This window comes from Chionomys nivalis, chromosome 16 (assembly GCF_950005125.1).
Source record: "Chionomys nivalis chromosome 16, mChiNiv1.1, whole genome shotgun sequence".
NCBI lineage: Eukaryota > Metazoa > Chordata > Mammalia > Rodentia > Cricetidae > Chionomys > Chionomys nivalis.
Window position 1 is genome coordinate 22,349,123 of NC_080101.1, and position 130,008 is coordinate 22,479,130.

The following is a 130,008-nucleotide window of genomic DNA, read 5'->3' on the forward strand; positions in this document are numbered from 1 at the left end:
TTCTCTTTATCTACCTTTTGCCTCAGGGCTCATTACCTTTCTTCTGTATATCTTACTTGTGCCCAGCTTTCCTCCTCCATGCTGGAGCTATGTCTAGCTTGAGCCTGTGCATGTTCTCACGGTCTCTTAGAGTCCATACCGCCCCAGTATTTCCCACCTCAACACTCCCACCATGTTTTGCGTCATCATTCTGCCCCTTTAAGGCCTCTTTCTCTCAACCTCATGGGCCCTTTCTAGTTTCCTGACCTCAACAATCACTACCAATTAAACATATGAATATAAAAATGTGAAACTAGGATCCAGTTATGAATGCAGTCACTAAACGCAAGATTACATGGCTATTAAATCCAAATATCAACATGTTAATCCGATTCCTGACCCCATATGTTCACCCTACTCTGTGTCTTGACACAGCTACCCTGGACTGATCTAAATTGGGACACTTAGATGTCTTATGGTTATCCTGGGACTCTTACTACCAACACTTGGGTCTCTGCATAAGTTCTCAGTCTGAGGACTTGTTTGATTATATCCTGGGGTGGTGTGAATATCAAATGTCCTCCCCAGACACAGCTGGTCCACAGCTGCTGGCGGTTATGGAAGTGCGGCCTTGTTGGAGGAAGTGACTCACTTTGGGTATCCTCTGAGGCTGTCTATAGACTGGTCCCTCTCCCTCTTTACTCTCCACTTCCTGACTGAGGAGCCAATGTGACCACTCACTTCACCCTCCTGTCGCCATGGCTTACCTTACTGTGGTGGGCTGTGTACCTCTTAAACCACAAGTTAAAATCAGATTTTCCTCCCTTACGTTCCTTCTTACTAGGCATTTGGTCAAATGAGTTAAATAACTAATAAATATCCTAGGTCCTTGGGCATCCGAGTTTGCCCCCCCACAGAGGTTCTATGTAAACCTGGAAATAGATACTAAAGTCTAGAGCTCCCTGTCCTTCTGAGGTGGGTGGGCTATAGTTGTGCTACCCAGTATGGGCTCTCTGCTGTGTCCCCGTCTCTGTAACTGAGCTCTGGCAGCAAGATTAGAAAATTTCAAAGTTCCTCTGATAGGAAGAGCATATAGCAGCTGGGGTATTTTAAAATGATTCCCTCCGCGGACAGAAACAAGAAAAGAATAGCATTCTCTTTGAGACACCACTCACCAGCCCCCACATAAAGTGTTTAATTACACCACAGCCAATCTTTTATATGTTACTCTAGAATACTGTATTGAGAACGTATTTCTTAATCATATCTTGTAGATTCTAAGTTGAAAACACTAATAGGCAAAATCAAGCATTTCTTAATCATTTCCATCTGCAGCTCAGAGAAAGAGCTTCGCTGTGCCTTTTCCCTTGGACAATACTTCCCTGGACCAGACAGCATTGCATCTGTACTGCTTTGTCATTTATCCACTACAACCACAGAGGCAAGGGGTACAATAATAAGAGGCTGAAACATAAACTTGTGCTAACTTTTCTCTACCAAAAGAAGAAATGCCTGGGTATGGCACATGCCTGTAAACTCAGCACTAGGGGTGGAATAAAAGCAGAAAAATCATGAATCCAAGACCAGTCTGACCTACATATTAAAACTCTGTCTCAGCCAAGTGCTGGTGGTGCACACCTTTAATCCCAGAACTCGGGAGGCAGAGGCAGGTGGATCTCTGTGAATTCGAAGCCAGCCTAGTCTACAAAAACTAGTTCCAAAACAGGCACCAAAACTACATAGAGAATCCCTGTCTAAAGAAAAAGATTCTGTCTCAAAACAAAATAATAAAGGGCTGCGGATGTGCTCAATATTAGAGAGTTTGCCCAGAAAGTGCAAAGCCCTGGGTTTGGTCTCCAATACTGCACATCTTACATGTATAAGCACACATGTGTATACAGTGTCATATGTATTTACTTTTGGTCTGTGTTACTGAAGTATTTAAAGGAACCTGGGGAAAATCTAACGGAACTGGACATGGAAAGTCACCAACATTGAGTCATAACCACTGATTATGTTTCCAAGCAGATACCAGTATATATTTCTACTATCAAAGAAATGGCTTGTGAATAAGACACATACTGAAAAGCTAGGAAGGATGCACCTGATATCCAAGCCACTGAAATCCCCTTCTGTTTAAGTGAAAGTTCATTTTAGCTTATTTCTTGTACCTTGTAGCATGCTACACATTCAGTGCTTAAGGGGACTGTGCACCTGTAAAGGTTATTGGCAATAAGAGAAAATTGAGCAAGTTTATACCATAATTTTGTAGAAAAAGATTCTGCTCAATTCCTTATTTCATCTGTGAAAAATCTGCAATATGGGCAGTTTCTAGGAATAAATAAAAAGGGAATATAAAAAAAGAAAGAAAGGAATGAAGAAAGGGAAAAAGGAAGAGAAGAAGGAAGAAAGGAAACTCTCTTCTTCACTAACCGCAGTAGCAAACTTCTAAATGAAGACTCTATGGCTTTCAGAAAACAAAGACCCTGACATCCTAGAAACACAGCTAATCACAACTGTCCAAATAACTCATGTCTCGTTTACTTAGTGAACAGTGTTTATGTGCAAAAAGGAATATCAGGGTTTTGTGGCCGGCAGCCCCTCACAACTGTCAGAGGCCAGTTTCCTCATCAGTCCAGCAGGAATGTGTAATTAAAGACAATAGCCTGAGCAGCTGTATTGGCAAAACACCTCATTGGTCTCCAGTTTCCCCCATGCCTTCTGCTCAGAGAGCATCAGCTCCATCAAAAGGCAGAGCAATAGAAAACACAGGTCCTTTCCCACTGTGCACTGCAAAGGTCAAAGAAACAAGGCACCTGAGTTAGGGCTTGAAATTCAAATGTTCCTGAGATAGGGAAGTTTTGGAGAACAATAATTATCCTGAGATAGGGATGGCCTAAAGTATGTAACAGTAGGCTCTACAAAAGAGCAAAGGCCAGTTTGGAATGTTTTCCAACGTGGGTATCCTCCCACAGAGCTGATTTCAAGCTATGAACACATCACTGCCCACAGAATCTGGAGAGAGCAGGGAAGCGGCACAGCAGGGTTGTATGACGTAGGATCTCTGCTACACACACTCACACAACAGACATGAATAATCTCATGAGCACAGGTCATAGCAAAGAATAGAAATCTAGAACGCCGTGGTTGTGAATATTTATTGCCTTTATAATACAATGTAATTTATTAAAACTGTATATAATTTAATTTTCAGTAATCGCTGGGTTTAATTACCACTTTTTAGAATTCCTGAAAGCAGCCATCTCGCACACTGGCTCCCGGCCACCACCGTCTGTCTGTGCACCGGCTGCCACGTCACTGCAAGTAACAAATGGCATTCCGGTTGGTAACAATGAAAGAGAATGTGTAACAACATCCATCATTAACAGCGGAATTTGTGCAGTTCTTTAGTAACTCCCCTGAGAACCACCTTTCCACAATGATCTCCCTCAAGCCAGCAAAAGACTCATTTAGGAAATGCTCATGTGTTGCTACCCAAACAATGAAAACCCAAATTCTTTTCGTAACAAGAAATGTCAAGAATGTACTTGCAACCCTTTCTCCACATATGTCCAGCCAGATGCTGATAAGGAATTTGGTCCAAAACATTGAGACAATAAATTCAGAGTGAGGTAAAGGGGATCCTGCGAACTTAGAAAAGATGGGATCGAAACACAAACAACCAGGCATGTACATGCTTAAAACAACCATTATCCAGGCCCCAGTTTCTGGAGGGACGGAGATGGTGACATTTTTATCCCTGGCATCCTGAAAACAACTGAGAACTCTAGCAAATCTCTTGGGAGAAGCTAAACTGAAAAGTAGAGAGACACAGAGAAGCCAACGGGTGCAAGCTGGTTGGCTGCGTTTGCACCTCACATATCTTAGACCGAAAGGTGAAGAATGCAGAGAAGACCTTGCTCCAGCCGGCCCTGTCTCAATGGAAGACCCGGAAATGATAACACCGCCCGGCATCTCATCTACATGGATGTCAACATGCTAGCCATGCTCTGCTTCCATAGTCTGCTGCTTGTCTGTTCAGATTAGGTTTTGTTTTCTTTCATAGCAGAGGTGTGTGTGTGTGTGTGTGCGTGTGTGTGTGCATGCGTGCGTGTGTGATGAGCATGGGTGCACATGTGTCTGAAAATACATGGAGGTCAGAGACTGATGTTGGAATAACTTCCTTCACAGCCTCTCCATCTTATCATTTATGACAGGGTCTCTCACCGAACCTCCATGCCCCAGATAGACTGGCCAGTGAGACCTTAGGACCCACCTGTCTCTCCCAGTCTCCTAGCACTTGGGTGACAGGTGCACGCAATCATGTCCAGATTTTACATGAGTCCTGAGGATCCAAACTCAAGAACCTCATGCGTATAAAGCAAGCAGTTCCCCCACTGAGCTCTGTAGTAGAAACTCATCTTAACCTTTTAAAAAGTAAATTAATTTTAACTGGCATTTAGAAACACAAAAATTGTAGCTAGGTGGTGGGGGCGCATACCTTTAATCCCAGAACTCAGAGGCAGAGGCAAGCGGATCTCTGTGAGTTTGAGGCCAGCCTGGTCTACAGAGCAAGTTCCTACACAGAGAAACCCTGTCTTGAAAAACCAAAAGAAAAAAATAAAAGCAAGGCACATGTCAATGGAGTAGTAATGTTTTGAAATCTGTGCAAAGGACAGACATGAACATGGAAGCTTCTCTCCAGCATCACGAGAACATGCAGCCTGCCAGGCAGTGCATGCTTTTTATTACAGCGGAGACTTCAGGGTCTAACAGCACTCTGAGGTATTAGGAAATGGCACCACATCAGTCTGGAGAACAGCTCCATAAAAATGTGTATTTCCTGGATTCTAAGCAAAAGCTCAGAGACTCTGTCATGTGGAATGTCTGAGAAGTCAGGCTTGGGGTACCTATGGTGTTGAGTGGCCTCAGAACAGCAAAGATGTGTGCACCCACTCGCTAGCAGGTCACCTTCTTCCAAATAAAACATAAAACCCATCACAAAATGCAGACGATGCGGAATTTTATAAGATGTCACACATGAGCAGAGAGTGTGTGCATCTGTGCAGCCTTGAACCCTCTAAATATTCTACCTAGAACAATTAAGAGAAAATGGATGCATTCTTTAATAATAACTTATGCTTTGGGGCATTGTACAATTAGGTGAAATGTAAGTCACCTATCCCATGATTTCCTGAGACTGATCCATCTCAGGAGAACACCAGACAAGGAATCAGTGAGGCCATGGCCAAGAGTTGACTGGTGTGAAGGCTGTTTAGAGTCACTGTGCCTCGGGACTTCTACCTGGTGCCTCAGTGCAGTAAGGCAAGAAGACAAAAGGAGAGGAGGTAGCCCTCAAAAAGAAGCAGCACCTCCTTCCTATGCAAAGGAAACCATTCTTAGGTCAAGGCTGACATTTAATAAGTTCTTCAGCGACTAGCACACTGAAGAAATGGACATTTCCTGTCTGCTTTCACGATTCTCCTGCAGGATGAGGCACAAGAAGGTGGGTGCACCCTTGCCGGCCCATCCTCGGTCTGCTGACACCCGCTTTCTCTGCCTCTGGGAGCCCCTGTTGCCCCAGGACAGAAGGATCCTGCTTCTTGCCTGTCTCAGAGAGATGCTGTCTGGACCATTTCCTCCGGGAGCTGCTGGGACTGCACTTTCGGACTCTGCCTCCCTGGCCTTCACCCTTCCCTGCTGTGCCACCTCCTTGGAGGCACAAGGTTTTCTTAGAAGCTTTGCTGACGTCGCTTGCAAAAGTGAACAGGGAGGAATCAGGCAGCACACGGATCTGTGACAGAGCCGCTGTGACTCTTTTGCGTTCTCCCGCAGGCGTCCTCCAGGTGGGGACAGATGTGGAAATGGAGAGTGGAACCCACGGATTTCCAGGAGGAAGACACACACTACCCATTAGCCGATGACGCTGCAACTCCACAATCTCCACTCCTTTACAGAGGAGATGGAGGTGTGTGGAGGGACTCTGTATAGGCACAGGGGTCCAGCGAGAGCAGAGTGACGGCATGACAAAAAGGTCTATGTGATTTTCCCAGCTGCTTGTTCCTCATCCCACTGAAGAATGATCTTGATGGGAGGAAAGCTTGCTGGTCTCACATGCAAACATCTCTTTAGTGTGCTGTTAAAAAGAGAACCACACCAAATTGCTAAGTGAGCTCTGCGAAATATATATTAGGTGAGAACTAAGCAGAGGAGAAATATGTCTTGTGAATACAAGGGTATACTTAAATACTACTTGAAAATGATTAAAAGACTCAGAACAAGCTATCAACAGAAAGCACAGGAACACCTCCCCAGACTCACTAGAACCGTTTCCAGAGCTGACCGCCTCCCAGCTCTCCAGTGACTGCAACTTGTTTTAGACAATTGAACTTATTTTTATTTCCTATTTCCATCTACTTAACATTACCTAGATATCAAGAACCTTGGAATTTTTACAGACGATCTTGGATTAAAATGTGATTTCCTTATATACGATCGTGAATTTGATTAAGATGCCTGTGTGTTTGGCGATATTAATATGAATCTGATCATTTGTCTTTTCCCAAGAACTTATCAATGTGAGGAGCTATTATCAAAGGACTTCAAGCCTCAGAACCTAGCATTATTAAAAATCAATACTGTCACCACTAACGACACACGCGTGTTCTGAGAAGGAAACCACATCTGTCGTTTCTTAAGAGGATTTCAAATAAAGAGGAAACTTTTTTGGTCAGTGTGAAAGGAAGCATTTAAAGGCAGGAAAGTCTAATGCAATCATCTGAGCCAACCCCCGACCCTTTACGCCTCCTCTCATCTAAAAGGAAAACCCTGGTAAACGATGTCTCTCACCCTTCTAATGATGTCAATGATTTTAACTATCTTAGATGACATTCTGCCTGCATAGTTTTTGTAAAGTAGAGGAAATCCATGAGCTTGCAAGTCATTTAAATTGTGTAGGAAGCAGGACCAGTATTAACAAATGTGGTATTAGGATAAATGAATGCAGGTTACAGTTTTGTAAAACACATCAAGATTCAATGCTATGAACACTCACTGAACATGTTCACCATTCCATCGGTATATGAAGCAGAGAAACGGACTGGAAAATTTCCCAAGATGGGTCACGGACAACATAGAATTATCATCATCATCACCATTATCATCATTATTTCTAAGCAATGACCAATAAATGTTGATATGGGTGTCCTCGTTTGTAAGTTAACTAAATTTTGATGACTTAGCTATATTTTTGACTTCAAAGAACTATGAAATTAGTGAGGAGTGGTGAAACCAAGTCTAGGCAGGAACATGACAGACGTAACCCATAATTTGCCATCCTGAAGGCAACTTGCTGAAGCTGGAAATGAAGAGGACAAGGGAGAGGCTAGGAAAGTGAGCACTGTCCTCTCCGGGGGTTAAAGGGATAAATACGTGAGCCCAGGACGGCCCCAGGCTCCATGGTAAATACTCAGTATTGTCAGTGAAATTCCAAACAGAGAATATGGATAAGCTCAAAGCAGACTGGCTTTCTCCAGGGCTAAAGCCCAAACCTGAACCATCTCAATGCCTGAGAGGATTAAGGTGAACTGTCCAAGTGAGCTGTCGAGAGAAACGTAAGGGAATCTCGCCCAGAAAAGGAAAACAACGCAAAAGCCTAAGATTGTCTTTAAAACTCCTCATGAACAGGGCTGGAGAGATGGCTCAGAGGTTAAGAGCACTGACTGCTCTTCCAGAGGTCCTGAGTTCAATTCCCAGCAACCACATGGTGGCTCACAACCATTTACATTGGGATCTGATGACCTCTTCTGGCGTGTGGGCATACATGCAGACAGAACACTCATGTCTAAAATAAAAAATAAATTATTAAAAAAAAAAAACTCCTCATGAACAATACCAAGTGCTCTGTGAAGAAGAAAGAAGAGAAGGAGGGAGAGGAGGAGGAAAGGCAGATAACTATTGCCTTTCAGTCAACTAAATAGAAGGCAGAGAATTGGTTTGGAAATCAGGAAATAAGTTCAACAGAAAGTCGGGGTCTCAAAGACTACAGCTGGAGAGACGGCTCAGTGGTCAAGAGCAGTGACGGCTCTTCCCATAGGACCTGGGGTTCAATTTCCACATGGCAGCTTACAACTGTTATAACTTCAATTCCAGGGGACCCGACACCATTGGCAAAGCACCAATGCACATAAAATAAAAATAAGATTTTAAAAAAAAGAGGACAGATGGTGAGGTGAAAATATGAAAGATGAGTTAAGCAAAAGATTCGATGAGATACAACTTAGTAGATAATTCCTGGAGCAACAGAAAGCATGTGTGCTGAAGAAAACAGACTCGGAATAATGAAAAGACCCAGGACAGTTAAAGCAGCTCAAAGGAAAAAAAAAGAGGAGAGGATAAAGCAGAAACAATATCTGAAAAAATAATTCCACAAGTTTTTCCAGAAACACCAAAAAGTACAGCAAACTCTAAAAAGAACAAAGAGAATGGGATCAATACTTAAGCATGTCATAGTCAAGCTGCTGAGTAACACTGACAAAGAGGAAATCATAAAAGCAGGCAGAAGATATAGTCAGCCCTCCCTAGAGAAAGATTTCGCAGGCCCAGGTTTGACTAATCTGTTGGAACTACACACAAGATACATTATAACAACACGCTATATGGCGCTGGCATTGTATTCGGCAGTGTGAGGAGCTTAGACTTGATTAAAGCGTACAGAGGATCTGTGGAGGTTATATACAATTACTACAGAGATAAAATATATGAGACTTGAACAACCACAGGTCTTGGGATCTGTGGGGATCCTGGAACCAATCTCTCCACACATTATAAGCGATGGTTATATTAGCTTTGGAAGAATGGCAATAAAACCACCAGCTGATTTCTCAACAGGAGCAAAGGGCAGTAAATCAAAGAAACATCTTCAAAGGGCTGAAAGCAAGTAGCTCCCAACCAAGAATTCTGTGTTCACCAAAAATGTCCTTCAAATTTTAAGGGAAAATACTTTTCTATTTTATTTTATTTCATTGAGCTATACATTTTTCTCTGTTCCCCTCCCTGAAGGCAAAATACTTTTAATACCAAAATAATGAGAGCATTTCTGATCAGCAGAGATAACACTAATGTAAATACAGCTATAAAAGACAGACAGGAGGAAAACAGTCTCAGAAACACTGAGATACAGCACAGCGTGAATACAGAACACAGAACAATGGGAAGGATGCTCGCTGCATCCACTGAGCCTGGTGACCCAGGTCTGTGGTCCTAGCCCTGTAGTGGAGTCTAAATTCAAGGTCAACTTGAAGAACCTAGTAAGATCTTGTCTCAAAATAAAGATGGCCGAGGACTTAGTTAGCATTTGGCACAATGCTTGCCTAGCATGCAAAAAGCCCTGGGTTCAGTCCCGGCACTACATAGACTGGGCATGGTGGTGTCTGCCTATAATTCAGCACTTAGAGGTGGTTTGGCAGGAAGATTGGCAATATAATGAGTTTGAGTTTGAGGCCAGACTGGTCATGGGATCCCATCTCAAAATGAGGGAGTGTATCAAAACATAAATATGTCAATTCCATAGGAGATGTGTCTTAAACAAATGAGGCTGAGAGTAAATAGATGGGAAAATTCATATTTACAATGTCAGCACTAGCCAAGGGAAGCTGATGAAGCTTGACTATAAGACAAAGCAAGCTTTAAGTACAGAAGTATTGCTAGAAACAAAGATGGAAATTTTATCTAATAGAAAAGGAAATATTTGAAGGGAAAATAAGATGTTGAGTTTGTATCATTCTAAGGACGCTATCTCAAAATATGTGAAGAACAAAAATGCTGAAAATAAAAGGAGAAATAAAGAAACCCACATCGTGGCTGAAATTGCTGACATATTCTTCTGAGTAACATAAGATGCAAAGAAAGTATCTGTAAGGATTTAAATGGGCTTGATCAAACTACTCAATGGGCAAGCAAAGAACCAAACACCCAGCTAATGTCAAACATCCTCCCTTCCCCACCTTCTTCTCTGCTCTTTCTTCCCTCTGCCCCCTTTCTCTCTGTGTCTTTCTCTCTTTCTCTTTGTGTGTGTGTATAAGTGCACATGTGCACGCACACATGTACATGTGACAGTCAGAGGACAATCTCAGATGTCATCAACTTTTTTTTAAATATTTATTTATTTATTATGTATACAATATTCGGTCTGTGTTTATGCCTGCAGGCCAGAAGAGGACACCAGACCCCATTACAGATGGTTGTGAGCCACCATGTGGTTGCTGGGAATTGAACTCAGGACCTTTGGAAGAGCAGGCAATGCTCTTAACCTCTGAGCCATCTCTCCAGCCCTGTCATCCACTTTTTTAAGACAGTCTCTTGCTGGCCTGGGAACTCTGAGTCAGCTGACCCTACCTTCCAAGTGCTGGAGTTACAAGCATCTGATTCCACATTCAGTTTCCCTTTTGATGTGGGTTCTGACTAAACTATTTCTCCAGCACCAAATATGCATTATTTTAAAATAACACCCAGCATCTAACAAATTCTCCAACATCTGAGCTGCAAGTTTTGACAAATCTCAGAGGTTTGTATGTTGACTAAACCCAATTAATTCAATTAAGGTCATAATTAATACCACGAAAAGACAATCAAAGAATCCTCACATTTGAAAGTTAACAATCCCCTTCTGAGCATCCCAGGCAGCCAGGCACAATGACTGACACCTGTGATCCCAGCACTCAAGAGGACTGTTGTGACCTCAAGGCCAGTGTGGCCTGCAAAGTAACTTCCAGACCAGACCAAGCTGTGGGTGAGACTCAGCTTTAAAAGATAAAAATAAATAACAAAGATCTAGAGATGACAGTGGTTAAGGCATTGGGCCAGGTTCAGTTCCCAGCTCCTCCTTGACAGCTCACAACTGCCTGAAACTCCAATTCCAGGGGACCCAACACCCTCTTCTGGCCTCAGGGGACCCCAGGCATACATGTGGTTTACATGCATACAATCAGACAAAACACTCATACACATAAAATAAAAACAAAACATTTTAAATAATAAATAAATAAATAAAATAGATAAATGCTCTGAATCAAAAAAAGATCATGGAAGTGAGAACTACCTGGAAAAACAGTATATTTTCAATTACATGTCCATTTTTAGAGATGGAAACTATTATCACATCAAGAGGGCATTCATGGTTGTAACTGCACATACTAGAAAAATGAGTGGTAACTTCTTAAGTAGCTAGAATGAGAAAATAGTGTCAGTTAAAACCACAGAAAGAGAGAAAACCATAAAGATGCTATCAGATATTTAACAAATAAAAACTAACCACGTGAGATGACAAAGACAGTTCTCTGAAAGCCCATTCATGCCCAGAGAAAAATTAAAACTAATTAAAAAAAAGTTAATGATCTCACAATCGCTGTGATTACATGCACAGATCAAGTTAATCAGTAATCCATCATCATGAGTGGGGAAGGATTCACAATGCCCCCACCCCACCAGAGGAGACACGGGAAGTTGTTAGCTGCTAGGGGAAGGCGGCCATTTTTCTTTGTGGCCACTGATAGGTTGCCGGTGCTCCTCTGGATGACCCCACATTGACTCTTATATGGGCAGCACTGAGTTAAATGCTGGGGCAGAGAAGAGAACACAGGACATGAAGCTGGAAGGGGGACTCTTGCTGGGGGAACCCAGAGAGAGTTGGAAGGGGAAGTGGGGAATGGGTATGATCATTGTATATATTTATAAAGTTCTCAGTGGATAAAATTCTAAAACATAAAGCAATAAACTAAAGTTAAAAGGCAAAGTCTGGGCATAAAAACAAAGAACAGTTTCTAGAAGTACCCAGATCTAATGGGGTATTAACAACTTCGGTCAAAGAATTTGAAAGTGATGAAGGAAACAGACTCATTCTAGGAAATGATGGCTTATTTTTTTTAATCTAAATAGTCCTTTGTCTATTAAAAAACAAACTGTAGCCATTTTTAATGTGGCAGCTTGTCACAAACATCTTCTGTCATTGCCTATGCGTTTTTTCAGTGGGTAGCTCATCTGTAACAGTAACAAGAAGAAGACTTGCATGTTAACTGTCTGACCTTTAACAAGTTACATATCCCATCCTCCCTACCCAGTTTTTGATACTTATTTTTTTATATATATTTTTGAAACAGGTTCTTGCTGTGTTGCCTTGGCTAGCCATATGTAGACCAGGCTAGTTTCAAACTCAGAGATCTACCCCTGCCTCTGCTGGGATTAAAGGTGTGTACTGTCAAACCCAGCTTCAATTGTTGACCTTACAGCTACTGCCTCTGCCTAGGACAGTGCCTGGACTAAGCGAATGCTCAGACAGAATAACAATGAGTATGCTGTGACTGCAGGGCAGCCTGCTTCCCAGCTTAAAACAGCCACGAACAAATCCTTATCCGCCTTTGCACACTTTCATAATTTCTTTTTGATAAAAATCCTGCAAGATGGGATAAAAATCCTTGATAGACAGGAGGGGTCTGTGACCTATTGAACCAAAGTTTCCTTCAGAATAAGGGAATCCACTTAGGCTTCCACACGCAACATGAAATTGTACATTTTCCTGCACCCTTCTCCACATAGATACTCTTCTTCACTATTTCATGCCGATGGACTAGGAGAAGGTTGCAGATCAGTAGATCTGTCCCTGAGTTTGCTGACGCAGCACCAGCTCTTGCTGGCATCTGCACTTGTCCTTTCAAAGTGCTTTTTCATATATTTGGCCAAGCAGAAGACAGGAAGGAAAAGACCTGTGGTCAAGAAGCCCCAGGGCAGGCGTGTGTGTGTGTGTGTGTGTGTATGTGAGAGAGAGAGAGAGAGAGAGAGAGAGAGAGAGAGAGAGAGAGAGAATTCAGAAGTTAAAGAAAAAACATGAGAGCAAGGAGAATATTAGTCTCAAAAATGTATATGAAAAATCACTTTCTTTGGAGATCTTTTACATGTTAAAATTATATTTCATCAATTATCAGTTTTATCAAATAGTGTTTTGACATACTAATGCAATTTGTGATGTTTAGAGATGACATCAGAAAATGAGACAAATTCAATGCCAGGCAGGGTTCTGGCACCTGCCGTTGTTGTGTCTTTGGTGAGCTCAACTGAAAAACGAACCCACTCCCTAAGGTCTGGTTTCCTGGGACTAGAAATTACTCCCATGCTTTACGTGCAAGCAGCATTATTTGTGCTGTGGCATTGACAGTACAGATACTGTAGATGCTTCCAAAAGAGCAGCTCATGGAAATAATGTAAACCGAGGACAACTGTAGCTTTTGTCATGAAAAGCTCTTGTTAAAGGCCCAAAGGAGGATGTGATGAAGGCAGAATTCCTCCTGCAAAAACAGACTGGGAGGCTTGAATGAAACAGGGGTTTCCACAAGAATCATCTCCAAAGCTGGGCATGTTGGTGTACACTTTAATCCCAGCACTCAGAGTAATCCCAGAACTGGGAGACAGAGGCAGGCCATGTCTATGAGTTTGAGGCCAGTTCTACATAGTGAGTCCCAGGCCAACTAGTGCTATATAGTGAGATCCTATATTGAAGGAGAAGGAAAAAGGAAGAAGGAAGAAGGAGGAGGAGGAGGAGAAAAAGGAGGCAGGAGAAGCTTCAAAGATGGAAACTATTTTTCCAATCTTCTGGGACAACCCTAATTTTGCTTCTAAAATTTGGTTTATAAAATCAATAATTAATCCTCTCTTGTGAATAGGTCTACAAACATGTCAAAAGATAAAACTGTACCCAATTCAAGGAGGCACAATAAAATAGAACATGAAAGCTTGGAAAAGCAGGATAACAAAAGATAGGCAAATTATTCAGCTAGCAATAGAGGAGCGGGTGCCTGAACTGGCTTTCCCCTATAATCAAATTAGTGACTACCCTAATTGTCATGCATGGAAGCAGATGCAGAGGTCCACAGCCAAGCACTGGGCTGAGCTCCTGGAGCTTAGTTGAAGAGAAGGAGGAGGAAACATACGAACAAGGGGAGGGGATTAATATCCTGATTAGGTAAACCACAGACAGCTGACCAGAGCTAGTGGGAGCTCACAGACTCTGGACTGACAGCTAGGGAACCTGCATGGGACTAAACTAAGCCTCTCAATGTGGGTGACATTACTTGATGTGGATGAATGTTTTGCCTACAGGTATGCATATGTGCCATGTGATTTCCTGGTGCCCATAGAGGCCAAAAGAAAGCATCAAACTTCCTGGAACTGGAGTTATAGGCAATTATAATCTGCCATTTAATATTGATTAAATATTTTTAAAAATACATTTTGAGGCTGGAGATGAAGCTCAGAGGTAGTGTATTTGCCTAGCATGAGTAAAGTTGGGTTTAATTGGTGGCGCCACACATAATAATATCTATATTGAGTTCTTACTGTGTGCTGGGTATAAGGCAGTGTTAGTCGGAAAATAATCCCATACATGACACTTTACAAGTCAAGTGCTTTGAGCTGCAGCATATCAGAGTCCTCAGAGGCACAGTGTCGCTCTCACCTTCTCCTGCCCTCCAGTCTCCTCTCCTTCAGAGACCACCACCCCACAGTGCTGAAGAGAAGAGGAAGGAAGGAAATTTCTGTGTAATCTGTGTGGATCCTGATGTGACCACCAACTCTAAACAGACACTTTTAAATTTTTTAAGAAGATTTTTTATTATATATATATATGTGTGTGTATATATATATATATATATATATATGAGTGCTCTATCTGCATACATGCCTGCATGGTAGAGGAGGGCATCAGATCCCACTATAAATGGTTGTGAGACACCATGTGGTTTGGGGAACTACACTCAAGACCTCTGGAAGATAGCCAGTTCTCTTAACCACTGAGTCATCCCTCCAGCTCCTCGACATTTTTTTAAACAAATGATGTTATTAGGCCTGAGATGTTCATGATAGATATACATATGTTTATAAACAGCATTAGAAATGTATATTCAATTTACCATAAACTGATGTAATGTATGTAATTTGATTGATAATGGTTAATAATTGTTGAAGCTGGGTGATGGAGCACAGATTCATTTGGTTTCCTCTTGGTTTGATGTGTATTTGGAAATGGAGGAAACAAGCAGCCACATTACAGTAAGCAGAGGAAAGACAGAATGTTCTGTGATTCTGCTCTCTTGATGTCCACTGTACATTTTATGGACTATATTAGCCTGGAGCCCTGCAACCCTGGAGATACAGACAAGGCTGATGGGAAACAATTAAGGCTCACTGGTCAACTTGCAAAAATTTCTCTGAAGTCCCAAACATGGCACAGGAACATTCAGGCAAATACGAGTGTTCAGCAGCTGCAAAATAATATTTTCATAACACATTTAACTATAGTAGTCTGAAGGGAAATCTAAGAAGATCTGACCATGGTCATGTCTTGCTACTGTCCCATGCCCACTTCCCTCCTAGGTAAACAGAGATGTGTTATTCTAAATTACTTTGAAATAAAAGGAGCCTGCAGTCTGCATGTCTGAAAAGTCAGTACGTGTGTGTGTGTATGCATACACTCAATATGTCCAATAAAAGAGAATATTTCACATAATAAAAAACTGTCCCACAAAAAATTACTATGAATAGGAAAAGAGACAGTATAACAGGTTATTTTGGTGGTGGTGGTGGTAGGTGGTGGTGTGTGTGTGTGTGTTCGTTCATTCGTTGTAAGCCAATACTCTGAGATCTGAGAATTCTCCCCCACCCCCGCACAGACCTCCCCACAACAGTACACCCTTCATTTACCTAAATAAGGGACATCTAACAGGATCTGGCTACACCCTGTCTGTGTGTGCTCTAAAATAATTAACTTGTTTCTCGCTTCCCTGATTTTGTACGTGTTAGAAAACTATAAGAAATAGCCACTCTCTTTGCTCAGAAAGTTTGGCAGAAAGATGATCTGTGTGGACTATATTTAATCATGTAAACCTTACAAAACGAGTTAACACAGTTCTGGCTGAGCCAAGTCTGAGCGCTTACATGCCCATGATTAGACCGTGCCAACTGTGTCAAGAATATTCTTGAATGAAAGGTAAATAGCTACTGGGCCTTTGATTTCCATCTTGATAAATGAAGTAATTAGTCAAACAGACCCTCTCTGAGAATACATGCTGAGACACTACAAGGAGTTCACATTGTATCTTCTCTGTTCTTCCTTAAAAACTGAGAGGAAGTCAGCCACCCAAATGGCTCACTCTTTTAATCCCAGCAGACTCAAAAGGAGGCAGATCTCTGAGTTCAAGGCCAGCCTGGTCTTTACCACAGTTCCAGGACAGCCAGGGTTACACAGGAAAACCCTGGGGAGGGGTGGGGAGAGAGAGGGAGAATACAGCACACCAAGCAAGTACACAATTCTTGAAAATAATTCTCATTTCTAGCTCTCAGCCCCCTCGGAAACCCACACATCCTACCCAGGCATGTACACTTCTCAGAAGGAATTCAACCAAATCAGCTAAACACTAATCAGATATTAAGGCTTTTAGACAATCTCCGTGCTTCTAGACCAGACAGTCACCAATTTTGTCACAGTTAGTAGCTTTGGCTTTAAATATGTTCACTGTCATGGCTGGTCACCATAGCAGCAGCTGTTCTAATTAAAATTTATCTACAAAGACAGGCAGAGGCCAGATTTGGGCCTGGGCCCCTGCAGAACTTACTTCCTCAGAACGAAGCCTAATGAGTGCCCATGATACAGCCAAGCATTCTGGTTCCCTGCACACCAGTGCCCAGAGTTCTCATGCCCTGAAAGCTCATCTCTAAACAATGCAATAGCCACAATCAGGTTCCCCAGAGAGTCTCCCTTTGTCTTGCTTGTTAGTATTCCTAAGCGCTTTGCAAGCAGGGAAAAAAGTGGAGGATGAAGACGCCATTTTCAGAAAAAAAAATTGTAACACTGGATTCACTGACTTCAAAGAGATGCTCCTCTGGCTCAAGGCATAAAAAACCCCAAATTTTTTCTCTCGGAGACCAAGCACCAGTGTGTCTCAGCCTGCCATCTTGTGGCAAATCGGAGCATGGACGGGGGAATCACAAGGGGACCAGGACAGGAGGAACAAATGCAGGCTTTGTAACAGGTGGTAGACCCTGCACCCCACCCAGCCAAGTTTATAGGCCATAAAGGCGGGGCAAATACCAATCCAATAGATGGCTGGAAGACATATAAAATTTCAGCAATGGAAAACAGTCTGAAGGAGCCGTACAGTGCTCTGGAAGTGAGTGAAAGAGGAGGTCCAACAGTCGGAAGGCAGAAATGCTTCTCTGGGGGGGAAAGATGCTTAAAATGGGGCCTGAGCAAGGACTTCGGGTGAAAAGGAGAGGAAAGACGCCGGTGTGGTGGCTCATGTTGGTGATCTTGGAAATCTGTGGCAGCAGGAAAGCCATGAATTTGAAGGAAATCTGGGCTATACTGTGAAATGCAAGGGAGACTGACTACAGAGATACCATCTTAAAAAAAAAAAAAAAAGCGAGGAAGGAAACTCCAGAGAGAATGGTGTCTAAAACTCCCATGGGGGCAAGGGCGGGATGGTGAGAGGGACTATGGTGTGACTAGGGGGACCTGGAGATAAAGAGGGACAGATGTCAAAGGGCTCCACAAGCAAACGTGGGGGCTTTCCTTTGCACTGTTTTAGAGTAAAACAGTGAGAAGGAGGAAAGACAGAGTCACCGTCTCCTTCCAAAATGGGTCAAGCTGTACATCAGTCAGGATCGAATCAGGAGTCAGAAACTTTGCAAGGAGCTGAACTGGGAAGTCTGGGGTCTAATAATTCACAAGAAGTAAGGAAGCCGGGCGGTGGTGGCGCACGCCTTTAATCCCAGCACTCGGGAGGCAGAGGCAGGCGGATCTCTGTGAGTTCGAGGCCAGCCTGGTCTACAAAGGGAGTTCCAGGACAGGCTCCAAAGCTACAGAGAAACCCTGCCTCGAAAAAAAAAAAAAAAAAAAGAAGTAAAGAAAACTGAAACAAAGAAAAAGAAAGACATAGCAGAGACAAGAGGCATCCATTCGAGGAGCCTCCTGCTTCCAGGACCAAATCCTGAGCAGTTGGAGAAATCCTGGCCTGGCCAGGGTTCACTGGATGGCAGAGAAGCCTCGGTAATAAAACATTTAGGGCACCAAGGAAAGCCACTTAAGCGAGGTAACTCTCTGGAACACTCTGCTATAGAACTGCCTATACTGGCTGCCGCAGGGTGCTCTTGGCCGCAGTACACAGCAGGGGGACTTAGAAACCCAGTGCCCAAGAATCTACCCCAAGAACAAGGGCACTGGGAAAATCTCCCACATTGCAGGGCCTGGCATGGAGCCCTGCACCACAAATAGAAAACAAGTCCTTTGTAGTTGCCGTCTCTCTAGTGCCCTCTACTGACAAAATTTAGCATAGTGCCAACTGGCCAAAATATTTGGAGGACCCAGGCAAGGAGGCAATAACAGAGTAGATTTGAAGGTGAAAGACTATAAACGTATTTTAAAATACCAAATAAAAACTTTCTCCATTACAAACTAGGGACAGATAAAATTTGTAACTTTAAAATTTAGTTCTGAATTTGTGTGTGTGTGTGTGTGTGTATGTGTACATGTTGGTATTACTAGCATTAACAACCATGCCAAGCTTTTCACCTGGATGCTGAGGATCAAACACAGGCTTTATGCTTGTACAGCAAGCATTTTGTCAACTGAGCTATCTCCAAGCCCCTTGATGAACTTCTAAGGCATCTACTAATGTTAAAAATTAATAGTTGACAGGGGCATTTTCATACATGTATATAATGTGACCTTGGTTCTATTACACTTCCATTATGCTTCTTGTCTGACTGATTCTCCCAAGTCATCCTCGCCCTAGAACCACATGGATTAATGCTATTTTTAATTCTATTCTCTGCATGAAGGGTTGATCTTTGTCTTTCTTGTTTTGCTCAGCATGTTGACCTTCAGTTCCATCCTTTTTCCTGAATCAACATGATTTTGTTTTCCTTTACACCTGCACAACGTTCCATTGTTATACTGCATTTCCCTCATCTAGGCATCTGTTGGTGGACAGTTCGGTTTTTGTGACTAGTGTCAACAAGTACATACTCAGTAACCTTGATTATATGCTGATTTGGATTCCTATGGTGGCTTGGATAAGAAAAGCCTTCATAGGCTGATATATCTGGATGCTTAGTCACCAAGGAGTGGCACTATTTGAAAGATTAGAAGGATTAGGAGGTGTGGCCTTTTTGGAGGAAGTGTGTCTCTGGGGTGGGCCAAGTCCAGAATTTCTCTGTTTGCAGTTCAGGGTGCCGGTCTCAGCTACTTCACCAGCACCATGCCTGCCTGCCACCTCGCTCCGGGTCATGACGATAATGGACTAAGCCTCTGAAACTGTAAGCAAGCTTTCTTTTATAATAATAACTTTGGTAATGGTGTCTTTTCACAGCATAGTAACAGTGACTAAGACAATTCCTTTAGTCACGTTCCCAGAAGTGACATATCTGGATCATATGAGAGCTCTATTTTTAACTCTCAGAAACCCCCACACTGACTTCAATACTGGCCTAATTTACATGAATTACCATTGACAGTGTGTGGTGATGGTCTCCTGTCCCCACCTTCCACATCCTCACTGGCATCGTCATCATCTGTTTTGTGATGATGGTCACTCCCAGTGTGGGGGAGATAGAGTGGCAATGTAGTCTGGATTTGTATTTCCCGGATGGTAAGATGTCAAAAACTTTCTATTGTGAGACCACACATTTTTGACCAGGGGAGCAGCTTGACCTGTGTGTGGAGAGCTTTCCAGAGGAGGAGCAGGAGTTGCTAAAATAGAAACAGACCAGGAGGGAACAGAGGAAGTGGTAACAATGCACACATACAAAAGAAGATAAAACAGTAAACAAAAATACCCAAAATACCATCCAAGTCTCCCTCAGATTGAAGGAAGAACACCAAATAGCAAGGCTCATATACTAATGTCCCTGGGTTCACCCGACTTACAAAGGAGAGCTTCCTTGGAAGGCCTGGGTAAAAAGCATGCTGGGTCAGTTGTCACAACTCAAGACAAGCGATTGACAGCGACAGCTGTACAGAGTTGACTCCTGGTTTAGGAAGTGCCCAGAACAGAACTGCTCTGAGCGCTTAGCCAGCTTATCAAGGACGTCAGGTGCAAGAAAGCTGCATTCAGTCCACACAAACACCGCCACAGCCAGTTTGGGCGGGGCAGGGCAGGGGTGGGGGAGACGACTTGTGCCTCAAAGCTCACTAAAGCAAAGAAAGCTTGTGACAATTTAATGTGCCTTTAAGTTTCTGACATTCTGAAAAGCCAGCCTGGCCTTCTGAAGCTTCCTGCCAGCCTTAATTCCGCAGCTGTTTCTGGATCATTTGGGAGCCGGGTCCAGGTGAAGAGGAAAGGGACACAGTACACCCCCCACAAAAGGACCCATCCCCACTTTCAAAACGGTGGCCTCACCAGTGGTAGAACTCGGTCACCTCTGAGTTGAAGTCACTGTCAGCAGCTACAACTCATCATGTAAACACAAAGTAGCCATTAAAACGCTCCCTCGTGGCACGGAACTGCAGGCGGGGAGCAGAACTGCCGCTCCTGCAGTGTGTCTGCGCGCGCATGCGTGCATGCGCACATGTGCGCACACTGGATATGCACGGGCTGTACATAAGTAGAGAGCCCAAAGAAAGACATCGAGTGTCCTGTTCTCTAGCGCTTTTTTCTTTCCTTGAGACAAGGGTCCCTCACTGAACCGAATCAGCAAGCCCCAAGCAATCCTATCTGAACCCTTCCTAGTGCTGGGATTACAAACGTGTGTGATCATGCACAGCTTTTCACATGGGTGCTGGAGATTCGAACTTGGGTCCTTGTGCTTGTGCAGCAAGTATTCTTGCTGTGAGCCATCCCCTCATCCTGAATTCAAGGCCAGCATGGTCTACAGAGTGAGTTCCAGGACAGCCAAGGCTACACAGAGAAAAAAACAAACAAAATGAGAGAGAGAGAGAGAGAGAGAGAGAGAGAGAGAGAGAGAGAGAGAGAGAGAGAGAGAAACACTTTCAGTGGGCTTATGGGCTATCATAGTAGGAACATGGAAGACAATGGTGCTGAGCATGATTTGAATGGTGGGGTCTGGTGCAGGAAGTATCAGAGGAGAAGAATATTAGGATGTGGCCTGGAGACTGCTTCTGTGATATTTTGGTAAAGAATGTGGCTGCTTTCTCCCCTTGTCCAAAAAAAACTGTCTGAGGTTAAATTAAAGAGTTTTGTATTAAATGCATCGACAGAGGAAATTTCAAAACAGCCTAGTATTAACTCTGTGGTGATATTTTTCTGTAATCTAACAAATAAAGCTTGCCTGAAGATCAGAGTGCAGAGCTAAGCCACTAGTTAGCCCTAGAGCCCAGGCAGTGGTGGCGCACACCTTTAATCCTAGCACTCGGGAGACAGAGGCAGACGGATCTTTGTGAGTTCAAGTCCACCCTGGGCTACATAAGAGTGAATCTGTCTAACAGTGAAACAGAGTTCACACAAAGGTGATCCCAGCACTTGGAATCACACACCATTAATCCTAGCACTAGGGAGGTGGAGACAGGAGCGCTATGGCGGGGCAGAGAGAGGAATATAAGGCAGGAGGAGACAGGAGCTCAGTGTAGTCTGAGGATTCAGTCTGAGCATGCGGTATGGGGTTTGTTGGAGACAGATGCAGTCTGAGGTTTTGTAGAGACAGGATTGCCCCTTCGGTCTGAGCATTGATAGAGATAAGAACTCTCTGGTGGCTGACTGTTCTGCTTCTCTGATCCTTCAACTTTCATCCCTAACATCTGATTCTGAGTTTTTATTATTAAAAACAATTAGAATTCATGCTACAGACTCTGTCATATGGTTACTAGCGTTCACTCTTATGAAGATTTATAATGAAAAGGGGCAACCTAAGAAAGGAAAAATGCAAAAGGTACAATTCAAGGATGAAAAGGCCACCAAGAAATTGAGCTAAATTCCGTGTTCAAGGAGGTAAAGAGATCAAAGAAAAGCCTGATGTTGAATGGAAGAAGCGGAGTAGTGATCTCAGGAAAGATCAGACCAAGCTAAATTTCCAACTTGTAAGAAAGAATTAGAGAAAAGCTTAGAGCCAGGTGTGGTGGCACACACCTTTAAGCCCAGCACACCAGAGGCAGAGGCAGGCTGATCTCTGAGTTTCTGGGCCAGCCTGGTCTACAGATCCAGTTTCAGGACTCTGAAGCTTAGGCAGCGAAGGAAACCATTGAAAACAGAAAGCTGCTGAAGATGTAATCAAACAAGGAAGGCGTGTTCCAGTCCCAGCAAGCAGCAGAACTTGGCAGCTTTGGCCACACGGTTCTGACTTTAGAGACAAAGAGAGAAGAAAGGGGTTGTGAATTTCTCTCTGAGACTAAGGAAAGCTGCTAAGGCCAGGCATGTGTCAGGGGTGTCCCTGGATGGAGGCCTAGAGAGGCCATGTGAAGCTGTGAGGAGAAGCCTGGTTGCCTTGGAGACCCCAAAACATTGAAGATGCCAGAGCTGTGGGAGACCTTCCGAGGAAAGCCACTAACAGGGAGTGGGACCAGCCCAAGACAGAGGTATAGTGCCATTGACAAAGCTAAAAGGATTTGGAGATCTTTGACATCACACATGAAGGTGTGGAGTTTGGAGTTTGCCCATCTGGTTTCTGGTCTTGCTTTGGTCCAGTATTTCCTCACTATGCTCCGTTTGGGAATGGTAATGTGTATCCTGTGCCATGGTATGTTGGAATTATGTGGTCTGCTTTTTTATTTTGATCTTAAAGGGGATTACAGTTAAGAGATTGCATGAGTCTCAGAAGAGACTTTGAACTTTTTGAAACATTGTTGATACTGTTAGAGACGATGAGAATCTCTGAAGTTGGACTGAATGCAGTTTTGCTACCACATACCAGAGAGTGGAATATGGTGATCTGAATGAAAATGGCCTCTTAGGCCCATACAGAGCGGCACTTTTAGAAGATGTGGTCTTGGAGTAGGTGTGCTGTTATTGGAAGAAGCATAGTTCACAGTCTCTTTTGCTGCCTGTGAATCAAGATGAGGAATTCTCAGTTCCTTCTCCAGCACCATGTCTGCCCCCATACTACCATTCATCCTGCCATTATGATAATGGACCAAACCTCTGAACTGTAAGCCAGGCCCAAACAAATGTTCTCCTTCATGCGTTGCCATGATCATGGGGTCTCTTCATAGCAACAGAAACTCTACGACAGCATGCTAAGAGGCACCACAAGCAGTCATTTGACCCTTCTGCCAGGGATAAGGAAAATGGCTCCTTTTAGTAGATGTGAACAGGCTGGCTTCTCAAGTTCCTGAGGAATGCTGGCTTTTGTCTAACTGCCAGAATTTGGGGAACTGAAATGAACTATTTTTAAATCTCCAACCCCATGAACCCGAAGTTCATTCACCTGGTCTCTAGAGTTGATGTCATCAATATTCTTTCCTAGAGCTGCTATGTATGAAGAGTGATCAACAGGTTAAGTCAATCCTGTGGTTTCTTTCCCATCATGTTAAGTTTAGGCACAAGCACTAGTTAGAAGAGTGGTGGTGAATGAGAATGTTCTGGGTCAAGTGGGCCAGTGATAGCATGCTGGAGTGATGGCCATTTGGAAAAAAAAAAAAAAAAAAAAAAAAAAAAACTTGCTTTAGATGGCTCTCTTCCTGGAGGTGAGGAGACCCCGCAGAGGCACTGTGACAGGAACAGAGTGATGGGCCAAGCACAGCCCAGTTCTCAAGGTGCTTCTAATACTCTAGTGGGAATCATACACATAATCATTATATATATCATTTAATATATATATTAAAATGATGAGTGTTCCCAAATCATGTAACAGGAGACTTTCCTGGTCAAAGGGTTGGGAAGGAGGCCAGGAAAATGTCCCTGAGTAAATATTGTTTGAACGGAAATCTGAAAGGGAAACAGGAATTGAGAAGTGTGTGTCTGTGTGCTTGGTGGGGTGCGGCAGTCCCGAGGGGTGAAGTCCCGAGGGGTGAAGCCATGGGTGTGTAAGGACAGCATGCCTGAAATGCAGAGACAGCAAATACTGAGAGACCAAGGTAGAGATGCAAGCAGAGGCTAGATCACGTGACACTAAAGTCACCAAATGGTTATCATACCTACGGACCGTAACAATATATCTTATCTAAGTAGACTTTACAATTACACTCCACCTAAACAGAACAATATATTAATAGATATACAAAATGCTTTAAATTCTACTAATGACAGGCTAAAGACAAAAACATAACTTTAACACAGATATTACAATAGGCCACTATTAAACCTTAAAATTGTGAGGAGAAAAACCAAATCCATAAAGCAAACTTTATTTAATACTGGCTATGTCCATACCCTGGGTTCCCAGAGAATGGCACTAATTTAGGTTAGTTAAACGCTTCTAAAGGCAGAACCGACAGGGACGGGGCAATGTACCTCCCATCTTTGTCCAGCTGAGAGCAAGCGTACATCTTGATGTACTTCCAGTCTACGTATCTCCCACCTATGTGTGATCAGCTACATCCTGTGCCGTTGGGGCAACCAACCTTGTTTGCAGAAGTGAAAACAGGCGGCTGGTGGTTTGTTAACGTTTAAGAACAACAGCCCCCAGTATTCCAGGAAGTTATCTGTCCTCAGGCACACGGGCTTACAGGTTAAGTTTACACCATACACCATCTGGGTCTCCTCTAAATACTAACGTCCAGTCCTTCCTGCTGCTTAAGTACTAGTATGTCGAGCAATTCGCATAAATTGCCTGACTTAATAAAATACTCTTACAAAATGGATTTTAGAAACTAAATACAGAGAATGTATCTTGGAGTTAGTAAATGGCTCAGACTTGAAACTGAGCATCCAACTGCAAAGTAGAAACCGGAAAAAGAAATGCAAACACCTGAATGGTCAAATACATTGTAATCTCCTGAGATGCCACAGACCTGCAAACTATCACAATGTCCACTAGGTGTCAGACTTGAGTTGCAATGGCATTTCCTGGGACGCAGGGGAAGCCCAAGCTCTGTAACTGGAAACATTTGAAGTCTGGGTTGTTTCCTCAAAACTAAAAAAAACTAAGTAAGGCCGATCCGTTCTGTATAAAGCAGAGTGATTTGTTTTCTCAACAGTAAAAAGGCAATAAACTAACAAGAGGTAGTCCCTGCTCTGCTCAACGTGCTCCAACCTATCCCCTCATTCAGGAAGAAAACCCAAGTCCCTGAGAAACCCTAGAACCCCCAGCTCCCTGGCACCTCAATCTTCACCCGCTCCAGCCACCTGTCTTTGAGATGCCTGAAACTTTTCACAGATCCTTGCACGGTTGACACAGACCTAAGACATTGTAGCCACAGTGTCAATAAAAACCCTCCAGACACCAGAAAGCAGCTGTAGCCGGTCCTTTCTGCCCTAACACTACTCCCTTACCCTGACCTGAGTTTTCTCGGTAACACTTGGAAATTCAGACACCCTTAGGTTACATTCGATTTCTGTTACCCTCTGGAATTGTTATCTGGAAAGTACTGTGTTGAGCCTCGAACAGTGCCGGGGTTACGGGTGTTTGTCCTGGTTTTCTTTCTGTTGCCAAGACAGCAACTCTCACCAAGAGACTGTGGAGTGGGAGCAGTCAGTGCTGGTGTCCCCTTTCACTTCCAGGTCACAGTCCCTCAACGATAAAGTCCAGACAGAACTGCGGTAGGAACCTGAAGGCTACAGCATGCAGTATTTCCAGGCTGATCCAGGCAACCCCTGGGCTGAAACTATTTTCAGGTTGAACCCAATAGATAAATAAATAAATACTAACTTTAACTCAAGATACTTATATAAGAAACTAGAATTCAGAGGCATTTCTATTCAGAATATTTATCCAAATAATATAAAGACATTGAATGCTGGGAAGTAGGGGACATTATCTGTGATAGACAATGCCCGGTTGCACTTAACCCCAGCTATGTGAACACGGGAGACACCGCAGCCCTCTGAGAAACACTGAACAGAAAGCCTGGGATGCTTTCATTCACCTGAGCCCTTCACTCACTTCCCTGACTCCAAACCCAGAACGCACCCCGCCCCAGAAGAGCCCTTAAGCTGCAGTGTCAGAGGGAGCCTTGGCTTCCCCCTCCCTCCTCCTGAACCGGAGACCCATTTAATCTTTTGTCCTCAGTGATAGTTGAGCACCGCTCAGCCTTCTCCGCAGAGAAGTGCTCCCGGCTCTGGCTCCCTGATCCACAGCTGAGCTATGGTTTTGCTGTATGTAAACTCAGCCATATGACGATGATTCATGATTTCCTTTTCCATTCTCCCCATGTCTGCACCCCATAGGAGTCATTACTTTCTTATGTAATAATTACCATCCCTTTTTAAACAAAATTTTGGCAAGTCGGAGAAAATAATCAACTATGGTTTCCGTCAATTGACAGAAGTGCGTGGCAGGCTCCGTGGACCTGAGTCATTTTCCTGTCCCTCCATCCTCCCTGCCTGGAGAGCAAAGCGAAGCCTAAGCCGAGTCGCACTGAAAATTATTTTTTAAGATTGTGATATAAAGACATCGTTTTCCCCTTCCCTTTTCTCCCTCGAGACCTTCCCAGGTCCCCCTCCTTGCTCCTTCGTGGTTTCTTTTTTCATCAGTTATTGCCGCAGGCACATAATGAGGTAAGGTCTTCTAATGCACATTAGGAGTACAATGTGGGTTTGGGTTTTGACTTTTGACTTTTTATTTTTTTAATATTTATTTATTTATTTATGTATACAATATTCTGTCTGTGTATATGTCTGCAGGCCAGAAGAGGGCGCCAGACCTCATTACAGATGGTTATGAGCCACCATGTGGTTGCCGGGAATTGAACTCAGGACGTTTGGAAGAGCAGGCAATGCTCTTAACCGCTGAGCCATTTCTCCAGCCCCCGACTTTTGACTTTTTAAATAATATTTTTGCCTGCCTGTATGTGTGTGCATAGCTGCTTTCCTGATGCCGAAGAATTCAATACGAGGGTGTCGGGTTCCCTGGAGCTGAATTTACAGGTGGCTGTGAGCCACTACAGCGGGTGCTAGAAACTGAACTCAGGCTCCCTGTAGGAGCAGCAAGCTGAGCCATCTCTCCACCCCGTGGTTTCATGTCTGTGTCTGAGTGAGTGGAGATGCGTGTGTGCCATGCGTGTGCCGTGGCATCCACGTGGCAGTCAGGGGCACCAGGAGAGTTCTCGCCTTCCACCTTGTTGAGGCGGGTCTCTGGCTTGCTGCTGTTGCTGCTGCTGCTGCTGCTGCTGCTGCTGCTGCTGCTGCTGCTGCTGCTGCATTGCACACTTCAGGCTACGGGGCCATGCTCCTGCCTCTGTCTCCCAGCTTCCCACAGGAGTGCTGTTGTTCCAAAGGCACACCACCACACCTGCCTTTGTGTGTAGGTCATAGAGGTCAAAATCAGGCCACCAGGCTGGTGCAGCAAGTGTTTTTACCCAGCAATAGCTCCTGGCCCCAGCTGATGGTTCTTTGTTTTGTTTTTAAATATGGGAAAGTAACCTTGGGTAATTTACCCTTAGAAACCAATTTTCCTGACCTACTGCTGGTTTGTGTAAAAAAGATGAATTTCAAGTAGAGAATATTCTGATGCATTTCTCTCATGAATTTACAATCTGCGGTTTTATTTGGGTATTTCCTATTTAAGAAGATTTAGTCCTATACTTTGACCATTGACAGGAGCATCAGTGTTCCCTTAAAACCCTTCCCTTTCACTTTGAACTAGAACCAAGAATACGCCAAGCCAATTCCATTAATTTATTTCTTCTCCTTATGGAAATGTTTCAGATAAATGTAGCTACTTCAAAAGGCGTTAACACAGAAGCGCCACTCATTTCAACGGATTTGATTTTACCCTGAAACAATGTATCTGTGCCACCAAGACTTGACAGCTGAAGGCTTGCTCCGATGAAAGGTCTGGTGGGGGCCCTAGCAAAAGGTGGAAGGGCCCACAATATTATTAGGAACCTGGCTGTTTTACAATAGAACATAGTGGGCAAACCAGCCAGGAGTAATACCTTCATGAACTCAGCAAACCCTACCCACTGTGACACTGTCGTATGCCAGGTTCCTGTTGGAGTGAGTTGAGTTTGGAAGGGGGAGCTGAGGAACCCATGTCTGAGACACCTTGCCTTTCCTATTAAGGATGCTGAAGAAGAACCTGAGGATTTCCCTGAAAGAAGAACTCAGGTCGGGATTTTGTCAGCTATTAAAACACTTTCCAAACCGTCAGAATCTTCCTATGAAAACACACCGCTTCACCCATGTATAGAAGTACATCGGGCTGGGTTTTGAGCTTAATTGGTATAGTGCTTGCCTAGCAGGTATGAGGCCCTGGATGGAAACAGGAAGATCAGAGACTCAAGGTCATCCTTGGCTACATACATAACAAGTTTGAGGCCAGTTTGGGATACAAAAAAAAAAAAAGAAGAAAAATGCACATCTTGGATCTCAGGCCTCTAAGCTATGGTCTATAATGTCCAATTTGCCAGCCCCCCTCCATTGGTTCTCACTTAAGATCAGCACTTCAGTTCAGTGCTTCCAAAGCAGGCCTCATTCATTGGGTTACGTTAAGAATGTTTATGTGTGTGTATGCATGTGATACCTGTGTGTATGTTTGTACACACACACACTTGGTGCCTACAGAGTTCAGAAGATGGTCCTGGATCTGGAGTTTGGGTTGGCTCTGGGCCACCTTGCAGGCACTGGGAGCCAAACGCTGCAAGAGCAACAAAAGCTCTTGCTCACCGAGTCATCTACCCAGCCCCATGAGTTACACTTTTAGCTCTGCATATTAGGATCTGAAAACAACTCAGGCTGCACCTTCAAGCTGAACCCTACTTTCATACATAGTGGATTCTGTGCCCTAGTTCCAGCCTCCCCACCTCACTGTAGGACTGAGGAAAGCGTCAGAGAGGACTTTTCCCTTCCAGCTACTCTCAACAGCTGTAGGTCTCACTGCCAGCTGATGACATGTGACTTTCTGCTCCAAATCTTGTTTTTTTTCCTCTTTCTTTCTTCCTTTCTTTCTTCTTTTCTTTGTTGATTTTTTGAGACAGGGTTTCTCTGTAGCTTTGGAGCCTGTCCTGGAACTAGCTTTTACACACCAGGCTGGTCTCGAACTCACAGAGACCCACCTGCCTCTGCCTCCCAAGTGCTGGGATTAAAGGCGTAGGCCATCACTGCCCGTCCAAATCTTTTCTTGCCACTGCCGCACTAAAATGTGCAGTTTCCCACTGAGACACAAAGGCCTATCTCCTGTCATGGCTGCTTGCTACCTTTGCCAACAGAATTCGTCAGTTGTCGTCCCTCCACTTGGGAGGTTTCCTGCGCACATAAAAAGCCTGTAGTAAAGATCCCACTTTGGTCTCCATTGTGCTGCGAAACCTTGTATGGCATTCCCATCAGCTAGAACTCAAAGGGGATAGAATATGTTGTACAAATGCATCATAAATCCCTACTACATTCTGCTGTATTATGCTGTGATTCAGATCCAAGGTGACAAGCACCAAAGGACCATGATCAGACGAGGTTCTCATGCAACCAAGGCTGAACAGCCTCGCACCTGAGCAACCGGCCTTGGCCTGTGTAGCAGGTTACAGCTGATTTTATTGCAGTCTCAATTAAACAAAGCCCTGCTTTAGCTGGAATTTTCAGGTGTCAAACAATACACAAGAAAGGCCTCCATGGTAAGAATCAGGAGTTGCTTTTCTTTGGAACACACAAGAAGCAAGCAGGACTCTGGCCTTGAACAAAGAATAGAATCGAGAGGCCCAGTGGATGTAACCCCACCAGGCAGTTCTGCTTCTCAAGGGCGTGGGTCTATTGAAGGGAGGGCAGCACAGCGAGGGAGGGAGCCGGTAGTCCTAAGAGACTGAGACCCGGGCAGCAGCGGTTCTAGATCTCCCAGCACTGCCGATGCTGATCTGGGGTGGGGGGAGCAGCTGCGGTGCTGGGAGGGGCAGCTGCGGTGCTGGGAGGGGCAGCTGTGGTGCTGGGAGGGGCAGCTGTGGTGCTGGGGCATCACCTACACAAAGGAATCACAAGAGTGACCCAAACTTGAGCAGGAACCTCCTTCACTACGGACCTGGCAGTGGCACACCAAAGTGAAAGAATTGAGGATAAAAACATGAGGATCCTTCCCCCTATTTGGATACCAAGGACTAAATTTTCTTACTAGAGTTCAAAACCAGAAGCTACAGAAAACCTATGCCAGAATAAAAATAAAATGGATCCGTGATTTCATTCCAACCCAACGCACACTCAACACGGCTCGAGGAGTATTTGGCAGAACACGACCCATACCCTTTAGCAGGTAGGAATCACAGTGAGGGGTTAGAGAGATGGCTCAGCAGTTACTTGTTCTGCGACTGTGAGGGCCAGAGTTCGAATCCCAGCACTCACAAAAGCAGTTCACCTGTAAAAGGCGAGCAGAGATAGGAAGATTGCTGGAACCTGCTAGTTTCTGGCCTGGATGAGAGAGTGGGAACACTACCTTCAGGGAGAGACCCTGCCTCCAAAGAGTAGGTGACTGAAGGACAAATCAGGTGCCAGAGGACACCTGATGGCCTCTACTGGACGACACACATGTAAGTGTACCTTCACACACACAGACATGAATAAGTAAATCTTTAATTAAAAAAAGTCACCATGACCACCAGACCTATTCCAAAGCAACCCCTTTAATGTGTATGAAAGGCAAAGAATGAAGTCAAAATGGTCGCATTTTTATTTTGGCTTCTACTTTTCATTCATGAAAACTTGCTTTTGAAGAACGCGTCCACTCTCGGCAAGCTGAACGCCCTTGCACGCTAATGTTCTGCATTAGCACTTTCTCTAACCTGTAAGCAGGAGCCAAACCACTGCTCACTGGGGACACTCGGGTCACCACATGCAGGAGACAGGCTTGCACTTCCCCCGTCACCCCTAAAAGAGTTTCCACACCAGCTCCCCAACCCTAGCATCTGAGGCTGCTCTTCTCTGTTGCATTAGGAGACGCATGGTAAGTCCTGCTAAGGGTTTGACTTGAGTAAATTATTTAAAGCCTGCAATGTGTGACTCAGCATCACAGAGGAGTGAATAACCCGGTATTTGCGGAAACACTGAAAATAACAAACGTTGGCTAGAAAACTTACATTAAATGAATACATGGATTTTGCAGCCCGTTATCTCCGCACCAATAAAACAGAGTGAAGGTACAGTAAGTTATGAATGTGGATTTTAGGAATTTCCTAGGCATGGAAAGACGTTGACACATACTTATGGCATGAAGGAACGGTCCTGGTAACGATCTGAAGCAGACGGTATGATGAGCCTCCAGCAACATGAAGCACTCAGTGTCTGGTGTCACACAAACCCTGTCTGTAACTTCTCCACACTCCTTCTACTCTCTGTTTACTTCCTCATCCTTCATTTGCATATTGCTGTTTCCATTCATCATTGGTTAAAAGATTTAGAACCACAACACTGGCCTCACACTTTGTAATCACAATCATTTGATGTTCAAATATATTGTTGGGCACCCAACCTCCTTCTAAGCTATTATTTTAAAAAAAATGTTTTTGGGGGAATTATTCTTTCAAAGTTTTATTCCATGCTGCCCATGCTTTAGTTTGCAATATAAAAAGATACCAAGATTCCTGGTAGTGGTGGCACGCGTATTCAGGAGGCAGAGGCAGGCGGATCTCTGCGTTTAAGGCCAGCCTGGTCTACAGAGTGAGTTCCAGGACAGCCAGGGCTACACAGAGAAACATGTCTCAAAACAAAACAAAACAAAAAAGTAAGGTGAAAATTCAGGCCGAGTGAAAAGAAAATTATGCTGAACCATATTTATGTATATATAAAATCCAGGCTCACTCAACTTCACTTGTGATCGTCCTGTCTCAGCCTCGTCAGTGCTGGGCAGCAGACATATGCTCTCACGCCTGCATATTTCTAACTACTACACAATTATTCAAACTTAAACTGGATGTCAATAAAAAGTTTATCAAAAATCCTACCATCTCTTCCATATCAAAAAACAATCCAAAGCATTCAGTGTGCCGGAAGTGTGGATCTGGTGTGATTTTCTCTCGGCGCTAGGATGTACTTCCTAACTGCACAGATCTAGAGCTAAGTGGAACCCGATGTCCTCCAAAATGGCTGCAAGGAACACTCAGGGGCACTGTTTGGGACATGCTAGCCCTAAAGGGTTTACTCTGGAAAACAGGAAGTATTAAAGGTCATGTCTATGCCCACATCAGGGCGGACCTTATAAAAGCCACAACCGAGCCCCAGATTTCCACCCCATGCTGTGCACACCGAACTTGCACTAGTCCACCCCACATCCAAATCCAAAGGCAGTTAGACACGGATTTCTGAGGAATATGTTAGGACCCCACTAAAAGTCCAAGGTTGGTTTCAGTCTTTAACAAAAAAGTGCCCATCCAAACATTTATTTTTCACTCTCCAAGCTATGAAAAGACTTGCAAAGTACAACATCAGTTTCTGCTCAGCTTGGGCCTCAGTGCCTGGTACCGAGGGCTTCTTCACAGATGTACCTGTTAAGTCCTGTTAGAAGCAGTGGTGTGGTTCATGCTTCTCCACTGAATGTGTGTCTTGCTCTCACACACTCTGGGACAGCCCCTCAGATCTCAAGTCCTCCGAGAAGCGCGGGGCCAGCAAACCCTCCCCATTTCCATCCTGAAACTAATGGCAACTGGCTGAGCGGCTCACCGGCAAGAAAGTTACGATGCCACAGCTAAATGCTCACACCCAAAACAATTATTTTTATTCCTTCACTGAAGAGCTTCATAAGGCGTATGGCTACTAATCTACTAATGGATCTCCAGATGTGAACATCTGGATAACACAATATGCTCATCAGCTATTCCCCTTTGAGATTGGGCTTGTTAATCCTGATCCAAAGCTACAGTTTGCTTGTGAACGATGAGCAGATTCGCCCCTCCTGTGTTATGGATAACCAAGCATCTAAATGACCTGAGCCATGTAACTAGGTTCAAATTGGCCAAGAACTGCCACAAAAAGGTGTGACACTAGGGGGGAAAAAGCTATCAGAGTCATATATATTATCAGGGAAAATAGAATTATAAGTTCCCGAGGAACTTATGAGAAAGCTGTGTATACAATGTTTTTATAATCTTTAGAACTTTCAAGGTAAGAAGTGAAGTTTTTGTACCATTTGCCTTTCTACTGTGTGTGACTAAAAAAATGACTACTCTATTCACACCATGACCACGTGACTTGAGAAGGATGTTCACACTTAATTCCTCTCTACGAGGACTGCTTTAAATCCAACAGGAGCGATTCGTCATCTTCTACTCTCACCTGAGGTTTAAAAGTCACCTTCAAAGGCTCAGGAGGTGGGGGATCCCCTCCTTCTTGGGGAATGTACCCTACTTTGGCCACCTCCTTTTCTGTCTCACTGAACTCCTCAGGGTGGAACTCGTGGATGGGCCCCAGCGCCAGACTACCTGCGAGGATGTCCACACCCATCCCTCTGTCTCCTTCTTGGCTCTCCGCCTTGGGATCCTTTGGTTTCCTAAGGCTGCGTATCTTGAAAGCCTCCTTTGAGGGGGCAGCATTTGAAATTGATTTCTTAAATCTTTCTCCTGACTGTCTGAGCCTCTCCCCTGACTGTCTGAGCCGCTCCCCTGACGACTGTCTGAGCCGCTCCCCTGACTGCCTGAGCCGCTCCCCTGACTGCCGCAGCCTCTCTCTCCTCTCGGGTGTGACGATTCTAGTTCTAATTCCACTCACTTTCTTGTCAAAATTCTGCCGCGTCTTCTGCATGCTCTCTTTGGAAAATGCCCTCTTGATATGATCAATGTGCTCCTTGCCTGACTTCCTAAACTTGGCGGATCTGCTTTCTTCAACGTAATATTCTTCATCCGAGGAGAGCTCTATCGGGGGATCAAAGACTTCCTCGGCCTCCTCCTGGTTCTCAGGCAGGCTTCTGTCTTTAACAACAGACAGGGATGAGGGGCACCGAATGTTCTCCTGAAAGGCAGAAGAAGAAGGCATGTGAGTGATTCCTGCATGACAGGCATCAGCTGTCACCTCTGGCCGCACCTTACGACCCTCCTCCATCTGTTTGTCCCAGGCTGCATTTCTCAGGGTCTGTCTCTGTTGGCTTTTGTCTCACAGATACTATTCCTTCGCTTCCCCACTCCTGAGATGACAAGCTTCTCCATCAGCACAAGCATCTTTCGGTGAGAGGTGCCAACCTCAAGGCCCACCCATCACGCTCTCCACTTAAACTTCCTTCCCTTTCTCTCCCAGCACCAGTGACCACTTGGGTGTCACACAAGGCAGGGGCCTCAGAAACATCACCCCCAAATACTCCTCGCCCTCTTGTCCCACGATCAACTTGTCATCAAGTCCCACCAATAACACTGCAAAATAATGTCTGCTTCTCGCCCCTCCACCCATGTCTTAATTCTGCTCCTCGGGACCTCAAGTCTCAGCTTGGGCCATCAATCCCCTCCAGTCCCTCTCCTTGCAGACCATTATCTGAGAATTTCCCCGAGAACTGTTCTTACAGCACAGTCTGGTTATAACCCACTGAAGACTTCTAAGAGCCCGTCGTCGGTGCTCAAGGAGAGAACCTGAACCTGTGCAGGATGCTTAGAAAGTTCTGACCTGATCCTACTTTCTCTCTTCTCCAGCCCAGACACATGCTCCATTCTTGAGGGTCTCAAACAGAGAAGGTTTTGAACCCTCTGCACAAGAGGAGTGCACCTTATGGCAGGGTAAGTATGGATGTTGCCCAAATACATTTGCAGAGAGCAATGCCGTATCTCAGTGTCAAATAGACACGCACGCCCTCCACCTTCGTATGTGTGGCTTCTGTCTCCAATACCCCTTTACCTTTTTTAGCTTTACAAATGACAGCTTTCCTCAAGAATCAATTCAAATGTCCCAACTCCCCCAAGTACAGAGTTAAGAAGGCCAGGTCAAGAGAGGCCCTGTTGGCCAATAATGAGGACAGCAGTTACTACTCCGACAGGAAGACTTCTCAAGGTTTTGAGGACAGCAAAGACATGATTTGACCCGTGCTGTATGCTGTACAAGGGTCACCCTGCTGAAAGCAAGCCACGGGATAAGACAAGCAAGAACAATGACTGGACAGTATTGAGCTTAAGCAAAGAAGAGGTAGATCAGGGAGGGTGTGTGGGGGCAGAGAAAGGGGCCAGACGTCTTCTGACTGCAGAGGTGCTCTGAAGGTCAAACACACAAGACCTGTTGCTAGATCAACAGAGAGAGGACTCCACCATTAACTCCTCGGAGAAAAAAGGGTTTCTCAAAACTCAGAATTAAATTGACTTTGGGAAACTACAATAGATAATATACTATTCCCAGAATGACTTCAGGACAAGACAAGTCTCCTGACAAATGAGTCATTTTAAAAGTTTTATTTTGCTGCCATGGTGGTCCATAACTATACCCCCAGTTCTCAGGAGGCTGAAGCAGGAGGATCACAAGTTCAATACCTGGACTATACAGTAAAATCCTGTTACAAGAAAGAACTGAAGAAGGAAGGAAGGAAGGAAGGAAGGAAGGAAGGAAGGAAGGAAGGAAGGAAGGAAGGAAGGAAGGAAGGAAATGTTCAGGTTTTGATTTTAGAATGTTGGGGGATTTTGAACCTATACATGAGTAAGGAACAAAAAAGGGAACTACCAGCCAGTGAAGAAGACAGGATACTAGGAGAGCAGGACCTCTGAGGCTGAGGACAAACTGGTTTAGGAGAAAAACAAACTCTGCCAAGTGAGGAGAAGCCAGCACAGGGTATGGGTAAAAGTAACCTGGTGTGCTATTTAGAGATTATTTCTAAAATATAACAGGCAACTTTGGGAATTGTGAGATTTTTAAAAGCTGGACCATGAGTTATAATTTCAAAAAAAAAAGAAAGAAAGAGAAAACAAAACAAAAAAACCCAACCAGCATTGATACTTGAGATCCACGTTGATTCCATTCAACAAACAGATTCAGTAAATACACAAGGAGGATGTTTGCACACACCCTAAAATATAACCAGCCTGATAGTCAGGAAGGCATCCTTAGAATCTTTTTCCTTAATTTAAATTACATTTTTGGCTACAAGATTCAAGTGCCCATGAGCCTCCGTCTCCCCAATGAGAGAGGCAGAAGTGGGCGTCTCATAACTCCCTGATGAATCAGTTAGAGGCGGTGAAGTTATTCCTCTCCTTCCTGCACCTGCTGTGGGGAGCAGCCCCAGCAACTGTGTGGGTTGGACGAGCCTGAGAAGGTTAATTAGACAAGGAACGAGCCAAAGGGTATCGCTTGGTAGGTAGAAATCCTCACAATCCTGCAGGGAAGGCACCAGACACAGGGAAACGGGAATCACTCGCCCTTTTCTTCAGACGCACCACAGACGGTACAAAATCAGGCTTTAAAACAAAGGTGAACACAGAGAGGCAAGGCTAGAAAAAGACCTTGCCTGGAAATCTCTCCCAGTCCCTATGAATCCTTGCCACTGTGCACTAAGGGTAAACACTCTACTGATAATGGAAGGTCATAGGGGTGAATTATAGTTGGCATATGAATACAGCCACATTTGGATATGAAAATCCAAGTAACTTTTTGTTGTTTTTGAGACAGGATCTCACATAGCTCAAGCATGCCTCAAACTCACTGTGTATTTGAATTCCTAGTCCCCCTGCCTCCTCCTCATGAGTGCAAGGGCTGAGGGTGTGCACCAGCACACCTGATCTAAAGAATTGTTTTTGCAACAGAACAAAAACTGTGGGTCAGAGTAAAGTGAGATTGCATTAATAGGAAAGTAACACAGATAGGGGCATTTTAGATGCAGAGAACTCTGGGACTTAGCATTTGAGGATGTTCCAAAACTTACTAGGTAACCACAGACTTATGCTTTAAAAAGTTACTGGAACTATGAGAAGATACACTGTGGCTCATGCCATGCATGAGAGAGATCACCAGGGTGAACGAGTGTTCAAAGAGAAACGACCTGGGTAAGAATGTCACACCACACCATTTTTAATTGCCAACATCCAGAATTTGGCAAAAGCTTAGCCATATACAACTGCAAAAGGTAGGAGACCAATATTTTGTTTATCTGATATTGTTTTTATTATTATCCCTTGTTACCAAGTTTATCCTTGTCACCAATTGTTTATCAACAAGGAAAATCTCAAATGAAAATGAAGATATACTTTAGCTGACCAGCTTGGTTTTGAAATAATTTTAGAAGGGAAAATCTTCAAATAACTGTGAGAATTGATTAAAGCTAATTTTAACAGCTAAAAATAACCATGTAAATATCATACATACCTACATATATTCTAACAGCTAACAAGTTTATGAATCTGAGTCCTATGCCCATAATATGAGACTTCATATTTTCCCTGTACACGTATAAAAGATAGCAACTGTTTTTTTCTGACAAATTCTTGTGTAATTTAAACAACTAAATTTCACAGGTTCTTCAAGATATTCTATCTTAAAAGAAGAGGTTTGTCACTAACTGGTGCCGCTCAGTTCCTTCACAGAACTATAGGATCCAAAGACAGAGAAAATAGCAGTAAATTACAGAGAAATGGGAGTCAGTGAATGGGACCAGCTGGAATTTTTGTTTCCTTGCTGGGGCTTCTGTCAATCCTGTGGGAAACCTGGTCCCCAGACCCAGGGACTCCAAGTGTACTTTCTGACATAACATATGCCAATGAAGGGTAAGAACCCAGGCAGGGGCTAACACCCCTGTAAGGTGAGTAGATTTATTCCGCAGTCCCATTCCCAGTTCACCACTGTCTGCTCTGACACTGGAATTGACACCTGAAGCAGGTGACATTTTTAAGTCCAGAGAAAGGCCTCTAGAGGCCTGGAAGGGTAATAGAAAAGGACACTGGCCCACTCTTCTATCTTTGAAATAAGCGCCCCCTCTCTCTCTTCCCTATCATCCTCAATAACCTCTGAACTCTCCAAAACAAGTCCCAAATACCACTCTCCCTTTCCAGTGAAACTCGACCACTCAACAGCACGCTCTGGAGCCCTAAGACACAGAGAAGAGGAAGGTTATGGGCCCTGATGTTCCCACCAACTGTGTCTGCACTTCATTTTGTGTTTTATTCTTCTAGGGGTCTATGCCACGGACTTCCCCTTTTAAAAGCATATCACTGTGCACATGTACTGATGGACATTCCCATTACTTTAATTAATGACTTAATGATTTTATGCTTAGAACAAACTCCCCGGCATGAAATTTGGGGGCCCGAAGACTTGGGAATTTTTAAAGTTCATAATATACACTATCAAGAATGCCTTCTAGAATGTGGTGCCGGATACTTCTCCCAGTAGCGGGACAGGGAAAGCTGCCCATTCTAACGTTCACACTCTGGATTTACGGTTCCGTGATGGCCACTGTTTAGACGGCTGAGAAAGGAGCCCTGCTCTCTTCTACTCTGTAGTCTAGAAACTCTTCTCTCTTCATTATTCTTTCCTAATAAGGGGGAAAGAGTTTAACGCATCCCTTTTCATTTACAAGAGCTCAAAAAAGTATGCAGACATAGCATGCTGCCACAGGTATGCTCCAATATTTTAAAGTATTGAGCAGTGATAGAAACTTAGCAAAAAAAAAAAAAAAAAAAAACAAAAACAATTTGACTGACACTGACCTACATCCTCTGCCCGTCCCAGTTTGTTCTTTTAGATAACAAGGATGGTTTTTTAACTTGAGATTTCTTAGGACCCTTTTGGCTCCAGCATTCTGAAGTCTACTGGGTCACTAAGCTTAATAGGACTCAAATGCTGAAAAAAAAAACCAAAAAACAAAAACTAACTGAATTAAGTTTCAAAGGGAAGAAATAGCTTGAGCCGCAAGCCACAGTTCACATTACATGACCAGTAAGAAGCTCAGGCCACGGATGGCAGAGTGTCGGTTAGCAAGAATGGCTCTACTCTGAGGAAGCTACTCAGCGAGCTCCACGACATACCACAGACGGTGGCTGAGACGTGACACCAGAAACCTCTGTGACTGAGACTACAGTCATCAAACTGAACACAAGCGCAAGCTTACCTGGAATATTACCACACGGAATTTGTTTTTCTTCATTATTTCTTCTTGCTTGGTTTCAACTTTGGTTACATGAACCTGCTGCTTCTCCACCCTAGCCTTCACGTCTCTGATGTGAGCGCTGACTTTTCGGGTCTTCTCAAACAGCTTGTTGACGATGTAGCCCGTGTTGCTGTGGGACTGCGAGAGCTTCAGCAGGTCAATCTGGACAGACTTTATAGCGTTCTCCATCGCCCGGTGCCTCTCTTCTATTCTCTTCTGGCTGGCCTGCACACTGTCCACGACAGTGGCCACCCTGTCCAGCACAGTCACGATCGTAAGAGCAGCGTCTTGGTCTTCGTCTTCAGTCACACTTGACAATCGATTCTGGTGGATTTTACCAGCACTGGAAGCAGACCCGTTGTGCTCCATTTTACTTCTTCCTCAGCAGAAGATGTCCTATAGCAATCAATTCCTAGACTCGAAGCCAAAAGTCGGCTCGGTAGCAGGCTACACGAAGCCGCTTTGAGGGCTGAAAACTGCACCCTGGAGAGTGGTCAAGTATTTATAACTACAAATGCCCATCTGTGACCGTCCTGCAACACGAGACCCTGCAAAGCACCGGGCCCAGTTCCAAACATGCTTGCCGACTGACTAAGGGCCTCAAATAAGACCGTGTGGGTGGGAAGGGACTGGAGTCACTGTGTTACTCATAAGAAGCCTGCAAGCCAAGCAGCTTGGAACACTGAGCAAAGTTTTTCTCTTTGGATCATTTCAAGCAATAGTTGGTACAAGCGGAGATAAATTTTGGACTGCAATCTTCCTTTCCTGTTAATTTCACCTATTACAAGTACTAATAGACCAGTACCAAAGAATAAAAGAAATAAACACACAAAACAGACCATGTAGTGAAAACATTATATTATAACATGCTTTTCCAAATCAAATTATTAAAATTATTATTTAAGTTTGAACATAGTCTTTAAATCCTACATGCATAATTTTGACTAGCCAGGCTACACATTAGACACCTCGACACATTTTACTCACATTTCAGACCCTTGAACACCAACAATCTATTAATAGAGCTACTACAGGACAAATTTGAATCTTGGGTCATTCTGAAGCTCACTTTCAGAGCACCAATTATTAACAATTATTTCTGCATTGTATTCACAAACACTGATACAATTTGTGTATTTCTATTAAAACAAATGCCATGTTTAAAAGTGAATGTGGATTAAAGTAGTTTAACTGATAAGTAGGTTTTATTCCAATCTGCTCGTTAAACAGCCTATCTTGACAATATCTAAATCTATTTTCAATGAGCTGCTCCGTCATTAATTCCCAGGTATCTTTTCAAATTATCAGAACTATATCTTCAAAGAGAGAAATCGTCGATTCCAGTTCGTACAGCTTATAAATATGTTACATCTAACACACACAGCTTTGCAGCTCATGCAATAGGGGCAGTGTCTAAAAAAAAGCAGGTACTAAATCTCAAAAACATTTAGATATCTATTTAAACACAGTGTCTTCTAGATTTTTTTTTTTCTGTAAGAAAAGGGATCTGTAAACATCTTTACTTTCAGTTCATGCTTTGCCTTTTGCTGTGGTCCTTGGAGAAGTCTGACGTTACAGCCACTGTGAAGCGGGTTCATCCGTCTTTGCAAAAATATTACATTCCACGGGGAAAGCACAATTCTTAGTATTACCATGTGGTACAAATTCGTGAAACCGATTTCTGTATTTAAAAACATAAAACGGAGACTACTAAACAGTCCAAAACTGCTGTAGCTAAATACTCTAAATACGAGCCAACGGTACTACACTAAAAATGTCCAAAAATAAGGCCTCTGAAATAAATATTTCCATTCTTTAAAAAAAGACGTAATAAATGTACATCACATGGTCAGTGTGCATATAAAAGTCAGTTCACACCATCCGGGATGAAGTGTCTGAAGGAAAATGGCCTAGGTTTTGCTTCTGCCGACGGCCTCTATTGTTCTTGGGACATTTTCTGTTGCACAAAAACACAGAAAGAAAAAAAATTATTTAGCTAAGAATGTTTAAACCATGTCAAAGTAATACCCAGTTCACACACTGCACCGAGTTAGGAAACGAAACAAGACACTGTTTATTTCAAGGCAAGATGAGGACAGACATAACGGCTGTTTGTTCTTTGCTAAATGGCTGGGCGTTGGGAGGGATCACACTCGTGAATTAGGAACGGTGCCCATGCTGCTGATAGACATTTCTGAGAAGGACGCCTGCCTCTCTGGCCTGGCAGCTGCTCGGTTCCGGAGATGAATCACTGTGACGGTAGGAAAGATGCTGACCTGGCCATTTCCCCTGAGCGTTATCACGGCACCAAAATGACATGAAATGTTGCGCTGGAGACCGAGTAGCACTGCGCTGATAATCTCAGACGGTGTGCACTCAAGTCCTCTAACGCAAGAAAATAGGAGGAGCTGGTGTACAGCAGCTGCAGCAGGCCACAGAACCGCACTGGAAACGGGGACCCTCAGGTGAGAGATCCCAGGACAGCTCCTCTGTCTCAGTAAATGTAACCCTAATGTAGAACAAATCTCAGGACAAAAGAATGTGTTAATGCAGAGCAAAGACGCTGAAGGGAACGCTGTCGTTTTGCCTTTGGATCCTACCGCCTACTACTATCCTAGCCACCTGTGCAAAGTCAATACCCCTTGGTGGAAACAGTGCCTGGGAATAAGTTTGTTTCATGCTTTTATTCAATTTCAAAGAGGACTGACTGCTTTGCTTTAACTTAAAAGCCTTAATGACAACATTTATGATGGTTTCAAAGGATTTTCTCTCACTAATCCTTATAAAAATAGTCTGATGGAGACAAGGCTGGGATCGCATCCATTTCATAATGAAGGAGCTGAATGACAGGCCAAGCAACCGGCTCTAACTGCCACTAAACCACCATGAACAGGAGGAGCTCCAAGTTCCTGGGACCAAGGTTTTTCCTTCTATACAGTAAAGAGTTTGGCTGAGACGCGTTCAAAGTCCCTGCCAATCTGTCATTCTAGGAGTCTGAAAGCATACAAGGAGATTCCAACCACGACTCACAGATAAGTGGGCCGGTAGGAACATCCATTTAAAGGAAGATTCCTCATAAGCAACAGCCATTGTGGATGAACAGCTGTCTCCTAATGGTCTACATGGGAGAGGCGTGCCTTAAAAATTCAGTGGTGTGGTCCAAGAACGTCATCACAATATTCCACACAAGACAGCAAGCCATTCGGGAGCAGAGTGGGGAAAGCCTGTGTTCCGTATGTTACAGTAAAGGTGGCCTTAATAGGGAATAAACGTCAGGACAGTGTTACTCCTCTCCCAACCACGCTGTGCATTCCTCTACTGATGCCCTAAATGCTCTCCCCTTATCACCCATCTTCCCCAGTTCAATCAGTCCTGCATATGGTCTTTAATATGGTTCAAACACACTAAACCTCAACCACAGCAAGTTTGGTTCCTGCCCCCATGCAGCAGTCATATCTGGCTGACCTATTCCCAGCAGGACTCACCAGGGTCCTGCCTCCTAGACGGCTTCTGCTGAAAGAGGAATGGCAGAAGAATCACGCACGCACGCGCACACACACACACACACACACACACACGGGATCCAAACCCAGTCACTTCCCTGTGCTAGCCGAGTGGCCACAGGCAAAGTAGTTAACCTCTGAGCCTGTATTAAATGGCCACAGCTGGCTAGGCTGTTAAATGTTTCCCCCCATCTTCTTTTCCTGTTGTCATTGTTTGTTATGCCATTATGTCCCTACTTTGATCTACTGCCCAATTTGATGCTCAGTAGTCTTGCCTAAAGGCAGATCATCTGTTCTGTGGATAAAGCACACCGACTTTAGTGCCTAAACTTCATGAAAAATATCAGCTACTCAGAGAACGTTTTTCCATCATTTCCAGATTTATCATTTTGGCTCCAGGGTGCTGGGACTACTTGAAGATCTTTTTCCAGGCCTTGGATAGAAGGCCTATCCATCCAACCAGCGTGTCAGTATCTACTGCATGTGCTATGACTCCCCGTCCATTCTAAGTTCCAGTTTAGCCGGACACATTCCTACTCATTTGAAAGACACCCATTGACTGCCAACTGCACTGCAGTAAGTCTTTTAACATAGAATAAATGCTTTTAATTTTTTACATTTATCACGCGCACACATGTGTGTGTGTGTGTAGATCAGAGGACAGCTTTGAGAGGTTCTTTCCTTCTACCATGTGGGTCCTAGAGATCAAACTCAGATTATCAGGGTTGGTGGCAATAGCCTTAATCCACCAGCCCTCTCGCTGGCCCCTGTGCTTTATTTTTAACAAAATATTTTTTTTTTTTTGGAAACAGGGTTTCTTTGTAGCTTTGGAGCCTGTCCTGGAGCACAGTATTTCAAAGCCTTTTACTTACCACTGTAATCCGGATATAGTCAGAGAAGGTTATCTATAAAGTTGATGGCTGTTTTCTTTCTTACTATACTTACTACAGGTAAAGTATATTCTCAGGCCATAAAACACAATTCTGCAAGACTTAAATCATCGCTGCATGGCTCCTCTGTGGATGCATTCCAGAAACTCTGACTCAACCACCAGCCTCCTTGACCACATGGACTGTTCTCACACCTCCTCTGCCGATTGCCCAGGTATGTCCCTAGCTCTGGGAATGAGTTCCTACACATATTTTAAAGAAGCAAGACAGCCGGGCGGTGGTGGCGCACGCCTTTAATCCCAGCACTTGGGAGGCAGAGGCAGGCGGATCTCTGTGAGTTCGAGACCAGCCTGGTCTACAAGAGCTAGCTCCAGGACAGGCTCCAAAACCACAGAGAAACCCTGTCTCAAAAAACCAAAAAAAAAAAAAAAAAAGAAAGAAGAAGCAAGACAGAGAGAAGTCAAACCATCAGACCCACAGAGAAATCCTGTCCAGTGGACTAGACACTAGAAGTGTGGCTGATGAGTGGGCCGGCTTAAGGCTCCTTACCTGGGGGATGCTTTCAGGGTTTGCTCTGATTTACAACTTCCAGGGCATAATTTAATGTCACCACTCTACGGCCATTACCCACCTGGTTATGCACATGACAATCGCGACTATAATGGCGATCTGTACGGCTCCGATGATGGCCGCGATGAGGACGTGCGTTAGCTTCTGCCTACTTGGTACTACGTAGAGAATACTGAAGTCCGTTTTCTCACAGTGCTGCCCGGTGTAGCCAGATTCGCATCTGCAAGGGGGGGGGGAGTAATCCCTGTGAGAATTACATTTTCAATATAGCATGTTTTATTATTTGAGAATGTCACACATGCATACAGTGTGGCTCCATCAGGTTCATCCTCCCCAATTAACTTCTTGATACCCCCACCCCATCCCAACTTCATGTCCTTTTTTTCCCTCCTTTTTCGTTTTTTTATTAATAGCACACTGGGTTCAATCTGTGCCGCCCATGTTCACATGGGTGTGAGGCAGTCACCAGAACATAATCAATTTACCAGGGACCATATATCCCTAAAGAAAACTGACTCCCCTCTCCTGGCAGCCTCAATGTCAACAGTGCTCAGTTAGGGGTGGCGGCTCAGGTGCCCCTCCGCTCTTCCCGCTGGAATGCTGACTGGACTGATCTCGTACAGGTCTTGTGCAGGTGACCACAGCCACTGAGTTCACAAGTGCACTGGACCTGCCATGTTTCACCCCTAACCTGAATCTATGATCTGTCCACCCTCTCTTTCACAGCGTTTCCTCAGCCTTGGGGAAAGCGGTGTGATACACATGTCTCATTTATGGCTGAACACACCACAAACACGGGAGTATTTATTATTATTTTTTGAGACCAGGTCTCAGGAGATACCCTAAACTAACATAGAACTCTATTTTCCTGCTTCCACATCCCAGAAGCAGGGATATTAGGGTGTGCCAGTCCCTGGAAGAAGTCACAAAATGTATATCTTCCCTGTAGTTATTCTTTAGGATAGATACCTGGGAATAAGATTATTAAATTAAGAGAAGAACCAGCCACAATTCTATGGACATAGCATCAAATTATATTCCAGACGCTTCTCAGTGCCAACAGCATAACACTTAACATGCAGGGGAGAGGAAAATAAGTTATTAAACAAACAGAGCAAAGCAGTCAGTGGATGCTAATCTTAGAAACCTTCTAATTCTAATTAAAGGTAAATATAAAGGTGCCATCATCAGCTGGAGATAATAATTTGATAGGGAAATGCATAGAATATTTAGAGCTGACAGAAGCAAAATGTATAAATTAGCAAGACTTCAACTGGAGGCCATGAATACAGCACACGGCATGGAGGGGCACCACCGTGAACTCACGGGACACGAGTGGTATATTCACTGCTGTCCCACACTTTGTGACGAAAGGATCTGAAGCAGTGTCGTGGTAAAATGCAAACAGCAACAGGAAGGAAACCTGGGTGCTGGGCAACAGGGAGCGGGTGTGGGGTGGGCTCGCTCACTCTCTAGAGTTCCTGGACTCCTGTCAGGAGGTTCTGCACTGGGTTCTTAACCTCTTCCTTTCTGCAAGCTCTAAATGAATTAAAAGCAGATGTGCTGGTTAGTTTTCTCAATATGAGAGAAGCTAGAGTGGCCTGGGAGGAGGAAACCCCAGCTGAGAAACCACCTCCATCAGACTGGACTGTTACGAGAAACCACCTCCATCAGACTGGACTGTTACGAGAAACCACCTCCATCAGACTGGACTGTTGCAAGTTGTGTGGCCTTTTTTTTTTTTTTTTAATCATTGATTGATGTGGGAGGGCCTTGCCCACTGTGGGCAGTACCATTCCTTAGCAGGTAGGTCTGAGGGGTAGAAGAAAAGTAGCCTGAAATCAAGTCAGTGCGCAGTCTTCCCCTTGCTTCTGCTCCAGTTCCTGCCTTAGCTCCTGCCCTGGTGTCCCTCAAGAAGGGACTGTGACATTTAGAGGCGAAAGAGGAGATAACCCTTTCCCCCTCGAGTTGCTTCTTGTCATGCTACTTTTATCATAGCAATGGAAAGCAAAGTAAGACAACAGGTCACAGGTCTGAATGTAGGAGCTAAAGCTACAGAGCAAGCTGTTAGGAACACACACACACAAGGTTTAATGATCCCAGATTGCAGATCGGGCGATAATCTTAGATACAGCACGAAAACAAAAAAAAAAAAAACATAACTTCAGCAACAAAGATAAACTGGGCTAAATCAAACCGGAGACCTTCACATTATCAAGAAAGTGCAAAGGCAGCCTACACAAAGGAAAATCACACCAGCAAATTAAGTATTTGACAAGGCACTACATGGAATGTATAGAAAGCAAATAAGTAGCTGAGGAGATGGGTCACCAGCTGCAGCTCCGTAAGCCTGACGATCCAAGTATGATCCCTGGGAAAGTGTCACACCTACAATCTGTAATCCAGGGAGATGAGGAGACAGGCAGCTGACGGGCGCTGGAGACAGGCTGTCCTGAAGCTGGCCAGGAATACACAGCACAGCAGCAGCAGGAACAAGGTGGACAGCAAGAACTGACTCCCTCCCCCAAGTTGCCTGTTGACGTCCACAGGCGAGCAAATGTGCATGTGCACATATATACACTCACGTACGTACACACACACACACACACACACACACACAATAACTGTTTTTAAAATAATTAAAGAAAGTATGATTTAAAACATACATCCTAAAAAACAATCCACTAATTAAGAAAGGGGCAAAGGATCTCAACTCCATTTTCTAAAAAAGATATATATAATTGGCCAAAAAGAGAGTCAAATACGATGGCACATACCTGAAATCCCAGCATTCAGGAAGCCGAGACGGGGATTTCAAGTTCAAGGACTACCTGTGAAACCCAAGACTCTATCTCAAAAACAAAACAAAAACCAGCAGACACAGTGGACTAGCATCATATCCACAGTGCTGCCTGGATAGAAAGCAAGGTGACTACAAAAGCTAGCGGAGGTCTGGCACAGGATGGGAAATGGGAAAGAGGCTTTCAAAACAGACTGGTCAGGGGCTGGAGAGATGGCTCAGCGGTTAAGAGCATTGCCTGCTCTTCCAAAGGTCCTGAATTCAATTCCCAGCAAACACATGGTGGCTCACAGCCATCTGTAATGAGGTCTGGTGCCCTCTTCTGGCCTGCAGGTATACACACAGACAGAACATTGTATACATAATAAAATAAGTAAATATTTAAAAAAAAAAAAAAAAAAAAAAAAAAGGCCTGGTCGTCCTTGAAAAGTTAAATAGAGTTAACATCTCACCGAGCAACCCCACTCTTAAGCATTTACCCAAGTAAATCAAAGCTATGTCCACACAAAACACAAGTGCTCAGGGCAGCGTCACTCAAAACAGTCCAAATGTGTGTGACAACCAGCACTCATCAGCTGGCAGATGAGTTTAAACATGAGATCCAATCCTCACAGCAGACTGTCCCTCAGCTACAGGACAGAACCTAGACACTGGCGAGGCTTAGAAACAGCTTTCCTGGTTGTCAGGGGCCATGAGAGTCACAGCAGGTGGTAACTAGTGTTCAGATGTCAGCCCACCAGAGGTTCTCTGATGGAGGTTCATCCTGTCCAGACAAGGCTTGCAGGACCGTCGACTGGAAACTGTGCTCACTTTTGCTAAAGCAGTTTGGTGTCTCCCCAGTACCTGCATTGTAGTGTGTAATCTCATGTGATGTGTATATGTGATCTCATGGTTGCATCTCCATCTTATGGGCACATATATCTGTGGGTGGTCAGAAAGATGACTTTTCACTTATATATGTAAACACACACACACTAAATTCTGATATATAAAATATATACTGGGACATGCTTCATAACTGGATCTATTTGTCCCACAAGGACTGTGGACACCTAGCAGCCTGTCTTGTTCTTTTGCCAGACTAACTACACACAAAGAGCTCACAATTAGTTCACCTCAAAGCAAGTTCAAACTAGACTAAAAGGCCTTTTTGTAAATAGATCATAGGTTTGAAACCTTACAGCTCTGCACAAGGTCAGAGTCATAGATGTCCAACCAAGGTTACTAAGAAAAGCATGCCAATTTTTCACTTGCCAGTCTACTAACAATGGACCTGTGTCTCAACTTTGTCATTGGGCACTGTGCCCCCCCACCCCCACCCCCAGTCTGGTCACAGTCTTGTTCCTATGGCCTTGGGACCTTATGTTGCCTTGGCAACGGCTCAGCTCCCTAATCACTTATCCTAGGAATGTGCTCTTGACCAATGAAAAGGTAAGTCTTGTAATTTCCTTATCATTTCAAGGCTCCTTTAGGAGAAGAGTTTTTAGAATAGAAGAAGCAGCTAGGAGGAATTAGAAGTAGGATAGGATTAATTAGAGTAGAAACAGAACAATAAAGAGAATGAAGGGGGAAAGTATATAGTAGAGAATTCATTTTGCCCTCAGATTTTTTTTCTAATTCCCGTGCTTTCTGAAAGCATTCTCTCTGAACCCTGAGAGATCTGAGGGGCTGGTACCCAAAACCTTGATACCCGGTGAAACAAGTCAGACATGGAAGACTATAGTTTATCATCCCAGTTCTATGAAATATGCAGAATAGGGCAGAGAATGTGGCTCAGTTGGTAGAGCACTTGACTAACATTCATAAGGCCAAGTTTAATTCCCAGTACCCCCTATACAGGGGTTCAAGACCAGCCTCTGCTACATAGTGACTTTAAGACCAGTCTGGGATACATAAGACCTTGACTCAAGAAAGAATGCCTAGAATAAATTACTTACAGAGACAGAAGATAGATTCCTCGTTACTAGTGCTTGGGTCATTAAGATTTGGGAACAAAGGGTAAAGGGCATAGGATTTTAAAAATGTGTTAAAACTGACCACTGGATAGGAAAGGAGGGGTAGAGAGGGAGAGGAAGAAGAAGGGGAGGGGGCAGGGAAGGGAAGAGAAAGGAGAGGAGGAGAGAGAGGAGGAGGAAGGGGAGACAGAGAAGAGGGAAAGAGTACCGACACAAAAGCAATCTCCATAAAACAAAAACAAACAAGTCATTTCAGAGGAGCAGTTGCTACCTCTATTAAACTCAAGGGAGCTTCCCTTCACGGGTCCTCGTGCAAAGAGGGTAACTTCTAATATAGAGAGTATAGTTCTCAACAACACAGCGGCAGTAAATCCAATACTGTAATGAGGACCCATGGGACTTTTAAAACAATGTCCTTCATGGTAGGCTAATGGCTCAAAGTCAAAGCTCAGTAAAATCAAAACAGCTCCGCAGAGAGCTATAACAATACCCTAGATGTGCGGCTCTCAGACAGTCCAGAGTATCAGAAAGGACCCTCAGCCCACATACCTCATTCACATCATCCCCCGGATACTACTTTCCACAACTGACTTTTACATTGTGCAAACATCTAGAGTGTGAAGCTCTAAGTCGCCATTGCTTCTTCTGCCACTGAGGATGGACCCAGGGATTCAGCCCCCTGGTAACCTCATTCCGTCCCCTGGCTTCACACACTGATTCATCTGTTCAACCATTTAGCACTTTCACTAGTAACTGCCAGGTTTCAGTACTACAGCTTCACATTCAGGAAAACATGGCAACAAAGGGGCAGAATCCCAGGCTACGGAGACGGGTCAAGGGATAAACCACTTCACTGCAAACGTGACGACCTGAGTTCAGATCCCCAGAACCACATAAAGCCAGATACAATAAAACCTATGTTTCTCAGTGATCCCATGGGACTGTGGGAAGCAGAGACAGGAAAAGGCCCAGAGGCTGCAGGCCAGCAAGCCTGATCTACCTTGTCTCAAAGGAAGTGAAAAGTAAAGATAAAGGAGACTTGAGATGTACCTCTGACTTCTACATGCGGGCCTGAACTTCTACACACATACACATACATTTTTAAAAAAATAGTATTTAAAAAAAAAAAAGAAAAAGCTTATCCTCTAGTGGAAGTCCAAAGGCATAATAAGTAAACTAAATGGTTATATAAAAAGTGTGTGTGTGTGTGTGTGTACACATATGCATGAGGGTCTGGTGCCTGAACTGAGGAGCAGTGAAATTCTGGTTAAGATATATTTTGAAACAGAATAGCTAAGAGTTCTACCCAGCCAGTAAGATGGGGAACACGAGAGGGAGAGACATCAGAGGAGTGTTTGTAGGAGTCTGTCTAAACAACTGAAGAGTTGGCATCACTAGGATGAAAGAACTTGCAGATGGATCCAGGGCGGTGGTGCGGGGCAGGAGTACAGATCGGGGTTAGCTCAGCTGAGACGGAGCCAGACATCCACTGGAAATGTAAAGAAATCACAGATAAGAACCTCAGATTCAAGAGAAAGGACTGGCATTTATGTGAACTGAATGACATCTACAAAAGAGCCAAAGACTGGATCCAATCACTTAGGGAGAATACAAGATGCACGACAACACGGTGAGGTCAGGGGGCAAAGCGGAAACCAGCCAAGAGTAGAAGATCCATTGAGACAGGAGAAAAACAAGGGAGTTTCATCTTAGAAGCCAAGAGAATAGCACACGAGACACGCGAATTGCTGTCAACCACTTGAATGTGAATTTAACACCAAGACTTGACCACTGACTTCAGCTGTAAGAACAGGCTCTGTAGGATGTTGGAGACAAACGCTTTACTGGAGTGAGTTCAAGAGAGACCAGAAATGACAATTGGAGACAGACCACAGACAACTCAAGTTCTTCTGTGAAAGAAAGGAGTGTGGTGGGTTTCTTTGTGGGAGAAAAAAAAAGTACTCACAATCGATTTATAGACACATAAAATACATTTACACTAGGGTATGGAGGAAAGAAGACTGCTTGGGTGACACTGACATCTATGGAAGCCTGGACACAAGACCATCTGCTGCCGGCAAGGAGGAGAGACGTGTCGACAGTACTCTGCTTGGCCACGCAGTCCAGGGGAAACCGGAATGAACTAGACTACAGTTTTGTCAATATGATAAAGCAGGAGAGGAACAGCGGTGATACAGGAGATCAACTACAAGACATGGTAGATGCAGACGGCCTATTGGGTAAAGGGAATAGGCTAGAGATAAAATTATTCTTAAGCCTACTTCTCCACTTGTATTTCCCATGAGTTTTCAAATCAATTATCGTGAGCTGCATAAATGGACACACCAGCATGTGAAACTAAAGCCATCATTTCCCCCACACCTCATGGCTCTGAAATTCTCCGCTTCAGTTTTGTCACAGCCAGAAGCCGAGGAGACTCTGTACCCTTTCTCCACCTTCCCTCAGCTATCTCTATATTTGTTTTGTGGTCCCAAACTGTCCCAAGCACACGTACAGATTACAGCACTGTTTACTGTGTTTTGATTACTACACATTTTCTGAAGAAACCTTAAAAGATGCCCCATCATAAGCCATCAGGACCTGAGCTTCTCTGAAGATTTCTATGCCACTGTGGGACACACATAAAGAATTCATGTGTGCTTTACATTTGTCGTCCGTTCTCTTTTATACAGCTGTTGTTTGGAAATGTTTGGGGCAGGGAGCATACAGAGAAGTCGAGACAACGAGAATGGTCAGTTGGGAAAAGGCCAAGGGTTTTACCCAGCGCTGTTAGACCGTGGACAGTGAAAGCACTTGCTCTCCCTTTCGTCTTTATGCAGGAGGAAAGGGGAAGGGAAGTAAGGAAGAGGGACCCAGGGGGCCTCAGGACCAATAGCTTCCTATTACATCCAGGAAAGCAAAGAGTCACTAACCTGTAGGACAAGAAAAAGTAAAATGTCACACCCCCATGTTTTGATGCTTTGTCCAAGAGATGCAGAAACTCCTAGGAGCATACGTGAACGGATAAGACAGCAATGCCCCACCCCCTTATCTATGGAAACCTGGCCCGGCTAACCAGACAGCGCAAAATTCCTGACAGTGACAGCGACACACACAGAAAACAGCAAGCAGCACTGAAGTCCTTAGTCCACGTTGTCAGAGCGTCTGAGGTCTAGGTTCTTCTCAGCTTTGTTCCGAACTTGCGGTTGACCTCAAACAGGTGAGGTCACATCTCTGGGATACAGGAGCAGAACACTCACTCTCTTTCCGCTTCCCGTTCACACTCACACCTGGCTCTTCAGCCCACTCCTTTATTTTTAGGAATCTATTTTAGTGCGTGTTTTATTTGAGTTATTTCTTCTCCATTCGGAATATATTCTTCAGTCGTTCAACCACCTTGCTAACAGATTGCTGAAAGATCAAAATCGTGTTGGGATGAGGCATATTAATATTAAAAAGCCATCAGAAAGATGTGAAAGCTCACACCCTCCAAAGCCTAATACAGCCTGTTCCTTATCTTTGCATATTTCTTGCCAGGTTTTCATGATATATGGATGATTGGTTGGATTATTTTAAACTCATCTATTGCAGATAACACTGCTTCTTTAGTGTTACTTAGTCTACATGAAGCAGCAGCTGTTGACGGTAGGAAGCGGGAACTCTCCTTCCTGATCACGAGTGGCCAACTTACCTACAAGAAGCCTTCTGAGTAGAATAGATGAATTCACACTTCCCGTGGATGCAGTACCCATTGAGGTTTTCTGGACAAGGCATGTGGCTTCCAATATAAACATCTTCCCTTTGATCACCAGCATCTTAAGAGAACACAAACCGGGTCACTGAATACTGAGAAGAAGAATGGAAAATTCAGACCTTCCCAAAGGCTCAGAAACAAATGAATTGACCCTGTCAATCACCAGGCTGGGCAGTCTAGAAAGGCAGCTCATCAGCTAGGGTAAGCGAGATCTAAGGTCCCTCACAACACCCACTATGTACAAACACAGCAAGCAAGCAGACAACTTAGATCGGAGGCACACAAAAACAGTTGCCGAGCACGATCACTATGAACTACTGCTATATTAAAAACAATCTGAAAAAGATAAGCATCTTTGCTAAACTGTTAAGTGCCAAGTCTAGAAGGAAGCTCACCCTGGGACAGAGACGATGTAGACTTTAAATGGGTGAAGTTACTCGTTTACCTGGTGCCTATGAGACTCCTATAAGAACAATGGTGTCGGCAGAGAACAAGTTAAGGAATTCTAAAATTTTAGGGCAAAAGATTTACTTTGAATGAAAACCATCAAGCACGTGTATTTTCAAACAAGAACAGCTTTAGCCAGGCATGTTAGTCCACACCTGTAATCTCAGCACTCAAGGCTGACGCAGAATTAATCCTAATCCCTTTGAGGCCAGCCTGGGCTACATGTTAATACTTGATCTCCTAAACAACAGAGGGAAGGAGAGAGGAAGGAACAACTGAGAGGAGAAGGGAGGGGAGGATACCTCTGCTGGCTTTTTCATATAGTATTTTTAAAGTCAATGTTCACTGTAAAACACTTCAAATAGCAGAAGGTAAGAGAAATGTCTTACAGATTCTACATGTGTTAGCTGTGCGACCTTTAGCAGTCATTCTACTCTCTCGAACCTCAGAATTCATAGCTGCAAAATCGGGATAACAGCCTACACTTCATGCAGGTTTGAAGGAATTACATGAGGTGAATAATGCCTGACAACGCCAATAAAATAACCAGCAATCTATAAGACACATCACATAACAGTAAGGGGCTTATCTCCACAAAGCACCAAGTACAATAAAATCTGAAGAATGCTAATGGAAACAGATTAGGAAGGATCAAAAGGGGGACTGTGGGAGCCTTCACCCCTATGTTTTAGTGTCTTTTGGTGTGGGAAAGTTCTCTACCAAAAGAGAGATGCAAACACCAATGCATTCACAAAGTCTTTGGCCTACAATCTGTCCTGCCTGTAAAATACGCTAGTGCGATGGTAGCATAGAAGCGTGTGGGAGTAGCCAGCCACCAGTGTCTGATTTGACCTAGGTCCCTTCCATGAGCGGGAACCTGTACCTGACATTGTCAGAGTAACCAGGAGCCAGGAACTGGATGCTCCAGAGACCTAGGGCAAAACCAAACACTACTGGTCGAAAGAAAAAAAGGAAAGCATCAATAAAATGAATCTTCTTGATGATATTCTACTATACTCATAGACCAACGCCTTATCCAGTCATCATCAGAGAAGCTTCCTCCAGCAGCAGATGGGAACAGAGGCAGAGACCCACGGCCAGACATTATGTGGAAAGACTCTAAATAGGATGCCTCCTTCAAATCGCCCCCTCCCCAAGAACCCCATGGCAGAAGAGGAGACAAGAATTTTTGGGTGGGGGCTAGAGATGATCGAGGACACCAGGAGAACAAGGCCCTCAAAATCAACTAAGCGAGGAGCATATGAGCTGGCAGAGACCGACACAGCAAGCACAGGGCTACATGGACCAGGCCTTCTGTGTGTATATTACAGCTTTTAGTTTAGTTTTTTATGGAACTCCTGAGTGTGTGAACGAGTTGAGTCTCTGTTTCTTGTGCCTTGTTCTTGGGACTCTTTTTCTCCTGTTGGCTTGCCCTGTCCAACTTCAATATGATGGGTTTTGCTTTATCTTATTGTGTTTTATTTTGTCATGTCACCAATTCTGTTCCATGTATAGAAGATTTAGCATTCCCTCTCACAGTATGCTGGGTACCAGATCATTGATTATCCCAAAGCTCCTTGAAAATACTTTCACAAATAAAGCTTAATAGCTGTGATGGAGAGAGACAGAGAGAGAGGGAAGAAGGAAGGAAGGAAGGAAGGAAGGAAGGAAGGAAGGAAGGAAGGAAGGAAGGAAGGAAGGAAGGAAGGAAGTTAGTTATACATGTGTGGACACAAGAAGATGGGGGTTGGTTATACACGTGTGGACACAAGAAGATGGGGGTTATATATGTGTGGACACAAGAAGATGGGAGTTAGTTATACATGTGTGGACACAGGAAGATGGAGGTTATACATGTGTGGACACAGGAAAACAGAGGGAGGATTATACATGTATGGACACAGGAAGATAGAGGGGGGAGTGGCGAATGGGAAAACTAAGCTCAGAATAAAGATTTTGGAAAGGGGGAAAATTCTACATTATATTAATTTAATTCATGCTAGAAATAAAAATGAGCTGGAATCCAAGCCACAAATCCACAATCTTAAACTCATTTCTATTGCTTTGTGACCTTGGTCACACCGTTTAATTATCCAACAGACACACAATGAGACCCAGATATAACTTTCTATTTTCTATTGGCCATATTCTAAAGTTAAAAAAAAAACAAATTAAACTTAATTATACAATTTAATAAATATTAGCATTTTTGAATATGAATGCTATTCTGAATGAATAAATTTTGTCTAGCTCAATTCAGGTAACAGCAGTCGCATGAGGCTAGTAAGTGCCACACTGAACAGTCTAGAACTGATGACTAAATTTGCTGAAATTTTCTACTGATCACCTTCCATTGGCCAAACATGATGCTATGTCTTGGAGACACAAAAAAACAAGACATATCTCAACTGGCAAGGGGTCCCAGGGCCTCCTTCAGCTCCCAGATGACAGTTCTGTGGTGGCAGAAGCAAGCACCTCTGTCAGGATGCTACACCTGAGCCCCTCCCCACTATATCCGCATCACAGAGTTGAACACCTGTTTGGATTTTAAAATCAGTCCGTAAGACTGAGCTCCTTGGGAATCTAGATATCCCTGCTGTTTGTCCCTTATGATTTCCGGTCCTGAGAAGCAGTCTGTACAATGTGTAAGGACATCTCAGGCATTAGACTGCATGGATCTGAATCTGGTGACAGCACTCCCTAACCGTGTGACCTAGAGGTCCAGCCTTCACTTCCTCATCTGAGGAATGAAGACAATGACTGTGTCCAGTGTTCACAGGGTTGATCTGAGGGCCAAGTGGGGTCAGAGCTAACACATCAATAGTAGGTGAATTTGTACAGCACTTTCAACTTTCTTTAGAGTTATTTGTGAGTTTTTCACATCATATATTTGTGTGCATCAAATGTTTACTCTGATGCTGGCAGAGGAGGGCACTGGGTCCCCTGGAACTGGATACTTGGATGGCTGTGAGCCACAGACCCTGGGTCCTCTACAACAAACAGCAACAAGTATTCCTAACCACTGAGCCAACGCTCCAGCCCCTTATACAGACTTAAAAAATAGTCCTTGGCAAAGAGTAAGTGCTTAATAAATATTACCAGCTGCTACTCTATACCTAACAAATGTCGCAGGAATGAACAAAAACTTTCACTTGTTGACATGCGTAATATGAACATCTGGCTTTGCACAATGGGAGTGCGTATCAGTAGCACAGCCTTGGCCCCACAGGCTTGACATCCTAGGTTCAATCCCAGTGACAGAAAAAGAAAAAATTAATTTATGGATTGAATCATCTTTGGTTTCCATCTTTAAAAACAAAACAAAACTATCCCAACAACAAAACAAAAGGTTTTCACTTTGAAATTCCCATTCAGAAAGAGGCTGCTTTTAGCAGCAGTGTGGCCCTGGGTCTCACAACACAGGCTGGAACTTAATTAACAGATTGCCTGTTTACAAACACTTGTGATCAAAGCAGAAGGCATGCCTCAAGCAATCAGCACTGATGAGAAGTAGTTGAACAGAAACCAACTCAAACAATCGTACTTTGCTTCAGTTTTAAGCCAAAAGTGCCCGCTGAAGGAACAAGGCAGGCGGACACTCCCCGACTTCACCGCACTCCTCCGAACGTGACACTTGACAGTGCGACACCATCAAGGCATATAATCGTGAGACCACAGAGCGAGACTGTGAACCCAACTACCTAGTAAAATACTGGAACACGTATAACAATAGGACTGAGCAGCTGTGTAGAGGTCAGGTAGTGTCCTAACAGACCATAAGAAAGTCCTATAAACAGCAGGAAATTTCAGGCATAAGGCAGAAAAGCTAATGGACAAAGTGTGACACCAATAAAGATTTATTAAATGAATTCATGAGAGAAAGTGGCCCTATGTTAACATGAAGTGACGCTGTAGAAAACAAGGCATATCTAATAAAGCTGAGAGTCTGGCTGGCAGCGTCCAAACTCAGCACTCCACTCAAGCCAAAGTATCTACTACACTCTACTCCATGCTATTCTGTACACAGATGATGTAAAGGGGACTTTACACAGTCGCGGCCCTCAAGAGCTTACTATCACTTAAGGAATCAGTATTAGCATGGAAAGATGACCAGCGGCACACCCAGTTTGGTGGCTTATAATTAAGAGGAAATTCACAGCCAAAGCCACTGAGAAGGACTCCCTACCAGTATCTATTCTTTTTTTTTTTAAAGATTTATTTATTTATTATGTATACAACATTCTGCCTTGATGTATGCCCACATGCCAGAAGAGGGATCCAGATCTCAGTACAGATGGTTGTGAGCCACCATGTGGTTGCTGGGAATTGAACTCAGGACCTCTGGAAGAGCAACCAGTGCTCTTAACCTCTGAGCCATCTCTCCAGCCCCATCCAGTATCTATTCTTAAGGTCAAACTTCCCATCCCTATTTGAACACGTCCCGTTTACAACCATCTTTAAGAGTTGTTTGTACCCAGGGGCTGGAGAGATGGCTAAGTGATTAGGAGCACTTGCTGTTCTTACAGAGGACCCAGGTTCAATTCCCAGCACTAGCATGGTGGCTCAGAACTGTCTGTAACTCCAATTCCAGGGGACTCTATGCCCTCTTCTGAACTCCACAGGTACTGTGCCCATGAGGTACATGACATACGTCCAGACAAAATATTCACACCATAAAATGAATATTTTTAAAAAGAATGTACCCAGTACATTTAACAGAAGAGAACCATCCTCTTTACTAAATATGTTCTTAATAGTGTGTCATGTAAATGTCTCTAAATCTGAGCCCAATGATGGGGAGCCCAGCAGAGAGAGTTTAGTAAACTGAACTAAAACTTAGATCTATGGCTATCCGAAAAGTACCATGTTCCAAGCATCACAGTAGATTCCTGGAGTTTGAGACAATGGCAGAATAAACAGAAAATAAGGACAAAGTCTCACTAAGCAACCGAGTGTGTGAAAGAGTTCTAAGAGCAGGCTGGAGAGCCAGTTTCCCCGGGTCACAGCTGAGAAGAGAGCGAGGGCTCTGAGGGAGATTCAGGAAAGAAAGCATCTGGACAGCACAGGGTTCTGACCAGCTCTAGTGCAGCTTCATCCTGCCACTCCACACGAACGAAACTCGGTTTCATTTTATCATATGCAAAACGAGGACAGCATGGCTGTCGTGAGGACTCGGTGATAACTCAGAGGCACAGGCGCACACAGTAGGACACTTGCTTAAAAACTGCTAAGTGGCTCCCAGTGCTACTCAAGAGCCCCAACACGGATCAGTAAAGCAGGTGCGCTCACAGGCTGGGAACTTAAGCACAGAGAAACTGCAAACTGCCGTGACAACCACGCATCGAAACTGAACCCAGGAATCCAGTGCTTGATTTTTCAGACTGACCCCAACGTCTCCCTGGATGTGATCACCGAGGCTCAGAGAAATCAGGTCTCACAAGTCTGACTGACTGCACAGCACAAGCTCTTGGCTATTACACTACGACTTCGGCTCGTTCCCTGGGAGATGTGCAGGAGACGGACAAAAGCATAATGTGCCGCACCTGCTCTCTAGGACTAAATAAACGGGGCTGCTCCAAGAGGGGAAGATAAAAAGGCTTTGAGGACACGATAAAGCATGCTTTCAGAAGCCAAAGCAGAGGTGCAGCCTTGGCACAGAGGAGTGGACACAGAAGGACCCTGTGTGACAATGCCCGGAGGCAAGTGCTGACAGGCTCCAACAACAACAGTGACAACTGCTGGTGTCTGCACAATGCCTGAAGTGTGTGCAGTACACACCGTACATCTGGCCCCCCAGTGACTCGTTCCATACAAAGCCTTCGAAAGCAAGCCTGCCAGCAGCAGCCGTATTTTCACACAAAGAACAGTGCATTCGAAGTCATGATGTCGTAAGAAACAGTACCCAGTGGCCTATCTGTCATCCCTGGTCCACAGTGGGCAACCTAGACAAAGCACGAGGAACTGATCTTAGCAACTGAGGGTAAGCTAGTGCGGCTACACCAGCACTTCACCAGTAACTCTGAGGTTCCCTCGCTCTACAGAGTTAAAACTTTAAATACCACATGCTGCTTCCCAAACTGTGCCTCCCTACATCCCAGCCTTTACAGCACTAACATATCCTTCCACGGACTTGCCTATCCCAGGCTCCTCAAATTCCAAATTAAGGAAGTGTCTACTTGTAAATGCACCCCTAACCTCTCTCTAAAACCTCCCCCACCGCTATAAATCCATTGCTCTCCATCCTATCACTGACCCTCCCAACTATGCCAGGGAAGGAACTCCTCTGATTATACAAACTCACCTACCTCCTCAACTGTTCTGTACCATACCCATGCTGCTCCCCAGATGCCCCTTCCCCTCCTCCACCTTTCCTGACAGGCTGGTGACAGCTGCTTCCTAGCAGGGCTTCCACTCCAAGCACAACAAATGGCCCCTTGGCCCCTTCTCGGGAGTCCTTGAGCAGCCCCAACAAGACTCTCCACCTGCTCAGGACTCGCTCAGGCTCCTTTCAGGACATCCAGCACCTGTAGCGCTGGCTGGTTGTCTTTTAAAGGACACATCAAAAGAAGCTAGATTGGAATACATAAACAGTCATCAGGCAAATGAGACTCACGGTAATGGCATCTTTATCTCTAGTGCTCCTGGCCAGCACAATCAAGACTAATGCGGCTCAAGAACAAGTTCAAAGATGAGGTGAGGGATGGGATGAGAAGAGTGGGTGTCTTTCTAATTAAAGGGCCACAGTTCAATTTCGGCTACATGAAGCTTTCTTTGGATAACAAGGTCTGTATCATGCAGGAACTTCCTGGATAGCTGGAAATACTGCCAATCACAGTAGGGTGCGATGTCAATGGGGGTATACTCATTTCAGGTTGAAACTGTGTCTCAAAAATTGTAAAATTAGAATCATGCTGACACTGTGTAGTGAAGGTAAACAGAATCAAGATGCCAATGAAAACTGAAAGTAGGGATGGCGTGATGGCTCGGGGGTTAAGAACAAGTACTTCCCTTGTAGAAGACCTGAATTTGGTTGCCAGCACTCACACTGGGGAGTTCACAACTGGAGTTCCAGTGGGCATCTGCACTCGAGTGCACATACTCTCACACAGACATACATACACATAATGCAAGTTAAATCTTTTTTTAAAAAGAAAGAAACCCAAAGGTTTGTATTAGCTACATGTGGGTTTGTTACATTACTCTCCTGACATTATCTTTGAAATTTTCTAGAGTTTGTATCTATCACCCCATATTCTTCATACTCAATTGTTGTGGGACATTACTTTAACAGTGTAAAGGTGTGTTACATTTGTTTATGTTACAATTGTTTAGCTATGTAAAGGTGTGTGTTGCTGTTTCACCTTGCCTGCCTAAGGCACCTGATTGGTCTAATAAAAAGCTGAATGGCCAATAGCTAGGCAGTAGAGAGATAGGCAGGGCTGGCAGGTGGAGAGACTAAGTAGGTGGAAGAGAGAATGATGGAAAAAGAGACGGAGATGCCCGGGGTCAGTCAGCCAGAAACGAAAGAAGCAGGAAAAGTAGGACATACGGGGGGGGGGAGGGGTTAAAAAGCTTTGAGGTAAAACATAGGTAAAGAGAAACATGTAAAATTACATTATAAGAGCTAACATAAGATAAGGTCAAGCATTCATAACTAATATTAAGTCTCTGTGTCTTTATTTGGGAGCTGGTTGGAGGCCTAAAGAGAAAGCCTGCAACACTCAATCATCAGACCTTTATGATTTCAAGATCCTCTAATGCTACTGTAAGCAACCCAATTAAACTCACTGAGTTGTTCCTCTCCAAAAACAAAACACACTTTCCACTGGGCATTTCCCTCTAAGTTCTATGCTCCTGCTTGGGCAGTGTCCCTGCTTTCTATAGCACTCTGTAGAAGTACCTCCTACCTACACAGTCTTGGCTGTGGACTGCAGACACAAATATTCACCAAGGGCTCCTATCAATGCCGTGAGAACAGAAAACAAAAACCAACAGCGCTACCTTTTAATGTATTTCTTTACTGTCTGAGTACTAAACTCTCAAAGCCTGGCTTCCATCTTAATTCCATAGAAACTATGGTCCAATGACCTTACTGTCTTCAATTTGAGGTGGTTGAGTCCTCATCCTGGAATGGCTTTCTGTACCATGTTAAACAACTGCCATTCTGTCCAGTTATCAACTCTGAACCAGAGGTTTGTTTCTAGATTTATGCTGAAGGGTCTCCTGGATGAATTCTATATCACATCAAATTCCAAGATGCAGCTGATCACCTTCACCAACTCCTCCTTCACCGTACTTCAAACACCTCCATTCTTCCTCCCGGCGTATCATTTGTATAAAAAGAACCAATTGTCTAAGTCTTTGTTCTTGGTATTTTTACCTCTCACTGCCCCACATCTAAGCAGATGTCTGTCCCTTTGAATGTGCCAAATTCACCTCTCTGCCCTTGCCTGTGTATACGATAAGCATGGTGCTTCCGCAGGTATCACGCATTCAAGTGGTTAACATTGGAGCCTTGTTATATTATACTAATGATCCCTGTCTTAGTTTTCTGCTGTGAAGGGATGCCATGACCACAACAACTCTTATATAAGACAACATTTAATTGGGTCTGGCTTACAGTTTGAGTTTTAAAACATTTTCATCATGGCAAAGAGCCTGGCAGCTTGCAGGCAGACATAATGCTGGGGAAGCAGCCAAGAATTAAACATCTGGATCCTCAGGCAACAGGAAGAGAGAGCCACTGGGTCTGGCTTGGGTTTTTTTTTTTACCTCAAAGCCCACCCATAATGACACACTTCGTCCAACAAGGTCACATCTCCTCCAACAAGGTCACACTTGCTAATCCTTCTCAAATAGTGCCACCCCTGATGACTAAGCTTCTAAATATTTGTGCCTATGGGAGCCATTATTCAAACTTCCACATCCCTAAGGTTCAAAATGAAGTCTCAGTTCTCCAACAGGATAAATCTAACCCCTAGCTACTTTTCCCACCACCTCCCCCTCCTTCATCTAAATCCCTCAGCACCCCCCAATACATCCTGCCACAACATTTGAAGAGTCCACATCTCTTCTGATAATCTTTTAGCTTCCCTAAACATCCTCTCACTGCAGGTTCAAATTCTTTCTTCTCCAGGACTTTTCTCTCATCTTCATGGTTCCCATCTTTTCTAAAGACCACTTACACTTTCCACGTCTAGTAAATCATGACAATATGTAATGTCTACACAGTCGGATACTGGCTAAGCACATGTCATACTATAGCTCACACCCTAAAGATACATGCTATGCCTTTCACAGCACTGAACCCACTTTGATGAAGAAAGAAGGAAAGTCATTTTACTGCTCAGTCATTTTCTGCTTTCAACCCTTGAGATAAAAATGCTGGCTCTCTCCTTTTTTCTTTTTCTTTCTTTCTTTTGTTTTTGTGTGTATGCTTTTGGAAGTTCACTGACTTTAAAAAATAAAATTTATATCGTGTGGGGGGAAAAATACATACCATGTACTAAATTATCTTTCCTTCCACAAGTAATGTTGCTAAAAGGACTGACATAAATTAAACCTATAATAAATAATATCTTCTAATTTTATTTACGTTATATGGCAATTCTTATGTGTACAGAATTTTTAGTACCTCCAAAGTGGAACAGACAAAATTATCAATATGTAGTCATATTATTATGTGATTTTTATGAACATTACACAAGTGTTTGGGGTATACACAATTCCCCAAATTGTCTTCAAAATGAGTTGCTAACTACTGAAAAATGGTCTTCCTAGGGCATTTATCAGTAGAGAGAATAAAACGAGAGCTGGCCTGCCACAGCTCTGGTTCCCACCACAGCTGAATTCCCATTTTAAATACAGCACTTTGTATCAGCAGAGAACACGGTTTTTCAGGGCCTCACGGGTTATAAGAAATTCAGGTTTAACACAATTCAAGTCAAGGAAGTAACATATTATTCAATTACATTAGTTGCTATTTACTGAGCACTTACTAAAATGTTAGATTTTGTTCTATGCATTGATGAATAGTCTTATTTAACTTTGATAAAATTCTATGCAACAGGGATACTTTAAAAATATTAGACATATAACAAAGATCACATTATTTTCCCCCATATGGTGGTTTGTAGATCCAGCCAGGGTCCAAGGCTGCCAGGTAAGTGCAACTACTGCCAAGCTAATCTTCAGCCCTTGGTGTGTTGAGTCAGGGTCTCACTACATAGCTCAGGATAGCCTTGAACTTGCTACACAGGCCAATTTGGGCTTAACCTCATGATTCCCCTCCCTCAGTTTCCCAAATGTCTTGAATATCACACATCTTTACATTCATTTTGTTAGTATATTTTAGAATTTTATACATGAGTGCTGTACCCATCCCTTTGTCCCCTCCATCTCCTCCCAGGCTCCTCACTCCCTCTCAAATCCATGGTCTTTCCTTCTTTAATTACAAATCAGTTGAAGATGTACTTATGATGGGGCAATAGCACACAAATGGTGACCTAGGAGTCCACTGATGCAACTCGTCTTTGATTAACCAGATTAACATCACCAAGTCTCTCACCTGCCATTGGTTGAGTGCTCTTCATACTATTGCTTGTAACAAACTATAAAAATAATCCCTGAAGGTATAGTCTTTGTACTACTATTTGTAAGAGTCAAATACAATAATGCATGTGACCACAACACAGGAAAGCCCAATTGAACTTAAGCTCAAGCAGCATAGATTACAGTCTCTGCTTTGATCTTTAATCAACGAGATTTGGTGCAAATAAATCATATGGCTTCTTTGAGTCACACCCAATCTCTTGATGAGTATGGAGTAGCCTCTAATTTGCCAGACATTCTACTAGGGTTAGCAACATAAAGTAAAGATGGCTCATTTACAATCCACATAGAACTCAGGATCTGAGATATAGATTGGGGGGGGGGGCAGAATTACAATGGGGTAGTGTAAATGCTCAGACAGGGGAAGGGGTAAAGCCATCTAATCCAGATTTAGGGGCAAGGGGTGATTCTCCAAGGAAATGACTCCCACACTGAGACTGGAGAAGATGAACAGGGTTTAGTCAGACAAAGAAGTGGAGACTTCCAGATAGAAGGAATGAGGCTCAAAGACCTGGGCACAGAGGGAAAATGTTAACAGTAGATTCTAGAGAACTTCATATTGTAAGGAAAACTTTAAATCAATAAAAAGCATACATGGGAGCACTCTCTAAACTGAGAGGAAACTTAGCTGTTTCAATAAATACTACTAATCAATTTTATCGAGTGTATTGCCACAGAGAGCTAAGCTAAAAGGCTGCCACAATGAAAATAGAACCACTAGGGACAGCTAATGGTCATATTTCAAAATTTGATTCAAATCTACAAAATCATAATTCAGTACCTTTCACATCTGGTCGATATTGCAGCCCATCATCATTCTTTCCCAATAAACTTGTATCATCTGTATCTGCAAGAAAAACAGTTGTCAAGTTAGCAAAGCCACGATGCTGAAGTCACACCACAGGACTCACAACCACCCAGCTGCTCTGGCTCCTCTTTAACTGTATACCTACCCTGCTCATGCAGCTTATTTTTTTTTTTAACATTCTACTCTTCTAACTAACAGGACTGCATTTATCGTGTACAAGAATAATATTTTGACACCTGTAACACTGTGGGGAAGCTTCCACCATTCCCACCTCAATGGCCTTTTCTGTCTCAGATGTCAAATGAGCCCAGGTAGATCTCGGCATGATGAACAGCTTTTTCATTTGGATCTCTGCTCAAATGTCGCCGACTTTAAAAGCCATTCCTGAGTAATCTGAAATAACATACACCCCTTGGAGAATTTCTCTCTCCAGGGAACCACTGAGCTCAAGATTTATCTTTTCCTACCACGTTTATCTGAAAACATGAGATTAAAATCGATATGAGATCTCTGCTATATTGTCAAACAACATTAAGACCCTTTCCATGTGACCTGCATTGGACTTTGAGGACCAGAGGGGACCACAGACACCTGCTGAGAAGCAAGACTTCCACCTCCAACACCCAGTGAGAGAGGCAATGGGGAGGCAAAAGGAGGTGTGGGTGGAAAATTATCAAGAGGAATAAAATACAAGTTAAGGCTGTACTATTCCAAAGTGGTATAAATTTCAGTTAAAGCTCTCCGGCTTGCCCACTGCTCTAAACCGGATATTCCAGGAAGGAATTCAAGCAGTCAAGCATCCTGCCTAAGCTCTAAATGTACTTCATGAAATAAACTAAATTGTATTCCAAGACACAGGCCAAGAGGAATGGCTTCCTAAGGGATTTGTCTGCCAGGAAATGGCTTTCTCTATCATGCCCATGCCTACCCTACCTGGAAACCCTCTTCTGAGGACCTTCCTAGATCTGCGAGCACTCACAAGAGATATGGGAAGTGTGTCACAAACAATTCATTACTAAGATGTAATAAACTCACCTTTACAGCCTTGCTGCAGTGGCTCAGATAACAGCACATGCTTTAGTAAGTGCCCCCCACCCAGAACGAGGGTAAGGGGAACTGAACAGAGCAAAGCGGAAGGGCTATAACCCGAGTCCATGAGCATGGGCCTGGCCTGCAGGCACTACTAGAACTGATCCACTACCCTGCCCCACAGGGTATGAGGACAGAAGCCTCTATCACTGCTTCTGTTAATATTCACAGTAGAAGAAGAAAACCCATTCTTGTATGGTTCGTGTCTCCTAAACCATAATAAGCAGGAAGAAGGCAAGTGGAATTGTTCACATTTTATAACTTTACACTAAAAACTATAATTGTATATAATGTGTGTGGAAAGAAACAAAGGGAACTATGTGAAAATAAAGGCAATTATTATGCTACGAGAAAAGGGAGAATATACAGAGCCAATGTAAAGTTTACTGCCATTAAAATAGTCTAACTTCTAGTTCTAATTGAATTTGAGATACCTTAGAACTATAAATACATCTCAACTAATTCAGATCCACTCACATCAAGCAAGGGTAAGCTTAGTAATGAACCAAGACATGTGATTTATGTCTGGAGAGGGTAAAAACAAATGAGTATCTACACTATAGCAGATGAAGCTTTAAAATACACAGTAATGAAAAGACCAAGTCTGAAGAATTACTCCTTTCATGAGGTTGAGACACTACCAAGCAAAAGTACCAATGTGTGACATTCAAGAACAGGTTCTTGGCGGGCAGAAGAAATTTTACCTGTGCAGTGGCCAAGATGCCTTATGTCTATCTGTTCTTGCTTTATACAAGATGCTTCTCGAACGAAACAGGGATTGTTATAGGAACTCCCATCGGAAGCACACACGGGGTTAAAACTGTACCCGCTGCAGTCTATGTTACACACACACCTGTAGAGAAAGACAACAATCACCGGCATTGAACAAAGAAAGGATTCACAGTTCAGCAAACAGCAAAAAGCAATTCCCGTCTTTCTCACCGCCTTCCGCAACACAAGGCAGAACGATGCTATGTCATGGAAAATTCTTCAGTGACCTGGATGCCCGAACTAAAAATGTCTCTCAGGTATGGATCTGGAGATATTTATGTTACCCCAGTCAGGGGTCTTCTAGAATTTTCATTTTTAGATCAAATGTCAACAACATTAGTTAAAAGAAAAAAAACAGGACTATGGCACCATGGAAAGAGTGCAGGAGAGTGTTCTAAACCAAAGGTCGCAGGTTGTATCAGCATCGTCTCAAGGTCTTATTTTACCCACCTGTATAACAGATAATAATAGGCCTACACCAAACAGTTGGGACAATTAAAAATATAATAGATATGAACTATGCAGAAAGTGCTTCCTAGTAACACATCTACCAGGGCAACTGAGAGTTTACTGTACCCAGATCCCACAGCACAGGCGTATCAGGTCAAGGAACTCCCCCCAAGAACAAAGAAGCCGACAGTGGGAATAATACACGTTGTCCAGCAACACTCTGGTCCAGCAATCTTCACTGCCCTCCTACAGAAAACAAACACTGGATAAAGCACTTTAGAACTTCCTCTTGGGCCATGCAGTGGTAGTGTACACCTTTTATCCCAGTACTCTAGACATAGATCTCTGTGAGTTTGAGCCCAGCCTGATCAACAGAGCAAGTTCCAGGACAGCCAGAGTTATACAGAGAAACCTTGTCTCAAAATAATAAACAAAAAACAAAAACTTCCTCTTTGATATACCCCTAAGTGAGTAGGAAAGCCAGGAGTGTTCAGAACACTGGTGACATGCAGACAGACAGAAGTCCTGTCTCTCTAAAGACGGTTTTTGCCTTAAAGGTGTTTACCAAGTGGGCAGATCCAATTATCAGCTCTGGGACCCTGTGAATGGGAGACACATAATAATGACCCACCTCAGGCAGGGACTAGAGAGATCTCCACAAAGCTACAAGTCTTGGCTTGAGTTTCTACATGCCACAGGAAATGCTCTTCAAACAGGGCTGCCCTGAGTCATGGCACTGCACACCGGGAGAAAATAAGAGAGTAAGGACTAGATGGGGCCCTGGGCAAGTAACAGAAGCAAACAGGATCTCCTCTAGAGAAGCCCAACTTCATCCTAGGTCTTTGTGATTCTCCACAGTGCAAAAGTGAGAAAAAAGCACCCCTCCAAACACGCATGTGCCTGTAGCACGTGTGTGCACATGCACACACACACACACACACACACAGAGAGAGAGCTTTTCAGAAGAGCTAAACACAACTTCTATGAATAAACCATGTATTAGTAAAACAAAACCTCAATAGCTAGAGTTAACAGCTCACAAACTAAAGGAGAGCTGGAGGCACACAGGACAGGAAACCGTTCAGACCGCAGCAGTGGCACATATGAAAGCCAGGTTAAAGACACAGACAGGAGTCAAGAGCTCGGGGAACTCAGGGCTACAAAGAGTGGAAGTGAAGCATGGCAATATGCCCAGAAATTTAGCTTTAAACTTCCTAAAACTAAAAATAGGAATTTATCTAAGTACCTAAAAAATCCCAAACAGAATCTTAAAGTGGAGATCTACACACTAAATAGTAAAACTTTGGTCACAAAGAAAAGACTACCACAAAAACAAAAACAAAAAACTGCGAATGAAAAAGATTTTTGAAGTCAATAATAAAAAGAACAATAAATTGAAGCCAAAAGAACACGAAATAGAACTTGCAATGTGTTGAAATTAAACAGAATTCTAGACAGAGATTTTTTTTTAAGGTAGCTGAGAATGAACTTAAACTCCTGATCCTCCTGCCTCTACCTCTAAGGTGCTGACGTCACAGGCATGCACCCCCCCCCCCCAGCTCATGCACTGCTGGGAGTCAATCCCAAGGATAGCTTCATGCATGCCAGGCAAACATGCTACCACCATGCCAGAGCTACATTCCCGGTACCCAGAAAAATACGTAAAAGAATAAGAGAAAATAAAAGTACTTTGGAGGGGGCTGGGGAGATGGCTCAGAGGTTAAGAGCACTGGCTGCTCTTCCAAAGGTCCTGAGTTCAATTCCCAGCAACCACATAGTGGCTCACAACCCCAGAGAACACAGACAACAAAGAAGACCCTAAGAGAGAAATACATAGATCCGCCTAGGAAGGTGAAAAAGACAAGATCTCCTGAGTAAATTGGGAGCAGGGGTGGGGGAGGGTACGGAGGGGAGGGGAAGAGGAAATGTATATCTCAATTAAAAACAAAGTATTAAAAGAAAGTACCTTAGAGAAAACAAACTCAAGTGTGTCTCTGTTGGCTACCGAAAGGATTCTAAATAAAGGGAAAAGGGTCCCAAAAGGAAGGTTGAGATGTAAATACAAATGAGGACCCAAGGTATAGAATTATGTAAGTAATAACAAAAGGCTGAAGGTGGAAGGCAACAGCAGTGTTTTCCAAAGCCACTTCAACACTAACAGAGAAAAGAATTCAAAATAGGAACACGGCAGAAAGAAAGACCATACATAAAGTCAAGGGACACACACACACTTAGAGAAAATTCATGAGGACTAAATTTTGCAATTAAATAGCAAAGAAAGGCTGGATGAAAATCACAAAAGCAGCTATGCTGCCTACTTGCGAAGGGTCTGGAAAGCACGTGCTGCTCTTGCGGAGGACCTGGTTCAGTTTCCAGCACCCATATCAGGAGGCTCTCAACTGCCTTTCACTCTGCAGGGGCCTGATGCCCTCTTCTGAACTCCACAAGCACCTGAGCTCACACAGGCACACGGCCACCACATACAAAGATGTGAAAAGTAAAACTAAAGGCTGAAAGATTTAGAAGATTACAGGTAAAAAATATAAACCTGACTCTGAAACAACAACAAAAAAGATAATTATAGCCCATATAACCAACAAAAAATTAGTATCCAGAACACAAATACAAAGATAGATGTTAAGATGCAATGACATGAAAATTGAGAAAAGAAAATGAACAGCAAAGGAGATACACACGGTGTGGGTAGAGTTGGCATCACATCCAAAAGACTTCAGGACAAAAAAAAAATCATAATACAGAAATTAGAAGGTTCCATTGTAATACTAAAACATTTTATTATCAGGAAGACTGTCGAAGGACTTAAAATAATCTCAAAATCTACAAAGCAAATATTGACAAGACTACTGTGAAGAATACATAACTCAGTAACTCATAACGCAAATATAAAATGACCGTGAAAATGAAATCTCTGTCTCTCTCTCTCTCTCTCTCTCTCTCTCTCTCTCTCTCTCGCTAAGATTTGCTTAAAATAGCTCCCCAAAAAAGCTGAGAAGAAAAGATGAAACAAACTTGGCCTTTTGAAGATCAGTGGCGGGAATATGGAGAAGGTCCTCTTTAGTAGTTTTTCCTTTCCTGCGTGTGTGAATGACCCAAATGGCTACCTGAGATAAAACAGGGCCACAAAAGGATGCGGTACCATCAATCAAATTTAATACACATGAAGATGAATAGACTCTAACTATGGAGAGTGCCCTAAATGAATCTCAAAAGCACTACTATCACATACAAAAGGTCAAGAATATTTGTGTTATTTCTTTGTCAACTTGATACAAGTCTCTGGGTCATCTGAAAAGAAAGAACCTCAGTTGAGAAAGTATTTCCAGCAGACTGGTCGATAGGCAAGAGTGTGGAGCATTCTGTTGGCTAATGATTGATGTGGGAGGGCTCAGGGAAAGCTCAGCCACAGCAAGTACCACCCATGAGCAAGTCTGGGGAGTATAAAGAAGCAAGCTAAGCGAACCACGAGGAGTAAGCCAGTAAGCAGCATTCCTCCATGGTCTCAGCTTCAGTTCATGCCTCAACTTCCCTCAGTGACGGGCTGTGGTAAGGACATGTAAGCTAATTAAACCCTTTCTTCCCCAAGGTACTTCTGGTCATGGTATTTATCACAGCAATGGAAAGCAATCTAGGACAGTGCACACCGTGTAATTCCATTACATAAAACCAAAGTTTAAAAAATTAAATCAAAGGGTGGGAAAAATGGCTCAATGGCTAAGAGCACTGTCTGACCTTCCAGAGAACCTAGGTTCTATTCCCAGCACCTACATAGTAGCTCACAACCATCTCTAACTCCAGTCCCTAGGGATCTGATGCCCTCTTCTGCCCTCTGTAGACACTGCATGCACACGGAACATAGACACACATGCTGGCAAAACACCAATACACATAAAATAAAAATTTAAAGAGAAAAAAGGAAATAAATGAACAGCAAAATAACGTATATTTTAAGAGATATATCACATAAAATAAAAGTATAAAGATATCAAGGAAATATTTTACACAAAAAATGAAGGCCTTGGGGTAAGTGGGAGAGTTAAGGGAACCCTGCAGTGCTAGCAAATGCTATGACTTGACTAGAAGGTCCCCCCAAAGACTGTGTGTAAAGCCTTGGTTCCCAGTACAGCGGAAGTCAGAGACAGGCTTTTGGGAAGTGACTGGATCGGGTGGGCTGTTTTCATCCATGGATTCACCCACTGATGGATTCATAATCTGACAGCATTGCTGGGTGGCAGTGGGAATCAGGAAGCAGAACCCACATGGAGGAAGCACTAAAGATATATTTTGTCCTTAGCCCTTCCTGTCTCTCTGCTTCTCACCCGCTGTAAGGTGAACTGCTCAGCTCTTTTAGGCCCTAGCTGCCAGCACTCATGTTCCCATAGCAACAGGGCCAAGTGACCACGAACTCCAACCTCTGAAATAGAGACAAAACAAAGCTTTCTAAGGTTACTTTTCTCTGGTGTCTTGTCAGCCGTGACAGCAACACTGTAAAGCTCCACTCCTTGGCTGGGAGGGGAAATTTGCAATGGCTTGTTTTACTTTTGTGCTATTCCAAGTATATAAGCTTTCTTGAGAGAAAAAGGAAAAGAAATTAAACTCATAAGAACAATATTCATTAACAAGTAAAATAATATTAACAGTAATTGCTTTTTTATTCTTTCAGCTCTTTACTCTTTTAGGGGGCCAGCCACCCAGCTCCCAAATAAACCACACAGAGGTTTATTCTTTCTTATAAATGCCCGGCCTTAGCGTGGCTTGTTTCTAGCCACCTGTTCTTAAATTATCCCATTGATCTTTGGCCTCTATTTCTATATATCTTTTCTCTTCTTTCCTCCTTACTCTGTGTCTTGATGTGTGACTGGGTGGCTGGCCCCTCAAGTTGTCCTCTCTTTTTCCTTCCTCCTAGATCCTCTCAAAAATCTCCTCCCATTTATTCTCAATGCCTACCAGCCCCAAGTATCCCTCTCCCGCCAAGCTATTGGCCATTCAGCTCTTTACTAGACCAATCAGGTGTTTCAGACCGGCAAAATAACAGCTTCACAGAGTTAAACAAATGCAGCATTAAAGAATGCAACACGTCTCTGCATCATTAAAACAAATGTTCCACAGCATGAATAAATGTAGCACATCGTAAAATAATATCCCACAACAAATAACAGTCTTGTGCCATTAGGTAATTTCTAGAATACAAGAGTTGGGAGAAGAACCAGAGGGTGTGCCTACAAGGTTAGCTAATCAGAAAAGATTGAGTTGAGATGAGAAGAGGCACAGAAAAACCCAGAGAACCACCGCCAACTACATGAGAGCGAAAACATCTGCACAGACATTTAGTTCTCTTTCTCCTCCTTCTCCCCCTTCTTCCCCCGACAATGGGCAGTGTAGAATGCCAGGGAAGCAAAGGGCTTTAGGAAGCCATCTACTCTGAACCTTGTATCCAATGCAGGGTTTCTCCCCACACACACACATCCCCGGCGAGATCTGAAGCGCTGTCACAGCCTGCTAGCACATCTGCAGTGGTGGTCATCTTGTATCTTACCCAACATACATTTCACGACTGACGAGTTTCTCCCCCAGATTGGACCCCAAACCTGCATCCCAGAGTCTTCTACCAATTGACTCATAGGTATGGTTGGTTATGAAGTGTCCCCCACAGGCTCCTGTGTTAAATGCTTGATCCCCAGTCTTTACTTTGGGTGTGTGTGACCTTACTGGAGGAAGTGGGATGCTGGAGGCATGCGTGTGATGACTCTACCTTCTCTGTCTCTTACCACTCTCTCTCACCCCTTCCTGAATGCCATGAAGGGACTATGCTCCTCCTCCACACAACTCCTGACACCCAAGAACAGGAGGCTAAGCAACTGTGGGCTAAAATCTCCAGAACCGTAAGTGACGCCAGCCTTTCCTTCCCTAAACTGCGCTCTGGTGCTTGTGTCACAGCTACACAGAAGCAATGGATGTGATGCTAAGTCTACATGTAATAATGTCAAAACATCTCCCGAGAACGCTCTTTACATATTCAGAGATAAGCATCACATTACATATAAGTTCTCATTTCTGTAAACTGGATCTTAGGATGATTCGTCACACACCAATGTGATGGTTTTTAATTTGAAACTTTTATGATGAAGTTTAATTTTTTTATTTTTTATTTATTTTTATTTTTTTTGTACACAGTATTTTATCTGTGTGTATGCCGGAGGGCACCAGACCTCATTACAGATGGTTGTGAGCCACCATGTGGTTGCTGGGAATTGAACTCAGGACCTTTGGAAGAGCAGGCAATGCTCTTAACCGCTGAGCCATCTCTCCAGCCAGAAGTTTAATTTTTTAAAAGATTGTTCAATGATCATTCATTATTGCAATATCCAACATCCCATCCCCCTGCACAGACTCAGTATCTTTTTTTTTTTTTTTTTTTTTGGTTTTTCGAGACAGGGTTTCTCTGTGGTTTTGGAGCCTGTCCTGGAACTAGCTCTTGTAGACCAGGCTGGTCTCGAACTCACAGAGATCCGCCTGCCTCTGCCTCCCAAGTGCTGGGATTAAAGGCGTGCGCCACCACCGCCCGGCCCCAGACTCAGTATCTTATATGAGGCCACAAATAAAGCACGCATACAGTATAGAAATCATTATCTTAATTATTCTAGATAATGCAAATAAATACAAAAAAGACGGAATCAATATTTCTTATGATTACATCCAACTTTGATCCATATCAAGGTTCTTAAACGTATTCATTTCTACATGTAACTGTTATCTTCTGGAACCCAGGACTCCAAGGACCTCGATCAAATTTTATATTATCTCAAAATGCTAAAGTAGTTAGGACTCTAATTCTATCATTTAATCTCTTCTAGACTGACAGTCATAAAATAGATAAGTATATATTTCTACTAAGTCATCAACAAAACACTGATAAAAATAGAACCATATGGGCTGGAGAGATGGCTCAGAGGTTAAGAGCACTGATTGTTCTTCCAGAGGTCCTGAGTTCAATTCCCAGCAACCACATGGTGGCTCACAACCATCTGTAATGAAATCTGGTACCCTCTTCTGGCCTGCAGGCATACACGCAGACAGAACACTGTATACAAAATAAATAAATAAATCTTTAAAAAAAAATAGAACCATATAACCTATCATTAGAAAACTACCTTTAGAACTTACAGATAAACCACTGTGGGGTATTGATGTGGGTCAGGTACCAGAGTGCGTGCCTGGCATCCGCAAAGCCCTTGGTTTGAGCCCCAGTACTGCATCAGCTAGAGTCATGGCACACGCCTGAAATCCCAACACTGGGAGGAAAACGCAGAAGGAACTCAAGCTCAATGACATCCTCAGCTACACAGAAAGTTGGAGGCCAGCTTAACTACGTGAGACCCTGTCTCAAAAAGGAGAGGAGCGGAGCGCTAGGACTGACCTACCATCGGCCTTTGTACTCGTGTGTATCTCAGGCTGGCCAACACCTCCTGCTAAGATTTTAGATACCGTGACTAAGGCTCCGCTCAGCCCTGGTACAGGAAATCTTACCATACACCCCTCTACCACCCCAGAAAAGAGAAAATGAGGTTAGCTTTAGCCTGACTTGTTCCTGGTAAGCCCATGCTGTTACTAGAAACCTTAATGTGTGCTCAGAAACAAAGTTAATGAAACAGAGGACTTAAAAGAAATCCAATGCTAAGAGTCGCTGGGGCTCGGCCAGAACCAGGCTTTTCCATTAAACAAATACTCAAAGACCTTTCCCAGAATTCGGACAAAACCTGGGGTAGTAAACTAATTGTGAAGCTATTTATCAAGAAAAGGGTCTTTGTTCTTGTCTTCTCTCCTCCAGGCTTAGCCTAATGAGGAGGGTGGTGGGGGAATAGCCCATCAGGTGCCTCACTGTCAGCACAAATACAGAGCCTGATCTGCTAACATTGCGTTCTACCACAGCCCATGCTCCCTGCCACAGAAAGGACGAATTCTTCTATATGACAATAAGACAAGCTTTTTAAATACTCTCTAAATTCAAAAACTCTTGTACATGTGTGTATCCTTCAAGGCCAAGTGACATTTGAGAAAGACGATTCTGGAGCCAAGGACGGTTGCTGAACATTGGCATGTAAAGGAGAGACCGGCAGAAGACAGGAGGTCAAGCCAACAAGGGAGCAGATGAAACTAATTTCAAAAAGCAATCTGGCAAAGTTAATGGACTTTCTGGTAGAGTCTTAGAAAAGGAAACTGAGTTAAAGGTAATAAAATGACTGATCCAAAAAGGGGAGCGCTCTCCCTCCCGTCTCCCCAGGAATAAGAGAAATTACGGTAGAAGCAACAGAGGGAAGGGATGGAGCAGGGCAGACACGACAGCTCCCCTAGGCAGACAGTTCTTCTACTTGTAGGACAGATCAATGGAGACGACAGACGACAGAAGGTGACGGGAAAGAAAAGACAATGAAAAAAGAGGGTTGGGGCACACAACAACAGCAGAAACTGAGACACTATTCACCATCACCTGCATCATATATTAGAGTAGTCTTATGGGGATGGGAGGGTAACTCGGTAGGTAGAGTTCTTGCCTAGCCCGCACAAGGTCCTGGGTTCAAAATCCAATACCACATAAAATGTGCATGCCTGTAATCCCACCACTAGGAGGTAGATTTTTAAAAGATCAGAAGTTCAAGACCAGTTTGAATATATGAGAGTCTGTCGATAGATAGATAGATAGATAGATAGATAGATAGATAGATAGATAGATAGACAGACAGACAGATAGATAAGATAGATAGATAAAAACAAGAGTTGCCACACTACAGCATCGCACACGTGTATTTTATGTGGGTATGTGTAGGAGACAGAACTGGGTCTCCCCTGCAGCTGAAGTTACAGGCAGTTGTGAGCCACCAGACATGGGTACTGGGATCCAAACTCGTCCTTGGGAAGAGCAGCAATTGCTCCTAATCACTGAGCCATCTCTCCAGCCCCTAAGAAGGTTTTTAATATTTTCATTTGTAAAGGGGTAACCATAACAAACTACATGTAGCCTGCAAAGCCTGAAGGATTTACCATCTAGCTCTTTGCAGAAAAGGTACGCCCACCACTGGTTTACAAGACAAAAATGAGGCAAAACTGAAGTAGCAATAAAACAGAAATGACAGCAAGCAGAAAGCTGAAGACCTCTTCAGAACTGTGAAGAGGTTTGGCAAAAAAAAATGACAAGCCACTGTGCTAATCCTGTCAGCAACCACTCATCTGAGAAGCGTCACTGTTTATGGTGGGCATGGGGATCAACCAGGAACTGCCTAGAACAAATGTCTGGCATAGACAAAAACTCATCAGTGGGCTGGAACCACCGGATCTACTTCCAAGAACTATGAACAAACCATTGTCCTGATTTCTACAACATCTAAGAAATGAAAAAAAATTAGCATCTGAAGGAAAGGCCAGCTCAGTGAGGCAGGGAGAAGGAAAGGAACACACGAAATTGCAAAGGCTTCAGCCACAACCAGTTACAATAATTACAGATGCTCCCAGAGTGCCAACAGTATTGGAGAGGCACGATGCCCACAGACCAGAAGGTAAGGGCGTGAGAGACCACTGTGAGAGAAAACTCCACAGCGTCTGTCAACCGTCAACCGCACTCACTGGTTGTGCTGGTACATCAGTCGCCTCATTCCTTCCTGACAAAAGCAAACGCCAAAGGAACCAAGAGTAAGACGTGTGAACGCCCTAGAAGAGCATGTGCGATGATATTCTTCCTGCTCGTTGGTCACCGGAAGTGGATTTTAGAGCATGCACACTGTCACATGGCCACATCAGGAAAAGTCTTTCCACCATATTGCCTCCCTTTTCTCTCAACACACCAGGGCGTTCCTGTCTAGGGACTTCCTCCCTCCCAGGACACTTCTCCAGAGAAATCCCCCTGCTCAGTCAGTCCCCAGCCTCGATGTCCTTTCGTAAGTCAAAAAATAGCTGAAGAGGAAATTACTGTTTTTTTAAAAAAAAATAAGTTGGGACTGAGGAGAGGGCCCAATGGATAAGAGCACTTGCTACACAGGATGAGGGCCTGAGGTCAGATATCCAGCATCCATGAGCTGGGGATATTCTTGAACAGCTGTGACCCTACCATTGGCAGTAGGGGCATTACCAGGGCTTGCCGACCAGCCAACCAACCCAAAACAGGGCAAACTCTGGGTGCAGAGAAAGGCTCTGTCTCAGGAGAATAAAATGGAGAGTTACAAAGGAAAACACCCTGATGTCGCCCTCTGGCCTGCACACGTTGGTGATCTCTCACTTTCACACACAAAACACATGTACAAATGCACACATACACCACACAAGCAAGAAAGGAAGAGAGGAAGGGAGGAAAAAACATAGGTCACCCAACAGAGCACAGACCCTGCAGAGCCAAGGAGTGCATACAGGTGCCCATGGGCAAGTCAGGTTCCAAACAGTTTACTAACAAGGTCCTGAAGGCCCACAATGAGAACCGGGCTCAGCACAGTGTGCCCCCACTGAAGCTTTGCAAGACATTCAACCAGGAAACTCACAGAATTCAGAGACTCTGGCTAGAACAAGAATCCTGAAGGACAGCCCAGGGTCCATTTGTGACGAGTGTGGGCATAACTGTGTGGGCATAGGCACCCTACTATCAGACGGGAAAGGAAGTGGCTGATCGGTGGCACAGTGAGATCAAGAACCACAACTTCCAGCAGCCTGGCTTCACCTCAGGGACCGGACACTTCACAGCCAGGGTATGAAAGAATACAAAAAAGATAGATGTGGGGAAGTCGTCCGTAAGTGATGGGTCCTCCTTTGCAGTGCCCAGATACTTTCCAGTAGTCAATGTCATCAACCAGGGCTTCTTCAAAAAAAAATGTCCCACCTCCAAGGAAGTAGCTCACCAGATGTCACGAGAAGCTAGAGACACACATATGAAGTGCCCACAGAACAACAAAGAGCCAGCCGAGGGCGTACTGTGCACACACTATAGGCAGCTGGCCATGAGCTCATCCCAGTTAAAGGATGGACATCCGAAGCGTTTATCCCGAGGGTTACCTAGACCACAGTTACTTAGATTTGGGTGAGATCAATTCTGACATCTTTTTGCTGTTAGCTTTTAAGCAGACTTTTTTTTTGTATCCTTCTTACTTCTAAGATACATGTTAGGACTCTGTGTTTTCTGAATATTTGCCATGCTGAGAAACGAGGTCGTTTTATGTGATCATCCTGCACTGTAATCTCCTTTTCGTAGATTCTGAAGAGTATTAAACCTCCCTTTTAAATGTGAAGAGCGAGAGAAATAAAATACGATGCCAGAAAAACAGTGAGCACTGGGTCCGCCTGGTACAAAGTGAGGCATACCTATTTTTATTTCTCCATATATGAGAAATAAAGGCAAAGTTACAACAAAAGAGATCAATATGGTCAAAAGTTGGTTCTCTGCAAAGACTCGAGTCAGGAAAACAGGCTGAATGGAGAACGAGTGACACAGGAAGACAAAATAGAAAAGCTGAGGGCTGGAGAGAAGGCTCAGCTTTTGGGAAAGCTTACTGTTCTTCCTTAGGACCAGAGTTCAAAGCCCAATACCCACATCACCCTTCTTGTGCCCTCTGTAGGCATACATACAGACACACATATATAAATAAAACATCCTCTTTAATCCATCAAAAGAGGCTGGAGCAGGGGTGGGGAGAGTGCACTGATCAAGAGCACTTGCTGCTCTTACAGAGAGACCCAGATTTGGTTCTTATCACCTGCATTGGGGCTCACAACTATCTAACTCCAGTTCCATGGGATCCAACATCCTTCTGGCCTTCACAGGCACCTAGTACATCAATACACATACAAAAAAATAAAAAAAATAATAAATTTTTTAAAGGGTCTGAAGAGATAGCCCAGTGGTTAAGAGCATTTGCCGAAGAAAACCAGAGTTGGTTCCTGGCACCTACACAGTGGCTCACAATCACCCGAAACTCCAGCTTCGGGGGTTGGAGGGATCCAAAACCCTCATCAGGCCTCTGCAAGTACTTGTACATACAGACACATAAACACATATACATAAAGGAAAAAATCTTTAAAAGTAATCCAAAGAAAATATAGTAGGGCCAAAAAATTATTAAATAGGTATATGCATGATGAAAAGCTTAAAAGCCTGAGTTCAATCCCAGGACTCACACAGCAAAAAGAACCAACTCCTATAAATTGTCCACATATGCCCAATGGTGTGTGTGCGTGCGTGCGTGCGTGTGTGTGTGTACAATGAAAATAAAATCAATAAAAATGTTTTTTAAAAAAAAAAAAACAAAAGATTCATCATTAAAAAAGAAAAATAATTTTAAAAAAATTCAGAGAGGACAACTCCTGAAATGATAAAGGTTTCAGAAACAACTTTATGGCTTTAAGTTTGTAAAGACAAGGTGAAATTAGCAGCTTTTTAAAAATATATCAACTATCAAGTTTGATCCCCCACCCCCAAAAGAGAGACAATACTATAACCATAAAAAACTAAATTAGTTGTTTACCCCAAAAAAGTCTTTTACATACCTACATATATATACATATGTCTGCCACCATACAGCCAGGTGTATGCTACATACACACCCAAAGTTCTAGCACTCAAGAGGTTGAGGTAGGATTATAACTTTGAAACCTGCAAACCTGCTTGAGTTATGTAGTAAGAGTATTTCAAAATAAGCAAGCTCTCTCTCTCTGCGCATGCATGTGTGTGTGTGTGTGTGTGTGTGTGTGTGTGAGAGAGAGAGAGAGAGAGAGAGAGAGAGAGAGAGAGAGAGAGAGAGAGAGAGAGAGAGAGACAAGGCTATCCATTCACATTAGAATCCTGTCAGAGGGTCTTAGCAGCAATTAAGAGCAGGGGTTGCTCTTTAAGAGCACATAGGTTTGGTTCCCATCACTTTCATGGTGGCTCACATCTGTCTATAACATATATGAAGCAAACACTTATATACATAAAGTTAAATAAATCTTTTTTTAAAAATTTATTTTTATGTTATGTACACTGGTGTTTTGCCTGCATAAATGTCTATATGACGGCATCAGATTCCTTGGAACAGAAGTTAGAGATAGGCGTGAGCTACTATGTGGATGCTGGGAATTGAACCCAGGTCCTCTGGAAGAGCAGTCAGTGCTCTTAACTGCTGAGTCATCTCTCCAGACCCAACAACTTTTTTTTTCCAAATTGTTTTAAATTTTAATCCTTTCAGATATCTCAGCTGAAGAGAGCTTCAACAATATACTCCACTTCCTTAATGTCATAAGAAGCAAAGTCATAAACTCCACAAAGCCAAAAACCAGGCTCTGAATCAAAGGCTCTCAGTGGTTCCTGTTCTGCAAACTTCACGGGTAACACGACTGACCATTTATTCCCTGGTGATTGACATGACAACGCTGGCAATATTTTATTTTATACACAGGTACACAGGAGTTCCCTAAATGGGCATGCTGTAGAAATTACAATAAAATTTTTGAGTGAGGTACAGAATGCGCTATAGCACACTGCAATGACTTCATGAAGAAAATGAATGTGTGTGGATCTGCCTGCACACGCATAGAACGCCCCTGGAAGATTAAACAAAAACCAATCACAATGACTGAAGACAACTGAGTGACTGGGAGCACGGGTAGGGAAGAGATCTCATTCTGTGCAGCCCTTCAAAGCTTTTCAATTTTTAACACTATGAATTTCAAAGGCATAAATGCATGCATACATAAGTAAATAAATGACTAAATAAAATGACTTCTATGATTTAGGGCTAAGATTTTGGCAAATTGCAGCTTCCAGTCTTTAAAATTGGAACAATACCTCCTTACACTGCTGACAGAATCAAATAAGATGTGAAGGGGGGGGACCCTTTGAAATAATTCAAATGCTATGCACGCTTGAAAGACATCATTGTTACTATCACTCAAACGCATCTAACCCTTTCCATTCTTCCCTCTAACTCCGCACAGAAAGGACCATTTCATCTCAATATAGTTTAGTTAACAGTTAAGAAAACACTGACTTCAACTAGTTCAGGTGAGCTGATTTAGATTTAACAAACACCTAATCAAACCTGCCACAAACTCAATACATTAAATCCTCACAGGCAGCTCTAAGTGAATAACTGCTCCAAACCACTGAGCGCTGCTATCAACTTAACAAACAACGAAGGACCACCCTTAAGTTCCCAACCTGTGGTGGTGTGAATGAGAACGGCCCCCATGGGCTCATACGTTTGAATGCTTGGTCCCCAGTTGTTTGGCAAGGTTAGGAGGCTTGGCCTTATCAGAGTAGGGGTGTCACTGGGGGGTAGGCTCTGAGGTTTCAAAACCCACACCATTCCCAGTTAGTTCTCCTCTCTCTCTCTCTCTGCCTCGTGGTTGTGTCTCAAGATGTGCTGCTCCAGTGCCGTGGCTGCCTGCCGCCATGCCACCAGCCACGATGGTCACGGACTAACCCACTGAAACTGTAAATCCCAAATGATGCTTTCTTTTATAAACTGTCTTGGTCATGATGTCTTAGCAATAACCTTAGAGCAGAGTGCCAGGTCCCAGGACCTCACAAACAATGGTCCCGCAATATAAACATGGTGTCACACAGATGTTGTTCTTCAAGACGAAGGAAGAACTCATAAAGACCATGGAAAATGCTTCCAAGAAGAGGTGGTGACATTCTACCTAATTCACACCACATCTCAACCCAGAAGGAATATGACTTAAAATAAAAAAACAAGTATGGGACTCCAGACAAAGAATACCAGGGATAAAGTAAAGGAAGAAAAGTCTCCAGAGACACTATGAATGATCATTCAGAAGACAAGAGGCTGTGGGACAGGAAGCCCTGTGCCTTAAAGGCAGATCTATCTGGAGAAACCTTTAATGCCAACTGTTAGGAGTTATTTCTACAAAAGAACCTGTCCTTGCTAGCATCCGGATTACACTTTGCATAAACTGCCACTGAATAGTATCTGTTTCCTATTACCAGCAGAGAAAGAAGTTTCTACTGTAATCTAAGGGATAACAGTACAAATTCATTAAACTAATTGACTTTTATTCTCCGACCATTTCATTCACATATCCAATGTCACTTATCATATTCGTCCCCTTGTCCTCTCTTACGCTCCCTCTCATTCCCTCTGGAGCCCTTCTTCTGAAGAAGGGTCCATCCCACTGCCGTGTCTTTTTCTTAAAGACCCACTGAGTGTAATCATGGTTGCTTGCATTAGCGCGGGTGTGGGGTTATTACTGCATCATAGGCAACTTATCAAAGGTTGCACCTCTGAAGAAAATTCGCCACTTCTCCCTCCCCACCGCAGCCATCAACTGCCAGATGCCGCTCAGCTAGATGGGGGGGGGGGGAGCCTTGTGATTCCCTTAAATTACTTTTAAGTCTACTATTCTTTATGTCCAGAATCAGGCAATGCCAAATGACAGCACTCACTGTCATTTCTACGTGGAAATAGAGTAGAAAAGAAGAAAATTATGAAAAATACATAAAGCTTTTTCAGAAAGGAAGTGCGTAGCATCACCCTTTTTTAGCCAAGGGGAAGATTCCACTGTACCTGGAAGGGGAGCATTCACACTGTAACGTTGCCCCGAAATCTGCCACAACAGAAACTGGCAGCACGCTAAGATGTCCAGCAGGCGGATTAAGCGGCTATCTATCGATGATGTCTGCCACGCCACACCCCTGTACAGTTCTCTAAGTGTCTCTCAGATACTTATGTCACACAGGGGTAAAATGGAATCAGCAGCCCCAGAGCAGACCGCATGAAATAGGCAGAAAAGCAGAGACCATTTCCATAAAGCTCAGCATACGCAGCTCAAAGAGAGCATTTGGGGACTTTGATAGCTCACCTGTACTGGTTTCATGCATGGGGAGTCTACGAATGCCTCAGACCATTCCTGGGCAGAGATTTGGGTCAGGTACATAAAAGCACTGAAGGGAAGAAGTCCTATCGTTAGTAACCACACTGTTCAGAGGAATGGCCTGTAGCTGTCTTGCAGCAATACCTGAAGCCTTGGACAAATTCGATAAGCCACCAAGGAAAGGGAGACGGGTGGGGAATAATACTAAGAGCACGCAGTTTAGAAACAGAATGCTGCAGCAGGCATGCTGGTTGCAAGCTTTAAGACTGAGGCGGCCCTCTAAGAGGTCCCCACACTTCACAGCTGTCGCACTGAGTACTAAACCTCACGAGGGAGCTGCTGTTCTTGGGACCTTACCCATATACCTCCACATACAAACTCAAAAGTTAAGTAATGATGAACACAGCCACCAGAACCCAGGCAACGCTCACTGCACCCCAGGAAAACCAGTCTGCCTCAGGAAGAAGGGAAAGGACCTCAAAAGTTATTTAATTTGGATGATTTTTATTTTTAAGTTATCTGTACTTGTGTGTGTGCCTGTGTCTGGGTATGTGCAGATGAGGGCAGATTCCTACAGATACCAGAAGAGGGAGTCGAATTTCCCTAGCACTAGAATTATAGGTGGTGGGAACTACCCAACCTGGGTGCCAGGAACTATTTTGGGGTGCAGTGCAAGATCAGCAAGTATTCTTTTCTTAAAATATTTTTAATGATTTATTTAACTTTATTTTATGTGCATTGGTGTGAAGGTGTCAGATCTTGTGGAACTGCATTTTCAGACAGCTGTGAGCTGCCATGTGGGTGCTGGGAATTGAACCCAGGTCCTCTGAAAGAGCAATCAGTGCTCTTAACTGCTGAGCCATATCTCCAGCCCCATCAGCAAGTATTCTTAATTGCTAAGGCCAGGCCATCTCTTCCCCAGTAACTTAAATTATAAATGACTGAAAATAGCCAGCAAGCGAGCAAGAAAGGAGGGACACACAAGAGAGATCACAAAGGCTGCTGAGAAGAAACAGCGGGAGCTCATTTGGCATGAAGTTATTCCTACACTAGATGCTGTTCACACACGTGTTTTGTTTCCTGTCGGAGGAGGCAGAGACACAAACGTCAGTCGAGTTCACCAGCAAGACGCACCAGCAGTACCCATACGCAACACTTAGCAACCTGACAGAAGAGAAGAAAACTTTCTGCTTTGCTTTTTGGGTTGGTTTGGTTGGTTGGTTGGTTGACTGTTTTGTTTTTAAGACAGAGTTTCATGTTACCCAGGCTGGCCTCAAATTCACTGTGTGACTGAGAAGGACCCTGAACTTCAGATCCTTATGGCTCCATTTCTTCCTGAGTGCTGGGATTGCAGGCACATTCCTCCAAATTCTGTTTATGAAGCGCAGGGGACTGGAGGACTGAACCCTGGCTTAGGCAAACACTCTAGCAACTGAACTACCCCCAGACCCAGAAAGAGAGAGAGTGTGTGTGTGTTCATCTGTTTACAGGTGCACAGACACATGTGTGCTTGTGCATGTGGAGGCCAAAGGTCAACTTCAGGAGTTGTTCCTCAGAAACCATCCACCTTGTTGAGACAGTCTCTTCCTAGGAACTAGAGCTCACAGATAGATCTAGAATGGCTGACCAAGTATGCACCACCATACCCATATTTTTAAGTGTTGGGATCAAACTCAGGTCCACACACTAATACATCAAGTACTTTACCAACTGAGCTATCTCCCCATTTCCCCTCCAAAAAATTACTTTAAAAACAAAGATAAGAACACAAACCACAAAGCAGAATGGCATTTCACGTATAACAGTGAAACTGCCAACCAGAACGCTCTAAGAACACGCCGGTGTCACAGACATACGGCACACTGGGTACGTTCTTTGTCACGGGCCTGTGCTCTGCTTCTGCAGCTGCTGGGCTCACCCTCCCCTGTAAAATCAGGACAGTACTTCCTTGACTTCCCATTGCTAGAAAAGCTTATGGGAATATTAGGTAAAAAACTTCAAGAAAGTGTTAAAATGTAGATATTCTACTCGAGAAAATAAGGAAAGTCAGACACGGCAGCATGTAGCTGTAATTCTAACACTTGGGAGTTTGAAGTGGGAAGGAGGAGGCTGGGTCATGGCTCAGTGGTAAAGTGCTTGACAAGCAAGCGTGAGAACCTAGTTCTAATCCCCAGAATCTCAGAAAGACAAGCAGAGGTCTGTAATCTCAGTGTTTCATGAGATGAGAGGCAGAGACAGGGGAATTCTAGAAGTTCAAAGGCCAGGTAGCTGGCACATGCAGTCACAGAGAAACAACAAACCCACAGGAGCTCCTATCTCAAACAAGGCGGAAGTAACACCCAGTGTTGTCCTCTCTCTCTGACCTCCACACGGGTCATGGCATGCAAACATAAACACACATCCCACACAAACACAGACTTTAAAAGGAGTAGGGCGTGGCTGGAGGAATGACTTGTGGTCAGAGCGCTGCTGCTCTGTCAGAGGACAAGACTACCCACACCAGGCAACATCCAACACCCTCGTGTCCTCAGAAGACATCCACACATACATAACACAATGCAGATATACACACATACATAAGCAAAAATAAAATAAAAATGTAATTTTAAAGAAAAGGGAGGGAGAAAATTATACAGTGTAATTAACTAAATATCCATTGAAGCAGCTGAAGTTAAAAACATAGCTATTTCTCTTAAGAGCACAAAATTAATTTCCATAGTACCACTATTCCTTCTTCCCAGTCTTGTTTCTTGCTTTGCTTTTTTTCCCCCCAAAATGTATCTATTAACAATAGAAAGAACCTTAAATGTAAGAAACTAGACAGATTATGCAGCATTTCTTCTGGCAGGAAAGATCTTAAGTGAGAAAAGATAAAACATTTTAATAGATACCCATATCTAAAACTATGCAAGATCTCTAGCTATGATAGTTATGTTTGAGAACATTATCTTTCTAACCGCACGTCAGAGAAGCCGTGGATTATGAGGTCAATTTGTGGACCACCACAGGATCAGTTACTTTGCTCACTGCTACGGCAAATGCCTGACGAGCATCTTAAGCAAGGAGGGTGTGGTAGTCTGAATGAAAATGGCTCCCAAAGGCCCAATATTTGTATGCTAGGTTCCCAATTGGTGGATTATTTAGGAAGAACTAGGAGGTGTGGCCTTGTTGGAGGGGGTGTGTCTCTGGGGGTGGGCTTTGAAAGCCAGGCCCAGTCTCTCTCCTCCTCCACTCTCTCTGCCTCCTGCATGAGGATCAGGATGTAAGTAAACCTCCAGTTACTTACTTAGTTGCTCCAGGGCCATACCCAACTCGGAAGAAAGCCCCCAGTTCAACGCATGCAGCCATGCCCAGATTGTTTACATGAGTGCTGGGGATTCAAACTCATGTCCTTATGCTTGCAGAGCAAGCCACCTTACCCACTGAGCCTTTCCTACCCCCCAAGTACATAACAGAGGGAGAGTGGGTGGCTTCTGCGGGAACCTGCTCTCATCACACCAACACAGACACACCCATATGCACGTAATTTAAAGGAATATATTTCTTAAAATGTAAAGCTATTAACTACTGTCATATTTCTGCATGTTGTTGGATTCTATACCAGAAGCTCTCTGTTGCTGCCTTGAAGAATCTTAAAAACCTCCACAGATAGCTTTCTTAGAATCAAAGCCCATTTAAAAGAAAATTAGGAAAATTCAACATTGTTATACCCATAATCAGTAGTAGTTTATAGATAAAAGACTAGCCTATAAATAAATTCCCTTTTGTTGCTATCTACAGTAGCATCAAGTACTTTAGCTTCACCACCCATTTTCTGGACAGAGATGTCAATCATGTCCTCAACATTTTCCTAGGGTCCCATCCTTTCCCTGCCTGGTCTTGGCTATTCATCTCAGTCCATGTGCTCCTCTGCCCGCAGGTAAGACCCTCCCTGGTTGGTGCCCACTTCCCGTTACACAGAGCTGGTCTCTGCAAAATAAACAGTGGCCACAAAACTTGCAGATAAAAAGACACACACAAAACTAATTTTCTCAAATGGGGAACGTGTGCATCTTCGGGGGAGGGGAGGCAGTCACACAAAGGTGGGCATTCAGATGTCTTATTTGGAGCCACTTTTGAGACTAAATGGAATCTGTTTCAGTTTCAAATCTTCTATCTCTTTCTATTTAAGCATAAAAAAAATGACAGCTGAGAAATGTATAAAACAGGGCTGAATAGAGAGGTATTGTTAAGGGAATAAAAACAGACCAATACACCAGCCAATCAATCACGGGAAGCTATGCAGTCTATGAACACTATTATAAAACTGTCCTAAGAACAAGTAATGAAAGGAGTAATTACACACGCACATGCACTCACACTGCTGTGTCATCACGCCTTATCATTAGTAACATCAGAAGAAAGACAGTGCATTATTTTTATTCTGGAAGTACATATCATTTCTCTCTCGTCCTATGGGTCACTGTCTACTTTGGATTTAAAAAAAAAAAAAAAAAAAAGATTCTCCCACATCACATCACTGTGATGGACATAAACAGTGTGCAAAAACAACACATTAAGATTTATGAAGTCTTGGAGCACCAGGCTGAAATCCCAAGGTCCAAATGAGGAGCAGAAGGAGAGAGCACGAGCAAGGAACTCAGGACCGTGAGGGGTGCACCCACACACTGAGACAATGGGGATGTTCTATCGGGAACTCACCAAGGCCAGCTGGACTGGGTCTGAAAAAGCATGGGATAAAACCGGACTCGCTGAACATAGCAGACAATGAGGACTGCTGAGAAGTCAAGAACAATGGCAATGGGTTTTGATCCTACTGCATGTACTGGCTTTGTGGGAGCCTAGGCTGTTTGGATGCACACCTTACTGTACTAGACCTGGAAGGAGGTGGGAGATCCTTGGACTTCCCACAGGGCAGGGAACCCTGACTGCTCTTCGGGCTGATGAGGGAGGGGGAGTTGATTGGGGGAAGGAGAGGGAAATGGGAGGCGGTGGCGGGGAGAAGGCAGAAGTCTTAAATAAATAAATTAATTAATTAAAAAAAGATTTATGAAGTCGCTTTCCTCAATCTGTTTATCGTATACACATAAGGTAAACTACCAAGCATTTAATTTTACTAAATGCCACAAACACTGAAAATGGAATGGTCTTGACTCATAAACTCACTCTGGGCATTATGCTAATTAATACACTGTTCTGATGAAAAACATTTCAGCACTGAATAAAACATAGGACCTGAAACCAAAAATGTGTACAAAAGAGATAATCTCTGTAAAAGTGGGTGTTGCTGGATCCACACTGGAGCAAACAGAGGAAATAAAGAAGAATACACCTCACTGTCAAACCCTGAAGCCAACAGCAAAGCTCTGAAAATCAGACATGCACAAATTAAGAACCATAGGAAAACCGAAGAATGAGACTTCCCAGACATAGATGACAGGAACTCAAGCTCGACCCTGATAAATGCCAGTGTTATTACTAGTCTACCCATGAACACTCCTTACAGGGAACGGGGAGGGAACTGGATTAGTCTGTGAGCCACTAAACTCACACCTTGGTGAGGGCGGAACATGGATAAGAAAAACGAACTGTAAAACTGAGATTTATAAGAGTAAATTTCAATGATAGAAAATAGTTAATAATACAGCTAAATTTTTGCAATTTTTCTTATTCTCAGTGCACTGAAACAGATGATTAAGTTTTTGCATAAAAACTGCAAGAGACCAAACAGAAGCTGTTCGGTACAGATACTAACAAGAGTGGAATGGGACGATTCAAAACAAGTTTTGATGACTGCATCGATATTAATATAAACAAAATTATTTTTAAAGAACACAGATAAAACTCAAAAAACTATAAATGAATTCTCATTCGGATACACAACTTATTTAAACAGTCATTGTATGACATCAACTTAAAAAAGAGTCAGACTCGCAGTAACAGGCTGAAATGCAAGGACGCATGCGCAGAACCTCCCGTAGCATCACGCCAAGGAGTACTCTGAAAAGCACTTAGTCCCATCCGCTACGACTCACCCAACGTTTTCCGCATCCTCGTCACACTCAGCTTTGTATTTGCACGGTCCACACTTGGAATGTTTCCTGGGAGCCTCTGCTCCGGAGCCTTCCTCCTCTGTTTAAACAGAAAAGTTAAACTTTCAACCCAAAGTTGGGATGGATCCTTTGCAGATCGGCTTCAAGTTTTCAGGAGTCATTATCTTGTTCTGAAGGAAAACGCACCCAAGCTTCTGGAGAGGATCACTTCTAAAAAGTCCTCCAAGTGGGAGCCACAAACTGCTGCCACTACTGAATGACATATTCCACGCCACAGCGCTGTTTGTAAAATAACCTCTTGGGCTGTGTGTGAGGAACAATACAGGAGGTTTAATAAACTACATTTCTAAAGAATTACTATTTAACACTGAATAAAAGAAAACAAAACGAGCAAAAATCCAGCTTGTGCTACCCTTCCTAAAGAAGCCTGTATAAGCTGAGGTCCAGACATGCTGGACCACACTTAGAACTTAACCGTCACCTTTCCCTCACGTCCACTCCATGCCCAACGTTCTAAACACATAAAAACTAACTCCAGAGTTAACAGAAATATTTGTCTCCAATTTTGAACGAGGAAGGGGGCGCCCTTATGAAGCCCCTCCCCCTGTCTCTACTTGGCCCACCCGGCACGAATACTCAGATGCAGAAATCTGTGAGTCTCTTTCCCAGCAACAAAAGAAGCACTTGTCACTAACCCCCAAAGGACTCACATCCCCCAAACAAGAGCATCCTGTACAGTGTGGGCCTCAACTAGAGTGGATCTTTGCAGCTCGCTGAAAGAGAGCCAGGAGTCAGCAGTGAGGAAGGATTTCAGCCTCGCGAGACTTGGTATGTCACAGAATTCTACAGCAGGGCCCCAGACAGTGAAGAACTGATCAAAACCCAAGTCCTCAGTAACACCTAACCTTCCCATGTATGCCATCTGCCTGCTCTCTGACTGGAAACACTCCTCAAGTGCAAATGAATACCCAAACAGATTGCAATGATAGCCACAGTTAATAACTTTGAGGCCTCAGAACCATCAAGACATTGGGAAAGGCTGAGCAAACCACTAAGCCTTTCCAAGGCAACGTTCTCTTGAGGGCTGAGAACAACCTCCCTACTCAGCAAGACAGGACGGTAGGATATTAGTAAATCTTGGGAGCATCTGAGTCTCTTAATGGAACAATGACCACGGGGAGCAGGCCACATGATCTCTTAAAAATCCTTTCTTGCTCTCAGATCTAAAATTCATGAAGTTAGCTTTCACACATGATTACAAAGCTCCTGCTTAAACACATCCATTTAAATCAAATCCTATTGTTCGTTGCTTTTATCATTTTCCTTCTGGCTGCAACTCCCATCCTTGAATTCCTCCCCATAAATGTTCCATTCTCTACAGTCCTTCAAAGTTCCTTCCAACTCGGAAACTTTAGGATCCTATCAAAGACAGAGGAAGGAGTGGCCCAGAACAAGGTTTCCTATGGTTAGGATCATAACCGTGGTTTGTATTTGGACTTAATTTTCCCAAGGAATGTTCTTTTAATATATCCTCAGGGTACCTCAAATATTACTTTGCATAGAATAGATAGTAATATTTGCAGCCTCATTAAACGATGATGATTAGTCTTCCTCAGTTCTGGTCTTTTAATGATATTACCAAATATGACATTTTTAAACACCAGAGATGCTTTTATTTGAGATACAGAAAGTTTTAAAGGTTTAAATTTAATTCTTAATTCCACCAAAGTTGTCCCGCAGGGTTTCCCTTATCTGCCTTATCTGGGCACAACTTACTCTGGAACTTTTGACCCTGTTATTCTAAACACACACACACACACACGCACACACACATCCTTATGAGTAACAAAAAATTGGAAGCAAAGAATAAAAAAGATTTGAACAATGTTTCATGATAAAAATCACTTGTGTGGACAATTCTGTACAGAAGTCAGCTTGTGTCACCTCAGTTTAACAGGAGCTACGATGGGTTCCCTTTAGTCTGACAACAATCCTTCAGTGGAGATTGCACGGAGCCAAGACTGTCTATGGTTAAGAGGGAGAGCCAAGGCAGGCCTGGTGGCCAGGGGGCAGGGCTTCCTGTAAGGTTGTTGGTGGCAATGCGTCCCTAACTTGACACACACTAAGTCCTTAAACTCCGAACTTCAAATGAGTGAGTCCTATACATGTGAATCGTATCTTAGAGTTAAGAAAAATCAAAGAAAAACAAAGACCATTAAGAAGTATCTGAGCTGAGCTTAGAGGATCACACCTGGGGTGCAAGCACTTCAGAGGCTGAGACAGGAGGACCGGTGTGAGTTCAAGGTGAAAGCTGCACTACAAAGTGATTTCCAAACCAGCCTGCACTACAAAATGAAACCGTCTCCAATAGCAAAGCATGTGAAACTCACCTCCTTCTCCAGATCCAGAGCCATTATCTGAGGGAAAAAAAAAACAGCAAATGTAAACATCTCTCCCAGAAACTTCATCTTTTCAGATAGTAACTTTTCTTATCAAAAGTAAAACCATGACATTCATGACATTCCTTTTCTCAAATTTCTAAGAGTTAAGCTTATTTTCATGCCTACTTTAGGCTCTCCCAAGTAGGTAACCTAGACACACAACCATCAGTATTCCTTATAGACTAAGTACTTTTCTTCTGTCTCTGAAGCCAGCACATCCAGGAACTACTCCGATCCCAAGTACCATGACTAAAAAATACTAGGAACAGCTAAAGAGAAACGACTAGCCCACTCATTTAAAAAGAAAAGGGAAATTTTAATTTTGTTAGGGCTGGAGAGAAATACTGAACAAACTGCTTTTATTAGAAAGATAAAAGCTGAGCCTGGCTCCAAAAGTCTTCTTAAATCAAATTTGTGGATGCAGACCAGAGGCCAAAAGGCTTTAAAGAAAAACCCCTAAGGTTTAGCGAGGAAAACCTCAGGGTTGAATCTGCATAGGACTGATAAAATTAGCTCCTCCAGGAAATCTATTCAGGATAAATCTCAGAGAGAAATCCATCTAAAATGTAATTAGTGCACAAATTTAAATTTTTTTGTAGTGCAGGGTCTTGTACACACTAGGCAATCGCTCTACCACTGAGTCACATTCTAAACCCTAAAATTTTATTTTATAGTGCTCAAAAACCAATTCGTAACACATGGTGAAAATAGGCGGTTCTGTCATATCAGCATGGAGCTGTAACGGTTAAAAATAAAACAGAGATGGCAGATGAAGATTTTGACACTTTAGCCAGAACTCTACAGGGGAAATGATGTCTTGACCCAGGGAATTAATTCTATTCTTCAAATGGCCTATAGAATAGAAGATAATACTGAATAACAGAACACTACGGGTCCGTTCCCTCCAGACTCCGTCAAGCAGTAGCCAAGCCCTAAGCTATGCAGCAACAGAGGAACTAGAAAGCAACGGGGGAACTAGAAAGCCACGGGGGAACTAGAAAGCCACGGGGGAACTAGAAAGCCACGGGGGAACTAGAAAGCCACGGGGGAACTAGAAAGCAACGGGGGAACTAGAAAGCAACGGGGGAACTAGAAAGCCACGGGGGAACTAGAAAGCAATGGGGAACTAGAAAGCAATGGGGAACTAGAAAGCAACGGGGGAACTAGAAAGCAATGGGGAACTAGAAAGCACACGTCATGGTATATAAATTCTGTGCATTTTGGAGAGTTTTCAAATGTGTTCAGCTTTTATCTAGTCAATCACTTAAGGATGTCTCCTGAAAGGAAAGAGGGGAAAAAGTGTGGGAACGGAAAAGGAGGAGGAGAATGAGAACTGAATTTATAAAAACTTACAACCATATTTCCTTAGGAAAACTGACCCTTCTCCCTTTCATTTAATAGATATTAACCGGATACATGTGCACTGCGACAGAATTACAGAGTAAATAAGGCACACTCCTAATACACGAGACACTCATCCTAAACCTTTGTGCAAGCCACGGCCAATTTTAGAAAATATTAAGTCTCACAACTTGTGTGGCCATTAAGAATTCCTAAATACATTAAACACTATGACTACTCTGTTAACACAGTGGCGTTCTCCTTGTGGAATTTTATCAGTAGTACATACAGCCAAGAGTCCATCCCAGCCCTTAGGTGGTGTCATGCATCCCTGGACAGGACACATCACCTTCTGGTTAAGAAAGCACTTGTGTGGCTATAGGCAAGTATGTCAGATAAATGAAATGCTGCATATTCCATGTATAAGTACATAGAAGATATAACACACTTCCCAGAGACGTCATGAGAAAGACTTCAGAGGAGAAATCATAAAGCCTAAGAAAAGGTTTTTCTGAGGAATTAAAAGAGAAAATATTTCTAATTCACAGAAGAGGACACTTTCCAAGCCTGAATGACGTGAAAACATGGCCCAGCCAGCAAACCACATCAACACGGCACCTCATGGCCTTGGTGTTCCCAAGCCTAACAAGCCCAGAAAACTAACACCCATGTAAGGATGTAGGGAATGGAGTTCAGAGAGTCTAAGTGACCGGCACACGGTTACACGGTAAATAAAGGCTGGGATAACTTTAAAGTGGGGCCTTCTCCTCCTGGTTCAGTGTTCTTTGCAATCTCCCCTCTACCTCCTGTTTAACATTCACTGCCTATCAAATATGTGGTGTCTTAAGCGCATGCTCCTCATAAATGATTAATATGTCATCAGGAAGATTCCCAAAAATGTCGAGAGCAAGCCTGTGAAGCGCAATGTACTTAGAGAAGTATCTGAGGAGATCACATGACAGCCTAAAAGCAACACAGTACTTTCTCTCAGCACCTAAGATTATTTTGTGTATAGTAAAAACATTTCTCCTTGTCCAAAGAGGTCTGATATGTGAGCTATGTCTCTGGGCAGTGCTTTGTAGCATATCTGATAGGAGTGTCTGTTAGGAACAAGTTCCACATCAGAACTGAAGAGCGGGCAAGTCACATCTCACAGTATGAGGGCCAGCTGCACTACCAAGAGCAAGCCTGAGGATCTGAGTTTGAACCCCCAACATGTGCATTTAAAAAACCTGATGTGGCACCATGCTCCAGGAACACTAGTACTGGGGAGGCAGAGCAAACAGCTCCTGGAAGCCTCCTGGCCAGCCAGTCCAACTATACAACAGTGATTTCCAATGTGGTGTGACCGTATCTCCAAGAAATAAGATGAAGGATCTGGAAGAACACTCCGCGGTCAAGAGCGTTTACTGCATTACAGAGGACCTGAGTTTACTTCCCAGGACCTTCAACTCCGGTTCCAAAAGCGTCAGCACCCTCTTCTGACATTCTAGGGCCCTGCACAGACGTGGTCCACTTACAGACAAGTAGGTGAAACGCTCATACCCATAAATAAAATAGAAACAAAGGAAGATAGCAGATGTCTCCCTCTGGTTTTCACACATCCACACACGGAGGAGTGTACCTGCACACATATGTGCATATATTACACACTCATGCACACAGAAGAAAGGAAAAGAAAGCTCAGCTGGGTAATTTAGAATGGGAGCTTTGGGGTCAGACAGTGTTAGAGGGTAGAGAGCAGTGGTTCTCAATCTTCCCCATGCTGTGTCCCCCTTTAGTGCAGTTCCTCACGTCGTGGTGACCCCTAACCATAAAATTTTCATTTGCTTCGAAACTGCAGTTTTGCTACTGCTATGAACTGTAACGCAAATGTGTTTAGAGGCAAAGATTTGCCAGAGGGGTCCCGACCCACAGGTTGAAAAGCACTGATTTAGCGTCTAAGATCAACCACACGAACAATTCACCAACAAACCCCACTTATGTAATGAAGGCCCCTATAAAACTCGGCACCAAACCTCAGCTTTCCCGGTGGACAGCATTCCATGAGGAAGTAAGGCCATCCATGAATCCTTGGACCTATCCCAGAATCTGCTCTTTGGCCAATTTTAAGTGTATCTTTTCTGTGAAATGAATCATAACTATAATAATTTTTATTGAGTTTTATGAGTCCTTCTAGAAAATTATACCATAGGACAGATTGGGGAACTTCCTGAACAAACTGGTAACCCCAGGGAGAGCAGTGTTAGGGACTATGCCCACTAACTTACAGTTGGTCCTAAAGCCTTCGCATTTATTAAGAGGGAGAACTTTAAACACTGTAGCATAATCGGAAAAGGAAGTAAATGGAGACAGGATCAGCCCCCATCTTTACCACTGGCCTCTACACAGTAATTCCAGTACCTAACCTGCAACTCCACCTCCACCTCAAACACCGGGAAGCAACGCACAGGAAGGCCTCCCGGAACCAACTACCACCAATTCAGAAAGGTGAAATGAGGGAGTAATAAGGAGGCTTGGGGTGCTGGGTGGAAAGGAGAAAATAATTTGGAAAGAAACACAATTTGAAACGCTCATAGAGATTTTCTGGAGACAAGCATCTCAAATATAGAAAGAAAGAAAGAAAGAAAGAAGAAAGAAAGAAAGAAAGAAAGAAAGAAAGAAAGAAAGAAAGAAAGAAAGAAAGAGGGAGGGAGGGAGGGAGGGAGGGAGGGAGGGAGGGAGGGAGGGAGGGAGGGAGGGAGGGAGGGAGGGAGGAAGGAAGGAAGGAAGGAAGGAAGGAAGGAAGGAAGGAAGGAAGGAAGGAAGGAAGGAAGAAGAGAAAGAAAGAAAGAAAGAAAGAAAGAAAGAAAGAAAGAAAGAAAGAAAGAAAGAAAGAAAGAAAGAAAGAAAGAAAAAGAGACCTATCCCATGCCAGTTCCCAGCTCCAAATTACATTTGTTCAATGTCTGGGTTATCAAGGAAAGAATATGTGACATCCTCATACAAAACTGGCATACAGTCAATACAAAAATCACCCCCCCCCCAGCCCGGGGGGCTGGAGAGATGGCTCAGAGGTTAAGAGCACTGGCTGCTCTTCCAGAGGTCCTGAGTTCAATTCCCAGCAACCACATGGTGGCTCACAACCATCTGTAATGAGATCTGGCACCCTCTTCTGGCATGTGGGCATACATGGAGGCAGAATGTTGTATACATAATAAATAAATAAATCTTTAAAAAAAAATCACCCCCCCTTAAGCAGCAGCAACATAAAATATGAATAAAACTCCCCCAATCGCCATCAATCCCTGTGGCAATGTGAGCCAAACAACACTGGCTAAAGTCTCCGCTTGGAAAACATGGCGGCCCCATTTCTAACCGTCTACATACCGGAGTAGCAAGGTCCACGCGTCACCACCGTTATGTCTTTCTGGTGCTTACAGGCAGCCCTCCTGAGAAAACATTCATTCTGGTAAGTATCCCCATTTGATCCACAGACAGGAATGTAATTTGTATGGCACTGCAAAAGAACAAAACAACAGAAATAGACTCTCAGAACTCGGCATAAATATTAATGGCACAGTGCACACTCATGAACACAAAAGCAGAGTTGCTGGCGTTCTGCTGCTGCTAGCACAGGTTGCCCCTGTGTTTGACAGAGGACCTGCCTCTGTCTCACAGATTTTTCTCGTTCCTAAATGAAAATAATTTCCAGGTACCCTTATGAAACTGGACATCCCTGAGTCATATACTTAATTGTTTGATAAGAAAACCCATAGAAATATTAAGAGGAAAGTCACAGTGACAGGGTTCATAAAGAGCTGCCTGGTGATGTCACCTCATCATTAAAACTCCTTTACTCAATACATCTAGTAGTAGAGTCCCAGGGAAGGAACAGGAAGACACAAGAAAATACACCAGCATCTCTGTTCTCAGAGATCTTATAATCTTGCTAGAATAGGGAAAAAAATGCAAAGCTAAATCATGTTTGGAATCACGTGATTTGGAATCAATAGATCAGACAGGGGGTACAGTGCCCCACCTCCAGTACTAAAAGCTAGGGTGTTTAAGGAAAACCTCCTCAGGGAGGAGAATTCAAACTGAGCACCGAAGGATAAAGCAGGAATGAGGCGGCAGATGAGGATCAACAGTGAAGAGATTTGAAAAATGACACTGACTGTACTTGTCGATAACAGCACAGACAGGGGGCTAGAGAGATGGCTCAGGAGTTAAGAGCATGTTCTGCCCATACAGAGAACCAGGGTTCAGCTCCCAGTACCCACATAGGCAGCTGGCAACTGTAACTCCAGCTATAGGCAATTCAATACCTTCTGGATTCCATGAGCACTTGCACATACCCACACAGAGACACATATGCATACACATAATTTAAAAAAATTATTTTTGGTTTTTCAATACAGGATTTTTCTGTGTAATAGTCCTGGCCACCCTGGAACTTGCTTTGTAGACAAGGCTGGCCTCAAACTCAATGAGACCCGACTGCCTCTGCCTCCCAAGTGCTGGTATTAAAGGTGTGCACCACCACTGCCCAGCTAAAAGTTATTTTAATAATTTTTTAAATAGCGTAAATGAATTTTCAAAATTTGGAGAAAGTATCACAAAATGATACAAGCTATCATTGTTACTTAAATATTAGTGCAAATGTTCTTTTAAAACGAGCCAAAATATTTACAGAAAAATTATAAACAGCCAATTAATATATAAAAGTAATTGTCATTCATTAGCAATCAGGGTTGTATACTGAAAACGAGAATTCGGAGATAGGGGTTCTTAAGACAGGGACTCGCTACAGAGTCCATGTTAGCGAGGAGCTCTCCCCTGCCTTCTATTCAGAGATTATAGGCATGTGCCATCACGCACAACTTGCCCTTTTTAAAAAAGGATCAATGAAACTAAGTGCAAACTTTTAAAATAATATAAAATGAATATAGCAAGAATACATTACATTCAGTCCAATTTAGAAAAATATGCATAAATTCTAGAAGAAAATGTCGATAAATTTTCATATCATGTCTTTTAATTTTCTGTATGTTTCAATTTTTTTGCAAAAAAACAAACTTACTAATATTTTTTAAGTGATTGGTCTCAGTGTATAAAACACAAATATGGCATATTAACAAATTCAGCAACTGCTAACTAACACAATATCTTATAACCAAGTTGATTTTACTATATGTTCAATATCAGCAAAATCTTACATGAACTTTTATTAAAATTAAATTTTCATTTGGAGGATTTTGTGTATGAAACTGCTTATGAATATTTTTAATCCAACTTCATTATAAGTAGATATAAGTGCCTGAGTACTATATTGTCTCTAACATAATCATTCCAAAGCATGTAAGTTATGAAATATTCATATCATAAATGACCTTTATTTTTCTTTTATATTAAAATTCTGTACCATATTAATTTCTTTAATCATGTGTTTATGTGGGTTACATTATGAATTTCATTTAAAGGTAATAAAGAAAGAGATCTGAGTTTGTAGGAACAGAAACCTTAACATTTATAGAACAGTAACCCAGTAAGCATTGGACAGCAGCTTCAAATGTCCTACCAATGAAGCCCATGACAATGTCAGAGCCACGGCTCTGAAGTCCCAAATCCCAGACCCATGTGAAACCATACCCATTTCCCATCCATCTGAAGGCAACACTATAGATCCTCTCAAATAATCTCATGGGGACTAAACAAGGGAAAGCTACCTAAGGCGTTTGTATCTGGCACGGTAAATTCTCAGTAACTATTGGCCCTGATTGCTGCTGTTACTGTCATTTTGAAGCCTTGAGTGTGTGCATAGGAGCACAGCTGCTGCTAAAAGGAAGAGTCACCCCTGCTCCAGAGTGACCGGACACTAGACACACACTACTCAGTCTCACCCGAGTCACTTGGTGATGGTGAACAAGGACCCTAACATCCCTGCCATCAGTCTCAAGCACACACCTCAGGGTGAACCTGAGATGGGAAAGCAGATGCTGCTCCTTCGTCATTGTTGCTTTCTAGGGTCTCTCTTGGAAGCCCCCACAGAAAACTTGTGGACAAATGAAGGGATCCAGGCAATGTTACAACATTCAGACTGATCCTACTTCTAACCGCTAATCTGCCACCTTTGCTGAGGAAAGAGGCTTCCCTATTAAGATGGTGATATTACTGCCAGCTGTTTGCAGCTGTCTGGAAGATAAAGCACTAGTCGGCCCTGGACCTCCATCCTCTCAAGCATTTGTCGTATACCTACTGTGTTCCAGGGATTGTTTGGAGCACTATAAAGTAAGAAAATGTTGCTGCCAGAGTCCACCTTGATTGTCAACTTGATTGATGGATAGATATCAATTTTAGCAAAGCACATGTCCTTAGGGAGAAAGGTCATCCCTGAATACTGTAGCACTACCCAACAGACTAGGGAGACTGGGATGGGGATGAAGAAGCCCACAAGCACTAGTTCCTCCTCTCTATTTCCTGGACACCATGATGTGACCACCCACCCCACTCTGCCACACCACGATGGACCGAGCCTCTGACAATGTGCACCTAAATGAGCCTTTCCAAAAACTAACTAAACACATAAGACTTTTTCCCACGTGGTTCTGCTTGAGTATTCTGTCACAGCGAGGAAAAGTAGGACTAACAAAGCTGCAATGGTTAATTTCATGTGGCAACTTGACTAGGCCCTGGGGTGCCCGGATTTAAAGTTATTTCTGGATGTCTCTGTGAGGGCATTTACAAATGAAATTAGCACTGGAGTCAGTGAACCCAGTAAAGCAGGCTGCCCTCCCTCAGGTGATACGCACTATCCAATATGGTGAGAAATCAAACAGAACAACACGGTGGAGGGTAAACTTTCCCCCTGGCTGTACTGAGGTATGGTCTTCAGTCTTCACACAGGGACTTAGGTCGCTCCATTTCCCAGTCTTCAGCCCTTAACACTGTGGGATCTCAGCCTCTAGATCAAATAAGCTAATTGTTCACGAGTTTCTTTCTCCAACTCCACAAAAATTCATGTGCATGTATCCTGCTGTTTCTATTTCTGTGGAAAACTCCAATACAAAGGTCTAGCAAGAGAACGTGGAAGGTATTAAAAACAGACACAGGTCGGGCGGTGGTGGCGCACATCTTTAATCCCAGCACTCGGGAGGCAGAGACAGGCGGATCTCTGTGAGTTCAAGACCAGCCTGGTCTATAAGAGCTAGTTCCAGGACAGCCAGGGCTGTTACACAGAGAAACACTATCTCAAAAAAAAAAAAAAAAAAAAAAAAAAAACCAAAAAAACAAAACAACCAAAAAAAAAAAAAAAAAGAGCCCAGACACAAACACAGGATGATAGCCGACAGAACTCTAAATACAACGAGGAAGAAAGAAAACTAAGGGGAAGCTAGAGACGCTAAGTTTAAAGGAAACGACGTACTATTAATAATTGTTCTATGCATAGAATTAGTAGGTGGCTTTGTTTATAAGTAGCAAGATAATGGCTTTTATTAGTCAACTAACAAAATTTGCAGCTATGTACAATTCTACTTTCTGTGAAAGGAACTTAAATCATGCCCCAGAAGCTTGTATTAGCGCTGAAAGCATGCAGAACTGAAAGCAATCTTTCAAACAATTTGATTACCACTGTTAATATTTACACAGCAGAGCGATATGCCTAATATACATGTCAAGTCATTGTTTTTAAGCTGCCAGTAATTTGGGTTTTATGAACAGATCTATGATCTTATAGAAAGACAGCAGAGCAGGCAGAGGAAGGATTCCTCAGCAGGAGAAAAAAAAAATCATGCTTTAAGCCCTGAGGCAGTATGCCCCTACAAGGCGAGGAAACTGTCTTTAAAACGTCTTTAGCATCCAGCCTAAAACATAGCATACAGCACGCCTGGAAAAGCATCTAGTGATCTCTCTTTCTCTTCCTGCTTTGCCACAGGTTAAGAACCAAAGGATTTAAGACGGATCATGGAAAGATAAGTTTTTTAGCTGTTCAAGGACACGGAAAAGGCTACTTTTTTTTTAATATAATCTTAAAAAAATCTCAAGGGCTTGCAAAAACTGAAGCAAAGCAGAATAAAAGGCAAGCTCCATGGAAATGAAAGAGCCCCATGGAAAGGCAGGCACAGAAGGAACTGATGTCCCTAGCCAACAGGCAGCAAGGGTATGAAGCCAGCCAGAGCAGGCTAAGCAAGCTTGGAAGAAAGTAGCCATTGTGGGGCTGCCCACAGAAATATCGCTCTGTGTCAGGGAATGAACAGTCTCTCTGACCCTGAGAACCGGACTGGGTGGTCAATAGCAGCAAACACAGCTACCAGCCCCGCTACGTCCATTCTCTACTCCTTTGAATGGACGTACGCGCCGTGATGCTATAAAGATAGCATCCAAAGGTTTCAAACAAGTGCTCTTCCCTGTGTGTTCTCACCATCTCACAGGTGGGAAATGTGCCTTCTCTGTCCAGGTGGAATACTGCTGAGGGAAGGAGGCCATACAGTTGCGGAGGTCACTGGGTTACCAGAAACACTAACTCTACTAGGCTGTATGCCTGCTTTCTGAAGGCCTTCCTCTCCTCAAAATTCAAAATGGCGGGCTTAGTTAGACCAAGACTGTAAGTGAAAACCAACCAAGCTCCTTCTATACCTCGTCTCCAATTCTGATTGGGGGTGAGGGGTCTTCTGAGAAAACATCTACAGCTACATTATAATTTAATCAAAGAAAAACAGCCATCAGGAGCAATCAAGAGTCACATTCTCGGGACTGGAGAGATGGCTCAGCGGTTAAGAGCACTGGCTGTTCTTCCAGAAGACTTGAACCCAGGACCCACAAGGCAGCTCATAATTGTAACTCTAGTTCCAGAGGATCCAGACACACGTGCAGGCAAAACACCAATGCACCTGAAATAAAATAATAGTAATAATAATAGAAAGAAGGAGGAGGAGGAGGGGGAAAGGGAAGAGGAAGAGGAGGAGGAGGAGGAAGAAGAAGAAGAAGAAGAAGAAGAAGAAGAAGAAGAAGAAGAAGAAGAAGAAGAAGAAGAAGAAGAAGAAGAAGAAGAAGAGAAGTCATTCTCCACTTCTCTCCTCTACTTTTCACATGGTAACAGCCAGAAGGAAAAGCGAATGCACCATACTCTTGGGTTATGGCTCCAATTTCTCCCATCTCTAACCCCGACTCTCCCCGAGGCTCTACTCCATCCTGGTTCTAAAGAGCCGCAATAGCAACGGGGGAGAAGGGGAGGGAAGCCAGGCTAACAGAAAGGGGAAACGGTGCCAACCTGTGCACTAAGAGGCTCTGCCGTGGCACCTGCTCTTTCCCTACTGTGGCAAAGCTCACACTTGGCTATGACAACGTCTTTCCTGTGCGTGCTCACATCTAGTACAGTCAGCCTGACCTCTTTCATTTCTGGAATAAAGCACAGAAAACACAAATATCAGGACTTCACCTGGCAAGGAAGAACTAGTGGGCTGTGAGCCGAACTTCCCCACATCACCGTGGGGCTCAAGGTGATGTGTGCTTTTTACTTGTAGAATGTAGGATTATTATAAAATCGGGAGGAAAATTAAAATAGCTGATTTTGGTTTTCTCACCTGAAACTGGCATGCACATTTCAAACCGTCTCCATCTTCTTTGCAGACACCTCCATATTTACAGGAAGACTCATCACACACTCTGACATCAGATTCTCTCACATTTAACTCTGCAAGAAAGGAAAACATTGTTTCAAGTATCTACAGACATACGCACACATACAACACACACATAAATACATAATGTATACAGATTAATAAAAGAATAAATGTATTGAGTATCTCATTCACTGGTATAATAGCAAGACAATATTTAAAAAAAAAAATAGCAAGAGAAATGGCCCTGAAGTTAAGAGCACCTGCTACAAAACATGAGGACCCAAGTTCAGATCCCAGCACCTACACAATGAGCCAGGCATTTCACTACACCTGTAACCCCAGTACCAAGTGGGACACAGACAGGAGGACCTCTGGGGCTTGCCGGCCAGACTGTAAAGCCTAGGTTTAGGGAAAGACCTTCAGAGACAGGTAGAAAGTGCTGAGTCACCCCAGGCCCTCTTGCGGCTTCGGCATGAAGGCATAGACAAATATACACACACTACATTACACACACACACACTATATATATATATATATATATATATATATATATATATATATATATAATAAAAATGGAAAAGCAAGTTCTTGTAAGACTCAAAATGTTCAGTATACCCCCAAGAGAATCTTAAGCTCTATTCCTAAAAGGAACTCGCCCCCCCCAAAAGGAACCTCAAAATGCTAGGTTTTAATGTAATTTCCAAAGATAAATCTACAGAATTCTTCTATTTTGGTTTGCTAAACACAAGATAATTTTGCTATTGTCTTGATAGTTTAGATTCTTTGTCTGAAATACAAAATTAACTTGAACTTCATATAATAGGTAGATATGTAACATTTATGAACACAAAATTAAGGAAATCGAAAGTTTCTCTCATAAAACTTTTAACTGACTGAATTAATTTTACCATAGGAAGCTCCATCACTGAATTTGTTTCTGCTCCGAGACTATCACCCTTGACTGGAAGCCATACATTAAACGTCCTCAGAAACCCATGCATGGCTTCCAGGTAAGGGCTAAGTCAAGTGGAACTGGGTAAGAATCATTGGGATGCATTTCCCTACTTCCCCCCACATTGGGGACCAGAGCCACAACAACAAACGTGCACAGACACACAGTCAATGACTGCCTTAAAAACCACCTCCATACAGTCATGGTCATGTGCATGTAAGCCAGCGGAGCCAGAGGCCAAGGCTAACTCCCAGCTGGCTGCAGCTCAGCGGGTGACGGGCTCCAGAAAAAGTACAAGAGGTCTCTTGCACTCTAAGTCATGATGAGGTAGGCCCCAGTAAACAGACCCCCTTCCCCAGCAACCCACTATCCCTGCAAACTCTCTTTTCCTGGTTTTCAAAGCAGGGCTTGTGGACAGAATGAAGGAGACTCCGATGTCGAGGGACAGCTACACCAGTGACATCTCGCTGGCCTCTTCTCACCATCTGTTTGCACCACCCTGAAAGGGCACCCGCAGTGTGTTGCTTCTAAGGGAACTGAGTCACCAGTACGTACCTGAGTTGACACTCTGAAGCACCACGCACTGCGCTGGTGTAGAAACCGTCTACACACTTGTGGGTTGCAGTTACTCTCCCTTTTACTTAAAAAAGCCTCCAGGTCACAGAAACAGATTCAAGTTCAACATTTTTGCACTTAAAACAAGACAGCTGTTTGTTCTGTTCTACAGATTATTCCACCTACAGAAGATGGGTTCTAACTTCCTTCTACCTGGGGCTGTGAAAGTCTTGGGTTCTTGACTCTCTTCTCCCAATTTTTTGCTTGCCCTTCCTTCCCTCCTTAATAACATAATTAGCTTTCAAGACTCCTTGATATGGGCTTTTTTTCTCTATATCTAGTCAATAAAAATATACAGCAGATCCAGTTCCAATACTACCAAAGACACAGCTTCAGCCCAAAAGGTCCTGTTGTCTATAGTAAGAGCTGCCGCCATCCAAACATAAAGATGCAGAAAGAAAGATGGATGACAAGAATCCTGAGGTCACTGTACCACAGCAGTCCACTCCTCTAGATTATTCTTGTAGGAAGTAAGCAAATGAATACATTAAAATAAAAACAAGCCCTCTTCTTAAAAGCTAAGCCACAGGTGAAAACCATTAAATATGATAACAATAACAACAGTTACATGCAAACTTAATTAAGACAAACATTTCTAAGCAAAAGGCTATGTCTTTTTGCTTCCTTATACATTTATGAATTTGTCCAAAGGACCATTACTTCCTGGGGCTCTACCTTCTAACCAGTATTAATCAAAGCCTTAGCTCAAACTCAATCCAGGGCTCTCTGAGTGTCTTTGTTAGGCATTCTACACAGTACCAGGGGAAGAGGGCACTCTGCTACTGTCAGAGATGATGATGATCACACACCTGCCTTTTTGAGCCCAAAATAGAAATTCAGCAAAAAGGGATGTGCTGTTACTATGGCCCTCAAAATTCAGCTCTCCAAATAAAAATAGTTTACACAAAAAAGCACTCAGAAGAGTGGCTCAAAACAAAAATACTTTGCCCTGGTTACCAATCTGTCCATCATCCAGTTCTCATAATGTAAGACCTGTCTCCAATCTCATTAGCATTTCAAGGCTGGGAAACAATGCACAGGAGGGGCAGGAACCCTGCTGAGCAGGAGCAGGCGCTGTCAGATGCTCCGGTTGTTGGCACCACTCACTAGAGGTTCAGCACGCAGTTCAAACCAGGGCCCCGCAGGCCTTCGCAATGATATGGCTTTGCTAGCACCTTTCTGGCACACAGGAAGAAAAAGTCCGCTTGGCTAACAGTCATAAAGAACCAAAAGGGAGTAAACTCAATGTGACCACAGAGTTTGGGGCTTCAATCTGGGCTAGATATTTGAGAAAAATTATTGGTAGTTACTGAGCTATCTTGAGCATTGGGGGAGTGTTGAGTGACATTTCTGGCCTCTACTTACTAGATGCCAGGGGTCACTCCAGCCGTGACAAGTCAAAGGCCTTCAGACTTTATCACACATGTCACCTGGGGAGACAAGACCACTCCCAAATGACAAGTACTGTGAAAATGAGATCAAAGGCGCTGCACTTTATTCTTCTCTAACAGGGTGTCCAGCCCTTCGGCACTGTGACACGATGTCATCTACAGACCACACTAGGCCACCTTTGTAGGTATCCTGGGGATACATGCATCCCCTGAGTTGCAAGTAAGACATAACCTTCAACACCAATCACCATACGCAGCAGCCTCCAAGATCTTAGCATATTACTAGAAACATTTGCCATTTCAGAAGAGGGACCTACATACAACCCTATAGCAAGCTTAGGTTCACAGTAGGAGTTCCAGACATAATAACACCTTAACTACAGCAAAAGTGGTTTCCTCGGCCACTCAGGAACTGGCCTTCCTCTCTCTTCCTATCAAAGCATTTTCTTCAAAGTCAACAAAATCTCATTCTAACAATATGGCTGCTTTTTTTTCTTAAGTCTTCTAATTTTTTTTTTGTATTTATTTATTGGGGGTGAGGGTACCACAGTACACATGAGGAAGTCAGAGGACAACCATCACATGGGTTCCAGTGTCATAGGCTGGTCAGGAAGCACCATTACCCACTGGGCCATCTCAATGGCCTCCCAAACCTTTTCTTGACCCTTCTATAGCAGATGACACTATTCCTTCCCCCTCATTCTAGTATATTCTTTATTATCCTCCAGTTCTGGCCACTTCTCATCTGATCAATCCTTTATTACAGACTGTCAAGTCCAGAGCAATGCATTCTTAACTACCCAGATTAATCAAAGCACGCATCTTTTGGAGGAGGTCTACGGCACAAGGAATTCTCCAGGCTACAGACACGCTGCAGAACGTCAGGAACGTGTTAACTCCCATCGCGGGAGGATGTCTTTATGTCTCAATGCCACCCAACCTAGTTAAGCCCATACAGATGTCGTTATAATTATGTTGCGCCAACATTTCACAGGAGTGAAAACCATTGTTCCTGTGAAAGGTAAGCTAGGAGACTTGGAAAGGATGAGCTACTTCAGAAACAAATGGATTCACATTTACAATTCTGCATCTAGAAATCTTTAGGTTCGTTTTCAAAGGGATGAAAAACGGAATCTAATTAATTATGAATATGCTTTATTCAAGGAGGAAGAAACTATTCTCAGGGGAAAATTCTATACCTGTTTTCAAAATATCATCTGATAAGTATATATGTTCAAGTTAAAATAAAATATTCCATGCATTCATGAATCGTTTTGAATTCATGAATCATTTACTTAAAGTAAATTTCTCAAAAACCTAAATATCAGAGCCCTACTGGACCGAACAAGAGGGCTCTTACCACATCCAAAAGCACTGTCCTCGGCCGTCCATCATGCCGTCCTCTCTGGAGTGCTCCCTGGCAGCGTTCTCCACCACACTAACTTCAAACCCCACACAGCTTTCACAGCCTTATTAATGCCAAATGCCCTCTTTCATCTAGTTTGAGCTCCAGGCTGCACAACTAGGGAAAATCCTTTCTGTGACTGCTTCCCGAGGCCTCGTTAACAATGAAAACGTCCCTTCCTCTCTGGTTGAGTCCCAGGTGATGCCTCACAAGGCATATCTGAAGACGTTACCTTGTCTTCAGAAACACGATTTCAACGGCTTTATAATCACTGCCTATGTGTTACTTGCATTTGGGGAAAAACAACCCCTTTTAGAACAGCACAGTCACCCCAACAATGGCCCCTCATGGGTGGTTTCAGTCCCCAAATGATGTTCTGGAATATGTACCCAGCTGCCAGTTAAGCAATCCCATGGCCCCTATGTAGGCGGAAAACGAAAAATACGGAAAGGTTAAACATTTACAAGATCCCCTGCCTGAAAGAGCGTGGTGCAATCATGGACTACTACATACCAATTTAGAGATTCATTTTATATAATCCACAAATATTTCATAATGACGATGTGAACGTTTAAATGAAAAAGGGACACAAAACTATACATACATACATGTCATTATACTTTTATATCCCTACAGGAAAACCCAGTTGGGAAAAATAAAAAACGATAACAGCAACTGTCTTCCACCAGTTCTACAACAGGCAACTGCTCCCCTTTTCAGGTTTCGATATCAGTTACTATTAATGGGGGAAAGCCTCAATGTGATTTTAAATCAAACATCATGGGTAAACTAGGGATTGTGGGGCTCAATGAGGGCCGAGTTTCCATGCTTGGCCTTTTTGATTCAATGAGATAACGTGTTCAAAACATCAGTATCTCGAATAAGTAGACCCAGTACACGGCAAAGATCTGCCCCCTCCCGAGATGTGACTTCAACTCCTAACCCATCTGAGAGGCACCTCTAGTGACAGCAGCTGAAAATATAAGGGTAAATCAAGAAACATATGTAACCTGTTAACTTCAAGTTCCAGCAAATCTTAAGAATTACAAATCAAATTTCCTTTAACTTGTTGGCTAAATTAACATTATTATTACAGTCTCTATCTTCTCCCAGGACATGGTGACAGAGAAAATGAACTTAGTATTCCATAATGCAAACACAGTCTACATTGATATTAAAATGCATTAATAGCAGAGACAGACCACAACTTCTCTAGGCTGCATGTGAGTGACAGAAACTGCACACGCGCCTGCCACACAAGTACGTCTCCAGGATCTTTCATGCGTTCTGCATGCTCCTGCCAAACCACCTTTGCTAAACAACACTTCCATCCTATCAACCCTGCACCTCCACACACACATCTTTCCCTGCTGCCTCCTTCAGTTCTAAACGCCTGTGTCAGGATGCTCCAGGCAAGGTGACAGAGAGGACACGGCTGCAGGTTCAGATGGGAGAAGACCTGAATCGCAAGCAGAGGAGTAAAAACACCCAGTCCTGGCCAGGGGTGCTGGACAGCAGTCCTCCCTCCCTCCCTCCCTCCCTCCCTCCCTCCCTCCCTCCCTCCCTCCCTCCCTCCCTCCCTCCCGGTTCTGATCTCCAGGATACTGACACTAGTTTGGCAACCCTGTGTGTTTTCCTATCACAGATGCATAAAGTGAATCTATTATGATGCTTATTAAAAATAATGATGACAAATCTCTACATTCCTTACACAATACATTTAGCTTTTTAAAGGCCTTTTTTAAATGGGCAAGGTGCAGGCTAGAGATGCAACTCAATGGTAGTGTGGTTACCGAGCGTGCCCACAGCCCTGGGTTCAAGTTCCCAGGGCACAAAAAAAGTACAATAACTAACCTTTTTAAATCCAACCTTTGTAATGCCTATAAAAGAATTGTCAGGGATGGGGAGATGGCCATGCAAGCGAGGACCCGAATTTGGATACCTCGAACCCATAAAAACTAGACACACAGTGCAAGTCTCTGTAATCCCAGCACGTGTACCCCGAGATAGGAGACGGAAACAGAACTGCAAACTCACAGGCCAACTAACCTGGCATACACCGTGGAAAGAACAGCAAGGAGACCAACCGAGTCTCCAACAGAATGGCTACGAGGGCTGACACTGAGGCTGTCCTCTGATCTCTTCAAAGGAACCACGCCACACATGAATGAGTGTGCGCTCACACGCCAATCTATGAAGTACAGTTCTCTCTTGCAGAGATGTGGAGTTTCTTTATTAGTCTGTCTTTCTGAAATATTATTTTTAGCTTTATGATTACCTCATATTACTTTTCAAATCAAAAAGATTGTATGCTGCAGTATGACGAAGCCTTGAAAAGACAGCGAGAGAAAGAAGCCAGGCACAAAAAGGCCATAGAGTACAAGATTCGGCTAATATAAAATGTCCAGAACACAGAAAGTCACAGACATCATTCCTCTGTAGCTGTGAGGGAGAGGTGAGGGTTAATGGGACTGGTGGCTCATACCTAACAGTATGATTCAGCTTTCTCTCCCAAGTGATGGACATGCTCTTAGATAGGCGGTAACAATGATATTGGGCATATAAAACCCACTGAACTGCAGGTTTTAAATGGCAAGAGAGATATCACCCCTTCTGTAAATCAGATTAAACCATCATGCTACTGAAATTGGGAATCTGACACAACCAAGGGACATGTACTATAATGTGGCATTTAAGGTATCATCTGGCACAACCTCCAGCGGTCTCCTGGCTTTTCCACTTATCAGCCGTGTGATCGTAGTAATTAACCACTCTGTAGAAGGAAGACAGGACCGCTCTGAGATGCTAAAGATAGAGAAGCACCTTAGAGCAAGTAGCATGTAACATGAAAATACCACAGTCCCCCCCCCCAATGTGTTTCTCCTCTGGGAGCTCACTTAAATACCCAGGGAGGGGTCAGGACCTGGCATGCTGGGATTTGTAGTCCAGACCAATACAACTCCCAGGCCTGGGGGCTGGGATGGATGCGAGGTGCTGAGGGGCTACGATTCCAACTTAACAGTTATACTTTTGTTTTTACTGTGTTCATACGTTTGTTTACATACATGTTTTAGGATTTTCCAAGTGCAGTTAATAGACTGCCTCCAAAGAATATTTTCCAAAAGTTAATAAATCTGAACATGTAAATACTGGCTTCTGGTTCTATTCCTAACCTCTGGCCCTTAGTGTCTGTGTCTGTAACTAAGTAGATAGGAGGAGGCCAGAATCCTCACCCACAGAGACAAAAAAAAAATCTATATAAAAACAGACAATGAAAATTGGCACTGGAGAACTTGGTATTAACTGCTTTAAAGGAGGGGGAAACTTTTTTGATAGGCTCTTAATATGTAGCTTTGGCTAACCTGGAATTTGCTCTATTGACCAGACTGTCCTTAAACTCAGAGATCCACCTGTCTCTGGGTCTCTGGGTACTGGGATTAACCACTGGGGGAAAAAAATTGAATAGAAATAAGGTTATAAGGTTTAACAATAAATGAAGTCGCCTAATAAACAAAATGTATAGACTGAAAAAAAAGCTCATGACTTAAACATATAATTCTAAAATACAAGAACTATGCCAAGTTCATAAACCCCTGATCTCTCTCTAGAGAGAAGCTAATAACAGAATTAATAGTAACGCATAAAAATAGTTCTGTTACATTTTTAAAGACGCCTAAATGGGTTGAAGTCACCAGCTCACCAAACTTAAAAAGAAATTTAATCTTTTTAATCCATTAAAGAATCCACATATGTAGGAAAATTTTAACGAATATCAAATTAAATGAAGATGGCTGGCTGTAAGGGAAAAGAGGAAATGATGTTGAAGAAATGGAAGGTGGGTGGGTCACACACCCATCACTGCTAAGCTAACACAACCCTACCGTCTGGTCACACACCCATCGCTGCTAAGCTAACACAATCCTACCGTCTGGTCACACACCCATCACTGCTAAGCTAACACAACCCTACCGTCCAGTTGCCTTTTCTATAAAACAGGAAAGTCCCTGCTATGCCCCTCACAGCCATCCCCAGGTTACTGAACCTCTCTCTACATTTCCCAGCGTCACTGAGCTATTTAATGGCACTGTGCTCATCTCCTCACTAGAAAAGGGCTTTATTCCTAAAATTCTAATAAAGAATAAAGATAGCTCAGGACAGCAGCACAACACCATGTGTTCAGTACCAGGGAGGTGAAATCAGTCCAGCCTTGGCTACATAGAGAGACCATGCCTCGTGAATATAAGTCGGTATCAGAGCACCTTGCCTGCAGGGTGCTCCTTCCCATGAAACACACATAGTAAAGAGCAGCACATTGTGAATGGGCTGAGGGCCTGTGAGAGCAGAAGGAGCCACATTCTGCTGGGGGAAATCCCAACTCAGAAAAACTAGAAGGTAAATCCAGAGATGGTTGGATATCATAACCTGAGAAAAGGCTTTAAAACACCTTACAAAAAGATCTAAGTTATAAACAAGGGCAAAAAGTGAGACAAATTATGAGATAGTTTAATGTACATTTCCTAAACAAAATAACAAAAAATCCCTGTAGAAAAACCTATGTCATATTTGGAGGCTTTTGCATTTTATTAACAGATTACAAAAATTAAATTTTCAGGGAGGCTAGGGAGCTGGATCAGTCAGTAAAGCGTTAGGAAACTTAAAGACCTGGGTTCAGACCCGCAACACCCCTGTAATGGTGTGGAAGTGGGTATCTGTAGTCCCAGCACTGGAGAGGCAGAGTGGGAGGATCCCTGGCTCTCACTGGCCTAGCCAGCGTAGCTTCATCAGTGATCTCCAGGATCAGTGGAAGGTTCTGTCTCAAAAATTCAGCAGAAAGTGACTCAGAAGACACCTTACATCTACCTCTGGCCTCCACACAGACTATCCCTATAAGCATGGACACATTCATATCATACACACACCAAAAAACAATGTGCAGACTAATACAGAGAATGAAGTAGAAGCAAATGGCTCAGTGGTTAAGAGCACAGGCTGTTCTTCCAGAGGACCAGAGTTCAGTTCTCAGCACCCACATCCAGAGGCTGGCAGCTGCCTCTAACTCCAGCCGCAGGGGGATACTCTGCCCTCTTCTGGCTTCTGTGGGTACCTGCATGCACGTGCATACATAAACACAAAAATAAGATAGATCTTCCAAATCTAAATTAAATCTTTCCCTTTATGGGAAAGCAGTTTAGCGGAGGTAGGTTCATAAAGAAAAAAGAGACAGACGGACAGACAAATGGAGACTAGGTGAGAAAACAGCAGACCCACAAAGTGAGACCTTAGCTAGACACTCCTGTGGATACACTCCTGTGACTCCCTCTTCCGAAACTGAGAATTTTTAGAAGTTTAGTAAAGTAAGAATTAACATGGAAACTGAGAAGATGAGGAACTTCTTTTCCTAGAGTGTAAATCTCTCATAAAACTGGTTCTTGGGCTGGAGAGATGGCTCAGTGGTTAAGAGCATTGCCTGCTCTTCCAAAGGTCATGAGTTCAATTCCCAGTGGTGGCTCACAACCATCTGTAACGAGGTCTGCTGCCCTCTTCTGGTCTGCAAACACAGACAGAATATTGTATACATAATAAATAAATATTTTTAAAAAAAAAACTGGTTCTCAAAAACACAATGTCAATATCCACCCCCTTTTAATATACTCAAACCTATAAGATCTATACGGCACATTCTCAGATCGTCACACAAAACCATTAAGCAAACCAGCACACCTAAGTTTGTGTACCATATAACCATAAGTGGGGTGTAACCGTATTTTAAAATTAGAGTGTAACACATTCAGAAAGGGGAAAGAAAAGGCAACATGTAAAAAGAAGAAGTGCCAAGGCAAAATGAAGAAAATGCAGGGAAAATAAACATGATAAAAATATCATTAGGGAATTTTAAGAAAAATATTATAACCAGACAGCAGAGTAAGTTTCAAAGACAAAGAAGAGGTGGATTCAAGAAAAGGGTTAAGACAAGAAGAAAAACCATCCTGAGTGAAGCGACTGCTTCCCTTAAAATCCTGTGGCCACTGATGACAAATCATGGAAGAGTGAGGAGAGGATGCTAGCTGGAGTAAAGGGAGCAGGGCACAGTACAGGGAAGGTCACACACAAGCAGGAGGGTGTGTAGGCAGAGAATCTGCAGAAGCGGAGCTACAGTTAACCTAGCGAAGGCCCGAGATCTCGGCCTCCTCCAGGCCCTCCATCCCACATTAGAAGAAAAGCACAAGTCTTTCGTCTCTAGGACGAGAGATCTGGGGCTATGCAGATGACACAGGAAGCAGGCTAGCTGCTGGAGGACCCAGGAGTAACGATGCCACGCCTTACTCCTCACTGACCCACTGTGGCCATGTGAAAATGGGGGCCCAAAGTTGCCAGTATCCCCAAGTCTAGAAAAGTCTGAAACCCAGATTTTGAGTGAAGCCTTTAGATTTCAACGGTACAAAACCAACACAACTTTTCTAAACACCCCATAGGCTGAACAAGCGTCTCAGTCTCCATGGTCATCATACTGCCCCTTTTTTCCTGGCCAATTCCAGGCTTTGCTTTCTAAAACTGCAAAGCCATGTGAACTTTCTAGTGAGACTCCCCTGTCTTCAGAACAAGTGCTAACCTTTCAGATTGGCCTTGAATGCCTGCAACGAGAGGGTGGCAACCTATGCCTATCTCCTACCTGCCCCACCACAACCTAGGGCGGCGTATTAGTCCCTGTCCTCTGGCTGCAGCAAAACCCCTGACAGCAGCTTAACCAAGACTGTATTCTGGCTGATAACCCAAGGGTTCCATCCATCCTGGGATGGACGTCCAGGCAGCAAAGGATCAAGAGAGCTGCTCACAGGTGTCCAGTCAGGAGCTGGAGATCCATGACTGCTGGTGCTCAGCTTCCTTCTCCTCTAGGAAATGGTACCTCCCTCCTTCAGAACGGGTCTTCCCACGTCAAGGACCCTAACCAAAAGAAGTACTCCCGAGTGCCCAGAAGCCTCCCTAACCCCTCACAGCTGCCCAGATGTGTCTCCCAGATTGGAGACGACAGGCAATACTCCTGAAATGCCACCTCCATCTTCCCACCCCTGTGCCTTTTCTAAAGCCACACTGTCAACCTAGTGACACCCCTCCCAACTCTCTTCAGATGCTGTGTTTTTGTGGTCATTACATCATTCTGTAAATAAATATGCACTGGGCAGCTAAACTCTGCCGGGTGCCAGTCTGGGGACATTGTAACCTAAGTGAATAAAACAGACAAAAAAGCCTTGTTATGGAATTTATAAAGGAAGAAAACAGCTTGATGGACAACAGGTTGGGAGAAGAGAGGTTCTACAGAGGTGCTGAGGGCAGCCACGTTGGGAGGCCAATACTTGAAGGAGGTGAGGGGCTACATGACTGGGGCCAGAAGGCTCCAGGGGAGGGGAACATCGACAGCAAAGGCTCCAGGAAAAGGTGACCTTCCACTACCCCCCAAGGTCTGACTCAAGTGCCCCTACCCCAATTCCCACAAATCAGGACTGTCATCCCTCAGCTCCCTGTGCAAACCTTCCTCCAGGCGTTCTGTGGGTGTTGAACACAGGCAAGAGAGACTGGTGAGGAGCAACTGGGAGGTGGAGGAGGAAGGGGAACCATAATCAGAACATACTGTTTGAAAAATCATCTATCTTCAGTAAAAGAAAAAAAAGATGGTAAAGTTGTTTACAAATGATACAGTTTTGCGTTGACCATTTTAAGTATATAAAAACTTCCCAGCATCTCACCCAGACTTCTTCTTTGTATAGGACTCTGGAGAAAACTGTCCCCTGTTTTCTTAAATAAATCACACTAGCAATCCAGTGGCTTATGAAGTCTGTGCTCCTTTCAGAAAAGCAGAGGGTCTGAAAAAGACTTGTTTTCTGGGGAATCCCAAACTGTTTCTGTTGCCTTGATCTCAAATCTAATTCAAAGGCAATTCTTTCCATCGCTTTCCTTTATCAAGCCTTTCTAAGCATTGCACAAAATAGCTTTTCCTATCTATACTTCTTAACCTGAGGAACATTTATTAAATTACTCTCACAAGTACTATTGGCATAAACAAGTTTGAGAACAAACAGACCTGATTCTTGCTAGGCAGGAAAAGTAAATGGGACCCAGGTAAAATGCAGCTAGCGGAGGAGTTTTATTACCTGAATGTGTGTTGTGAACCTTCCTGAGTATGGAGATTGGCTAACCTGAGATGTCAAAATTAAGGCCGGGCTGGGTGGTGGTGGCGCCTTTAATCCTAGCACTCGGGAGGCAGAGGCAGGCGGATCTCTGTGAGTTTGAGGCCAGCCTGGTCTACAAGAGCTAGTTCCAGGACAGGCTCCAAAGCTACATATGTACATAATGTAGCTACATATGACCAATATGTACATAAAAATGTTTAACCTCATTAAGTCATTGGGAAAATGCAAATCAAAACCACACTCGCACCCAATCTCACACCCGCTAGGATGGTTGTAATCAGAAAGAAACACAAACACTAGGGAGCATGTGGAGAAACTGGAACCCTCACACGTTACCAGTGAGTGTAAAGAGCACAGAAACTTCAGAGCAAAATTTCGCAGTCCCTCCATAAGTAAAAGACATGAGTTACCACGCGAGCCACCAACTCCGTTAAGTGTACACGGAAACAGCAGGAGTGGATAAACAAATGTTACCACATCCATACAACAGAACAGCACTCAGCCCTAAAAGGAATACAGCCCTAATACATGGGTGAATGTCGAAAATGCCACATTAAGTAAAAGAAGTCAGATACAGTGGATGCCATAGGTGTGATTCCACTTCCTTGTATGTTCAGAGTAAGGGACTCCATGGACACAACACAGACTAGTCAGTGGCTCAGGAGGGGGTGGCCATTAACAGTAGAAGGTCTTTTTTCAGGGTGAAGCCAATGTTCAAGGATTAGTTGTGATGTTTATTTAGTTACTGTACTATTCTTACTGTACTGGTTTTAGTTATTCTGATTAGTGTTAGTGGTTGATACATGCTAATTATATCCAGATGTGCTAGGTAGTAGGGGGAGAGGTAGATCCAGATGTGCTAGGTAGTAGGGGTAGAGGTAGATCCAGATGTGCTAGGTAGTAGGGGGAGAGGTAGATCCAGATGTGCTAGGTAGTAGGGGGAGAGGTAGATCCAGATGTGCTAGGTAGTAGGGGGAGAGGTAGATCCAGATGTGCTAGGTAGTAGGGGGAGAGGTAGATCCAGATGTGCTAGGTAGTAGGGGGAGAGGTAGATCCAGATGTGCTAGGTAGTAGGGGGAGAGGTAGATCCAGATGTGCTAGGTAGTAGGGGGAGAGGTAGATCCAGATGTGCTAGGTAGTAGGGGGAGAGGTAGATCCAGATGTGCTAGGTAGGAATTTCCGCTGTACATGCTTTGTAAGAGAATGAGCACCCCTACTCTGACTGGCATGTCTCTGAGGGCAGAAATGGCCTCTCATATATTTCCCTGGTATGTTAGAGAAAACTACACAGACTCATTCAAGGTTCACTAATCAATTAATATCAACATTTTACATATCAGAGACCTCAAACAGTACACTAAGTAGAAAACGCATTGCTTACTCCCCAGAATTCCTAATGAGCGCTGACATTTATGTCATCTATTTGTAAGATTCTTACCATCACGTAACATCTAGAGGACCCACTTCTACCCTTCCTGACATTTCCTAAACCCAGTTAACATTCTCTGTCGTATGTCTATCACTGAATGCCACTGGCTGGTCTGTATTTTTCTACCTTTTTAACTACAGCCCTGTTCTAGAAATGTGCGATATATATTTAGCCTCATGTGTTCTTCCCAATACCCCTAAAGCCCCCAAGACAAAAAGAACCAAAAAAGGACCCCTATTACAAGTGGGGAAATGTTGTCTATGATTATTCAGTCTCTTGAGCTTAGGTTCATCTTTACAAATGTCACATAATAGCCACAATTTTTCTCTTTGGATAAACAGAGAGCTTCCTCATAAATTAGATTTTTAAAGGGTAACTGGAAATAAAAAGATGTAAAATCAAAGAAAAATACTAAACACTAAAGCCTAAAGGCCAGAATGAGCAGAGTACTGTGCAAAGAGACTAACAGAAAGAGCTCACACAGATGAGAGAGGAAACGGGCCTACTGCTTAGGGAAGACACTGCCCCAGCCAGAGACGAAAGGACTGCACAGGCTGCCTTAGAGGAGCATGCGCTCCAAACTGAGGCTAGGACTCTAAGGAAGGGGAGGACACCTGAGGTAAGTGGCATGCAACCTGAAGAGCCACAGAACATGGGGCCCACTCCAAAGGACATTTCCTGGACAAACCAATTCTGCTCAGTGACACTGAGAAAAACTTTCAGATCATACTTAAAAAAAACTACTGCTAAATAGTTATATATATTGATAAGGGGCCAGCAGACCAGAAATTAAAGAACATGACCTCCATTTAAAAAGGGAGGGGGGAGCACAGAGATACAGCAAATCATCTATGGGTGAACTTGTGACCTAGATGCCGAAACTTTCTAGAAAAGGTAAAAGTGTGTGTGTGTGTGTGTGTGTGTGTGTGTGTGTAAAGAGAAGAGGAGAGATAGAGAAAGCACTAGATTCCTTATGAAAGCAGAGCGAGAAAGCAGTAGATTCCTTAGGAAAGCAGGCTCTATATACAGGGTATATGCTCTTCCACTAGAATGGAAAAAGGAGAAAGGCAGGGTCTACCAAGATGCTCCGACCGTATCACTTAAGGATAGTCTGGTAAATAAGATGGAAAGTGTCAAACATCAAAAGCTTGAAAATCCATCAAACTCAACTAAGAGGATGCCCAGCTTGAGTGCCAACAAACTCCCAGTAAAACGCTGCGGGATCCCATCCTTCCCATAACTTATATAACTTCTGTTGATAAAAACATTAGAATCATCTTCATATTTACAGATGCCAAGGCTCTGAGTAACCCAGCACCCACGGCCTGACAGACTCAGGCTCCATTAAAGATTACAGAAGTCTGAAATAGCGGAGCAAAGAATAACAACAATAACAACAGGCAGCCAAGGCCAGCGTGCAGCTTCTAAAGCTCAAACACACCCTGGGGTAACTTCAGTTTACATGGTAACGCCGGGGTGTGCCATCCCAAGCGCTGTTAACACACGGATAGTGTGCCCATACTGGGCTGCTTCAGTTCTCAAATTCATCAACTAAAATGTGCATTTCCCTTGTGACTCGTTTCTTCATCGTGGAGAGTTGTAAGAAAAATTTGCCAATATGCACTGGAGAGGTGGCCCAGCCATTAGGAGAACTTGCTGCTCTCGCAGGGGACCCGAGTTCAGGTCCCAGCCCCCACATGGTGGACAGCTCAGTTCAAGGGAAATCTTCTTCTCCTGCCTTCTTCTGGCATCTGCAGGCTCTACATGCATGTAATGTACGTACATGCAGGTAAAACACATAAAATAAAAATATTGGTTCATTTTTAAAAGTCTGCATTTATTATTTAGTAAAGTATACCTCATCCCCAGAAAACATTTAAGCAGTCTAATTTATTTGCATTTATATCAGTGACAAATATTCCTAAAGGAAGGCTGAGATATTAAATCCAAGTCTGTTTTAATTGAAGAAGCTAGGAGAAATCAAGCAATCTACTCCAAGGTAGAGCTATGCAGCAATGACAATGGCCTTCAGATGGACCCCCTTCTTCCCACACTCTGTGAGTGTCCAGTCCCCTATGTCCTTTCTAAACACATATCCTATGCTCTAAAGAATCAGAGAGTACCCAAAAACATCCATCAACAAATACTATGCTTTGCTGAGGACAAATGACACACACACACACACACACCAATAACCATAACACACCACCAGGAAAAATATTTTGACATAGTGTGATCACCTACAAATAATAACCATTATCTGTCACCTCAAAAGACCTACTGGGATAGACGAACAGCTTATATTCTTAAGTAAAGACTGACTGCTTACTATAAGCTCATCCCAATCGCTATTAGAAAAACAGAAGAGGTTTTAGGGGTGGAAATGATTTTCATGGATATGCCATTGTTAACAGTCCTCAAACCCCTCCCCCCCTCATAAAACATACCACGTGAATATTACTAAAAAAGCTATTTGGTGTTTGGGCTTATCCCCTTCCCCACCCTGCCCTCAGAACCTGAAGAGCAGGTCCCGCCCCCAGGTCAGCATAAACCTTCTTGTCCCAAAACCACTGGCCCATAAAGAAACCCCTTCAAGAACCCCCAGGTACAAGGTTGTCTGACAGGCAGGCTAGCAGACTCGACTCATGGTGGCTCTCAGGTCCACCCTCCTCCCCTCTTCAACCCTAGTTAAAAGGACGAGTGCTGGGCTGGGGAGAGATAACAAGCCCAAGTGGCCATGGGCTGGCTTACTAGGTCTGCTGGGCCAGCTGCAGGAGGACCTCCCCTCCCCCAAAGAGAACCTAGAAGTCGCTTCTTGCCCCAGGGCCCGAAATCTCCTGGCTCCTAAGGGACTCCTTCCGAAAGGCTGGGCAACTTCACTGCCCGGCCCCCTCCTCCCCTGTGTCCTCCATTAAAACCCCAGCAAGCTCTTTGTTTCCAACAGCTGAGGGAGGGCAGGCAGCCTCGGAGAGAGGGGAGAGGTCACTCACTCCCTGGCTCCCCTGGCTGCCAATCTCCAGGTCCTCCCGCAACACACACACACACACACACACACACACACACACACACAGCACCAATTCCCTCTCTTTCTACAGCACTTTAATTAACCCGGGGTTACACTAGCTACACAGGGCACTCTCTGAGACCTAATTACCTTTCATGCCCAAATCCCACACAAGCTGACTCCCTAGCTCCCTCCCTCTGTCAAACTGGGTTCACTACTGGACTCTCTGCCTCCTAAATCCGTACTCCAGAGCGGTTACCTGAGCCCCAAGCTTTGTCCATACACAACATACAAAACACTTCCTGGGCCCTCCTGGGACTCCCTACTGCCCTGATTGACAGACATGTGGACTGTGCAAGCCCCCCCCCCCCACTGCACCCCTGAACTCAAACAACAAACATAACCACTCTTTCCTTTTACCCACATGCCCTCTCTGAGACTCCGGGTACCCTATGGAAGAACCCCCACCCAACACACGGTCAGTCCTCAGGCCCTTATCCTCGGTCCCCCAGATCCTCACCATCACGCACACGCACACACACACTCCCGTTGCAGCCTGGCCGTCCTCCCTCTCTTGAGGCTTCACAACACTTAGCACGCGCTTTCACGAGCACACCCACGATCGCTGCTCCGCCTTGGCGGAGCCTCACCTACTCACCACGCCGCAGGGCCGCCCTCGCCCGGCCACTAGACACCCACGGACTCACGCACGGCCACTCCCCATCCCCAAAGCTGGGCAGGTCCCCAAGCTCGCACCACCAACTCGCGTCCTGCCCTCAGCCCGGCTCCCGGGACTCCCCAGCACGCAGGTCCACACCGGGTCCTCCCGCCGCGACCCAGAGCGGCGGAAGGGAGGAGCCCCAGGGGCGGGCGCCCGCCGCTCCTACCTGAGCAGTTGATGCTCTTGCCTCTGCCTCCGGGACAGTCCCCGCCACCGCCCGCGGGCTGGTTGGACGCGCGGCTCCCCGGCAGGCAGAAGGCGTAGAGGAGAAGCACCGACGTGTAGCCGCAGACGGCGAGCGGGGGTGCGGCCGGCAGCCGGAGCGGCGCCTGGGCGCCCATGCTGTCGCGGCCGCACGGCGGGGAGCGCAGGGAGCGGCAGGCCGGGCGCACCGGCCCCGCGCCGCCTCCTAGCAGCCGCGCCGCCGCCCGGGACAGCCCCGCAGCATCCCCGCCAGGCCCCGTCCCTCCGCGCTCCGGACGGCCTTGCTGGGGGACCCCGGCGCGGGCGAGGGGCGCGGGCGCGCGAGGGCAGGGAGCGCGCCGCGTGGGGGTACACGGAGCTGGGGCGCGCGCGGGGGGCGCGGGGCGGGGACGGGCGCAGCCTCTCGCTCGCAGGCTAGCCTTCCCTTTGTGTCCGCGCGGCCGTCGCCGCCGCGTCACAAAGACCCCGGCCCGCCCGGTGAGGGGCGCGTGACGGAGCCGCGGGCGGGGAGGGAGCGGCGACCCCGCCCCGCGCACACCCCCGGCGCCGAGCTCCGCCCCTCCCGGGGAGCCATTGTTCCTGAGGCGGGCGGGGGCGCGGGCCGGGGTCGCCGATCCCTCCGGCTGGCCGGGTGGTGCCGAGGATGCCCGAGAGCGCTTCGGGACCCGAGTCTTGGAAGCCCTTTGTGAGCCTTTCCCACGCGCCTTCTAACCCTGCGCGAGCCCAGGTGGTCTTCCGCGTGTTTTCCAGGTGGAGGGAAAGGCAAAGGTGACTTGTCCAAGGTCAGTCACAGCCCAAGAAATGGGCAGGATCAGGATTGGTACCAGAGTTCTCACTCCAGCTGTGCACTTCTACAAGCGGATGGCTTAATCCCCAAGACTCACCGGACCACCGGGCTCCTGGATAACTACAAACCTCGGCTGAATCCTAAAAGTGCCTTACCCTTTCCACGCCTAATAGCAAAGATTTAGAGCGGATTTGCTATATCCAAGGCCTAGAGGAAGCTCTTAGCCTGCATTCTCTCCAGTTCTTTTTCACAGCCCTACAAAGGACTTTTCATTCTGATGTTTTCCAAATGAGGAAGTTGGGACCAAGAGTCTCCCAGCGATCTGGCGCCCAGGCCCACTGCCTGCTCTGCAGACCTGCCTCCCCTTGCTAGTTGATAACTTTGCTCGGACACAGGCAATAAGATGACAGGCAGAATTCTTGCAAGTTTTCTGGGTTTTTTTTTTTTTTCAGTCTATTATGTTGTCCACTTCAGAAGGGATTTTAGAATCTCGTTGTAAAATTAAGAAACATGCAAAAAGCCGCTCTAAGAAAGCTACAATCTAACTATAAGACAAATACTGACGATAAAAGTCAAGAAGAAAAAGCCAACTAAAAGGAAAAATGCAGGCAATGAGTATATGAAAAAGGTTTGCAGACTGCTGAAAGATGGCTTCGCACTGAGGGCATTGACGGCTCTTTCAGAGGCTCCAGGTTGGATTCCCAGGATCTACACAGCAGCTCACAAACCTCTATAACTATAGGTCCAGAGGATCCTAGGCCCTCTTCTGGCCTCAAAGGGCTGTGTAGGCACATGGTGCAGACATATTTGCAAGCAAAACACACATATACATTGCAAATAGGTTTACTTTTTTAAATGATTTAAAGCCCGCCATGGTGGCGCATGCCTTTAATCCCAGCCCTCAAGAGGCAGAGGCAGGTGAACCCCTGTGAGTTAGAGGCCAGCCTAGTCAGTGAGGGCTGTTACACAGAGAAGCCCTGTCTCAAAAAACAAAAGATTTAAAGCCACTACAAATAAAGGGAAAGTTCAACCATAAAAAAAATTTCCCCTTTGGATGAATATTAACAAGAGTTAAAAGGATTGACAAACTTAATGTTATTCATTTATACATTTTGGAAGTAGGTCAACTATTTGGGGAAAAAACTTTCAGTGTGTTTTCCTAACGATACCAATATTGGAATCTATGCTTTAAAGATGGTTTGACAGGACACAGCAATGAAGAAAGGAAGATGCTCATCACATATGTAACAGTAAAACCGAGCCCCCATGAGCATCAGTGAGGTCTGAAGGATGATTGTCTCTGTGAGTCTCTGTGTACAGCACTTGATGGCTGGGTTAATGTTTGATGGTACAGAAAGGGGGATACCAATGAGTGTGCATAAGAAAAGCCTGGGGACTGGAGTCTTGCAGGGGACCTGGCTTTGGTTCCCCACACCTGCATCAGGTGACTCCCAACTGTCTGTGACTCCAGTTGCAGGGAATCTGAAGCTCAGAAACTCATGCAGGCACGCATTAATGAATAATCTTAAAAAAAAAAAAAGAAAAATAAAAAGAAAACCTTGTTTTTCTAAAATACGCATGTGTACCAGCCAGCCCAGAGGAAGGTCAAGACTGCTGGATTCCATCACCACCGACTCTGGAAAAGAGGATTGTGGGTAAGAGGTACTTGTCCTTCATTTTTTCTGAATTTTTTTTCAGTAAAAGAAACTTTGTTGTCATAGTTTTTAAAACTATTTGCATTTGAGTTATACTTCTGTCATGCTTTTTAGCTAAATAAATCTGCCTTTCTATCGTTCTTCTATGGTTTGCCTCAAGCCTCTTGAACTGTTGCCTGGTACTTCCTAGTGTCCTGAATCAAGAGTGATCCCAGCCCTTCCTGCTCAGTCCCAGCCCAGGCCTCCTTTTGAGTCCGGTCTCCCAGCAGCTTCTTTGCTAAGTTTGACTTCATGGATGTTTCTTGCACGAGCAGTGTCTTCATGCTCCCAAACCCCATATTCTGCCTTAAATTTCCATTTGCCTGCTGATCATAGCCAAGAGAGAGAGAGAGAGAGAGAGAGAGAGAGAGAGAGAGAGAGAGAGAGAGAGAGAGATTACAGCCTTAGTTTAAATTGAAAGCAAATAACCCTAGGTCATACTTCACTGTCCCATCCAGATGAGGTAAGAAAAAGTCAGCATGGATTTTTCCAAAGTGTTCACATTGAAAAAGATTCTGAGGACTCAACTCCGGGGAAGAAGGATTTCTCTGGCTGAAATCATACAGTACCAGAAAGGATTTTTCTTTTTATTCTGTGGTCAAAGAAGGAAAAGGATCTTAGAGGTTTCATAGAAACCCCATCATACATGTGAGTATTTGTGATTCTCAAAGAACAGATAACAAAAGGATGTGGGACCACTATGGAAAAATCCACCCAGAGAGCTTAAAGGGAGTGTGAATTTCTGAAGAGCAATCCAGACAGTCTGAAGGAAGCTTTAGTATCCATTTCTCTAAATATTCTCAAATACCTCAGATGTTCTGCCAAGGTTAGAAACCCCTGACCTGACCTTGATCAATCAGCCATTACTCCTTAACAAACAACCATATAATTTCAGCATCCTGAGACAAGAAGCTTTCCTCCTAAGTCTTAGAGGGGTTTGGGCTAAGACTGGAGCATCTGTGCTGCGTGACTCCGCTTCAACTGTAGATCCCGCAGGGCTTGAAGGGAGCAGCGGCTCCAGGAGGGCCTCTCAGTGCTGAAGGTTGTGCAAGCAATTCTCTCCTGCCGCTTGTCCACATCTGACATCCCACCAGCTAAAGCCAACCACAAACAGAAACCCAAAATCTAGATGACTCAGTGGGTAAAAAGTGCTCAACATATGAGCATGAGGTCCTGCATTCAGACACACACACACAGAGAGAGCGAGAGCAAGAGCGAGAGCGAGAGCGAGAGCGAGAGAGAGAGAGAGAGAGAGAGAGAGAGAGAGAGGAGAGAGAGGGAGAGAAGCAGGGTGGCAGTGTGTCCTTGTATAGCCCCAGGGCTGGGGTGGGTGCAGGCAGGAGGATTCCCAGGGCTTGCAGCCTAAAGGACAAGCTCTAGGTTCAATGAACGAGACCCTGTCTGAAAAAACTAAAGGGAAAGACTAGGAAGATGGCTCAGTATGGAAGAGTTCCCGCAGCACAAGCACGGTGAGGACCTAAGTTCAGAACCCCAGCACCAGGTGAAAGCCAGGAGTAGTGACAGGGACCTCTAACACCAGCAGTGAGGGCAGAAACAGATGTAATCCCAGGCCAAGCCGACTTGCCATTTAGTGGTTCGCGAGAGACCCTGTCTCTAGGAAATGAGACACAGAGGGCTAGAACTGGATTTACATCCTCTACCCGCCATGGGTACACGCCTCAGGCATACACACACATACACACACACACACACGCGCGCGCGTGTGCACGCGCACACACATGCATGCCCGCGTGTACAGACACACACACACAGACACAAAAAGAAGTACAGAAGTGAGCCCAGACAAATGTGGAGTGGATATTTTTGAACAAATACCTATTGTGGATCCTGTGCTTGAATACCATTTGTTATTTTTTTTGAAAGAATGTTTTCACCCCCAACTAATAGAAAACTCAAACAAAAAGATTGGGAGCAGGGGCTCAGGACTTTGTTGTTGCTGTTTAAGCCAGAGGCAGTGCCTTCTCCATAAGTTGGGTTTTGTCCTCAGTAATGGAGCTTGACTGGGGAGAACAGTTATTTCTTTAAGAAACCTTTGTCAGGGAGCAGTCCTTGCATGCTAGGCACCACGGCAGCCTCTGGGGGCAAGAGATAATCCTGCCCTTGCTGTGTGAGGGCGGGGAGACGGCTGAAAATTAACAGTTACGGCACAATGTGATAAATACTAAATATAAACTTGGTTAGGGTGAGAACCGAGGAAATGGCAAATCCTATTCCGGACTCCCAGCCCTGCCAAAATCCCGGCTTTGCAGGACCTCCTGCTGGCTGGTCTAGCTGTATAATGAAGTCCTGATAAACGTAATGAGACACCTTGGGGCTAACTAATTGGCCCTGGAAGGAGACAGTCGCAGTGCCTGAGCCAGAAACAGGGAGAGGGATAATTTATGGTGGAGCATGGGAACAGCCTGAGATTGGCATCTAACCCAATTTGGGAGTCTAGACCCCACTTCCTAGAGAAAGGGTGAGGGAATCGTTAAAAAGTGAAATGGGGAAAAATATTCATTTAGCAAATCAGGACTGAAAGTCTCCCAATCTCAGGGAATCCAGTGACCCTGTCCTGAGGAAGTTTAGAACCAAATATTGATAATATAGTTACCACAATATATAAAAATAAAATTTCAGCAATGCTAACAGATGCTATGAAGAAAGGGGGGCGGACAAGAAACCACGAGGAGCATCAAGCTTAAAAGGAAAGTTCGAGATACGCAAAGGGCCTGTTAGGATGTAAGCCAGTGTTGAAAAGACCAGAGAGAGAAACTTCGCTGACTCAACGGTATCTCCTGAGAGTCGACTACGGCTTAGGTGCTGCTCTGGGTGCAGAGAAACAGCAGTGAGAAGACAGAGTCATTGCTTTGATGGCCCTTACAGTCAAGTGGGGAGACATAGATTATAATAAAAACAGAAGGCGAAACGGTTGGGTGAGGGAATGGTGATAACTCCAGTCCACTGAGGACACTACACCCCAGATCACGTCAGGGCCAGTGTTTGTTGTCACCGAGCCTCCTACCAGCTTGTTAGTGTTATTTTCTTTTCACAGATGAGGAATAAAGTCCTAAAGAGGTTAAGTACCTGAGACCACCAACAAGAAGTTAGAGTCATCTGGTTCTTCTAGCCCTAAAGTCCCACCGTACCACCAACTAGAAGGGGGAGAGCCTCTTGTCTGGCACAAGATGGAGTAAAGATTGGCACTATCAAAATAGCAACCAGACTCCTAGCAATAACTAAGAGATGTGATCAGCTTTGGTGACCATCAGATGAATGGCTAAAGAAAACCTATATATATATGCCGGGCGGTGGTGGCGCACGCCTTTAATCCCAGCACTTGGGAGGCAGAGGTAGGCGGATCTCTGTGAGTTCGAGACCAGCCTGGTCTACAAGAGCTAGTTCCAGGACAGGCTCCAAAGCCACAGAGAAACCCTGTCTCGAAAAACCAAAAAAAAAAAAAAAAAAAAAAAAAAAAAAAAAAAAAAAGAAAACCTATATATGATCAAAACACATATGTGTTATTATCATGAAATTGATATGATAACAATATAGCCTTAAAAACAAATGAAACACTTGCAGCAAATAGTTGGAACTGGAGGACACATGGTGAGGGAAATAAGTCAGACACAGAAAAAGTGTGCCTCAGGTGTTCTCCCGTATTTGGATGCTTAAACACGTGAACCTCTATGTAGAATGGTGGTAATTAGAGATGGAGAAGGGAGAAAGGTCAGGGGAGGGTAAGAGACGGGGGTGGGCTACGACTAGCAGTCTGTATGCTGGAAATATTAAGCGAAGCTCCAGTGATACGTACAATTAATATCGCTTTTCTAAAATATGACTACACTGGGGAGCTGGCTGTGTAGCTCTGTGTAGAACACATGCCTAATGTAATCAAGGCCCTGACATGGAGCCCCAGAAGCAATTGATTTTCAAAATTTTAAATGATAGTCACCAACGGGTGTGCACAAGCCCTCCTTGGCACACTGTGAATACGCTGGAAGATTTTGTTCGGATTCTTTGACTGCACGATGCCGAGGATCTTCTCAATGCTCCAGTGGAAGGTGCTATTCTTGTTACCCATGTCTCTCTAATGACCCTCAATTATCTAAGTGGAGGACGGGAGCCAAGGAGGCTTTTGCAGACATCTAGTCTAGCTCTGCCTGAAGGAGATGAGCCTCCCCACCATAACTCTGCCGGTCTGAAAGCCTTGTCAACCAAATAGCCCCCACGAGTGGGTAGAGGGAGGAGCTGTCCCTCGGCTTTCCACCAGACCTACTTGTCCTTCATTGGTTCAGCACATCTCTAAAGACAGAATTGAGGTTTGTTATTACTAGATATTTCAGCAAACAGAACAATTTCAGATGCAATTCAAACATTTCTCTAGTGGTTTTAGCTTATGAAGGATTTTGCCACCCCCCCAAAATGGCTTCTCTAGAAAAGACAAGCATATATAAGGGGAAGTAGAAGTTCTAATGTGGTATTTAAGAGTGTACACTCTGGATCCACGCCATCTGGGTTTGTTCTGCTAGTTCTCTGACCCTGGGGAGGTTACTTGGCTGTTCTGAATCAGTTCCACGGTCTGCTCGGTTCCATGCCTATCTGTTTCACGGGGTGGCGCTAAGGCTAAGATGAGTTGCTTTGTGCAAAGGGTCTGGAACCACGCTTTGTACATCACATGTACTCAAAAAGTAACTGGCTAAACGTAGAAGTGGTACAGGAACTGTGTGACATAGGTTGGTCACTCTTAGTGGCAGTTACCATTAGCTGCTACAACCTAAGAAAGAGCTCTGTATGCATTATCTTATGTAGTACTACACAAAACCCAAGCAAAGCCTGGTATCTATCTATATCTTTTTCAAAGATGAGGAAACTGGTAGGGAAGGGGTGACTAATTCGCCCAAGTTTACACAGTGTGAGGACCTGGTCTGTATTACCCCATAGCCCACGCTCTGAATCAAACCCCAAAGAGTTAACAGTCCAGAGAGCGCTTCTGGCTGGCTGCCTGCTAGAGAAGTATATAAGAGGGCAGTCTGGTGACCAGCAGAGGCAGTCATGCTGTTAGGAAAAAAAGTCAAGACAAATAGCCAGGTGGGTCAGGGAGAAAGACAAGAGCTGAGCAGTGTGGTGCACACTTCTAAAGCCAGTGAGTGAGAGAGGAAAGCTGGGGGACGGAAAGAGATCCAAGCCAGTCTGGACTACTTACTAAATTCAAGATAAACTCAGGATACATAGCATGCTAGAGAAAGAGAGAGAGGGAGAGAGAGAGAGAGAGAGAGAGAGAGAGAGAGAGAGAGAGAACACATGGGGGAGGGAGGGAGAGGGATAGGAAGGGAAGGAGACAGACAGACAGACACAGTTTAATTTCTATCCAGAGTCTAGGAATAAATGGTAACAGCATCCACTGAGCTCCAAATCCCAAAAAAGTCATCAAGGAGCTAGAAATTAGAATGTGTTTAAGTATGTCAGCTTGCCTCTGTATGTATACATATGTATTGAGCATATGTCATTTGCCTGTGTGCATACATATGTAAGAAGTATATCAGCTTGCTTCTGTACATACGCATAAGTGCCAAGCATATGCCATTTTACTCCGTATGTACATATGTAAGGAATGAGTGTATATAAGATTGCTGCTGAGAAGAGGATGCACGCGTACTTGAGTGCTTCAGTTGAGCTCCGTGCTCGAACATGTACACGAGCACTTATGCACACATAAACATATAAACCTCGTCTTGTATTGTACATGTGAGTGTGAATGTAATCAGGAGAACTAAAATTGCTCTTAGCGCCTAGTTGAAAATTACCACCTAAAATCTAATGGCCTAGGGAGTTAGCAGCAAGATCAGTAGAGCTGGGTTTAACAGCCCGGGTTCCCAATTAAGAGAGATGCAAAGGTGAAAAAGCAAGACCACGTTCTGGAATGTTCCTCTCTACACAGAAAAGCAGTGGTAGGATATAGAGCAACTTCAGCAGTGGTGACTTCAGCAATGATGAGAGCAGGGTCAAGGCAGAGAGCCCGGTGACAGAAGCTGCATTCATCGTTAGAGTTGGCCCATTCTATGTCAGGCAGTTGTGTGAGGCTGGGAAGACACAGAGAGTGGACAAGACAGACACAATCCCTGTCCTGTAGCCCAGCAAAAACAGACACGGTCCCTGTCCTGTAGCCCAGCAGAGACGGACACGGTCCCTGTCCTGTAGCCCAGCAGAGAGACAGACACGGTCCCTGTCCTGTAGCCCAGCAGAGACGGACACGGTCCCGGTCCCTGTCCTGAGAAACAAGTCATCTGACCCCTTAGGGACCAAGAGTTAGAGGCATGATGGAAACCTTCCCCAAAGAGGCATTTCAACTGAGACTGTGAGACAGATGAAGAGTTAGAAGAAAGGAGAGAAGAAAAACTATCCTATGAAGAAAATCCAAAATGTGGAAATGAAGTCTAGACTGTGGCAAATTCAAGAGACAGAGGAAATCAAATCAAATATATTAGCTCATGCATATGTGAAGTAAAAAAATGTCAAGCTCATAGAAATAGCAAGGAGAATGGTCATTACAGAGACTGGGGTGACTCAGGGGTGGGCATGTTGCCTAAGGATGTACAGTTATAGTCAGATAGGAAGATAAACTCAAGAGATCTGACACGTACTATGGTCACTATAGTTAATGATTCTCTCTGTGTCTCTCTGCGTGTCTGTCCCCACCTCTCTGTCTCTTTCTTTCTCTGTGTGTGTGTGTGTCTGTGTGTCTGCGTGCTTCTCTCTCTCTCTCTCTCTCTCTCTCTCTCTCTCTCTCTGTGTGTGTGTGTGTGTGGTGTTGGGGATTGAACAGTGGGCAATGCCTAAGACATATCACTGTATTCCATTCTCTTTTTTAAGATTGATTGATTGATTGATTGATTGATTGATTATGTATACAGCATTCTCAGTATTCTGTCTGCATGTATACCTGAAGGCCAGAAGAGGGCACCAGATCTCATTACAGATGGTTGTGAGCCACCATGTGGTTGCTGGGGATTGAACTCAGGACCTTTGGAAGGGCAGACTGAACCATCTCTCTAGCCCACTGTATTCTATTCTTGAAAAAAAAAATGCAAAGAATGCTAAATGTTCTTGTCCTCAAAATGGTAATCTTATGCTAGTACATGTATTAACTAGCTAGATTTGACCATTTTACAACACACGTTTTGTGAAACATGCAGCTTGCAATAAACTCATGACTTTACCTGGTCATTTAAAAGAAGGAACAAAACAAAAGGCAGATGCACCACAAAGTCTAGAGAATGAATGGCACGGAGTGAAGGCAGAGACTCCAAAAAGCAAGTGGCAGACCCTACAGGCCTTCTAAGTCAATATGAGCATTTAGGCTTGATTTTAAGATTCTAAGCAAGCATCTGGGATGGCTTATGCCTGTAATTCCAGTATATGGAAGAATGAGACGGGAGGATTATTGAGGCCATCCTGGACTATATAGTGATTAGAGTAGCTTGGATTACACAGTGAAGCTTTAACACACACACACACACACACACACGAGGGAGAGAGAATCACCTGCTCACACTCATGTTTGGAAAAGATCACTTGGCTAAAGGTACTAAC

The 130,008-nt window shown here is 43.9% G+C and overlaps 3 protein-coding genes across 3 annotated transcripts; 1 reads left to right on the forward strand and 2 right to left on the reverse strand.

The window, feature by feature from the left end:
• Positions 1 to 31,820: 31,820 nt before the first annotated feature.
• Positions 31,821 to 39,545, reverse strand: Cavin4 (caveolae associated protein 4). Its single transcript, XM_057790760.1, has 2 exons — positions 39,043 to 39,545; positions 31,821 to 33,986 (listed from the first exon to the last, which is right to left on the reverse strand). The coding sequence occupies exons 1-2, from the start codon at positions 39,448 to 39,450 to the stop codon at positions 33,261 to 33,263; spliced, it is 1,134 nt and encodes a 377-aa protein (XP_057646743.1). The 5' UTR covers positions 39,451 to 39,545; the 3' UTR covers positions 31,821 to 33,260.
• A 374-nt stretch (positions 39,546 to 39,919) lies between these two features.
• On the reverse strand, positions 39,920 to 120,437 carry Tmeff1 (transmembrane protein with EGF like and two follistatin like domains 1). Its single transcript, XM_057790656.1, has 10 exons — positions 119,897 to 120,437; positions 101,989 to 102,098; positions 95,795 to 95,924; positions 91,034 to 91,060; positions 88,626 to 88,722; positions 66,213 to 66,361; positions 64,393 to 64,458; positions 52,491 to 52,614; positions 44,106 to 44,264; positions 39,920 to 41,038 (listed from the first exon to the last, which is right to left on the reverse strand). Exons 1-10 carry the CDS (start codon positions 120,069 to 120,071, stop codon positions 40,954 to 40,956), a joined length of 1,122 nt encoding a protein of 373 aa, XP_057646639.1. The 5' UTR covers positions 120,072 to 120,437; the 3' UTR covers positions 39,920 to 40,953.
• LOC130887930 (Golgi-associated plant pathogenesis-related protein 1-like) lies at positions 77,151 to 77,524 on the forward strand. Its single transcript, XM_057790659.1, has 2 exons — positions 77,151 to 77,266; positions 77,452 to 77,524. Exons 1-2 carry the CDS (start codon positions 77,151 to 77,153, stop codon positions 77,522 to 77,524), a joined length of 189 nt encoding a protein of 62 aa, XP_057646642.1.
• Positions 120,438 to 130,008: the final 9,571 nt, after the last annotated feature.

Bases quoted from the DNA above. Each gene is read 5' to 3' on its own strand.
- LOC130887930 (XM_057790659.1), top strand. From the start codon at position 77,151: ATGGGCAAGTCAGGTTCCAAACAGTTTACTAACAAGGTCCTGAAGGCC. The intron at 77,267-77,451 runs TCACAGAATTCA...GCTTCACCTCAG, and splicing joins AAGACATTCAACCAGGAAAC to GGACCGGACACTTCACAGCC.
- Tmeff1 (XM_057790656.1), bottom strand. From the start codon at position 120,071: ATGGGCGCCCAGGCGCCGCTCCGGCTGCCGGCCGCACCCCCGCTCGCC. The intron at 91,061-95,794 runs GTATGTAGACGG...TTTTTCCCTCAG, and splicing joins GCGTGGACCTTGCTACTCCG to ATAATGGCTCTGGATCTGGA. The intron at 52,615-64,392 runs GTACTGAATTAT...TGTTCTCTTAAG, and splicing joins ATATCGACCAGATGTGAAAG to ATGCTGGTGATCAAAGGGAA.
- Cavin4 (XM_057790760.1), bottom strand. From the start codon at position 39,450: ATGGAGCACAACGGGTCTGCTTCCAGTGCTGGTAAAATCCACCAGAAT. The intron at 33,987-39,042 runs GTAAGCTTGCGC...TCTGCCTTTCAG, and splicing joins TCCGTGTGGTAATATTCCAG to GAGAACATTCGGTGCCCCTC.